Genomic DNA, 117,783 nt, shown 5'->3' with positions numbered 1-117,783 from the left:
ACAGAAAAACACAAGGAAGGAAAACGGCCCCTTTACCCAGGTAAGCAAAATTCACCAACCCTGGTTCATGGTGTCAGTCTGCAGGAGGTACTTGGCACTCTCAAACCAGCCCAAGTTGGCACTGGTGCCAGCTTGGTCCTGGGAGCATCCTGCGCAATCCGGAATTTTAGGAGCCAGAAGGCTGCTCTGAGCCACAAGCCCTGGAACAGAAACACCGGCCCTTTTCCCTGGAAACAAAACTCACCAACCCTGGTTCATGGTGTCAGTTTGCAGGAGGTACTCGGCACTCTCAAACCAGCCCAAGTTGGCACTGGTGCCGGCAGGAAGGCGGCTCTTTCGGCGGCTCCTCGGGCACGCAGGGGCGGCGCCGCCCCGGAGACCCCCGCCCGCTCCCCCTGCCCGGCGGGGCCGGCACCGGGCCCAGGGGGCCCCGGCGGCGCCCGAGCCCCGCGCCCGGAGCGGGCAGAGCGGCCGGCACCGGCCGGGCCAGCGCGGCGCCCGGGCCGCCTCTCCCGCCCGCCGGCCCGGCACAGCTCCGCTCGGCTCCGGCACGGCTCGCACCGGCACTGCCGCGGCGGCCCGGCCGCGCCAAATTCCCCGGCCAACTCACCGAGTGCCCGGGCGGTGCCAGGAGGGCTCCCGAGCGAGAACGTTCGGTGCCGGGCCACGGGCAGAAGAAGCGCCCTCAAATGCAGCGGCACAGCCCGATTGCAACCCTGCGAACGCTGCGAGAGCTGGAGGTTCCCGCAACTGATCCCCGAAACTGACGCGGCGAACCTCGCTTCAGCAAGGGCGAATAAATGTGTTGTCCCTCTCAGTTTTATCCCCAGTAACAGCAGAAAAGAAAGGGGTGTTCCTCCAATGAAAGCCTTCAGATGATGGGGAAAGGGGGATTTTGACCTCAATTCAAACCCTTGAAAAGGACGGACACCAGGGCTGCCCCCCAATTTAAACCTTAGGATGATGAAAATGGGGTGGCTACTTTCAAATCAAACTCGTAATACCACAACAATTTTTACCAATTCCCTTAAAATAGAACGCAGGGATTCCCTGTCGCCCCTGTGATACCCCTAACAGCCTGGAAAAGGCAGGTGTTCCTTCAATCAACAGCCTTAAAACCACAAGTGAAGGCAGATCCCCCCCAGTTCAAACACGGACAATAAAAGAAAAGTGGCTGCTTCCATCTCCTTAATTTCTTTTGTCTTCAAAAGGTCCATTTCTGTTGCTCGGGGCACCGGGGAGGGATTGGCAAGATGAAATTGAGAAGGGAAAGGACAAAAGTCCCCGCTCCAAATCCACACGGGCTCACCTGTTCGGCTGCTGCTTGCCGGCACAAAGCTTTGTCTCTCGGCACCTCCTTTAAGCGACGCTCCACGTATCCAAGCGCGTATCCTGGTGTTCCCCCAGACCCCGTGAGGAGCTCTCACCGTCCTTCCATGAGACAGCCCCGGGAGCCCCCCATAAACCCCAACAGCACCGTGCAAAAGGGAGCTGCGGCAAACCCTCCCCCTCAAACAGCCTCCTCCCGGCAGGAGCCGGCCCCTCCTCATCCTCACAGCTCACACCTGGGGCTGCTCCGAGCCCTCCTCATCCTCACAGCTCACACCTGGGGCTGCTCCGAGCCCTCCTCATCCTCACAGCTCACACCTGGGGCTGCTCCGAGCCCTCCTCATCCTCACAGCTCACACCTGGCGCTGGTGCCACTCTCCAACAGCGCCTCTCCGTGCCCAGCACAGAGCCCGCTTCTCACAGACACAGAGCAAACAGAAACCTGCTTCGGGTGTTGGCCTTTCTCAGTCCCTCTGCTTCCACAATTAAAACGCGTTCGTGCACCGATGGCATTGAGGGAAAGCTTTCCAGTGAAGAGAACTGTCATCCTGGTAGTACACTTTGATACATCTTCAGAAAAAGCAGAATCAGCGCCAACTCCTAAGACCCCTGCTGAGGAACCCAGCCCTCCTTGGGACACCCCGTGCAGCAGACCTAGAAAAAGGAGGGGAAAAGTGTAGCTCAGAGTGGAAAAAGAGAACATAAATACAGCCTTTAAAAAAGCCTTCACACAGCAGCAGCGGGAACCAGTCACATTTCTTCTTTCCTTGCTTTTTGTGATTACATAGATATGAAATTAAAACACATTAAACAAGGCAGAGCTAGGATCTTACAGGTCTTCATTTGCCAGTCTGGATGACAAATGGGTGAAGAAGCAAAATGAGAAAAAAACCATGACTCTTTGCCTTGTTTGGTCCCAACAATGCTAAGCTAAGGGCTTGTTCTCCAGCATCCACTGCCCAAGGAGAGTGATGTCCTTTCACAGACGCATCCATTGTTGAGACAGCAACAGAGAGTACTGCAGGATTCCTCAAATATACTGTGTGTATATTCCCTGTAGTGGTGATAACTGGGATCAGTGAAGTCTAAGCAAGTTTTTGTGAGTTCTTATTTGTATCTCTAGCCAGCTTCAGGGTTGTGCTGGGACTCTGATGCCAAAAGTTATGTTGACCCAGAAAGGAATCAGAACAGATTGAAACTCCTCTGCATCCAGCTCTCTGATGCATCCAAATTAATAGGGCTGCTGCAGCAATGTTGAGTTGTGAAGACAGGATTTTTCATTCCTGGTTTAATATCTGTGCTCAATAGTGTGAGGTTTTATGGTGTTTCTCCTGCCCTTTACTGAGCAGTGTTGTGATCCTTGCACAAGTCCTTGGGTCTGTATGCAAGGGCGACGTGAGGGATCTTGAGCAGTGAGAGGAAGGTACTTGCTGTTTCACACCTTCCTTAATTTTTTTTTTTTTTTTAATTTTTAATAGTCATAAATATGCACTGGAAAGGAATCCTTGAACTCATGCCCCTTCTATATCCAACAACCTTATTTGAGAGAGCACTTTTCCCCTTACAGGATGAGGAACAAGATACGTGCTTATGAGCAAGAATGGCTGTGTATGGCAGCAGAAAATGTGAGCTCATTGCATCTCTCCTTTCTTAAACAAGAGCCTAAAAATACTGCTGAAATCACTGACTGGAAACATAGAATACAGTTTCATGGCCACATAAAAGCTGACTGGAGCTATGCCTCTGTCCTAAACACTTTCAGATGTATATGCAAAATGAAATGAACTAAAAAATTCTTGGAAGGAAAAAGGAGGTTTTCAAGGATTAATGATTCTTCACCTTATTCTAAATAAATAAACCTATGGGTAAATAGAATACAAATGCGCTTACTGAGATGAAGCATTTAATCTGACGGGGATAGGTAGTTGCAGTGCCAAACTCCTGTTTGCGGTCTAATCTCCAGGAGATCTTGGTTGCACATCAGACCCCTTAGTCAGCTCATAGCCCCAACAAAGGTTAAAAAGGTCAGAAAGCACTGTGGCAACACTTACTAACCCTTAGTCTGAGCTATCACGACTTTTCCAAGTTAAGTCCATGACTTGAAAACCCCATTTCTAACCTATGTGAGGCAAAGCTAGTTCACACCAGGTCAGCAGTGCCGTCATCAGCTTGGGGCTTTGGTGTGCCCAGAGCTGATGTGCAGGGACTGGAGCTCTGCACCTCTTAAGGGCATTGAAAGCAGAGCAACATCCACTTCTAATGAGAGGCAGCAGGCGCCAGCACGGCTTTCTTCTCCCCACTGGGTAGGCAGAAACAGATGTGGATGCCAGGGTGATACTTCCCTCCGGGAAGGAGGAGGGGTCAGGGTTCCGGGTTTTCCCCTGAGGCACCGGAGTAGAGGTTGAGGGTCCCTTCCAGTCAAATTGGGTGTTAATAAGGTTCCAGTTCACTGGCTGCTCTTATGAGTAGAGGCTCACCCGCGGTAAAGAAAAGCTGGACTCCCGGGTGGCAGCGAATTTTCCCCGCGGTAGCAGCAACTCGACCGAACCGCTCCTGTCCCGAAAGCGAGAGAGAGAGACAGGAGCTGAGCCCAGCCCCTCAACCCCCAGCCAAACACCTCACAGTATCTCTGCCCTTCCTAGGAGAAAAGCCTCTGGCTAGGAGGCTGCAGTCAGCTGCACCCCTTCCCCCCACCTCTCTTAAGTACTAGTCGTTACTAGCTCTTAGGCAAGAGATGAGAGAATTTCCTGAGAGAAAAAGAAACAAAAAGGGGGGAAAAGAATTCCTAACCTTCAACAAAGAAAGACCCTCAGAAGAGGAGGAAGAGGTAGAGCCACAGGTAGTTATGTGATCCCTATCCCTGGATAAACAGTAAGAGATGCAAAAAGATTTCAGCTGCCAGTCACATGGTGACTGTACAACATTTGGCAATCTTGTGGAGAAGCCAATATAGTGAACGGATAGGATCTTCCTCCTACCTGCCCTGTTCTTGTGTGCTTGCATGTCAAAGTGACAGACAGGTTGCCAGGAAGCAGCATGGAAAACCCAGTGGTGAGCACAGCGCTGAAGACAGCAAAGACAGGAGACAGCTGTGGGCTGGTGTGACCGGGAGTGAGAGAATGTGTCCTGCTCCTTTCCAGCTGTGCTGCGGGAAGTTACCCAGCTCCAGCTCCTCCCTCATGAGCAGTGCTTCAGGGTACCCTGCCTATCACAGTGCTCGCTGCAGCAGCTGCTTCTCACCCACTGCCCTTCAAGGGCACTGTATGGCCTCTAGCACATTCTCACACCAGCAATCCTGTTTGAATAAAAATAGGGCAAGATTTCAGAAATTGAAAATTTTTGTATCTTCTCCATGTCTGTTGTTCTGTGATTTCCACTGTTTTAAATGCATCCAAAGATAACTTGAAAGAGATGCATAGCTTGATTATTGCCAACGTGAATAGCTATTAATTCAAATGGCTGCTTAGAAAAGAAGAATAATAGAGAGAGAAATAATCTTCTGCAATCCACATCCAATGTTTAGACCTCCTGCCTTACGCTTTGCTTGAGCTAATGGCTAAAGACTTGTATCATGGTACAGCAACAAAGAAAATCTTCTGCCTGCTTCAGAGCTATTACATAAAACGTTTGACTTTTGTTTAAGTTTCTTTACTTAAAAAGGGGATTTTTGTGTTCTTTCTGCATCTTTGTCTTTACCATCTTTTTTGTCCTACTGGACTGGCATAACAGCATGGGGGGTGTTTTGCTAAAAGTTTGAAACGTGTGTCTAAAATATGTTAGATTTTACAACAAGTGATTTCAGATTTACAACATGAAACTTTTAACTATGAACTTGCCCTGACAGCTGGCTTTAAAAGGGTGTAGATTAAAGTAAAACCTCATTTACCTTAAGGAGAATTTGAGAAAAAATCCCTAAGTATATTCTCTGATTTGTGGCAGAGAAACATACACTACAGAAAAAATACATATTTGTCAGCAAAAACTAGGCATGCGATGGAAAGCTGTGCTTGATTTATTTTGAATTTACAAGTGTGACCTTATCACAGCCAAGACAGCCCAAATGTGAAACAGGACCTTGTCTGCCTTTATGCCTCTGAGTAACATGATTCTGTGTCTAAATAAGTACACTTAAACCATTTTAGATCTACCTGGATATGTATATATATAAATTAAAATATGTTTACATTTGTACACCTGGACAGACCCAAGCTGCCACCACCACCAACTGGGGCTGCTTTAACAGTCCCAAGCGTCTCCTGCAAACTGACACCGGGAACCTGGGCTGGTGAGTTTTGTTTGCCAGGGAAAAGGTCTGGCATTGGTGTTCATGGGCCTGTGGCCCAGAGTGGCTGGCTGGCTCCTGAGGTTCTGCATGATGCAGGATGCCTCCCTGTGATGTAGCATCCAAACCCAAGGCATGCCAGCTATTGGGAAGAAAGAAACCGAATCCCAGTCCGAGCTAGAGCAGTGGGAGCACAATGAGTGCTCCTTGGCAAATCCCGATTTATTTAGAGCAGAGTGACAGTAGAAGTCAGTGAGCCGCTAACAAGAAACTCTTCCTGCCCTCGACAGCCGCTTCAGGAGAGCTGCCCAGAGACAGAGGAACTTCATCTCCCATTGTCTCTGGAGGATCTGTCTTCTCAGGCACAGAACAGTGGGGTTTTTCCAGCTGGGAACGCTGATACGTCCTGGGAGCCATGGGCTGGACGCTGCTGGCACCAGCGCTCTCCCTGGTGCGCCTCTCGCTCCAGGGAACGATGCCTTGCAACAGGTTCCGCTCCCGTTCTTGCTCCCAGCAGGCTTTCTCTGGCCACGTCCATCTTGAGCCACGAGCTGCTTCTGCTGATCCCAGAGGCGGGCTGGGCCGTGACGGCGTCCTGATGACCGCGCTTGTCCTGCTGCTGGCTGCTGTGGCTCTCTGGTGGGCCCTTGTCCACCGGCAACCATGGAGCCGGCATGCATGGACAGCGAAGAGGAGCAAGCGCCCCGGCGTCCGGCCCAGGGGCTCATGGAGGAACTGAGGAGCCCCTGTGGCTCCCAGGTGCCCCAGGCCTCGGGCCACTCCTCGCAGGTGGCCGCGTGCTCCCGCGAGCCCCCCAGGCAGGCACTGCAGCTGCGGCCCCTGCGTGGCAGTGGCCCAGGAGCTGCAGGAGCTGATGCGGCAGCTCTGGGGTCACAACGGGACATGTGCGCCGCTCTACTCGGGGATGTAGCAGGCGTTGTGGAAAGAACTGGAGGAGCTGGTGAAGCGAGGCCACCTGCCCTGCTGTGGCCCGTCCAGCTCCTCCCCAAGCCTTCATCCCTCAGAGAGGCTGCTCCCAGCAGGATTCTCCATCCCTGGGAGAGCCTCAAGGCCTGCAAGGATGGCGCAGCAGGGGAGCCATCCCTGCAGGAACCTCAGGCTGTCAGAGACCCTGCACCCTGCCAGGAGCCTCTGCTATCTCTGGCAGCCTCCATCCCTCGCAGAGGCTCAGTGAGACCTGTCAGTCTGCACAAAGTACAGAGCCCGTGGACAGGTCTCCCAGCTCCCTTGGACTCACGGACTTCAACGACGCGGCCGCACCCCTGAGCCTTGAGGTGGCCAGGGAAAGCCCAGAAGTCCAAACAGGAGCCCAGCCCGATCCAGGGGAGCCTTCTCAGGCGAAGCTGGCTGAGCAGCAAGCATCCTGGAGCCAGCAGCAGCCATCCCGCAGCTGCCAGGACGCTGTGCTGCTTGTGCCGGCTGGCAACAGCCCGAGCCTGGTGGTGGAGACGAGCCTGGAGACACCAAGGAGGTTCCTCCATCTCCAGGAAGCTGTCCCAAGAGAGCCCAAGAGGGCCACGAAGGGCTCTCTACTAGCAGGTGAGATCCCCTGAGGAGCTGTCTGAGGCTCCCCCGGGGCTCTTGAAGGGCGCGGCCAGGCCAGGCCAGGCCACCTGAGAGCAGCCTAGTCGCTGCCTCTTCCCAGTGCCTCTGACGGCACGGCTTCAGAAGGCCCTGCTTGGTTTGCAGCTGCTGCTGGGACCCCCCTGGGTGATGCCTCGGGCTGCAGCCCCGGCCATCGTCAAGAGCAGAGTCCAGCCCACGATGCCGGGACAGCGACGGTGCCGCCCCGCCCCGCTGCACCGAGGCTCCTGCGGCCGCCTGTGCGCGCTGCCCTGGCCGGATTCTGCTGCTCGCCGGCCCGTCGGCTGCGGAGCGGGAGGCGGGGGCAGCGGCCGTGGGCTCAGCGTGCAGGCCGCAGCATCGTGGGTCTGGGCACGCCAAACAGCGGCGGCGGGGCCGGGCAGGGGGCACCCCCCAAGGAACCCCTGGGCGGGAGGAAGGCCAAGCACCAGGGAGGCTGCGCGATGGGGGCACTGGGGTACCCCCAGGCAGGGCGCAGCACAGCAGCCCCTGGGCAGCATCGGCCTGCCGGAGGCACTGATTTTCTCCTCCTCACAGCCCGACGGCACCTGCGTGCCCGTGGAGATCGTGCTCATGGAGAGGGTGGGCTCTGGTTGCCACAACATCATCCAGCTCCTCGACTGGTTCGAGCTGCCTGACAGCTTCATGCTGGTGATGGAGCGTCTGGAGGCATCGCAGGATCTCCTGCAGGTTTTGCTGGAGCGGGAGTTCCTGTGTGAGGAGATGGCGCGCTGGCTTTTCGTCCAGGTGCTGGAGGCCGTGCGGCACTGCACCGCCTGCGGCGTCCTGCACTGGGACATTAAGCCGGAGAACCTCCTCGTGGACCCGGACAGCGGCGACCTGAAGCTCATCGACTTCGGTTGCGGCACCTTCCTCCAGGAGGGGGCCTACACGTGGTTTGCCGGTGAGCCCCCGGCCCGGGCCCTGCTCCCGGTTCCAGGCACTGCACAGCCCCGCTCCCTCCCGGGCTGCGGCCTTCAGCAGGCCGCCCCTTGGCACGGGGCAGAGGCCCTGCCCCGGGAGCCGGCTTCCAGCCCTGCGGACAGAGTGGGGCGGCAAAAGCCGGCTCCTGGCCTCTCGGCTCGGCAGGCCCGCGAGGGCCTGGGCCGCTCCGCTGGCCTTCTTGGCCGTGCAGAAAGGTTTTTGGCTCTGGCCAGCTGGTTGGGGGAGGCAGGGCGGCCTCGGGGGGAGCAGTTGTGGCCGCGGGTGCAGCCCCTGCCTCAGCCAGGAGGCTGGCTCTAGGCTCCGGAAAAGTCAGCACCCCGCGCCTGGACAGCGCCGCCTGGAACGCACGCCTACAGCCCGCCCGAGTGGATCTGCCTGGGCCGCTACCACGGGCATGCGGCGACCATCTGGTCCCTGGGCGTGCTGCTGTACGTCATGGTCTGCGGGGACCTCCCCTTCCAGGACAACCGTGCCATTGTGCTTGGGCAGCTCTTCTTCTGGCTGCAGGTCTCTCCAGGTCGGTATGGGGCCCCAAAGGGCGGGTTTTGGCAGACGGCGGCTCACGGCCCGGCCTGGCCCTCACGCGGCCCCGCACAACCTCGATCTGCCCCCGAGGGCCGGCTGCAAGAGGCGGCCCGTGCTGACGGGGCGGCGTGGCCCTCACGCACGGCCCAAGGAGGCGGCCGTGACTCGCCGTGCCGCTCTCCCGCATGGGGCAGGCTCGCTCGGGAGGCCGCCGCAGCCCCGAGCACACGCAGCGCGGCCTGGGCCCCGTGGGTGTCGGGGGCAGCCGGGCAGGAGCCTTCTGCCCGTGACCGGCCCTTTCTGCCTTCTCTCCCCAGAGTGCCAGCATCTGATCCGCTGGTGCTTGGCCATGCGCCCCGCAGACAGGCCGGAGCTGGAGGAGATCTTGCGCCACCCTTGGGTGCGGGGCCGGCGTTTGTGACGCCTTGCCGGAGCCTCTGCAGCACCCGCTTACAGAATCCCACGCAGGACTGAGCACCCGAGAAATAACAAAACGACAAACCCATTACGCTGTGTCAAGTCTGGCCCTGGTCAGCAGCTTCAGCTAAAGAAACCGCTTGGGAAAGGAGGAAATCAGAGTGCTCCCTTCAGCCTGTGTGCCCTGTGGAATCCAGGTCAGGAGAATTTACAGCTGCTTCTTGCCCAGACCCCAGCTGCTACCACCGCCGACTCGGGCTGCTTTGACAGTGCACGTGCCTCATGCAAACTGACATTAGAAACCTGGGCTGGTGAGTTTTGTTTCCTAGGGAAAATGCCATCCTTGGTGTTCAGGGGCCTGTGGCCCAGAGTGGCTGGCTGCCTTCTGAGACTGGAGTCTCTGTTGCTTTTGTTCAATGCATGTGTGTGTTAAAGGTAAAGGGCACAGTAAATGCCAGCTTTGTATAATTTACAGCTCTGATGTCGTGCTGCCTGGAAGCAAACAGACTCTCTATGTGTGGGAACAGTGACAGCCACATCCTGGTCTTCATCATGAGCAATTGGGTGTTCCATTTTACCTAGAACATTAACAGCTGGTATGAGCAGAAGCTTAAAATCCAGGAAAATAAGCAAAGGAATAAAGAATGGTGTGTCTTAATAGGGCTTAGTCTAATGTGAGCCTAGAAGGAAAGGAACCAGATGAAATCTGCAAGGAAATGAACCAGAGGAGCCCTGCATAATTGTCTATACAGGGCTGAGAGGGCAAAAGAAGGTTTAGGATGGGTATTCAGTAACTACAAAGCATAGGCAAAACTTCTCATACTGTAAGAGTCAATTTCAGACTTATCAGCAAGAGAGAGTGCTGGCCTCCAGAATGTTCCTGTGTTTCATTGTTAACCACAATGCTCCTGTGTGTGTCACAGCTACACATGGCAGAGGAATTAGGGAGTGAATGGTGAGACTGAGAGAGCTTCTTACTGGTGAAGGACACCTGGAAAGGAATGTGCACGAGTAAGGTGACTTGCTTGTTGAAAATAGAAAGGGGTCCAGAAGAATTCACATCATTTATAAATGATGTAAAAACTTGCCTCCTGCTCAAACACAATAGACATGGTGAGAAATCTCTGAGACACGTAAATCACCTCTACTTTCTGGCATTATGCTTGCATCATGTGAAGGAGAATGTTGAGTAGAAATATGCACAAAACACACAGGGAAGAGTGGGCTTTGTCCTTACAGTAAAACACTGAGCTTTGCTGCGAAATCCCCTTGCCTTTGTTTTCCAGTTTGTAATGCTGATCATCCATTTGGAATGATGTTATTTAACCATAAAGGTATTATGTGACAAATGCTTTAAAGTTTTTTAGAGTTTTTACCTTTTTTTGTGAAGTATCGTGTGGCTTTAGTGCTGATTTTCCTAGAATTAAAATCCCTTCCTTAAGCCATCTGGGGGACATCAGTGATCTGAAACTACCATATGGCACACCCGTATGCATTCCAGCAGGTTTTTTTTCCTTGCTCTTTTGAAAACGTTGACAATTCTGACTTTGAGAAAACTGTTTAGCTATTGTTCATGAATTTTGAGAGCTGTGATAAAAAGGTGTTTCATCTCAACGTGAGAGCACCATCTAGTGGCAAACAACATAAACTGTAGCATGAACCTGTACCAATTCCTTAGGTAATTATGTTTTCCTTCAGATTTCTAGGGGCTTTCAGAATTATGTTCAATACACTTTTAATAAATATTTCCAAACTGACAAACACTCAAGCAATTACAATACTGTTTGAAGTTTGCAATTAGCCAGTTACCTACAGCTATCCAGCCAGAGAAAAGGTCATTTCAGCTTGGTAGGTTCATCCACACCAGCTAGAAATGATTGGCTCAAGCCATACTGGCATCAGTAAGAACATCTGAAGAGATCTCTTTTTAGCTGACAGGCCATGGTGAAGCTCATGCCACAAGGCCTTCACTATGCTTCTTTTATTAAGTAGCTGGATTATTTAATTAAGCTTTATTGCTTTTGCAGCTTTACCCAGCTGTGCAGAGATGCCTTAGATATAAATTTTATGGCATTATAATCTGGTTTATAAATTCAGTCTTCCCACTGATAGTGATGCAGCAATTCTCAGTGGTTTTGAAGATTCCTCTAAATCAGGGGGATGATTTATTGAGCCTCCTGTTTCTGTCCTCTGGGATGTAAGTATCTCCTTTTCTGCCATCACAAAGTAATGTAGTAATCCTAAGGTAGGAAACGTCTTAATATGATTATTAAAATACTTCCTACACTTTGTACTTCTAGTGCTTCCTAAGTGTTTGCTAAGGAGGATAAGATCTAAGTGGTCATGGATTTCTTTTTCTTTTAGGTTTTGTGCCTGGAAGTCCTGTGACCTGCACACAGCACCTGCAGAGGATTGAAGATGTACCTCAGTATGTGGCTAAACTGGATTTTACTTCCTGTGCTAGGAACAAGCATCACCTGACAAAATGTCACAACATGCACTTGTCCCCACTCCTTGTAATTCTAGCAGAGAACAAAATTACCTTTGAATGTTGCAGGAGATTTAAGCCTTTTCTGAGAGTTGGCAGTTGAAATTTACTTGAACGATTCCAGGTTTGAAGGATAATTTCAGGTCTGAGGATACCAGAAGTTCACTGAAAGCAAGGATCTCCAGTACGAGATATTGGAAGGGACTATTTCAAGAGCATGTAGTGACAGAACAAGGGGGGGATGGCTTCAAACTGAAAGAGAGTAGGTTTAGATTAGACATTACAAATAAATTCCTTACTGGGAGCGTGGTGAGGCACTGGCACAGGCTACCCAGAGAAGTTGGTGCTGCCTCATCCCTGGAAATGTTCAAGGCCAGGCTGGATGGGGCTCTGAGCAGCCTGGTCTAGTGGGAGGTGTCCCTGGCCATGGCAGACAGGATGGAACTGGATGATCTTTAAGGTCCATTCCAACCCAGGGCACTTTGTGATTTTCTAAGGATCAAATTATATCCCTGAGGATATATGTGGCTCTCCACAGGGAAACCAACATAAAAGTTTGTCATGGTTTAACCCCAGCTGGCAGCCCAACCCCAGAGAGCTCCGTGCTCACTCCCACACCAGTGGGACTGGCGGGGGGGAAATCAGAAGGGTAAAAGCTACAAAAATCATAGGCTAAGATAAGGACAGTTTAATGGGGAAAGTAACAGCCATGCACACAAGCAAAGCAAAACAGGGAATTAATGCCCTGCTTCCCATGGACAGGCAGGAGTTCAGCCTTCTCCAGGAGATCAAGACTCTGTCATGAATAAAGGTGACTTGGGGAGGACAAACACCATCACTGCAAATGTCCCCCTTTTCCTTACTCTTACCCCCACTTTATGCACTGACCATGATTCCACATGGTCTGGAATGTCCCTTTGGTCAATGGGGTCACCTGTCCTGGCTGTGTCCCTTCCCACCTTCCCAGGCACCCCCAGCTGCCTCACAAGTGGGGTTAACAAAAAGCAGAGAATGCCTTGGCTTTGTGCAACAACAACAACAACAACAACAGCAAAAACATCTCTGTGTGATCAACCCTATATTCAGCACAAATCCAAACACAGCCCCATAGCAGCCACTGCAAAGAAAATTAACTCTACTCTGGCTGAAAGCAACACGAAGATATGCAACTAAAATTTTATTCTTATTGGGAAACAAAAAACTGTCAGGGGATTTGTTTTCTGCATGCCTTGGGTTTTAGGGGATGGTTTTTGTACTGGAACCAAGGAGGAACTAAGAAGAAAGTGGGAAAATTATTTAAGATAGATCAGTGGCTCTCAAGTCTTCTACATTGGATCAAATTATATAGCTCAAGTCCTAAGAAAGTGGAGAAAAAAACATTTTCAAAAGCTTGTTAATTGAATGCTTTTAAAGTATTAAAAGTTATATTTTCACAAAAACTATGTGACAGTTCTGAATTAGGAACAGTTTGGCACAGTCTGTTTCCAGACTGAACAGATCTTTGGAGATTGCTGATTCCTGAGGTTAAAACTTGACTGCTGCATCAGAATACTGATGTAAGTGCTATTGTGTTTGGTACTGTGTGAATCACTAGCAACTGCATCTTGCTTCTTACATCTGATTTCTCTCAAATACTTACACAATTTTTCATACAGGCCCAGTTTCTGCCGTTTTTTTTTTCTGTCCAGGAATCTGTTAGTCTTTGCTCTGCAGCTGATTAGAAGTACTCATATGCCTGATTAGTGCAGCTCAGTATTTGTGGTAGTGACCCAGCTGGGAGGAAAAATCAACAGGAAGGTGGTAACATCCTAAAGCATCCTTCCTAAATCTGGAGTTCACCTGTCAACCCTTCAGTTGAACAAGAAATTAGCCATATCACAGACCAGACTGAGCCTTTGTGCAACCACAGCTCATTGACTCCATCAGGATTCCTGCAGGGTGAACTTGGCCCAGTTTGTCTTTGTTGTCACAGTGGCTGTGGAAAGATTCTGTCACACCTGGGCTGCACCAAAAGCAGCATGGGCAGCAGGCTGAGTGAGCTGACCCCACCTGCAGGGCTGCATCCAGCTCTGGGCTCCCAGCACTGCAGGGACATGGAGCTGCTGGAGCCAGTCCAGAGAGAGGCCTCCAAGGCTGTCAGAGAGACGGAGCATCTCTCCTGTGAGGAAAGGCTGAGGCAATTGGGCTTGTTCAGTCTGGAGAAGAGAAGGCTTTGGTGGGATCTCCTTGCAACCTGCCAGTACCTGAAGGGAGCCTGCAAGAAAGATGGGGAAAGAGCATTTACAGGACACAGGGAATAGCTTCAAACTGAAAAAGGGCAGGTTTTGATTAGGAAGAAATTCCTTCCTGTGAGGGTGGTGAGGCACTGGCACAGGTTGCCCGGAGAAGCTGGTGCTGCACCATTTTTGGAAGTGCTCAGGGCCAGGTTGGATGGGGCACACTGCAACCTGTGATAGTAGAAAGTGTCACTGTCCTTGGCTGGGCTCTTAGATTAGAGACCTTTAAAAGTCCCTTCCAACCCAATCCATACTATTATTCTATAATTCTATATTCTGTATTATTTGAGCAAATTGTTCAGATTCTTTTTTTCTCAGGAATAGGGTTTTGGGCTGTTTTCTTCTCACAAACGTGAGAGATTTGTTTCTCAATGACATGAATAAGGAACCCAACATGACTAGTTTCAGCAGCAGAAGCAAACCCATTCATTGTGCACCTGCTGGTCCTCTGTGCCCAGGAGAGGGCAGCAGTAATAGAAAAAATATCTAATATATTCAAGAATTGAAGAATATCCATGTAAAGCTGTTAAGCAATTCCCCCTCAAGATTCTTAGCATTCTTCCTCATTTCCCTGGCAAGTAAACCCCTATCCTCTTGGTAGTACATGGGATTCTTGTAACTTTTATTGTGGATGTCATCAGAGGAAACAGGCATCAAAAAGAAGGTCCCTAGGCCAAACATCAGTTAAACCCAAAGTTCCAGAATTTATATCTATAAGAGTTGAGGAAGTTTCTTAGAAAGCCATGGCCTCCCTAAAATGTCATCAGCTCCTCAGGGACACAATTTACAGACCTTTTGTTAAATTTAAACTTGTGTGGTTTTGAACAATGTGAGTCCTTTGATGACGTCAATACACTCACATCAGATATCAGGATTTAATAAAAACCCTCCTTGGCCGAGGCTGAGCTTCCTGCTGTGCACCCCTACTTCTACAGCATTTAAAGAACTGTCTTTACTTGGGAATGCCTGCTTGCCTCTCAAAACAGAAAGCTGGGAGCTGGGGAATTGGATCTGTTGGCAAGATTCTCTTTCTGAGATCACTGGCACAGAGAACATTTCCCAGGAAGGACGTTTGGCTTGTGGGAGCAGTGGAACCTCACACAAGAGTCTGTTTAAAACTGTACCAATGAAAAACCCAAAACCCTGGCAATCTGGTTTCAAGAATCACCCAGGAAAACTTGGTCCATTGAATTTACACTGAAGGAAGCCACAGCCACTGAACTCTTGGAAGTGTTGTCACAGCTGTTTTGGGTCACCAAACTTAATTATTCAACATTTCAGGCACCATGTGCATACACTGAGCAAAGAGAGAAGCATTACAAAGGGCTGCTTCTCCTTGTTGCGTGTGTGATTTGGTGTGATAAATTCAAACTACACCTCCTCCCGCATAATCTTTTGTACTTTTGCTTTGTTTTTTAGTTCTCAAACAGATATCTGGAAAAATCAATTAGATGTACAGATGTAATGATAAGATGAGGCAAGAAAAGTGCATGGTAGGCAAAAAATGACCTTTGTGATACCTCCACCTCAGCAGATCTGCCCTTGATTGCAAATATTCATGACTAATGGCATCATTTTAATTATAATGGAACACTTGTTGTTGAGATGCTGCAAATACATCAGATTTTCAAAAGCTTTTGTATTCAAATATTTTGCCAGTGCTTGCTGAAACTCCTTGAGCTGCAATAGTTTTCTATGAAACTTGCCAAAGCCAACTTACAGCCAAGTAATATATGCTAAAAATCCCAAATGAGGTAAAACACATTGATGGAAAAGCTGTTTAAATGCAAAAGTGTTCTTTACATAAATACTTTCACATAATTTTTTTTCATGTCTGGATTCCTTTTCTGATGAAAACATAAAGTGAGTGGACAAAATCCTTGTGGGAAACTCATGCACGGGTGCATGATCTCTCTAGACATGTGATATTCTTAGGAATACAGAAATTTCTAAATCAGGTCCTATTCAAGATCCATCTTCTCTGTCTACCACTTATTAGCATGTTCAAATAATTCTGAGAGATGAGTGAGGCAGGAACTTCTTTGTTTATGTTGGTTATTCTTGCAGTAGTTTCCACTTTAATTATTCAGGCAACCAATGTACCTAAATAAATCTTAGTGTTGTATAATACACCAGATTACCCAAAGAGCCTTTTTCAAAGAGAGATACAACCTGCTCACTGTTCCCTGGAACAGAGGCTATTTCTATTCAATGTTTTGCTTAGTGTAAACAAAACTAAATGCTGAAGATCCTCTACCTACCTTACATAACTTGTTTCTTTCCCTAGTTACTGCATCACTTGGCTTATAATTAAGTGGCATTTGAAATGCCTAATTCAGTTTCCTTTGTACAGCTAAAACTTTATCATTTTCAATAAACCTCACTCTTTATAAACATTATATTTGCTTTATTTTCCCCCTTGCTTTTTATTTTTCATTGGAAGCTGCTATGTAACTACCTCAGCCTAGAATCCTTTAAAAAACCCAGCAGCTGCTTCACAGACATGGTGGAAACTGTGATCTAAGTTGTTTGCATGTCTTTCACGTGGTTTTTCCCTTCACTTCAAGAAGGATGAGCCCAGAAACTGCAGGTCAAACATTTTCAGTGTTCCTGTACAATCACAGCTTGGGTTGGACTAGTGCAAGATATTCACCTTGCCATAGGAATGGCTGGGCAAGGACTGGCAGGAAAGATCACTTCTGCTTGAAGTATGGGAGATTCTGATTAAGGAAAAAAGTGTTCCACAATTAACCATGTTGCCCAGAGAGCTTCCAGGATTTTTTTCTTTGCAGATTTTCAAGACTCAACTGAAAATAGCATGCTGGTTCTGAATTAATTGTCAGCCCTGCTTTGGGCAGGCATTTGTACTGCAGGACATCTGAGTATTTAAGTGTTTCTGGAAACATGAGATAGTTGAAAGCCTCCTCTTTTAAAGATGTTACAGAGACTGAGGTCTCTTCTGAACACTGATAAATTTTAAATGCCCTTTGCATTTCTTCATGGTCTATACTCAAAATAATAAAAATGTGGGATATTTCTGTGGAAATGCAAAATACTGACGTGATATCATCATCTAGTCAGTCTAATGCTATTTACAATGCAGGCACAGAAGCTGAGCTAACACCTGTGTCTCACCATCACTGGAGGACCAGGATGCGAGTAAATGCCTGTGACAAAGTATTTATCATGCTTGTGCAGTGAGATAATACAGAGAAGTGTTTTATTACATGGAGGTGCGATTGGCACCAGAAATAACAGCTGTCAGTGTGAGACTCTCCAGAAATCCAAAAAATGACAATCATTCCAATCAGTGTTCACAGTTTTGCAAAGAGCTTTTACATCATGCTTCAAAAGAGCAGAGTTATAAGCTAAGCAGAACAATATCTGTTCATATTTCTTCAGAAATATGGTATGTAGTGTGTCAGAGGGCTGATTATAAATTAGGAATAAAAATCCCAGAGACAACCCCAACAGAGATGGAAAAATTAGTGAAGGCTTATGGAAAGAAAAAAAGTGTGTCCGGAGAGCACAAAACATTGACACACATAAAGTGAAAACCTAGTAACGCCCAAGAAGCTTAACAATCCAGCCTGCAAATTTTGTGTAATTCCTCTGTCAAGATCAATACAGGGAAGACAAGATGAGGCTGCAGCCCTGGCAGAGTGGGAAATCTGTGCTCTTGCAGGTGTCAGATCCCTTGTGCCAAAGCTGGTGCATGTTACATAGCAGAGCAGCAATAGACTGGCAGCTCCATCCCTGGAATGCCACCTCTCCCACCAAACCAGGTCAGCTTTTGGTTTCCACAACTTTCCATGATGCCATGGAAAGGTATCTCTACCCACAGGAGTGATGCAGGGACCCTTGGGTGATGTTTCCTATTACTGCAGGTAGATTTCAGCTTTGAGACTTGTGCACATAGCTTTCCTGGTTTTGTTTGGTGAGAGTTACCACAAGCAAGAGACCTGTTGTGGCATTAGTGACAACACAGCTGTAGGGCACCCTTTCCAGAAGGATCCTGTTCTCTAAGTATGTCCTCAGTGTGCTGAGGTCATATTTGAGCATGTCCATAGATCCGTCCATTCCAATGCACTGTCCTCTCCTTACATTAATCAGGGTGCTGGGCCGCCCTGATTGCTCAGCCTGAGGAGGCAGGAGCTGGACACACCTTTGTGAGCATTAAGGACTCCTGGGGTGTTCTCTTTGCAAGCACTTCCAACACACAGCTCCATTGTAGAAGGCCCTAGGAGTTTTAGAGAGTTAGGATTTGATTCAAGAGCACCTTTTTCACTCAGCATATTCTAGGTCCAGTGGCTCCTTTAAGGACAGATTTCAGAGCTCCAGAATGAAATCTTCCTTTTAACTATATGATGCTTGCTAAATACCAATGGTTTCCAGAAGAAAAAACACTTCACTGGCTTCCCAGGCAACCTTAAGTTCAAGGCTAGCCTTGCAGAAGTGCATCATTCTGCTTGGATATTTGCTCCCTAACTCAACCAGGTGCATCCAGCCTAGTGCATCAAAAATATGCTTTTTTGACCCTACCCAGCTGTACTTTAGAGTCAGAGTTGTACTCTGATATTTTAGACCTGCTGTTCTTTTTACATGTTCTTTCATAAATATCTGCAACCAACGCCCAAATCCTCGGATGCTGAAAATGAGCATTTGCTCCTCTGAATTGGTGTCAACCTAACAGCTGCTCCAGCAAGTGCTGAGTGTAAACCAGAGGGATGCACTAATTTTAAAGTGGTGGGCAAAGAACCCAATGTGCAGAGTGAATGAGGATGTTTAGAGAACAGGGTTATGTAATTCATCTATTTTGGGGATCAACCATCCCCCAAGTTCTGGAAAAGGTAACTGGGTTGGGCTATTTATAGAGTCTGTTCCTGCAGTTACAGCACAGAGCAACATTCAGCTCAAGCCACCTTCTCTGTGCCCCAGGTGAATTTATACATCACAAATGCTTACAGATCTCTCAGATACAAAGAGATTCAGCGGTCCAGGATGCATTCCCACCTCAGCATCTGTTGGCACATTAGCACGCCCTATTTCCTATCAGCCTCTGACCATGCCTTGGCTTTTCAGGTCATTTGTGTTACAGACACACACAAAGATCCCTTTCAGGTTTCCTGATGTAGGAAAGAGGAGAAGGGACACTAATCTTGGGAAAACTAATGCAGCAATTGCCTGAATTATTCTGCTCTGTAATTTCACAAGGCTGCTAGGGAAGCTGGCTTAGAATCCTCCCTTCACATGAGTCTCTGTTTCTGAGATGCATTTACAGGATCACTGCAAAAGTATGAAGCCCACTGTTACTGCTACGGGATGATAATTGTGCAGAATTAATGAAAGACTATAATCTGTGCTTAGAGTCCTCAATCTTGAAGTCATACAAAATTGTACAAATTACAAGAAAAGAAGGAACAGTTTATAGAAAGATTGTATAGGCTTGGACTTCTTCTGTTTTTTTAGATATAAATATTTGTATATATAGTAATTGTTATCTTTTCTTAAATGCTGAGAACCAGCCATTTGTTTAGGTAGTGGGCAGTGAGAAAAGGGCAGAGGAGACAAGAGGAGGAAAGTTATCTGGGTAATGGTGAAAAGCCTGTTCCTAAAAGAGGTTTACCCAGAAAAGAATTAATATAAGGACTGGATTTTATAGGGTTCACCATTTTAATAATGACTAGGAACCATGGAAAATGAAGTGATTGCTTGGGCAGAATTGGTTAATTCTTACCCTCACTAGTCTATCCCATAAGCCAGGGAGATCACAGTGAAAAAAAAAAAAAAAAAGAGAAAATGAGGACAGAAATGCAGGGTTAGGTCCTCAATTATTCATCATTCTAGTTTGTCATTCATGCCCAGTGCAAGCTATGCAAATTTTGATATTTTTACCTAGTCCAAACTGCAGAGATTAAAATGACAATGTGCAGTGCATGCAAGTGGTGATCTAGGCCTGTAATAAAAAGCAGAGAAAATTAAGATGAAGAGCCTGAATGTCATATGGAAGGAGACACAACCTATGAATAGATTTCAGTGGAAGTTAAGCAAAGAAAAAACAGTTAAAGATGAAAACTTTTAAATTGAGATAGTCTGTATAGCATTCGTATAAGGTGCTATACTTCTTGGTGAACTAGATTGTCAGAATTACTATTAGATTTTCATGTTAGTACTGATATTTCAGGAGATGCTGGGGAAAAAAATTAGTTTTGAGAAAATTTCTGATCAACGCAGGAATATTTTTTAAAAATAGAATGAAAATAATATGCATGGATTTAAAATGAAAAAAATTATTTGTTCAAGATTTTGATTTTGGCAAATATTAATAGTCTAGGCAATAATTTAGTGAAAAGGCTGTATTAAACAAAGCAGGGAAAATACAGAAAATGTGTTATCCCTCTAGCAAATAATATAAATATGTGTAAAAGTACATTAAGAGATTATCATGAAGAAACTTCAGGTCAACATATATATCTATAGAGTTAATTTTTGATAAGTATTCACCTAGAAGTTTTCATTTAAAGGGGTTTATTTCTGGGACAAGGTCCTTAATATATAACATAAAGCATTTTATTTGCTGCAATTTATAGCTCAAATAATGAAAAGCTTTGCATTAAATACAACATATTTTTCATTCTTAGTATCACCATTATTAGAGGGTCTGCATCTCCTTGCATCTCCTGCATAGCACAGTATTTTCTTTCTTAACCCAGACAATGATTTATGCCAGTTCTGTATGTTTATGAGTTTTTCTGCAGCCTGTGGACTAAGATTTTTTCAGGATAGTCACTGGATTGCATCAAAGGTCTGAAATGTGAACCTTCTTTTGTGAATTGCACTCGTCATTCCCATGAGATTTCATCAGGCTCTGCTTGCTTGGGTCCTATCTGCTCATCTGCAGTGGCTGCAAAAATAGAGGAATATGAACTTGAGCTATCTTTTCAGGAGGAAGGATAGAAAAATACATGGCTACCTGCATAAAACCTGCAGTCCTTCTCTGTTTTATCCTGTATCATCCTGAGTCTTCATGGTTCTTTTACGCAGAGCTGGCACAATCATTCTTACACTAGTTTTGGTAGGTCAAACCTGACACTTGCAGGTATCTGCTGTTCTTAATATTAAGTATTCAAACCTTTTTTAGTAGATGTCCTAAATGCTTTAAAAATGTTGATTTTATAGAATGTGCATGTATGTGATTTTTTGTGCATAATTTTACTTAAGAAGAGTTTTTACAGATTTTTCACTCTCCCAATCCCAAAGTCTTGAGTGAAGTGCTTGAGACTGACCAAGGAATGGGAGTGGATTTTAGACTCATCCCTGTTTCAATATTAGATGCATTTCCCTCTGGGATTACTTGTGCTCCAAGAAGTGCTGTCCTTGTGTGGTTTGTCAGGGATGGCACAAAAGAACCCGAGCCCTCATTAGAGCTCCGAGTTCCCTGCATGGCACTGGAAGGGAACTCAGGCCTGCCCAAAGCACTCAGAGCCAGCAAGAGCCTGGAAATATTCTGGCCTATATATACATGTGTGTGAGTATGCATGTGCATAATCCAGTTTGGTATTATCCCTAAAATCCAATGATCCAACAGCAGTTTTGAGTATTGTACCAGCTTCCTGTCTACTGGAAAAGGTCATAAAGTACTGTGTTGTTCATTATAGCATTGCATTCAGCAGAGCATTGACAGCATGGTGTTTCAGTGTCATGAGGGCTAATATTTAGTGATTACTGACTGTAAAATAACTTACCAGAACTTTAAAATCCAAATCAAAACCTAGACTTACACTGGCAATTCTATAAATACTTACATATTTAGTGCACAATTCACTAATAGAACTTTAAAAATGTGTCAATATGTACTTGTTGAAACTAACTATGGCTTTTCTTATAGTTCAGGATGCACAACAGCATTTTTGTTACTGACCAGTGAAATGTGTAGAGACTCAGAGGTAGCTCTCCTTCATGGCTTCCCTTGACAGCAATATTAGCATTCCTCCAGGCTGCTCTGGGCTGCTTCACCAAGTTTCAGATTCTTCTCATGAGAGAGGGATGAGGTAAGCAGGAGCCTCCATCTGGTCTTCAAAAGAGCCATGTAATGCTCTGTGACATTCTAGGCAGCCATCCTACAGGGTGGCATGCAGAGAGCGAGCGCTCCTGCATTCCTGATCCCACTAGCAAAGTCTGCCATGCCCATGAGAGGTCATGGGAAGTTCTGGGATAAACTGAACATGACTGAGTTACACTGAGGGCAAAAGGAAGAGTCCATTCATTCCATGTGTTCCACTGAATTATTTCATTCTAGAAATAATTTGGGTCACAATTATCACGACAGTGCTCAGAACATCTCCCCAGGTAAGTGGACTAGAAGTCAGGTGACTGGGACTAAAATCTACCAGCTTCCGTTCCCTCTATGATCTTTCTCTCAGTGATGTTTGCAATTAATTAATCTTTGTCTAAATGTCCACAGCATAGAAATAAAGTATTATCAGTATATACTTTAATCAGAAAGAAAACAGGGAGATGTGGGAATACTGTGATTCTTAAGTGAAAGATTTTATGTAACTGGAGAAAAGGCATACTGGTAACAATTATGTCCAAATGCACAGTTGGGAGTAGCTGCTGAGACCAAATTGTATGAAGACTGGACACAAACTAGAAATGTGATGAGTGATTTTTGAGAAATCCTTGTGCTGTTTTTTATCCAGTTAGAAACTGTCATGGGCTTGAAACTTCATCTGGCTGCATGAACCCAAAACCCACCTGAAGATGCCCAACATTGCTTACATAAATTACTGAAATGCTGCTGTGGTATTTGAAAAGCCACAAATCTTGTCAATCAAATGAAGTTCTAACGAGTTTACTGAATGTCACTTTGGCTCTTCATTGTGTCAAGACAGAAGCATTCCGTGGACACATTTAGAAAGTTGCCTCACCAATCATCCAGTATGTCATCAATTACTTTGCTCCCCTGCTCAATGACCTACTAATATTCTTTAAGCCATAGCTGCAGTTAGAAAGCATTTTACCTGGAGCTACCCTCTGCAACAAGCACTGTGGGAAAAGTGCTGTTGGAAATAGCACTGAAGGAATCTCACTGTAGCATTGAAGCCTTAAATCTAGAGAATGGAGAATTCTGTAGGAGTATTAATACACCAGATTACATGATTAATTTTTGAAAATCTGCTTTACTCACTGAACAGTAGAATTCTAGAAAGTTTTGTGTCCTTTAATCATATTCCAGTGATGTACCTCAGGATGGTTTTAATTTCAAGATGTAGTATAATGTTTTCCCATGACAAAATGAATAGAATATGCCAAAAAAGTTTAAAAATAATTCAGGATTTTTGCAATATTGTCGTTGTTCACCTACCTGGCTGTAAAATCTGTCTAATTGCTTTCCCCTTGTTTTCAGCCCTGGAGTCTGATTACATCCAGTGGCACAAATTCAACGTCAGTGGCACAGCAGCTGCAAACAAAGCAACACAGATTTCTTCATGCCCAGTTGGTTCACGTATCTGTACAATCTATAAGGGAAGGTCAGGGAAGGGTAGGTTGCTGGCTGATCAAGAAAAAATCTTGTCAGAGGAAAAGGCTGTGGTCAGCTCTTCCCCCCCACACCGTGGCTCCAGCACCTTTGGATTTTCAGGCCTCTCCCTCATCCTCAGAAGTGCCATGCCCTGCCTGGTGTCTGTAATGCCTCCTGGCACGGAGAAGCCTTTCCTGCAATAAACTTTTGAGAATGTATTATTATATTGTCTCATGTCCATAGAGCACTCTGTGAGTTTATGTGAACACCCTACTCAAGCTTAGATCTAGCCTGAGAAAGTTTGCTGTTGTGCATGAAGAAATAGTCACACATGTGAGCTAAAATCTTCTACATATTTTTATGTTTCAGCCTCAAGAGGTGCCCATGCTCCCTTTGGAAACTCAGAATCCATTGTGTTTTCCCTCTTCTTACTCCAAGAGGAGCAAAAATTGTCTTCCATAGGCCAGGTCCTATTTGTAGGCACAAAAAATTCCTAAGAACCTCCAGATTTTTTCATCCATACTTTGCCTTTGTATTTATGTGCACAGTCTTATACCCACAAAATATCATGAAATGCCTTTCAATTGAAGAGATATTTATTTTTTCTGTCTGTTGTTTCTTTTTTTGTGGTAGTGTCTATAAATTTGGGTAGTTTTAAGCCTCTTATTGAACAGTTCAGCAGTTGTTAGCCCTGGTTTCCTGGGATCAGTTCAGTAGTGCCCAAAAGAGATCTGAATTATTAAAAGGATGCTTAAGACAGAGAAAAATTTGAATCTGAACACGAATCATCCTCTGACTGAAACATTGAAAGAGCTCAATACCATTTTCAGCTCTTCATTAAATACTGCATACACCGTGTCCAAACAAAAGTGCAAACAATTACAGTGTCTGGTAAAAAAACTACATTCACTTGGTCCATTATCTGTCATTCCCACATTTGATATGCCAGGTTTAGCAAACAGGGAATGACATAACTTATTAGCAGCTGTATTTTCAAATAACATAATTTCTGGGTATGAGGGAGAGTAATCCAAATCAAGTAAGTTATTTTTTCTGCATGTAAAGCAATGTCCATTTTGATCTGCCATGCAAAATTTCTTTAATTACCATCACAGGCTCTATTAGTCTACAAATAATGGGCACAACTGAATATTTTTATTTTTGTGTCTTCACTCTCCTGAAATAAACTGCATCTTTTTCAAAGTATCAAGTGAAGCCATCTTTGTTTGAAATTTTACGTACGACCCATCACTACCTTTGAATAAAAATGACACTAAATTTTCTACCACTTGTCCTTTACTTAAGCTTTTGCTGTCACATGCTAAACTTCCACATGAATGCCAGGCCTCTGTAAAAAAATTACCTTGAGAGTTTCATCAAAGGTTTTGCATATGTTACAGTAAAATCTAAAAAAGAATTTTCCATTACCAACTGTGTGTAGTCTTTAAAATTCTTGCCTGTTATGCCATTCCACTGTACATTTTTAGTCACATTATACCTAGGAATATCCTTCAGTAATAGTTTAGTCATATTTTAGCCTTCAGGTTAATATGCTGGTGTTTCCAGGAGATCCAAATCTCCTAATAAAACATATTCCCATGAACCCCTCTTTGCTGATTTAAGGCAAGGACATTTCCAGCTGACAATATCATGCTGGAAGCTGTCCTAGCTCTGTTTTCCTGGACTTGTTCAAGTGAATTGCTTCATTCATTCTCACTTTTACTCACTACTCTATAGACTGAGGGAACCATGAGATCTCTAGAGCTTTCTGGAGTTTCTGGTTCTTTGCCCCCTTTCCCCATGTAATTTTACAACTGTTTATGAGATACAACAGAACCATAACATAAACAAAAAGCATTCATGGTAAAAGCAGTAATATCTTCCAAATTCTGGGTTACAATGTGCAAATGCAAGGTGTTTTATGTTTGTGGATGTTTGCTTGAGTTTTTTGGGGAGAAACACACTGGAAATCAGAAGAAGAATCTAACACAGGAAAAATATCTTCCAGCAAAAATAATCTTTCTTCATGCATATGGGAAAATACCGCTAGTTTACACATTTCACTTCTTAGAAAGCAGGCAGAATTCTGTGTTTCTTTCCCAAAATCTATAAAGTCCTAATTTTTATCTCAGCTGCTTCAAATGCCTTCATTCCACTTAGCACATTTGGGATATTCAGGGCTATCCACAGATATAGGTAAAACAGAGCAGTGAGGGTCTAACACCATTTCAGCTACTTTTCAGTGGCACCAGCTCCTCATTAAAAACTTGATCCTCTTTCATTCTTGGGGCTCCTGCTCCTTACTAGTAAATATACTTTATGTCTGCCCTGGAGTGACTATTCTTATTTCCCACAAACATTAAAAGTACTATCTTTTCAGTATTTTGTAAAACGATTTAGTTGTAATCTTTCACTTGTAAATCACTTACTGTCTCACTTAAGTTTTACCTGCCTGCATTTAACAACTCAAAGTTTTCTTTGCAATTCCTTCTAACAGCTTCAGAGCTCATGTTATCTTGGGCACAATTCTGAATTTAAAAGTCAAACTTCCTCCCAGCTTCCCAGGACTGACTTTCTGTTGAGGCCTCTTTACCCTGTAAATGAAATGTCAAATCAACGAAAGCATCTGAGGGTGGATACATGAGGGTCAGGAGGGTGTGTGTGACAGTGACATCAACTGAGACAATAAAAGGGCTTCCAAGTTACTTAGAAGCTCTATTTTAAAGTTACATTTAAGGGGTCCACTCAACCAATTCACTGGTCTTTAAATATACTTGACATCAAGAGACAGTCATCTGCTGACATACCCAAGCGAGAAATCTCTTAAACATTCTATCTGGTAAGTATACTCTACTTTTTTCCAAGTTCTCTGGAAGATTTATTAGAATATTTTACCATAGATTCTTTACCCATTTTTGTGTTAGTTTCTTTTCAGACTATCTTAAAAAATGAGTGAAATTAGTAAGATCAAACTGTTCTGTTATCTGAACTAAATTTGTGAAATGAAAAAGTCAGAGAGAGACAGTGAGTGAGAAATATCTTGAAGTGAATTCAAGTCCTGAATTTATAATCCTGGGTTAGATGGACTGCCAGGACCTCATTGATACTGCCATGTAAGAGACCATGTTATAAATGCTTTTCTGACCTAGAGCAGAGCTGCAGAAACCATTGCAAAAAATGGCATTGTGGAGTTTTATATCTCTTAGGTTTCAGTTACTCTGTATCAAATTTATTAAGTGCAACAAAAAGATGCCTTTTCTGCCTGCCAATACTGAAAATCCAGACTAGAAACTCATATTGGAACTGGGTTGCTTTTGCCTGTTGTAGCATCATCAGTGGTAAATATTTTCTAACTACATTCCAAATGGTAGTTCTGATGATGATGTAAAAATCAGAGGGGAATTCATACAAGAAATCCAGAATTATCCCTGATAAAATGAAGGGCGTGATTTTGATTTTTCTTCTGTAACTCAACAGTGGCTGGGATAACTCAGTAGAGTTATGCCTCTGTGCAAAATTGTCAGGGAAAGTGTCAGCCTCTTCATTCTAAAGAGTATGCAAAAGAAATAAAGAAATAGAGAAAGTTTTATTCTATAATTTTTTCATTTGAATAGCTATACACAATTATTTCACTGGACTTGAAGGCTACATCATAATGATGATGATGATGACAATAATAATAATATTGGAAGAACGTGGTGCTTTTCACCCAATTATGCAAGAGATAGGTACCTAGATGATGATAATGATGGTGGTGATGATGATGATGCAGGGCAGCTAAAGCTGACCAAAATTCATGGAGTTGTCCAGGGACTAACAATAAGTTGCTCACAAAATTAGTATTAGAAAGAAATCCTTCATTTGCATTACTTGCTCTAACCCGTTTCACAAAAAAAAGTTTTTCAAAAACTCTTGTCTGATATCTTTCAACTTTTTTTTTCCTAATTTAAATTTGTTTGGAACAAACAGAAATAACTTGAATTACAGACTTTACGTGTATTCATTTCTACCTTTGTAGACAAAATGACTTCTATAAGAAACCTGGCCCAGGCTGCAATCATTTTATGTGCCATGTGTTTTTTTACAACCTCTGATGGAAGACCAATGGGGTAAGTACATTATCTCACACTGGATGGCTTTTGCTGCTCCTGAGAATGTGATGGTTTGTCTGCGCATGTGTGTGTGAGTTCTGTCCCTGCTTTTGAACCCCTTGGCCGAGCTGGCCAAACTCTGTCCTCTAGAAACAGCTCTAGAGATCTCAGACATGCTGTGTGTATGTATATTTTTTGAAAATAGGCAGCTGAGTAGAGGGATAAAAATCATGTAAGTCCTCTCTTATGATTCAAATTGGATAAGCTCAAAGTCTTGGGGGTCTACACAGTGAACATCTTTTGTACTATAAGAATCTAACTGTAACTCAGACACAAATCCACAGGGAATCATGCTTCCTTAGCTCTAGTGATCACAGAAAACTACCACTGATTAAATCCCATAGTTTCATTGATCACTTACCTAATATTATAAAAGCCCTAAACTCCTCTACAATAGCTGAACTAAATTGTAGGAACAATATTCTCACAAAACTGAACTACTTCCCACTTGTGATGCCTTCTCACTGATTACCAATGACGAATCACCCCCCACTCTCCCTCTATCACCAAAGGGCTATTAGGACAGCCAAAGGTGATACAGAGACTCCATCATCAGGAGGCATGAAAAGGCACTTTATTATTAGAAATCTGCAGTTCTTATAGAAACAATGGTGGACCTAAGACCTGATTGGCCTTTAGGAATCTTCTTTCACACTATTGGTGAACGATGAATAGCACACTCTAGAGAACTATATCTATAAACAATGGTTACAGAAAGAGAGATAATAATTGTTTTATTTCTTTCATCTAAGTTTCCCACAGCTTCTACACAGCTTCCCAGGATTTTCCTGGGAGAACCATGTCTCTCTCTGTTCTGAGGATATGCAATTACTACATCCCTCTCTTCTCCAGATGTCATTCTAAGCTTTGCAGCCAGGCAGCTCCGACAGTTATGTACTGTAATTCCTTACAAAAGTTCCCAAAGCTGGGCCTTTGAGCCAAGCTCTGGAACCCAAGAAGGGCTCCCGTGGGCCTCTGTCTTTGCTTTTCTTTGCTGCAGGAGAAGGTCCGTGAGCGAGATGCAGTTGATGCATAACTTGGGCGAGCACCGGCACACGGTGGAGAGGCAGGACTGGCTGCAGATGAAGCTGCAGGATGTGCACAGTGCCCTGGAGGACGCTCGCACCCAGAGGCCTCGCAGCAAGGACGACGTTGTGCTGGGCCGGAGGCTGCTCCCAGAGCACCTGCGGGCAGCAGGGCAGAAGAAATCCATGGATCTGGACAAGGCTTACATGGATGTCCTCTTCAAAACAAAGCCATAGTGAGAGCAGCCAGAGCGTGTGTCTGTCCACGTGAGCACATGTCTGTGTAGCATTGATCAAGTAGGGCATTTCATTCATATTTATTCCAGCTGCAGTAAGGATTAAAGGCTCTGTTCAAGGCTGTAGCCCCGCTGAGTGAGACATTTCACAACCAAATAATAAAATGTATTTACAGTCTACCCAGGACCACTGATGGGTACATTTTGGCTGATGTATTTTATAAATTGCCAGCATAAAAGGAAAAAGAAACCCAAATCAATAAGAAAGCTGGAAAACCATTTAAGGCCAGTTCTACAACTCTACATACTCTTACATGGGCAGTATTTGTGCGTGATCACCAGGCCTGCTTGGACTGCTAACCAGGAAGGAATAAATGCAGAGAAGCCTGTCTCCAGAAAAGGGCCTAGGGTTAAACTTTGTTTAACTTTGTACTAATGGAAATACGTAAATTAAACCCACATCTATTTTCAGAAGAAGGTCTAAACTCAGATGAACATTAATTATGTAGCAAAAGCTGCATAATAATAACTTAGGATTAAAGACTGCAAACAGAAAAGAAATAGGATAGGAAGGCAAAGCTTAAAGTACAAAGGGATAAAATTAAAACAAATTCTGAAGAACTTTTTAAAATACAGAAATGAAGGGAAGGTTTGATTACCTTCCCCTCCTCTAAAAGATGAAACCCTATAATTAACTGCAGAAATAGTGGGAGCAGATATGGTAGCACATATGTAAGTCTGGCCCTAATTATAGAACTGGGAAAGGATTCTACTCCAGACATTTACAACTGAAACAAAAATCTTGTGATAGATACTTTTTGTCCCTCATTTTCTCTATAAACTATCTGTCTTTGAATTTCTGTATGTTGTGCTAGGCCTCATGTGTAATTTATTTGTGAGACCAGTGGCTCTCATGAATAAAATTACTCAGTTTTCCAGACCTCCAGAAGGAGAACCATTAACATGCAGAAATCAACCTGGGAGAGGAACCATTAGCTGCAATACATTCAAACTCCAAGCAGGACTCAGAAAGAATTGTATGGGGAAAAATACATTATGGCAATGATTTTAAAAAGCAGCAAATACAAAATGACTTTGCACGGTCTGTGCACACGTACTCAGGAGCCCCAGCCATTTCTGATGAATAAGAAGGTTTTCCCAGCAGGAATACTGGTGGGTGCCTCCACATTTGCAACTGGCAGAGCTCAGACCCAGACGAATTGCTGCTCTCAGCCCAAGTGGATGTTCCCAGGCTGGCACTTATTTGTTTGTTTGATGTCTAGCAGCCTTGGGGAGCCTCACAAACCCCTCCTAACTCCCCACAAATATAGATGCAGCCTGCTGAGGGCTAGAGATGTATTTGTAAGCAGAGACCTGCAGCCCATCCTCTTGGCCATCCTTGCAGCAATGCAAAGGCCCTGATGCTGGGAGCAGATGGCACAAGGGTTCTGTGCCAACTGTCTGCTTGTAGGATTGAGGCCTTAAGGTGCACTTTCTATTTATTCTTTAATCAGGCATCTGTGCTAACTTCAATAAATAAAATTGCATTTTTGTACCTATGTCTCACTTATATTACTAAATAAAGTGGACCAAAAGCTCTTGGACATTATTTTAAAGCATAAGAACTGACTGGTCTGTGACTGTTTGGATAAAATTTACAATTTGGGGAAAGACTATGAAGCCATTTAATTTTATGACAGCAAAATAAGCACAAAAGTCATGATGAGAGTAATTTTTATTTTCCCTTCCATTCTTCCTGCATACAAAATCACAAGGGTGGTTAAATAAAAAGTGTTTACCTAGCACAAACCTGTTTATGTCCCCTTGCAATAATGGCACATGCATAAACTATATAATCTTCAAGTGTCAAAATCATAACCTATTTCATTTTGATCTAAAAAAACCACCTATTCTCCAAACCATGATTCCTCCTAATCTTCAGCTATCCAAGAGATGAATGATGATTGCAGAAATATTTGAACTTTCTACACACTTACAGTATGATTTTTCAGGACTAGAGACAACATAATGGCAGATTAATTAGTGCTAGGTAATGCCCATTAAAAAGAAGATATAGTATTAGCATAATTACTCACTAATTATCTAGAAAGTAGATTTGTTATGGATTTCCAGCTTAAACTTCTGATCAGTATAGCAGCAGTTAAAACAGCAAAAGGTTCAGTGTGGGGCGGAGGATGTTATCAAAAACATTTTAGTACCAAAAAATACAAAGATTCATCTTCACCTGGATGAATGTGCAATTTTGGTCATCTCTCTTTCATAGATTTAAAGGGGACCAAAAAGAGGATGGTGAAAAATTATAGGGCCACTGAAACGCTTATATAAATCTCATAATAATAAATTGTATGAACAGCAGTCAGAAAATAAAGAGGCATGATAAAGGTATATCAAATAACCAGTCCAGATGTGGCCTCGCTAGGGTCAAGGAGAGGGAAGGATCACCTTGCTTTGTAATCTGACAAAGGGCTTTTTTTGGCCTATCCTGTGCAGATGCATATTGACTGTACACACCTGTTTTTTATAGAATTCTCAGTGAAAATCAATCATGTCTCTCACTGGTGACTCATTGAAAAAAAACCACCAATATCAATATTGATCCTCAGGGGAAGCTAAACAATAGCATGTGGAAAACAAACCTCAGAAGCTCATTAAAATTTAGCTAAGCCAAAATCACAAGAAGTCAAACAGAAATAAGACAGACTGTAAGATCTGTAGGTAAAACTCCAGCTGGGTATTTGACTGATTTGGCTTTCTAAGATGCTCCCGACCTTGCCTGCTGTAAATGCTCGTGTTTGGTGTTGCCTAGCTCACCACTGGGCGTGTGGCATCTGACTCCTGGCCTTGTTTGCACATTCTGACAGCTTTTGTGCCAGCTGCTTGCCCCTCATTGTTCTGCTGCTGGCTTTCTAGAACTGGGGTGGTTTGTCTCTCTGGCCATTGTTAAAGGATAGAAAAGACAATTCATTTAACAAATTCATGGTTTGCTGTTTGTTGTGGCAAAGCTGCCATCCTTTATTTGAATATGGCACAAGTCCTTGCTCTCTTGTCCCGTCTTCCCCTCCTGTCCCCAGTGTGCATAAGGGTTTCCAAAGTACTTTCACCTGGTATGGAAGTCAAACCTGCTTGTATTTAATAACGGTGCATCAGAGAATATTTTAGAAAAAAGACAAATGTTTTCTTTAGGTCTGAATCTATCTGGGGCTCAGTGTTGAGTATTGCTCAGTATTGGGTTATTCTCCCTCCTCTGTGCCATGAGCAGTGGGAAGGGTTTAGTGCCACTTGTGACAGCTCAGTACATTGAGGGTGCCTGAACTGCGGGACAGGATAGTTCTGCTGAGGTAATAGGGAATGGCAGCCACGTCTACTAATTGTATTGCTAAACAGACTGCAGATTACACAGACTCCGTATTTCCTCTAGGGCTGTACAAACATAGAGGTGCAACTAAAATCGGGAATCAGTTTTTGGATGAAAGTTGAGATATCGGAGACGCCAACTCACCGACATGTAAACTGTATTATATGGCAGCTGGCCCGCTATCATCCCCTCAGCGCCGCTCTTCAGGGGAGATGCCGGCTCCACAGAGATGCCGGCTTTTCAGGGAGAGCGCGGCTCTACAAGGGAGATCCCGGCTCCACAGGGGGAGCCTGGCTCCTCAGGAGAGATTCCCGCTACTCAGAGGAGATCCCGGCTTTTCAGGAGAGATCCCGGCTCCTCAGAAGCGATTCTGGCTCCTGAGGGGAGATCCCAGCTCCCCGGAGGAGATCCCGGCTCTTCAGGAGAGATCCCGGCTCCCCGGAGGAATCCCGGCTCCCCGGCCCCTGAGGGGAGATTCCGGCTCCACAGAGGAGATCCCGTCTCCCCGCCCCGCAGTTCCCCACGGCCGTCGGGCGGCGCTCGCTCTCCAGCACCGCCCTGACCCTCAAGCCGGCCGCCCCCGCTCTCGGCGGAAGGTTGCGCGAGAGATGTATCTTGTTTCTACGTGACTTGTTGCGATTTCGGTTTTGTTAATTCATTTCACTCCCCGCGGAGTGAAATGAAGGCTGGAGGTTTCTCACCCCCCCTCCCCGGCGCGCCCGCGGCCCCTCAGGGCGCCCGCGGCCGCTCCCTGGCAACGGCGTCCCGCGCGCGCCCCGCCCCGCCCCGCGAGTCTCGCGAGATGCGGGCGCTGCCACCGCCTCCTCCGCGGCGCGGGGGCGGCTCTCGCGAGAGGTGGCGGCGGTGCCGGGCCTGGCGGAGCGGCGGGAGGCGGCCGCGCCGGAGCCGGTGAGTGCGGGCGGGCGGGTGCGGCTGGCGGGCCTTCGGCACCTTTCAGCACCTTTCAGCTCGGCATCCCGGGGCTCCCGCCGGCCGGACCGGCGCCGCTTCCCCTGCTGCAGAGCCTTTAGGATCGGAAGGGATCGCCCGAGATCCTCCAGTGCGAGCCCCGCGGAGCAGGTGGCACCGGAGCGCGCCCAGGTGGGTTGGGAATGTCTCCTTAGAAGGGGGCTCCGGGAGCTCCCGGCTGCTGCCGGCGGCTGCGTTGCAGTGTTCGCACCCCCTGAGCCCCGCAGACAGATCTGCCTGCGCCTGCCCCGTGCCTCGGCAGCTCTGTGTCGTGGGCAGGCTGGTCACGGCTGAAATTCCTGGTTTTCATCTTGTGTTGTTTGTTGGTAGCACCTGCAGTGGCTGTGAGGCCTGTACAGAGACAGAGGTGTTGCCTGACAGCCGTCGTGTAATTCCTGAGCAGTCATTTACCCTCTCAAACGATTTCATCATGAGTCCAGTGTCTTTGTGATTTTTTTTTCCCGCGTTACCATATTTTATTTGTAGAAAATATCATCTGTTTATATGATAAATCTGTCAGAGTACAATTACTTGTTGCAGTTGCCTTCACTTTTGTCTGTAGCTACCATGTCTGCATCTTTTTCCCTTTTTCCTCTTTATCTCTGGTCCCATCCAGTGTGTCACTTTAGAACCCTTTTCTTTCAGAATTTGGATCGAGCTCATCTTAGACCTCTCCCAGGTTTGTTCCTGTCGCTTGTCTGGCTTCTTTGTCCAAAGGAGTGGTTGAGCCTTGTGTCTTTTTGTTCTTTATTGTTGGCTGCCTCTTACACATTTGAATATATGCTTGAAATCTGGCTTCTCAGTAGCCTTTTGACTGTTGACGCTGTTCTCCTTACTTCTGTTTGCCTGTATTCTTCACGGATCACCTTCAGTGATTCACTTAAAGAGTACTTAGCTCTGTTGTTGCTTCAGCTTTGTTGATCCTTTCCCTGGAAGGTACTTTCTTTTCCTCCTAGGTTTGCCAGAGAACCCCAGTGTCCCAGAGAAGCAATTCAGATTATCAGCCTCACTATTCAAGTTCATAACCTGGTGGTGCATACTTGTTATCTTTTCTCTGACCTGAAACACGTGTCTCTGCATCATCTGGGTTGGATAACTGGAATTTCTATAGCTTGAACACAAGTACAGTCAAAAGGAACTGGATGATTTTCTTTTCCTTTTTTTTTAATCCATTGCCCTGTAGTTAGGGAAGACTGTTGCACTGTGTTTGGCAGGTCTGTCAGTGTGTCTTGGACTGAGTATCTTGTAAAACATCAGAGATTTTATTTTCTTTTCCTATTAAGACCCAGATGGCCAAAAGCCTTTGAGTATTACCCCTGGATTTGTACCATTTCTGTCTCCAAACCTCATCATGTATACTGCCTGTGCTTGTCATTGTCCTCTGTGCAGATGGTGCTGTGTGAGGCTGCTCTGGGAAGTGTTTTCAGCATGTTTGTGTTTGTGTGTTAATGCCAGGGAACCCGGGGGTTAAGAAAGACAACAAGCTAAAGCAGCTTTCACATCCCACATTAAATTCCTTCTTAAAGCCCACTTTTCCTTTTAGGCACAATTGCATTTGAAAATGGTGAACAGCTGATGTGTGGATGACATTGTGTGTTAAATTAGTAACAGATGTCATCACTGTTGGGTTTTCTGTCACTTTGTTATAAACTATGTGTTTTTGCAGCTTGTGTGCTTCAGGCTGGGGCTGCTTTGTCCTGTATTCATACACAAAATCAGAACCTCGTTCTGTGCCTGTTCCTTTCAGCACAGCTTTCCTTTGGCAACGTTGTTTATCAATGAAAGTATGTATCTCTTTAAAATATGTATAAAAGCTAATTTAGACTTCATTTCAGGTGTGAAAAACTATGTGTGTGAATTTTCTTGCTCGCTGAGATGTGTTGTCACTGCTGGGTACAGCCATGGGTACAAACCTTGCTGGTTCCTTTAGGAAATGTGGTTGCTGCTCTGGTGCTCTGCATCTCATCCCTGGTGCCAGGTGTGATGGAGCCCTGTGCCTGCCGGTGTTGGAGGGTCACCGGGGGTGGGGCCAATGGCTGTGGCAAGGAGTTAGGTTCTGCTCCTTTTGCTGCACTGAGAGCCACGATCCTGCTTTTGGAGAGAGAAGCTGCTCCATTCACCGGGCTTTTTACAGGTGGAGCTGGGCAGGTTTCCCACAGTGAGCCCCAGTATAGAGGGGGGAGTCATCTCTTGCTTGCTTTTTAGGCTTCCAGTGTGAAATAACTGTTCTATCATCGTGTTCCCTTTAGGAATTAAAAAGTTAAAGCTTGCAGGCTAGTCACTAGATATCTGTTGTTTATGCTGCTTCAGATAGGAATACCACCAGCTTCCTGTGACTGCTCAGGTTTTTTTTTTTTTTCCTTTTTTTTCCCCCACTTGCTCATTAAAAGGAACTTCAATCCTGCCCTGCTATGATAATGTTGAGCCTGTATTGCAAAGGATGTCTCTGAGCTGTGCTTTAATCAGTGTCAGTTTGATAACATTTCAGTGATGATGATTTATAAAGCTATTTTATGTGGCTGAATTGTGACTGATGTCTGCACTAGTTTGCAAGAAACTCACTTGACAGGTATGAATTTCCATGGTATGTGGTGTTTGCATTATGAGCATGTGTCCTTTGAACTGTATTTCTTAATTAGGATGTAATGTCACCGTGCTTGCATTCCCAGTAAATCTGACTTGGAAGTTCCTTTTTGTTGCTGCTGCTTTTGTGCTTTGATGACTAGAGGCAGTGAACAGCCGACTGTCACCCCTTACAGAAAGTCTAAATATTTAATCTGAGCCTTGAAGTTTCTTTGTCACAACTAATGCCAGGTTTTGTCCTTGCTGGTGACTTGTGTGTTGGAGCTTCCTGATTATCCTGGGTCACCTTTGCAGGGAGCAGGTTAGAGCAGAGGAACTTCTGAAACCTGTCCTACTTTTGGAAATGCTTCTGACCAAAACTTAGAGCTGAGTAGATGCCTGAAGTATTACATGTTAGTTATTTGAATGTTTTCCTTAGTACTGACAGCAGGAACCATCAGATCTTTGTTCTACCTGATGAACTGGTGGCCAGAAGACATCTTGGCTCTTCCTCAAAATTGCAGGGTATTGTAATCATCGTTTTTAGTAAGACTCCAAATTTTTGCAGCCTACAGGTATTCTCAGCAATTACAGAGTGACTGCCTGGCTGGAAATGCATTGATGTTGGTTTTGATTAGCTTTACTTCTTTACTGAAAGATTACCAGAGAGCATTTTCTACCCCCTCATGGCCTGCAGTGCCTTGAAAAGTGCAAGTCCTGCATCTCACAGAAGTGCATGTCTACTTCTGTCTAGCACCTAATGTCTGAATCTTGCTTGATCTCCTCAGCAACCTTTGTGCATTCTTTTTGGTCATGGCCCAGAACTGAATATGCTTTAAGTATCATTAAAAATAATCTGTCCAGCATCTGTCACAAATTGGTGTATGATACATCCTTTCATGAGCTCCTTAAGTAGTGCTGTAAACACATTAATTACTGTAATTTGTAATGTCTGTGGGTGGCTCTACCACATTGATTTTTAACTTGTCATACCCACTGGATCTTTACAATTCCCATGTATTTTAGTAGCCTGCAACTTTCATAAATTAGTGATGATTCTGGCTTCAAGTTGATGTTAGTAAATCTGAAATGTTCTAGATGTCTGTGCTGAAAGCTTTGAAAATTAAAGTCTGCTTCCTGATTTCCTATTATTCCCTGAGATGATTCTCTGGAGTATTTGCTTTCTGCAGAAGGGTATGAAATCATTCTTTACACCTGGAGAATTACTAATTAGCTAATCAGAATGTCAACCACTTTGGCCAGTACGCCAGTGTTGTGTGATCTGCTGAGGGTATTTGGATTTGATTCTTTATTTCATTTGCTCCCAGTGCCTTTTCACCTTCACCAGCATTTCAGATGTGGTTCCTTGTTTTCATGGAAGGTTTAAAATAGTATTTGGGGCCAGGTACTCTTGCAGGGATTGGTTTTGTTTTTTTTCTTGTACACAAGGTCAGAATGTTCCTCAAAACATGCTTTGTTTATTGCCTGCCTTGTGAATCCATGCAAAAAAAAAAAAAACAAAAAAACAACCAAACCCAAAAAACAAACCACAGCTGAAACATTATTTTTTGCTGCAGGAAAAAGTGGGTTTGCAGAAGTGTTTAAAAATTAATCAGGTTGACTGGTTAGTTACTTCAGAGTTTATACAGCATTTTCCAATTGAAAAAGGAAACTCTTTTCAACAGAGCAAAACAAAAGAGTTCTTTGTTTATAGTCTTTAGTCTAAAGGTTTGTTAAAACTTAAAATTGAGAAGTACATTTATTTATAATCTGCACAAAAGCACTATCAGCAGTGGTCAAGGAGAAAAAATTGGCTGTGTTACAGCAAATTGTTTTTTAGAGTAGTGTTAATTGTTGAGGTCCTTGGAGTGGAGGATGGAGGGAAGACTGTTCATAGTGTGACATGCTTGGAACTAATCAAGAAGTTTCACAAGATGTAGCTTTGGACGCTTGGGATTGTTTCCCTTCTTTCATTAGTGTGCCCTGGTTCTGAGTTGGGTGCCAGCCTGACACTTCATCGGTGACACTGCTGGCGTTCCCTGTGAGTTGGGAGAAGGGAGTGCTGTTGTTCATGGGAAGCAGTTCCATTTGTTTCTGTCCTGTGGCATCTCTTGTTTGTGAGGGCTTCAGGGCAAAGCATGGGGAGGAGCTGATCCTGCTCTGAACAGGCTTTTCCTTGAAGTGTGTGTGGACCTGCATCTTCCTGTTGCATTTTCATTGTGAGAGAGATGGGAGAAGGCAGAGAGTGTGAGACAGTTTAAGGAATCATCAAGTTGCACATCTTTTGAGTACAAAAGCTAAATTCAAATATATATGGAAAGGATCAGAACTGGGTGCTGGGTGCCTCTTTGTCCTAAGGCACCTGCTTTGGTGTGTACCTGAGAGGGTGAGGTGTCTATAAAGCTCTGAGATGGTTTTAAAGGAAAGAGAGGGTTTGTGGAAAGAAACGAAAGCTTGTAAAGGAACATGTTGTGCTCCGTGAGCTGCTGTGGTGCTTTGGCACAGCCTGGAGTGGAAGCGGGGCCCAGCAGAGGTGGGTGATGGCACACTGGGAGCTGTGGTGTCCCTGGCCATTGCTGCTCCTGGCTCTGTGTGCACAGGCTGCTGTTGCCATAGGCAGCAAGGCTCGCTGTACCTGCCTGGAGAGGCTCAATCTAATGAACACAGTTTGTTTCAGCTTGGGATACGAAGTGTCTTTATTCTTGTATGGCTTGTGTCCCTGGTGTTGCATCTCATCTGGGAACCACAGCTCCTGGGTTTAGAAACCAGCCTTCCTTCCCCTGGTCTCCTTAATAATACTTCTTCTGTTCTGACACAGGTCGTAGGTTTCTCCTTGTTTCTCCTGATAAATGTGTGCAGATCTGTGTAATATCCTCACATATTGACTGTGCTTTGCTAACCTTTCCAGGTAATACACAATGAAATGCTTATCAGGATTTTTTTTTTTTAATCGAGAAAGTTGAGTATTTCCTGTAATTTTAAATGAAATGTTTTTTCCTTTTTCTGACTCTATATGGACACCTGACTGTAGGAGTCTTCCAATCAAAGTGCATTTAATTATAGAAGCTGTAACAGGAAAAAGACCCAACCCTGTGGTGGAGACTGTATAGTTTGTATTAAACCTGTTTTCTTGGGTAAGACTGAACATGAAGGCAAAACTTGGATGCAACCAACATTTTTAAGAAGCTTGTTCTCTTCTTCCCCTGTAATAAAAACTTTTGGGTCTAAATTTAGCTGGGAGAATCTATATTTGCCAGGAGAGCCATTTCATTTTCCATGACTTAAAGGACAGTTTATTTGAGAAGTAATTTTGTTTTAAAGAGATCTCAGTTGCTTTGGGACTCACTTCCATGTAGGATGAGTTTCATTGAATGTAATACAAGTCTCTTAAAGGTGGGGTGAGGTAGAGAGACAATGTTTCTACAATATGTAGCTTAAAATTGTAAAGAAACATAATAGACTTCCCATTACTAGGAGGGTTTATCTATCTGTAATTCTGTAATTAAATTTTTTTTCCAGATGTTATGCCATCATCAGCTGCTTACTTGTAGCAGCTTTATAGTATTTGTAAGCAGGTCGTTCTGAATTATCCAACTCTATTGCCAGGAGTGTCACTTAGAGGTATGATTGAACACCAGTCTGGAGATTGGCTGTCTCTGCTGACAGTCACAGGGTGGTTTGAGCTATGAGAGAATTCTAAAGGGAGTTCAACATAACATCAGACCCCACTTAAGGAAGGGATGTTATTATATCTATTTTTATTAAGTTTTTGTGACTTCTTTGCAAAAGTCAGTGAAACTGGACCACATCAAGTGTTTCTAAGGATTGCTGTTAATTCCATTTTTAGTGAGGACTCAGATATAAATGTTAATTCTGTTATCTTCTTGGTCAGCTGTTCAAATTGTAAAACTGTTGGTCTCTGTTCTCCACTTGGGATCCTCCTTGGAATTAATTCTATACATTTGAAAGAAAATCATGATATGTTCGTCTTGTGTTTTATAACCAGTGACTTTTCTGTTTGGACACAGTGAATTTAATTGTTGCAAAATTGAATTTGCCTGCCAGCATTTATAGAACTATATTTTTTTATAACAAAATACTCTTTTTAGTGCAGGTATCAGCTAAATGTGTAAAATATTATTGTCATGCAATTTTTGCTTCAGCGTATCCTGTTTTTCTGTAATCTGCATTTAAAAAATCAAAACCTAACAACACTAAATTCTGCATGTCTGACTTTTTTTTCCTGTGTGGCATTACTTAAAGGTAAACACTGCTCTCTTAATGTAGGTTGTGAGTGCTGCATGTGTGCTTTTCAGAGCAGTAGTGTGAGGAAGCTGGCAGTGGAATGGCAGGACGGCCTCATCCTTATGACAGTAACTCCAGTGATCCAGAGAATTGGGATCGGAAATTGCATAATAGACCTCGTAAACTTTGTAAACATTCAAGGTAGGTGCTGTGTCCCATCTATTGCATCTCAAAAACTACACTCAAAGTCCATCCTAAAGGCTACTGTATCTGGTTGTGGCAAGTCCTGTCATAAACGTTGTAATTCTTCTTCAAAGAATGCTTCTTAATTATTTTAAAAGGTGTTTTCTGACCTGATTTGTCAGCTTCCCCAATCTGTGCTTAGATTTGTTTTGCCATGGGTTGCATTTTAGTCCTTTAAGATAAAAAAAAAAAAAGAAAAAAGCAAACCTAAATGCCTTGTGTGCATCTCAAAACGCCAGCTGAGTGATTAAATATATGAATTTTTTGGGGATGCTTGCTAGGAGTTACATCCCTAAAAATATGTGCAACTAGTCCATGGTGAGAACTAATAGTTGCTTGCATGCCAGTATCACTCTCTGTAGCACTTTCTTTGTTAAGCTGTGTGTCATATCTTGCTTTTGCCTGCATCCCTCATAGTAAGAATGTTTTTTTAAAATGCTTCTTGATTTGACAAAATGATTAAATTAATTAGTGTTTTTCCTGTGTACAGTGTTCAAAAATGAACTAAGCAAAGCAGTTAGTCACCTTGCAAATGTATGAGAAGAAACATATTGCTGGAAAGATATATAAGCATCCAAATAAGTGTGTATCTTTCAAGTACTTTGCCCTTTTAGAAGTGCTAAATATAACTGAAATGTGAGCTAAAATTGTTAGTTATTCAAGCTTTCCTACTGGCAAGATGATAGGGAAAGAGCTAAGGAGCTTATTCAATACCAGCAACTCATTTCACATTTTACTTGTATAAATGCAGATAAACTGGACTCAAGTGTTGTCCAAAGTATTCTCTAGGCAATTAATACTGTGGGTTATTTTCCTGCCATTAATTCTTGAATGATTGTGAGAAATTCAAGAGGGCAGGACAAAAGATTGCAGCAGTAATTAAAAGGCTCACGGAGAGACCCATGTAATTAGAGGCCTGTGCTGTGAATAATGGAGTGGTTAAGGCAGACCCAAGGAGGGTGGCTGGTGCTGCAGGTCAGGGTCGGTTTGAGGGGTGTAGCTTTATACACCTGATGTTTTTATTCAGGGTAGGTTTGTGGGGTGTAGCTTTATACACCTGATGTTTTTATTCAGGGTAGGTTTGTGGGGTGTAGCTTTATACACCTGATGTTTTTATTCAGGTGCTGGTGTCTGGGGGTGGCTGATGCAGCTCTGTTTTTAGCATCCCAGTGTGGCACAGCCTTGGCAGTGAAGAGTGTGAGTGGGATGGGCTTTGTGTGGAGTGAGGGCTGGCAGTGCCCCCGCGGTTCCCTGCTGGGCCCAGTCCAGGCAGTTCAGCTGTGAACCTCCCATGAGCGGGGATCTGGAACAGAACCTAAAACTGGTCGGGACAGATAAGCCGTGATGGGGCTGTTAGGAACTGAAAGGGGCTCGTTAGCAGCGAGGTGTGATAGGTCTGACACCTGCAAACACCCGGGTGCTGAGTGACCGAAGTCAGCAGGGAGCCAAGGACATGGCCGTGTTTGTCACCTGTCAAGGACATGGCACTGCCACCGCAGGAGAGCGGGGATCACGAGTCTCCAGCAACATCATGTGGTCAAAAGGGCTCTTGGGTGGGCAGTGGAGTTCGTGCAAGTCTGGTGTCAGCAGTTCAGAATTGCCTCTAATCAACAACTTCCCTGAAGCTACTGAGTATCTTCTGAGACAGGGATAACCCAAAGGTTAAAGAATGACTTCTTGATCAGTCACAGAAATTAGGGTGATGAGCTGTAGACAGTAGGCAAGTTTGAAATAAAGTGTGGTAGCTAGGAGCTGCAGCTGGGTAAATCCAACCCAGAGGAACAGGACACATGTCCAACCATGTGTGCTCTGGGGTGGATTATCTATGTTGGGGAAATGTTTCAATAAAAAGCTCTGCAGCTTTCTGCAGAGATTATTTGATGCAGATAGGAATTAACTCAAGGACATCCATGGCCTCTGCTTTTCAGAAAAGCTACTGCTGATCTTTTCATGCAATCTGAATTCAAGGGTCACACATCAAAAGGGAGGAAGTCTATGCCTCAAAGATAATTGCAGCTATTGGACATATTTGTGGCAAAACACAATTTGTTTCCAATGCTGAACAGCATTTTTGTGGAAACTGTATGCTAGGGATATAGTGCTCAAACTAACATCTGATCATTTAAAATTTTTTTCCCCAAATAAAGTGGTTTTGGAAGTCTTTGAGAATGAGAATCTAAATAATAGTTTGACATTGTAATGGAATAAGGTATAAATAGGGATAAATATTTTGTTACCTTATTCCTTTGTGATACTGGATGACTTCAGAGAATCTAATTATTGGAAAATGGTGTACTTTATTCAAAAGTCTGAACAACATAATTGGATTTTGTGTGGCTGAATATGGACATACTACTGTAGTTTCTGACTTAACACTTTTTCATCCAGGCAAGTGAAAGTCTGTGTGAAAAATACAGTGTGAGGGGAAAAAAAATGCATCTGGAAGCATAAGTTGTAATAATATAACTAGAACTGTTATGTTAAAAGGTTTGAGTACTCCAGTCTTGTTTGTCTTACTCAAAATATACCTTGTTATCATTGAGAAAGAGAATATTTCTGGTTTGGAAAACATAATGCTGAAATAAGAGCTTTGTAATAAATAATCTCAACAAAAGAGTAATATAGGAGATAGATTCTTAGCTTGTTACTTCTTGGTGCTTTGGAGTACTTAATCCTTCAGCCTTAGCATTCTTAAAATAGCTTAGATAATTTTCTTGACTCATAGAAAGCATAATCTAGGGCTGTGAGCAGCCCTGTGTGTAGGGCTTGTGTGGCAGCAAGGAAAGCCAAGGGTCTGTTTGTGGCCAAGGGCAAGGGGAATGGATTGAATCCTTGTACAGGTCAGCATTATATCCTGTTCTTTCTAGTTTAGTGAGTGTCCAGTTTTATAAACCTGCCACATTGTACGGTTGTTTTCTCTCCTCCTGTTTCTTACTTGTTCTGAGGTGGGCAATGGAATGGAAAACTCAGAAGGGAGAGATGTGGAAAATAAGGACTAAAAATATAATGCATATGATCCCTGGTATAAATCTGCAGAGCCTGTCAGGATGAATTTATATGGTGTTGGAGATGACTAAATAATCATACAAACAGTCTTGTTTGTCTAAGCTATTACAGATAATTCTTGCAGATGCTTTTTATTTAAGTACCTGAATAAGATGGAAGAAAATATTCAGGAACCATACATTGAACTAGTAGTGGTGAAGATTTAAATAAATGGTCTCTGAATTCATATTTTTATTATTAGATGTTGCTATTCTGTACTTTTTATTCTAATTTTCATCAGTTATTAGTTTCCCACATGTAATTTCTCGATAGTGCTGGAGTTTTTGTTGTTGGAAGACTTTAATTCTAATTCTCTTGCACTGAGTGCTTTTTCTACAGTTGCAGTGAAAAACCTTTGGCTTAGATTTGCCTCTTCAAGATTTTTCTAAGGATTTTTCTAAGTCTGGATTTTTCTAAGTCTGCTTCTGTTTTAGTCCCTTTTGACAGTCTCTTATTTGTTTATTCTGTTTAGATATTATTAGATCCAAAGTCTTGCTGGCACTACTGCATTTATGAACAAAATGTGACTCTGCTTTGATTCTGTTGCCATGACTCTTGGATCTTTGAAAATCTTCAGTTGCTTTTTAAATCTTGTAAATAGATGAGAAGTTGTTGTGCAGATGCTAAATGCTGGGATTTTTTTCCCCCAGTATTGTTTATGCCTGCTGGGAGGATGCATTCATGGGTTGTGAATGGAAGTACCACGTGCCTCAGCATTTTGTAAAGTACATGAAGCATCACCAGAAGAGTTCCTTTCTCATCTGTGGAAGGATATCAGAATGTATAATCTGTTTTCCACTGGGGGACAGGTTTTATTTCCCTTCTCTGTGATTTCTGCAGTTGAACATTTTGCAGCATGGGGCAGACCTGCACAAGGCATGGCATGAAAATAATGAGGCCTGATTTACCAGGGGCTCAGGTCATACTGTGCATCACCTGCTTTCAGTCACTGCAAACATGCCTAATTGCAGCCTGGCACTGACAGAAATCAAAATCTCCTCATCCAGGCTTTGTAGGCACCAGGATGGAAAGCCCTCAGGAGAAACTGAGGTGGGCTGGGAAGAGCTGGTCTTGGAATCCAGAAAAATGGGCTGCACTCAGTGAGAGCTTTCAAAAACACCAGTGTGTTCATCTTCTGCAAGGTACCCAATGTATAGTGAGTGATCGTGGAGTTGTGAGGGCTGGGGTTTTGATTTCCTTTTTGACATCTTTTATGTCTGCAATGACAGCTTATTGACACTTCTGTGAAGGGAAACTTAGCGACTTCCAGGGCTAAAGCACACGCTAAATCCTTCTGAACCTCTTCAGCACCCAAATTGCCTTTCCCAAATGTTGTCAGATATTATTTGTGGTGGACTTTGGCACATTTAATTGGGACACAAAGCACTTTAGAGGTGATTATGCTCAGAACTAGAATTTTTTATGGACAACACTTCATTGTTTGTATCCCTGAGAACGGAAACTGTAATGGCTATGTAGTTTGTGTTTGGTCCCAGTTCTTTTGAATTTGAACTTCTAAAGCTGTTTTTTAATTAATGGAGGCCCTTTCCAGTTCTAAAGCGGATAATATTGCTCTGAGTTCCTTAGTTTGATTTTTATTTAACATCCATGTTGAAAATGCAGCAGGAATTGGTATATAAATAAAGGTAACCAACGTTCTTTTATGAAAGTCTTGTGTTTGGGGGCTTGGTAGAAGTCATAAGGTGTGAATGTGCTCCTTCCTAAAGGTTAAGTCCTTGCTGCTTTAAGAAATCCCTTTGGCAACTGAACACTCTGCTCATGAGATCCTTTCCTGAAATGGAACTGCATTACTAAGAAGTACATTACTCATGGCTGAGAGAACCCACTGAAGACCAGAATTATGTGAATATTAAAGAATTTTGAGGGTGGAAAGTGTTGACAGAGTTTCTGCTTCGAGCTGAAGGAAGATCCCATGGCAGCCCCCAAATTAAGCACTGAGAATTCTTTCTGAGGGCTTCCTTCCATGGAGCCCCAAGTCAAGTGTGGCTTCTGGACTGGGTCTCTCTAAGATTTTCCTGGGTGTGTGTCCTGTCCTGGGGGGTGGTTTTGTGGGATTTGGGAGCCAATGCATCCATGGCATGTTTTTTCTGCCTGATGTAGGAGTACAGAAGAAAACACATCCTAATTCTGCTGTGGAGAAGAGACCCCATTTAGGGAACCAGGGTACTTTCTCTTGCTGCTGGGGGAGTGTTCTATCAGAGGCAAAAAGTGCCTGAGAGAGGTTTTTCCAGCATACTTTTCATGCAGCTTATTATAGCCATGTCTTCCTTGGCTTATATTGAAGGGAAGAAAGGGCTTACAAGGTTGATGGTTATTCTTCCCCTGGGGCATGGGGAGGGTACTTGTGTGAACCATCACAAGACCCTAAAACTAGGAGAAAATTCACTGGTTCGGGTAATTGAAATTGTATGAGAAGAAATCTTCCTTTCATGTGTAAAGAGCTGACTCTTCAGCCTGGAGTGCCGATGTTCTCCTGCCTTTCTAATCACAAGTCTCTTGTTTTTCCTACCGACTTCCTTCTTTATTACAGCAGTCATTTGCTGAACAATCCTCATTTCTTCAGCTTGCATCATGTTTTAATTTCCACCCTACGACATCTTGGTTGTTATTTATTGTAGGACTTACTTTTAAGCTATTCCTCCAGTGTATTTTGACTCCTTAAAACAGCCTGCAGACATTCTAAAAAGAATAATTTAAAGAAAACTGTCTCATAGTGCCTAGTTATCCTCCCACCAAAAAATCTTTAGAAAATTATTTGGACTTGTGAATTAATTTGCTGTGTTGCTTTTTGTGCTTGGTGGGCTCACCTTGATGACCTATTGATGTGAAAATGCACAATGATTTCTGATCGGTTAATGTATTGATTAATATAACTATATACTAATGATGTTTAAGTTATTACAAAGGAGAGTAAGGGAGGTTGTGCTGTGTCGTTCTCAAAAGGCTCTTGCAGTACCCGCTTACGAGCTCAGTGTCAGGTGAATTCAGTTTCACTATTAATGCAGGCAGACGTTACGGGAGCAGTCGGAGCGTGCCCCGAAACTCGCGGGGCTGTGCTGTGGGGCCGATCCCGGCGGAGCGGCGGTAACCTTGTCCGGGCGGCGGCGGGACCGAAATAGCTGCGGCAGCCGGCGCTGCCTGCCTGGCCCTGTCAGCGCTGGCCCAATGGCTGCGGGCCCGCGGAGCTGCGGGGTCACACGTCAGCCGCGCAGCACGCATGGCTGAGTCAGGCTCCGCCAGGAACCCGCTCCGGAGCCAGCGGGCTGGGCGAGCGGCGCTCCGGCTGCGTGGGCTTCGTGGGAGAGCTGCGGGCGCTTATCCTGAAGCGGATGTGATGGAGGGAAAAGTAAGGCTCGCTGACGGTGCCGTGGACTACTGAAGAAATGATGGAAATATCAAATATGCTGAACTTAATAAGTAATGCCAAAGGATGCTGATCTGGCTTTCAGAGCTGCCTTTTTGGAAGGAACGGAATTCCTTTGTGCTCTGATTCCGAAATTGTTCCCATGCTTCTGTGTTTCCTCCCTGATAGACCCGAGAGGAAGGTGCGTATTTGTTAACAGGAATAACGTGTGGGCATTATTCAGAAGAAAGAGGAAAAGGCAGAGTAGTGTCCTTTGTGTGCACAGGTCAATTGAAATGTCTGCTGACAAAGAGCAGGCTTGAGGGGGAGGAAGAGGGGCATAAGCGCTGCCGTTGTGTAAGTCCTGGCAGGATGAGCAGAAGGGATTTCTTGTAAAGCCACGGGGCATGGCAGCTGTAACTTAGTGCACAGATAAAGCACTATAGCCTGATTCTACAAGTGTTGATTATGGGACTCACCCTAGCAAAGGATGGATTTAAGTTTATATTTTAAGGCGAGTTAATATAAGTTTTAGAAGATAGATGGCGGGGGGTGGGAATGGTAAAAGACTCGGTTAATTTTCCACTGCTGTGTTCTTTTCATTTATTTAAGGTTTTAGGGTGGGTTTGGGAGTAATAAATGTATCGGTTAAGCACCATAATTCTGTGTAGACACAAGCTGGTTGTATAAAACAAGTATATTTATTAGCAGTATTCAGTAGGATGCACATGAAGCTTTTATGTTGGAATCCAAGCTAATTGTTTTGGCAGTAGGATTAATTCGGTCTAATGACTTCTTCTAATAATTAGTAATATATTCAAAGCAATCTGTTGTTATGTATAAAGTCAAACTGAAGCTCTCCTTCCACAGATGACTCCAAAGCATCATTAAATTGAAGAGCATTTACATTTTTAAAAACAGCTCTTCCCTTAACTACAAAAATAGGAAGCATTACCAGTATGACAAGTTGCCATTTTCATGGTATTTTTTTCCCCCTCCTTCACATCATATTAAATAGATTTGCTTAAATAAAACCTTGAGCTTATTTGGTTTTCTTCATGAGGCAACTGCTTTTAAAGAAAATGCCTCATTCTCTTACAAAGACAGAGCTTCCTTGATCCCTGTCTGAGGGGGGAAATAATTTCTATGATTGCCTTAAAGTTCTTGAATGGGTGTAGTGCACATGTTCCAATGTTCCTTTGAAACCAGGGAAAAGTGAGTATTGAATTTGTGAATATTGCCAGAAGACGTGAATATTCATGAGGTTGTTTAGTTGTTTTGGTTTGGGTTTGTTTCTTGGGGGGGAGTGGGGGGGGTGTGGTTGTTTCTTTTTTTCCCTATAGAAAAGTACTTGATAAAGCAAGGTGTTCTTCCCTTTCATAAACTTTTGGGTACTAGGTGGCCTTACATATCTGGGGCTTTTTCCAGCTTTAGTGAATGAAGGGATGAGGGTTTAAAATGGTGTTTTCTTTGTTCTTTTTCCTCTCTTACACTTTTAAGTTAAATGCAATGTGTCCTTCAGCACACAGGAGAAAATTCTGTTTATGGGTTGGGGCTGTGCCTTATGGCTTCCACAGCCCTGGAGTGCAGCTGGTGGTCATCAGCTGAGGAATCCATTGAAAGCTGTCTTTGCAAACACTTCTTTTCAGGGTGGGATGGTCCTTGTAGCTTCAGATTTCTTTCTTGGAGGCTTGAAGTTAGGTTCTGTGCAGGCTTCACTGGGTACTGTGGCTGAGATTTTGGGTGAATACAGCCTGGCAGCCATGGCTCCGTGACACTTGGAACTTGCAGTGTTCCACTGCTGTTGGAGGAGAGTCCTGGTGGTGTGTCTGCTCTGTGCTTCTGTGGACCACAGGAGCTCCTGTCTGCCTGTTCTTCAAACGGGACAGCTCTGCTTTGGTCCATCCCATGTCCACTGGTGTAGATGGGAAGGAAGCTGCAACAGCACAGCTGTGGAACTCCCTGTAAATGACAATTTGTCATGCCTCCTCACTGGGGCCAGGTTTGTCCTTAGTCCCTCACATTGCTGGTGTGCAGTGAAGGCTTTGTGTGCTCCCTGCAGAAACAACCTCCTGACCCCACTGGCTTTGTTAGAGGGGGAGAAGAGGAGGTGACCAAGTCCTTCTATCAAATAAATCAAAATTATTTGGTAGTTCTGATGTCTTCCTTTTTCTTTGAACACTTGCAACTTCTTCTAAAGCCTCTTTAGAAGAAAATAAAAGTCACAGGTCTTCTTTCATACGTACTGGCCACAAATGAGCTCCTTTTTCAGAGAAACAATGGAGCAGCTCAGGGACAGAACTTTTCTGGTCAGGTATCACAGGGTAAAGCCTGTGATATGCCTGTCTGTTTTGACATGCTAAGCTCCACCTCTGTATTTTCTCTTTGTTCAGATTTAAGCTCATGTTAGTTTTCTTGTTCATTGTAGAGCAAAGTTCTGTTTAAGGGGTAGCATTGATCTGAGCACTCATGCTGTTGAACACATGGAACTTCAAGTTTGTTGGCTGCATATCCAACAGATCAAAGAACTATTTTTTGTGACCTGTGACTCAGCAGTGATGAGATTTAAGACTGACATTTTAGATGGCTCTTACCAAGATGAATGAAGATTCACAGAATCACAGAATAATGAGGTTGGAAGAGACCTCTAAGATCATCAAGTCCAACCCATGCCCTAACACCTCAACTAGACTTTAGCACCAAGTGCCATGTCCAATCTTTTTTTAAACACAGCCAGAGATGGTGATTCTACCACCTCCCTGGGAGGAGCATTCCAGTGCTTTATTATTCTTTCGGTGAAAAATATTTCCTAATATCCAACCTGTACCTTCCCTGACGTAGCTTGAGACTGTGTCCTCTGGTTCTGTCGGTGCTGCCCGGTGGGAGAGACCAACCCCACTTGTCTACAGCTTCCCTTCAGGAAAGTGTAGAGAGCAATAAGGGCACCTCTGAGCCTCCTCTTCTCCAGGCTGAACACCCCCAGCTCCTTCAAACATTCCTCACAGGGTCTGTGTTTCCAGCCCCTCACCAGCCTTGTTGCCCTCCTCTAGATGTGCTCAAACATCTCAACATCTTTCCCAAACTGAGGGGCCAGAACTGGACGCAGCACTCAAGGTGTGCTCTCACCAGTGCTGAGTGGAGGGGAAGGATGACCTCCCTGCTCCTGCTGGCCACACCATTCCTAATGCAGACCAGGATGCCATTGGTCTTCTTGGCCACCAGGTCACACTGCTGGCTCTTGTCCAACTGGCTGTTGACCAGCACCCCCAGGTCCCTTTGTGCCTGAACACACTCCAGCCACGCTGTACCTAGCTTGTAAAGTTGTAGGGGATTTTTGTTGCCAAAATGTAGAACTTGGCACTTCACTTAGACTTATTAAACTTCATGCTGTTGGACTCTGCCCATCCATCCAACCGATCTAAGTCTCTCTGCAGAGCCCTCCTTCCTCCCAATAGATCAATGCAAGCTCCCAGATTAGTGTAGTCTGCAAATTTACTAATGAAGGACTCTGTGCCCTCATCCATGTTGTCTATAAAAATATTAAATAGAGCTGGCCCCAGCACAGACTCTGAGGGACACCCCTGGTGCCTGGCTGCCAGCTAGATGCAGCACCCTCACCACCACTCTCTTCTGAATCCAGCACAGAGTGCTCTGTCCCAGCCGTGGGCTGACAGCTTTTCCAGGAGTGTGCTGTGGGAAACAGTATCAAAGACACATCCACAGCCTTTCCTGCATCCACCAGGCTGGCTGTTTCAGAAGCAGTTGATTTACTGTTCAAGGATTGTGTCCTCCTCCAGCTGGCAGCCTCTGCCTCTCCAGTGTGGTGTGCTGAGCTGAACTGATGGCCCAGGCTCCGCAGGGATGGCTGTAGCTGGCAGCGGGAGCAGGATAGATAATGTCTGAGCACTGCCCCTCTCCTCCAGGCTTGCTGGCTGCTGGCAGCAAAGCAGAAGCAGCCCCAGTTGCCATTCGGGGAGGTAGAGATGTGCCTGCCATGGCCCTTCCTCGGGGCACGGCTCGGGAGGAAGCGTGGTGCCAGCTGAGTCAGTGTCGCTTCCTGTAGCACCTGTTCTTATCAGCTCCTGGAAGGCATTATTAACTAGGGTTTGCCCTGCTTCACTGGGAACTCTGAGTCACTGCTTGGAGGGTAATGGGGCTTTAGATGGTTTTCTGGATTAAGAATCACATTTTAATTGCCTTCTCTGTTAAAGGAGAATTTGTGTTTCCTCTGCCAAAATGTGTGATAAGCCTGCAATCCCATTACAGTGGTTCAGTTTCATTTTCTAGCGTGTTTCTCTTATTTAAAGCAAATAGAGCTCTTTAGTTCCTGTGAAACAGTGAGTCATGCATTTTGATACTATAAAATGTGACACCTGCAAAACTCTGTTTTCTCACAGCATGGTTGGAAATGTTATCAGGTCTAGGATCAAAGCTGTGCTTCAACAGAGGCCTGGTCACAGGAGGCTTTATTGGGATTTGCAGAGATGTTTTGTCACCAGATTGCTATGTAGGTGTTTGAGTACTCCACACATACACACCCGCTTTTGTGGCACCCTTGATTATACCACAGCATGCAAATGTAAAGATGCACAGATGAGATACAGAGCTTCTTTAAAAAAAAACCAAACACACCATTTTTTGGAAGTTTAGCTGTAGTAGTAATGAATATTGTCATATTTAAACTGGGGCTAGACTTTGGTCTTGAATTCAAGACTGTAATCCATGTTTTTAATAATTTGTGGGTATAATTTGTATCTATTAAAGTGGTTACATAATATATGCATATACCTGTCTCAAAGAAAAGGTGCAAAGGTTTTCCTAAATTGTTGATAATGTTTTTGGCTTTTTTTGGATGTTTGCAGATCTTACTCTTGCAAACTTTAGCACATTTCACTTTCAAAATAAAGAATTTGCCTTCCTCCTATAGAGAGGTAAAACAAGTAAGGAGACATGTTAGCTGTGCTAAAATGTCATAAATTTTAATACCTTCAGAACTGCATTGGAAGTCCTCAGGAACTTTCCTTTTAATGGAAGTGCTTGGATCATTATTCTTGGACTATAAATCTGAGCGTTTTCAGCCAGAAGCAAGGCTTGCAGTTCTTTTCCCTTATTCAATAGACCTTTGGCTGACTCCACGTCCCAAAGATGCATTTCTTACTGCAGCATATTTTAAGCTTGGCAGAAAACAGGATTGCAGTAGATTCCCTCTGCACCAAACTTGTGCTTTGTCAACAGGAGATCCTGCCCTCGTTCCAGCAGGGCAGGGAGAAGCTCGTGTGCCACAGAGAGCGGTACATATCTGACTCCTTGCCTCGTGTTAAACACTCATCTGTCACAGCCTTTTTGTTCTCAGTTAAGCTTCTCTTCTTATCAATCTCTGAAACCTCAAACTGCAACATCTCATGCTAGCAGAAAGCCTTGATTATTCTTTTTATCATTACTTCTAAGCAACCTAAAAAGAGGACGCTGCTCAGTCTGCTTGTCCAGTGAATGCTTTTGTATTGGTTGTGCTTGTCTTAGCCAGGCCATCATTTTACCTCTCTGTGTTCTCCTACAGCATCCCTGCAGTCATGATTTCAGGTCACTTGGTAGGAGTTATGGGATCTGCAGGCTGCAAGCAAGTGGGGCATTGAGTTTCCTCTGGGAAATCATGACTCTGCTTTGTCTGGCAGACCTTGTAGCTGTGCAGGTGTCTGTCTGGGTTATCCACTACCTGAGGCTTTGGGAATTTCTTCTGTTAAACCCATAAATAAGGAGTGTTGTCATGCCCACACTTGAAAGGTAAATAGCAAAGATATGCTTTAGGAAATCTGGTGGGATGCAAGGACACATGTCTGTGCTGTCCAGACATAAATTTGTCTTTTTTAAAGAGTATAAATAGAATATAAAAGAATATTTGGTAAATTCAACAATAGCTGTTGCATGTTGATTTTTAATTTTTAGATTGTTTTTGAGAGTTGTGGGATCTCAAAACTGATTAGTTTTGTTATTTGGTTTAATAATTGCAAAATGTAATTGATATCTTAAATTGAGTAATGTAACTTAATCACAGTCTAAAACATCTTGAACAATTATATTAAATTTGCTGATTTGGAACAAATATCCTGCTTTTTACTGACAGGCTGGTAGGTTGTGGCTTTGATAGTATAGTTCAAATCTGGGTTGTAATGGCTTACTATTGTTCTTTTTAAGAATAAGTGAAAATTTAAAACAGAATGTGCAGAAACAAACTCTTGTCTGGTGTGTCTTGATGTGTCCCCTCATTTAAGACTGACTACCTTTGCAAAGGGCAGGTTGCAGGAGAAGTGTAGTCAGCCTGTGGCCTGAGGAGGTTTTGCCAAAATAGGTTGCATTGGGAAAAAAAGATCCCTAACTTCTAAATTCATTCTTTGATGAGAACATTTAATTTTATAGTAAGAACCAAAATAAAATGCTCATTTTTATTTGACCTACCCATTCTGGAAGAGATTTGTGTGGATGCATCTTCACAGGCAGGCTCAGCTGATCAGGTGCTGTCTCTGTAAATCACACAGCAGCAAACAGGTAATTCCTGCTGCCCACTTAATGTTCCAAGCAATTGTAAATACAAACAGAGTACAACAAAGAAAATGGAGCTGGATAATCCTCATCTTGGAAACATCTCCATGAAGTGTGAATGCCTTGAAAATTTAGATGTGTAATGTCTCTGAAACTTTGAAATGCTGAACATGTGCCTTGTTTCTGCTTTCAGCACCTCATCCCGTGTTGCTAAAGGAATAGACTACACCAAAATGAGCCTCCATGGTGCGAGTGGCGGACACGAGAGGTCGAGGGACAGGCGCAGATCCAGTGACAGATCTCGTGACTCATCCCATGAAAGAGCAGAGTCTCAGCTCACTCCATGCATCAGGAATGTCACTTCACCAACAAGACAGTATCATTCTGGTGTGTGCAGATCTCTGCCATTGCAGGATTAAAATCCTCCAAATTTGAGTACTGTTTTGTTAGAGGAATACAATAAAAAGTGTTATTTGTTGATGGCACAACATACAGATTTCCTACATGTGCCCTGGGCTGGGAATAGAGGAAATAAGGATTTTTTTAAGTGACAAAATATGGTTTGTTTCTTTGAGCTGTAGCACCAACTGTGATGCAATGCTTCTTTACTACTCTAGTACTGAGAAAGGAACTCAACATATGTTGAGTTCCTTTCTCAGTACTAGAGTAGTAATTTTCTTTGTAAAGACTTTTGGGGCAGGTGAGGTGGATTTGATGTCTAGGTGATACACACTTTGGAATCTCATAAATGGGCAGTTATTTTTGAAGGTTTCTTTAACCAGAATAGATTTAACCAAAATAATTTGTACTTAACCTCTCAAATGGATGTGTTTTGTGCCCAGAAAGACACAAACTACGTAGGACTCCTGTAAATCTCTAATTTCATTTCCTGTTTTTTCTCCTTCCACCTCGCCTGCACTGAAGATCGCGAGAAGGATCACAGTTCATCTCGGCCCAGCAGCCCCCGGCCCCAGAAGACGTCCCCCAATGGTTCTGTTGTCAGCATGGGCACCAGCAGCAGGAACAGCAGCCAGTCCAGCTCAGATGGCAGCTGCAAGGCTAGTGGGGAAATGGTGTTTGTGTATGAAAATGGCAAAGAGGGAGCTCGGAACGTCAGGACTTCTGAGCGAGTAACACTCATTGTGGACAACACCAGATTTGTTGTAGATCCTTCCATCTTCACTGCACAACCTAACACAATGTTGGGCAGGTTTGTATCTCTTTTGGTTTTGTTTTCTTACTCAGTCCCCAGCTGTTATGGAGAGCTGGATATTTAAACTGTTTGAATAGCTGTTGGACTCATATTGCTGCAGCTGATCTTGCTAATGTTAAATATTTCCAGTTTAAAAATGTCCTTAAGTAAAAATTGAATGCAAGTTCTTTGGTTTTTGCAGAAAAGCCGAGAGATGTCTATTACCTAGAGATGACAGCTGATAAATAAATTACCATTTCATGATGTTCCCATTTCTTTCTGTCTTCCTGGACATTGCTTCTATGTTGAGCTGCCTCACTCTCCTTCATTTTTCAAGCTAGGTGCTTCATAAAACAAAGTAGCATAGTGAGTGTAGACAGTTTCTTTCAAAACAGTAAGGAGGAAAATCTTGAAGGAATTTATTTTGCTTAGTGGGCCTACCCTGACAATGTTTAAGCTCAGCTCATTTATCTTCTGAAATGTCAAATAATCAGTGTAACAGCCCTGAGCCACTCAGCAGAGAGGCTGAATACTCAAAATGATCAACGCTTGAATTCAAGTCTGCAATATGTGTGTAACGTTTTCTGTAGAAACTATAATGAGCAACATATTTAATATGTTTGCTTGGTGGGAAAAGATTGAATACTTGACTGGCTCAAATTCTGGTTGGTTTTGCCTTGTCCAAATGCAGACGGTACCTCTTAAAATGTTGCTTCAAGAAAGAAAAGAAAGGTTTGTCTGTGTCACTTTGGATTTGGCTTTTTCATTAAAATACAGCTATTTCTCAGCACACAAGGATATAATCATATTTAAAATACATGTGTATAAATCTCCTTGCCATATTACAGGTAATAAATGTGATTACACAATTTCTACTCTGTTTAAATCACTGCAATGTGGGATAAATAGTACCTTGGATCCCTGTTTTGTGAAAAGTTGGGTGAGTCACAGAGAAGGCAAGAAATGCTTCTCTGTCTAAACTGTCAAAAGAAATAAATGGAAGTAAGAATCAATAGAATTAAATAATTGATTTAAAGCACTTGTATATTTTACAATGCATGCATACATATAAATATCCAGACAGACAGACTGGAAGTGTATCAGCTGAAAAGAAGCAATGAAATAGTTTCCTTTTCCATGCCCAGCCTCAGAGTAAGTGCTGCCTAATGCAGTGGATTTTTTGTGCGTGTGTGATGCTGAGTTACTCTCCCTTTGGGATTGGTTCAAGGAACAAGCTTATTTTATCTTTTGCTAATTGAAAAGTAGGTTAATAAAGATACGGAAATAGTGCTCTAACACAGGTTATTTATAAACCCACTTTCCCTCAATGTCAGTCTGCAGGACAGTAAGCAGGAGCAGCTTGGGAGGTAAAAGTAGCTATAATAAGAATGTACTATTTGCCTTAAGCCTGAATCCTGTTAGACTGTATTTTTCTAAATACTATTTCTTGTAGAGTGGTCAGAAAAGGCATGTCAGATCACGAGGTGAAAAACATAATCCCAGCTGAACAGAATGCACAGCTTTTCCCCTGCAGTTTCTGCACAATTTCTTGCATTTTGTTTTTTCTTATTTAAACAAGAAAACCATAGTGAGGATTTCTAACCCAAATTACTTTCATTCTTGAGCAGGATGTTTGGATCAGGCAGAGAACACAACTTTACACGGCCCAATGAAAAAGGAGAGTATGAAGTTGCTGAAGGAATTGGTTCTACTGTGTTTCGTGCTATTCTGGTGAGTTTTTAGGGGCAAATACTGTTAGGACAAGCATTGTTAAGAAGTAAAACCTCTTGGTTTAACCCAACTTGCAGATCTAGATTTTGTGGATGGCATAGACACTGCTCTTTATATTGTTGAGTAGAGGGGGGAAGATGCTTGATATGAACCCCCTTTTTTCTTAAACGTGAGCATGTGACAGTCAGGGAGAGAGAAAGTACTCATGAAAGAAACTGAAAATTACTGCTGCCAGCAATCAGTTCACCTTTTCCTATGCATTTAGTTCACCAAATTCAAGTGAACTGCCCTTCTAGAGCTGAAATTAGGTGAAAGAGAATACTGGAAGCGAGCTTCATGCAGCTAACAGGACTAAAGCAAACTTCAGTGTGAGCTGGAAATGGCCCCTTATTTAATATCTGCACAAGGAAGTGGAGCTGCTGGACTGCTTTGTCAGCAGCCTTGGAATGGGAAGAGCTCAGTGAAGTACAGATAAAAGACAGCAAAATTATCAGTATTAATAGTTGTCACTTAAATAACATTTTTAACCGGAACTCACTGCTCTGAATGCAGCTCTGGAAACTGATAAATTTGAGGACAGGAAGATTCACAAAGTTTAACATTTGTTGCTGTCTTACATTTTGGGGGCTTTCTTTGTGGAGAAGGCATCAGGAATGAATTGATGCAGTTTCTGTTGGTGGATGTTGTGCATTGTGTTTTTGCTTGGTGCATCCTGCAGGATTACTACAAGACTGGAGTGATACGCTGTCCTGATGGGATATCTATTCCTGAACTGAGGGAAGCATGTGACTATCTCTGTATCTCCTTTGAGTATAGTACTATAAAATGCAGAGATCTGAGTAAGTACAGAGTTTATTAAAGTAATTTGAATTATACAAATTGACTTAAGTGTGTGTGTGTTAATTCTAAATCATGTCCTTTATTAAGATAAGGAAGATGGCTAGCACTACATTAATAAAATCCATCCCTTTTTATCTCTTATGTAATAAAGCCTTAAAACCAATGGATTTATGTTCTTTGAAAAATAATGTCTGATATTTCAGCATCTAATTCTGTGCCGTGGTCACCCTGTGGAATACTTAGCTCTATGACTGCATTTGCAGTACAGATACAGTAACATTCAGTGGTATCTTTTTTTGCAGAGGACAGGGAGGATAATTTTTCAGCTCCTTGCTTAGGAGAATGGGGCTGTCTCCCTGGTGGCAGTAGCACAGCTTTGCTGGCGGAGTGGGCTGCTCCAGGATTCCCAGCACGTGCTGTTCTCTCCAGCTGCCTCAGCCCTGAGCACAGCCCAAGCCTTGGCCTGTGCCTCTGGTTGCTGTGCTCTCCCTGTGTGTGCAGTGCAGGGCCAGCCTGTGGCATTCCTGCCGGGAATGCTGTGCAGGACCCCGGTGCCTTCCCTGGCAGGGCCACCCCCCCTGCCCTGTGCCTGAGCTCTCTGTCCTTACAGGGATTTAGCAGCTCCTGCCCTGGGGGCTTTGAGAAGCTTTGGTTTTAAGCTGCTGCTTATGAAACATGGGTTGTGTGCTCTGCTCTCCCAGCAACTGGCTTAAATGATGTTTCTTTTAGGAAAACCAAGAGCAGCCTTGCACAATTACCCAATATTTAGCAGTAGTGAAATGCACAGGATGTCTCAAAGTCTGCCCAACACTATGTTAATATCTGCAGGACAGGCTGGTAAATATTCAAACAAGGTCTGAACCTACATAAGCTCATAGACTAAGTGTCTTTACACCTGTCTGCAGTAATTCTACAAGATAAACAGGTCTACTCATTGCTGCCTTCATCTCTTTACCAAGCTCTCAAATGTGCCTATGCTTGAAATTTTCTTCTAGGTGCTCTCATGCATGAATTATCAAATGATGGTGCTCGCAAGCAATTTGAGTTTTACCTGGAAGAAATGATTCTCCCATTAATGGTAGCCAGTGCCCAAAGTGGGGAGAGGGAATGCCACATTGTTGTGCTGACAGATGATGATGTTGTTGACTGGGATGAAGAGTATCCCCCCCAAATGGGAGAGGAGTATTCACAAAGTAAGTTTATCCTCATTGTTCCCACCAAGCCATGCCATGGTAGAGGTAGCAGTGAATGTGCTGATTTAAAGTTGTTGTACAGAAATAAACCTCTTAGTTTGAGTAGTTCTGCCTAATATTTTTTCACAGAAGCATATTATGCTTGTTATGTTCAAATGTAATTAAAAAGAGAAGGTAATTTTTATTATTAAGGTATTATTAGCCAGTGAGGAGGAAGAAAATACTTCTTCAGAAAGAGCTTGGGGAGGGAAATGGGTGGGAGTCATGTTTACTGTGGGAGAGCAACTAGAGGTTTTTTTGAGGCAAAAACCAAGTGTTAGTATTTTTGGAGTATTATAGTTGTGTGGATGATGAGTTTAAGCACCTGTAAATGGACTGTACTAGCCAACCCATTCCCCAGTATCTTCAGCTGATTTTCTCAGGAGTTCTTGAATTTCTTCCCCTCCTCTCAAATAAAAATACTGGAGTAAAGCAGAACAGTGGAAAAGATAAACTTTTGTGTTTTAAGGCTAGAAGCTTTATATTTGAATACAGGGATTTTTTTCTCATTAAAATGTATTTTTAGTTATTTACAGCACAAAGTTGTATAGATTCTTCAAATACATTGAAAACAGAGACGTGGCCAAATCAGTTCTGAAGGAAAGGGGGCTCAAGAAGATCCGACTGGGCATCGAAGGTAAGGGAAGCATTGCTTGTGCTCTCCCTCTTTGGCCTTCAGGGTCTGCTGCACTTCTCTGCTATGTGGCTTTCTCTGTAGCTGGAAAAGCAAGGGGTCAGTGTTGTCTTTCCTGCTGAGCCTGGGTGACAGAATGGCCAGAGGGAGAATGGTACCCAGCTAGAAAAGCTGACTGTGGGCTCCAGACTGGTGTCCAAGCTGTGGGCTCCGTGCAGACAACTTAGGTGCTTTTTACTGCCTTCATGACTTGCATCTCATGCCCTTTTTCCTTTAGTTTCCACACAAAATCTTCTCTGTGCTTTGTCGAAGTAACAAGGCATTTGTACAGCTCTGGGTATTGTGTTCTTGGGCTGTATCCTTTCCAGGGTGTGAAATGAAAAATGTCATGTTAAGTGGCAGGCAGACATTTTCTTTCAGAAAGTACAAAACTATCCAGTGGATCAGTGAAGTGCAAAGAAATACTGATCTGAAATAAACATCATGTAAGTTAGGAGGCTGCTCTGTAATATCTGACTGAGTAATCTGATTTTTATCGTGAATGTAAGAACTGGGTTTCTGTGCATTACATTTTTCTTCTCATTGCTGACCCAGATATTTTAGAATCCAGCCTTTATAATTAGCAGGATTTCTATCATTCACTCACCAAGTTGTCATAGTTGCATTTGTAATTTGCCAAGAAAAAGCAAATGCTTTTAACTGGTGAGCCCTAAAATAACTAATTTCAGCTGAACAAGGTGGGAGCCTTTCAGCTAAACAAGAACTGGCCCTGCCTTTAGTGGTGGCTAATTGCAGATTATTTCTGCTGGCATTTCTTGGTTTGACAAGGAACAGCTGTGGCACCAAACTGTGATTCTGGTGCCCTGCAGTAATGTGTAAAATGGACATTATTGTTGGGGCACAGGGAGAGGTGACTCGAACACAGCACAACCGTCTGCACTGGCAGTGCCAGTGGCTGCTGTGCTGTGTCCCAGCAGGGCTGATGGGCTGTGCTCTGTAGGGCTGTGCTCTGTACAGTCAGGGCTGATGGGCTGTGCTCTGTAGGGCTGTGCTCTGTAGGGCTGTGCTCTGTAGGGCTGTGCTCTGTACAGTCAGGGCTGACGGGCTGTGCTCTGTAGGGCTGTGCTCTGTAGGGCTGTGCTCCGTAGGGCAGGGCTGACGGGCTGTGCTCTGTAGGGCTGTGCTCTGTAGGGCAGGGCTGATGGTGCTGTGCCCCTGCCTTTGCCAGGTTACCCCACGTACAAGGAGAAGGTGAAGAAGCGGCCGGGCGGGCGGCCCGAGGTGATCTACAACTACGTGCAGAGGCCGTTCATCCGCATGTCGTGGGAGAAGGAGGAGGGGAAGAGCCGGCACGTCGACTTCCAGTGCGTGAAGAGCAAATCCATCACCAACCTGGCGGCGGCAGCAGCAGACATCCCGCAGGACCAGCTGGTGGTGATGCACCCCACGCCGCAGGTGGACGAGCTGGACATCCTGCCCATGCACCCGGCCCCCAGCAGCAGCGAGCCGGAGGCCGAGGGCCAGAACCCCCCGCTCTGACCACGCTGCCCCACCGCAAGCATGCTCCTACAGTGACTGTACCCAGCTCATCCCACACTGCAACGCCAGTTTTCCATTGTGTTCCGGTGTTTAGGATATTGCAGCAGGGACCTGGCACGGCCCCAGGGGATGCCTGGTGGCTCTGGGAGGAGTGCAGCCCGGCGCTGGGCTCGGTGACGTTCGTGTCTGTGTTTACCAGTAGGTTTGTGACGTTGGTGACTCCGAGCTGGCCTGGCCCCGCTCCGCGGCCCCGCAGCGCTGCCGTGGCACGGGGTTGGGAAGCAGAGTGGGAATTGATAGTAGCACTTTACAAATGGTTGAGAAATGGAATTTGAAGCCATTTTTTATAAATGTATTGCACAATACTAACAAAGTGCTTCTATCAAAGGTATTAACTGTACATAGTTTTGCTCTGAATAGATTGACCCTTTTGAAGTTATTGTATATGGTTGAGCACAAAACTACTTACTCTTGGGTTTTTGGATTGAGGACGTGATTCAATGACCCATGTAACATCTTGTTCAAGTTCTTTAGTGAATTTTTTCACTTGTTTGCAGCGTGAGCCATGTTCAAAAATTGTGAACAACGGACAGGGGCTTTATCTTAAATTTTGCCTTACCTTAAGCTGTTCACAAATATTTATTTAATACATTTTTCATAAGTGTCATGAAATAGGAAAATGCAAATGGTTCATTCCTCATTTATTAATGATTGTAAACAAGTTTTTCATGCAAATAAAGTTTCCATTATTTTAATGGGCTTGAATTATCTGTGAGTTATGAATTTTGCAAGTAGTTGCTTATCATTCCTCAGGGGAAGGATGGTTAATATTAAGTGAAAAACAAGTGTTTCTTAAAGATAATCAGCCTATTTCAACGCACCTGCCTGTTGTGCTTTTCTCAGGATCAACCTGGATCTAGGAGTGAGTAACAACAGCTTCTCTGGGAATACTGTCATGACAAAGTCATGTAAGTGTAGGTAAGGCACTGGCTTTCCTCCCTTTTCCCCCGAGGCTAAAGAAATGATAAATACCAAGTGCTTCTAGCATGCACCTTCAGCAGGGTTTTATCAAATTTATTTATCAAAGTAAATGCTCCATCTTAGAACAAGGGAAACATTTATTTTAAAAATATTTAACTGTCTAATACATTACACTTTAACAATATTTATAGTAAAGGATTCTTACAAGAAAGAATAAACAGCTTTATGGTACAATTAGTATAAGAAATATCCACATGGGGACTGTTTTGCAGTGTAAAAACACACCATACATCTGAAATGGTCATTTGCATATAAAAGCTACCACTGATGCCAGTGAGTTGCACAGTGATTTAAAAAAAATTTCAAACAACAGAATCCAAAATATACAAGTATTGCAAGCTATACACAGCTAACCAAATCAACACAGAACACTGTAGCAGGTTATTCCACTTTGTCTGAAGTTACACATGGTAGGATGAGTTGCGTTCTGACACAGCTTTTATGAAGTTCCCACATAAAAGCCTCTCAGTCCCACGGGTTTCACAGACTGCAGAGCTCCACCAGTAAATGCACTTGGCTGGGGGGTGCTGGCTCGCTCACAGGGGCCAGGGCAGGTCGCTGAAGTCCACGGGGCCGCCGAGCCCCGCGTCGGCCTCCAGCAGGCTCATGATGACCGCCATGGCCGCCTCGTCGTTGCTGGGGCTGCTGGAGCCCTGCTCCGTGTCGATCATGTCCATGCCGATGTGGGAGTTCTCCCCTGCAGCGACACGGCAGGGCCAGCACCTCAGGGGGCTGCTCCCCTCCCTGCCCTGCCTCCTCGGGGGCAGAGCCAGGGCTTTGGGGCCCAGGGACACCCCTGGCAGCTGGGTCACTCCCCAGCAAGGGCCACCACCCCCCACTGGGACTCGGAGTGCCAGAGTGCACGCAGAGCGCTGCGGCAGCATCTGGCCAGCAGCTGAGCTGCTTCACACTGACTCAGGAAAAGAGGCTCCAAGCACTGCGTGAGGAAATTCCAGTATGAAGGAACTTCACAAAACAGGCTGCCAGGTGCCTCTTGGGGCACACAGAGCGCTCGGCTGTGGGCTTTGTGCCTCAGCTGATAAAAGCAAGTTACTGCTAAAAGCAACCAATGTCCATGTGTGCTCAGCCGGTACTGAGGCTGTTCATGTGTGACTTCACTTACCCAGGATTGAGGAGTTGTCGGAATACGGGTACCCAGAATTATCCTGGATTTGCCCAGACAGCAGCCCGGCTGAAGAAATGTCTGGAGTGCCACCATTCAAGATCTTGAAAGACAAAACAGAAGCTCTAAAGCAGCATGAAATGGTGCATTAAGTCTTAAATCGTCCTATACTGGAATGTTTAATATAGGGTAGATGGACTTCCCAAAATAACCCTGTGGTTTATAATAAACAATCTTCTAAGCAAGGAGAAATATGAAGGGGGTGCTGAAAACACCCAGCCCTGCACCTGCATCTTCCTTTATGCCATGCCAGCAGCCCCTACTCTGTGGACATGTTGAATACTGTAGGGCAGAAGAAGAAAGAATAGCTATTACCAGAATTGTAACTCTGTTCCAACCTGGAGTTTTATTTCAAGAACAAAGAGAGCTGGGAACAGACAGAAATATTTACAGTCTATTCCACTACAAGCAATTCTTACAAGCAAGTCATTATTTCTGAGAAAAAAAAGGTTAAGTAAGTCTGAAGCAGTGCATAAGGACCTGGGTAAGTGTTCTTGCTTTGGATAAAACTTCCGTAAGCATTTAGAGATTGCTGGAAGCAGCCAGGACCAGAGTTCAGGTGCCTCAGTGCTGGCAATGGCACCTGAGTGCTACTCAAGCACTCTCAGAGCAAGGCAGGTGCACGGTGTTGACTTAAGAACACCCTCTGAGTGCCCAGGCAAGCACGGAGCTGCGCTGGTTTGTGCTCAGGAGCCCGGGGGCGTTCCTCGGGCACAGCCAGAGCTGCAGTGCCAGCACTGCCAGCCTTCACCAGCACGGGGTGTCCGAGAGTTTCTGGAGGGTGCAGAGACGTGGGCAGAGCTGTTCCTTGCAGCCCTGCTGCAAACATCCAACAGAAAGGGCAGGTGAGTGTCACACACTGCTGGAGTCTGGGAGGTGCTGCTGGCTGCCCTTCAGGCAGGGCTGTACAGGGGCTGTGAGCACCTCAGTGCTTTGGCCCAGCCCCTTCTCCAGCCCAGCAGGCAGGAGCCGTTCCCTGAGCACAGTGCCCTGCCCTGACTGCCCCAGCCTGGGGGGAGCCTTGTTCTCACCTTCTTCCCTCCTGGCGAGGATGTGTCGGGCGGGGGGGTGCTGGTGATGTTCAGGGGACTTGAGCCACAGCTGGAAGGTGATGATCCTCTTATCCTAAAACATGCATAGAACAGGGCATGCATTTACATCAGACTCAGAGACTTGGAGTTTTAAATATTGACTTCAGTATCAGGTGCCATAAGGTGCTAAAAGCATGAGCTTCACTTTTGTAACCTCCCTTTTTTGTATTCCTCAGGCCAGTAGGAGCAGCAGTGCTGTGTAAATCCAGCCTGCTTGATCTGCAAGCTTTACCTCCTCCCTGTTTTTTTCCTGGACAGCCTTCACAGAGTCAGATGGAAAAGGTCCTGGCTGCTAAGGAAAGCCTCATTTTTGAGTATTTTACTTCAATTTCCACCAGCCAAGAGTTCCAGCTGCCACAGTAACCCAGACTCCTCAGTGAGCTCTTCTACAGAAGTCCACTGGACAGTGGATTGTTTGTGACTGCTCAAAGCCACACTGTTCACTTCCATTTTCCACAGCCTGATCAAACATTGTTAATAATGAATAATGTATTGACTGTAGCACCAACGAATCTCCAGACTAAAGGGAGGAGGGGTAGTTACAGCGAAAAGCAATGGAAATGGGATTCTTCTCCTTGGCAGAGTTCCCCTGGGAAAGCTGAACAGAAGGCAGCTTTGGAAAATAGTAACAGCTGCAGAAAAAGGACTGGAACTAACCCAGGGTCCGAACTGAACTGCAAACATGGGTGGTAACTGCACTACTACACTCACTTGGGCTAATTAAATGTTTTACAGTTACTAAAAGGGATGGTTAAGCTTCAAAGTAATGATTCAGCCATGTTTTTCTTCTTTTCCTATTCCTACAGAGAGGAATGCAGCCTTAGGGATAGGTCTGCTGCTGCCTGAAGTGAGGACAGAGGGAGTCTCCTGCCTGCAGCAGGAACAAAACTATGGGAAACAGACTGGATGTGTTTCAGCCTGGTTAAACTGCCACCACTGAACATCTGCTGGGTGAGACCCCTTTTATGGGAAAGGAAACAGTTCCCAAGAGGAAATCAGTGAGGAACAGGGATTTTCAGCCAACAGAAATGAAGTGGTACCCACTGAAAGCAGCTGCTCACACAGGTGAGAACATGAGAAGCAGCTGTGGATCCCCACAGACCCTCAGTGACCCTGTGCCTGACCCAGCCCCACATCCTGACTGCCACGGGAAGGCCCCAGCATCGTGCCCTTGCTCCAAGAGCTGCAGGGGAACTGCAGAGCTCATCATGCACATCTAACAACCCCAAAAGCATCTGAGCAAATGGACTGCACGAAAACAAACACTGCTGCTCTGGCACACAGTCAACAGCTTTGGCATTTGGAGGTTGTGCCGCTCACAGCCTCGAGTCCCTGGGAAAAGAACAGACTGGAATGGATTTGTTTCTAGGTAGCTGCTCTTTTTAACTCCTGTTTCTGGTAAACTGGCCATCATCACCACCACTGCAAAGAAATGCCAGTATCAGTCTCCTGCAGCAGGAAGCTGGAAGGCTGTGACTTCATGCTTTCCCTGAGGGGGCTGACTGCCTCAGGAAGGCTGAACAGGAATCTGTAGCTGTCTCAGTGCAGTTGGATCATTCCTTATTCAGCTTGAATAAATTGTTCTTTCAGAGGAAATTAAGGAAGTCTAACTCCTCCTAAGGAACAGGAATAAAACAACTTAACTCCACACCATTTTCTCTCACCTGTGAATCTCCATGATTTCTTCAGCAATCATCCTCCCTATTTTACCTGCCCCAGCTCTTGTTCCACCTGGAATTCCAGGCACAGTGGGATGGGTTCTTTTGGGGCCACCTGAAATGAGCAGAAATCTTAAGGTCAGAGAAAAGCTTGCAAACTTTCTCCACAGGGCAACTGTGTTTAGGCTTTGAGTGGCTGCAGGACCTTCTGAACAGGATTTATTGACAGTTCCACCAGCTGCTGAGTGCCTCCAAATGGATGAAAAGCTCTGGCTTGCACCGAGCTGTGCTGGGTCTCAGATGTCCCTCTGCAGGGACAGCAGGGACAGGACAGGCCCCAACTCTTTTAGAATCTGGCTGCTCTTCCAGAATTGAGCATCTGGGGCTACCTCCAGTCCAGAGCTGGTACAGCACGGCCTCGTCAGCCCTGCCCCACTCTGTGCCCAAACAAGCCCTTCTCCAAACATGTTTGTGCTCTGCTTTGTCTGAAGAACTTGCCAGTGCATATTCCACTCAATGTCAGATAAACCCAAGGCAGCTGATGGCTGCAAATAAAGCCCCTGCAGGTAACTGTGAAGGGGAAAGCGAGGTCTGAGCAGTTCAGAGCTGCTCCTGTAATGTGATTTCACACCTGCACAGCACTTGGGGGCTGGGAAGAACACCTCCCCTTGCACTCCCAAAGCACTCCACCTGGGAGGAGCACTTGGAAAGAGCCTGATACACTCCAAGCAGAGAAAAGCTGCCACTGAGAGGGCAAGGAAGGCCTCAGCATTGCTTATCCAGAATGGATAATGCTTCTGGAAATGAATATTTAAGAACAGCAACCCTCAGCAGGTGTGGCTCAGACCCAAACCTAAACCTCCTTTTCCTTAGGATATTAACAAATCTCAGTGCAGAAGGGCAGCAAATGCGTGCAGGCAGGGTGAGCTGCTCCCCAGGCAGCAGAGCCAGTGATTCCTGAGGCCAGGAGTTACCTTCTCCAGCCTGGAGCACGCTGTCCATGCTGTGTGGGGACGCTGCCAGCTGGGGAAAGGCCGCGTCCCCGCTCTCCAGGACCGTGGTGCTGTGGAGTGCAAGGATGAGAAAAATCAGGGAGAGAGAACCCTGCCAAGGTAGAAAACCCTCCCAGGGATTGCAGGTGATGCAGGCAGAGTTTCAGCATGGAATGCTTCAGCAGTGTCAGGGCTGGATAAACAACAGGGATCAACCCCCCCTGTTCCCCCTCCAAGTGTGCAGTGCCAGACCCCAACAGCTTCTCTCAGCCCAGAACTCCTCTGCAGGAACTGTTCTGCTGAGAAGGCACCTCAAGAGAAAGGAAAAGGCGAGGGCAAATACCTGCCAAAGCAAAGAAATGCATGCCCCTTAAGTTCCTGCAAAGACCAAATCCCAGCTTTTCCCAAAGAAAGAACATATTTCTATTTTCTGCAAGCTTTAACGACCAGAAATTAAATCACTGCAATTTTTAAATTAAACCTGGGGTTGTTTAAACTCCCTGGGGTGTTGTCTGGAGAAGACACCTACTGCCATTCAGAAGGTGTGCACATTTTTAGGTCCAATCTCACATGGGAAAAGGGCAAGGCAATGGGCATTCCCAGGCACCTGCTGAGGGAAGAGCACTTACGAAACGACTGTGTTTGTGGAGACAATGTATTCTACTTCTTTGGTCCAAGGGTTCATGAAACTGAACCAGCGACTCCGCAACGTAATAAAAGAGCCATCTTTTATTTTAAACTTGTAGCAGTTAGTCGTAATTTTTTCTCTTGTCTGCAAAACTGAAGGCAGGCAGAAAGCAAGTCATTAGTGTCAAGCAGGCACCACAACATAAACAGAGCCCTTATCAGGGAAAACCCAGTTAATTCCTCCCCACATCCCTTAAGAAAAATGCTATTCCTCCCTCATCCCCCTCACCCATCCTGATCCTCAAATTTTGCCTACAAATCCATGCAAGTCTAAGCCAATCTCAGAGTTTGGCACTTGCAGCACGATGCTCTTGACTAAAGCACTTGCAAGCAGCAATACCCAAATCTTTTCAAGTCTCTTTGGTTTCCTTAATACACAACAACCGTTCCCAATATTTTGAAAAGAATTTTTCCTGAATTTTTAAGAACCATACCTTGTCTGTGACATTCTGCAAGATGTGCTATATCATCTTGATGAAAATATTCGTAACACGAAGTACCTAGAAGTTCCTGGGGTAAGTATGCCAGGATGGCTGTTGCCCTGGGGAAGGGAGGGAGAGGAAGAAAATTAAATTAAAAAAAAAAAAAAATCTTTTCAAGTTCAAGTATTAGTCAGATTCCTAAAGCTCACACTGAGGCTGGGAAAGGCTCAACTAATGCAGAAAGGAATTTTCGGCTTAGAAGGTAAAAAAATTCCTTAAGAATACTATTTTTAATTCTCAGGTAATTAAAAAAGCACCTAACAGCCAGAGCCCTCAGGTATTACATTTGACCTACCATCACCAGAGGGGATGTCAGACTTTCTAAACAGCTTTGAAGATTTGCTGTAATTTCGGGAACTTAAGCCTGAAAAAAGCTGCCTTGTTTGTAGCAGCAGCCACGAGACAGCACGGAGCTTCTGCACAAAGTGCCACTGCACAACAGACATCACAGGCCTGCAGAACTCAGGGGTGGGACAGAACAACACCACACCAAACCTGACCTGGATTTTGTTCACTTCTTAGAAGAAAACTCTTAGAATTCTTAGAAGAATTTTGTTAGGAAAAAAAAAAATCTTTGTTTCTTAGAAGAAAATTACTGAGGGAGAAGTGACAGTTCCTTGAAGAAGCTGAAATAAGTGCCACAATTCCAAACCATTCCAATTCAAATTAAACATGAAGGGCAATAAGGAACAAACTCAGGTAGATCAACATCTCGTCTGCAATCTCAAAAGAGCCCAAATTAAACACTGTAAAATGCAGAAATTAGTACATATTAATAATTATGAAGAAGAACAGAGGGCAAAAAGCTGAAGCACAAAATCCATAGTATTTCCATGCGGGGCATTTTTGTATGTTCCCAAACACAGGAGATTTCAGCACCAGCTGAGGACACCTCAAGCCCTCCCTGACAGGGAGACCAGCACCCTCAGCCCTGGAGAAGGAAACAGGAATTCAAACTGACTTTTGTAGGGTGAGCCTCATGCCAGGCCACTTAAAACTCCAGGAGAACTCATCAAAGCCATCTCTAAGGGAACCACAAAGCAGCAAAACCAAGCCTGTCTTTAAAATGGAAGAGCTGGGAAGCCAGTCAAGCTTATTGCAGGGCATTCCCAAGAACTTTGGTAGCCAAGGCTTTTAGCAGCACTGCTGTGGTGGGATACCCCTCACAGAGGGGAACAACCAGCAGGAGCAGCTCCAGGGAATTTGTCAACCCTTTTCTTTTCACAGCAGGTGCTGTGCAAAGGAGAATCTGCACCAAGTTCCAGACATAACAGACTGGGTGCATTCAGTATCTGACCATCTTCTATTATGCAAGGAAGGAAATTGTTTGTGTCCTTCTGGAATTTCATCCTGCATTTACTTTTTCCCTCAGCTCGCTTCTCCCACTTAACAAGGCAGCTCTGAATCCTGAAGCTGTATCTGATGACATCTGCATGGATAATCAACTTAATTTTACTCTCAAATTTGGCATGCAGACCAATTAGAAGCCCTGAATAAATAAGAGGAGAGATGATTCTGTTTAAAACTCTGCTCAGTGTAGCTGCCATTCCAGCAGAGAATAGTTCAGCAGCTGCCTGGCTGAGGCAGCCCAGCTAATTGGTACCTAATCCATTGCTGTGCTTCTCCAGGGACCAGGAAATCCATGAGGACACAAAAGGTCACAGGGAGTTTAGGAAGTGTTTCTTTCCTGAGTTCCTTGGACAGATGATAAATGAACAGTGCAAGTCTATATGAACAAAACAACCTGACTTGGAAATAAATTGTCTTCATCTTCTACAGGTGCCTAAATATTCTCCAGGAAAAGCAAGAATCACTGGATGTCAGCTTCAGGCCTACAGATGAGGCTTTCTTCTAAATAAATTCCCTTTCAAAGAGTTCTTTGAAGTAGCATAGGCATCCCAAGGACTGTAAACAACAGCTGGAAAGCAATTCAATAAAAGCATATGTGTTTAAATCCAATGGGTCAACATTTTCTGAGCCTCATTATTTTAAAAATGCCTTCAAGCTACACATCAGGGGAATAAGCCTGATCTTCTGAAAATAAAACTTGTCTATAAACAAGGCAGAATGGCAATTTTGGAGCAACAGAAAGCTATGAATGCTCCCAGAGTGAGCACCAGCTCTGAGCACTCAGGAGTTGGTACTTTCATAAGCTTTCTATCAAATAAAAAAAAACCAACAACACCCAGCCTAACCAAAACCCACAAACCCAACCACTCCAAAACAGATAAGTAGCATAAAAACCCATATTCTCTGCACTTCAGTTCCTCCCGTGGCTATCCTCTACTTCCTCTCAAAGGGCAGGGCACTAAAGATCAGCTGAGTCTCCCCTGAACCCAATTCCAGCAGGGAGGTTCTGCCAGAGTCTGGAGTTTGGCCTTTTCTGTGCCTCAAGCAGCTGAGCCAAAGGCACAGGGGAACGGGAACAGCCTCACCTGGGCAGTCTCAATCCCTCCTGACCAGGAAGGGAACCAAGCAACCCCTCTCCAACCAACCCAGCATAACCTCTCCACTAACATCCTTCAACCTCCTCCTTTTCCCTCCACCACCCAGTAATTTCCAAGGAAGACTCAGGTCAAATGCACCTGCTACTGAAGAAAATTCAAGCCCTTTCTTTAGGAAAAGGAAAGAATTAGCCTTTTAGATAATAAATTGATGCTTGAAAGCAGACACCACACGGGCACAAGCCCTCAAACCGTTTCCAGGAGATAACCCTCGTGAAAAGCTTTCCTTCTCACGAACACAAAGGGTCCCAGAGAGAAGCATTAATCCAGCAGAACGTGTCCCAGTAAAGAGTTATGTAAGGGTTCATGCTGGCAAAGCCTAACCCAGCCTCTGCAGCCTCTCAGCCGCCTGGTGCTCGCAAGAGGTTTCAAGTAACAGAGGGAGCAATTAGGGTCCAGTTTCAAAACATTTTCCTCTGAAGATTACACACGTACATAACCCCCCTAATGAACTGGCAGAAAAGATCCTGGCATTATTCTGCCACATTTTTGGAAGTTTGGGGGATTCTTTAAAAAATTCAATCAGTCACGCTGAATGGATGCGTACTAAGAGCTTTGAGCTCCACCTCAAAAGCCAAGCCAGCAGAAAAAGCTCAGAAGGGCAGCAATTCCTTTTCCCAGTGGCGTTCCCACAGGGCTGCAAGGGGAGCGAGTGGGGCTCTCACCTCTGATCCACGAAGACGAACTTGCCGTCGATGGCGTGCCGGGACACGTACTCGGTGGCCTTGACGCGGATGTCGCCGTTGGCCGGCTGCGGCACCACGTGCGGGTGCAGCCGCCCGATGGCCACCAGGCAGCTCAGGTTACAGCCCTCGTTATCGGGCTCGTTGTCTTCGTCCAGCCCCATCTTCGTCGGAGGCCAGCTTTTTAAGTAGCCTGTGCTATGAATAGTGCAAAAACTTTTGCGGTCTGCTGTGAAAAGAAAAGAAAACAAGAAAACCCAAGAAAGCTGTTAGGTCGTGGGTACAGCTTTGGAGAATTTCAAATCAGTCCTGCTAATAATGCACCTTCTCTCTCATGAAGGAAATTTGGGATACTCTTCACTAAGGAGGGGCTGGGGATGTTCAGCCTGGAGCAAAGGAGGCTCAGGGGTGACTTTATCCCTCTCTAGAACTGCGTGACAGGAGGGTGCAGCCAGGTGGGGATCAGCCTCTCCTCCCAGGCAGGCAGTGACAGGATGAGAGGACACGGCCTCCAGCTGCACCAGGGGAGGTTCAGGCTGGACATCAGCAGGAATTGCTTCACAGAAAGGATTGACCAGCACTGGGAGGGGCTGCCCAGGGAGGTGAGGGAGTCCCCAGCCCTGGAGGTGCTCAAGAAGTGACAGAGAGCTCGGAGCCACAGTCTGGCTGACAGGGGGATGTTTGGTCAAAGGCTGGGACTCAGTGATCTCGGAAACCTTTTCCAACCTTAATGACTCTGTGATTCCAAGGGATTTTTCAGCACTCTTGCTGTAATGCAGCTAATCTGAGATAATCCAATAAACAATTTATCTTGGCAAAACCACTATTTATGCTGAAACATCACATAGTTCAGACCAAGGTTGCTTTTGGTAATTTTGAGCAGAAGTTGCATCACATTTTATTATTTCAGCAAAAAGAAGCAAATAACTCAAAGGAGCATATGAAGAAATTAGTAGATTAATAAACAAGATGCCTCTTTCATCTTAACCTGAGGCTCCTACAAAAGCCATTTTTGGCAGAACATACTCTGGGGTACGTGGGGCACACAGGGGTAATGAAGATTTGCAATGGCCAGTAAATGTCAGTATCCAAAAGAATTCCCATTCCTCAGCACTGAGCAGGCCTGGAAACTCCAAGGAAGATGACCTTCCATAGGCAGGTGGAGTAAAAGGCTTATGCCAACGACTCAAACTGGCTTCCTCAGCAGAGAGCACAAAATCAGCATCCAAGGCTGAGGCTGAGCCTGAACCTCACAGGGAGTTGGGGCACCTGCCACAGCCAAAGAATGCACCAAAATTGCCTCTGTTCTCTTACTGTTTGTCTTTTAACTAACACCAAATGTATCATCCACAGTACTCAAAGAATAAACTTTCACATTTGGGCTAAATATATATTCCAACATGCCTAGAATAACAGCCTGCAGAGGAGAAAGTAGTACCAACACTGCTAATGCTGCAAGCAAATATTCCAGGTGTAGAAACACCACATTTCCAGTGTTCAGAATGTACCAAACCTACGGATGAACTTAGAATTACACTCATTTTTTGAGGTGGATATCCATCCCCACATGACTGGGCAGAGAACAAGGAGCAGCTCCCCTTTACTGGAGACATTGGCCAGGTGGTCAGGAGTGAACGTGATCTGACCAACGTCTGAAGATGATGCAATGACCCCCCAGAGCTGTCGGCACAAACTGCCTGAAAAAGTTTAAACAAAGCAGAGCGGAGAATTTGGCTTTAAATGCTAATACAGGTGTGTAAGAGATACTGGAGGGGGGCGAGCAGGAGCTTGAAGAAGTAACAGACCAAGACATAGCTCAGAATCTTAATAACAAACATCAACTTTAAATGTAAAAAATTCAACCACTGTGAACGAGCAGCATTAAAAAAACCCCTGACAGCCTTGGCAACAAAAGCATGATGGTTACCTTTCTTCTTTGAGCAGGTTGAAGGGAAATCCTTGTCTTCTACCTTGACAGAGGGCCTGTTGCACTTCATCCTGCAGAAGAAGGAGCGCCGTGCCCCGGAGCAGAGCCGCGAGGGCCCGGGCGTGATGTCGGTCTTGACCGGGAGTCCGGCTGCGAGGGAGGGAGGCAGGGTCAGCTGCAGGGGAACCCCCAAACCCCACCCCACAGGGCTCCAACATCACTGCACCTTGACCCCCTGCTTCTGAGGTTTTGATGTGTGTGACTGTGCAGGACCCAGATGACCATACTGATAGCTCGGGTTTTCGTTGTTTCTTTTTTCTTTTTTTTCGATTTTGTGCTGCTTTGGTGTGTGGGGCTGGGTTTCATATCAGGGGATGGATAGCAAGGTGTGGGGCTGGGGTTCATATCAGGGGATGGATAGCAAGGTGTGGGGCTGGGGTTCATATCAGGGGATAGCAAGCTCTCTTTGCAGAGTAGGTAGATACAGCAATTCCTTCTCTAGCCGGGGACCCAAGGACAGCCAGTCTGGATCTCAGGCACAAGAGCATAAACAGCATGGACTGAAGAGAGAAAAAACAAGAAGGATGGGACTTCATGGGCTGGAGCTGTGGTTGGACAATTAGCTCCAATATGCTGACGGACGAAAACTTGTAAAAATGTGAGCTCTTGTGACCAAGGCCTCTTTTGCTTCCATCTTAGAGCCGTCTGAGTACTGCCAGGGTGTGGCTCTGGTACTGCCAGGGTGTGGCCTTTGAAGGCTCTTCAATAAATATCCACTTTATTCCCAATAACTCCGTCTAGGCTCTGCTGCTTAAGGCATCAACACCTTCTGACTCTGCTTTCTGCTATTAGAGCACCGAGGCTGGAGAACACGGGGCTCTGAGTGCAAAGATCAGCAAGAGATTGGACAAATCCACACAAGTCCTGTAATAAACACTGCAATTTCTCTGGACTGGTTAAAAATAGAGAGATTACTCTTCCATTAAACCAGAGCAGAATTCCATGCACAGTCACTGAGGAGGCTCCTGACCCTTCAGACTGGCACTTTTCTATCACAACACCCTCCCAGAAAAAACGTGTGCATATGGAGCAGAAGGGTCCAAATGACACTCCAGGGAGAGATGGAGGAGAAAAGGTAGCAGGGACCCACGCAGGAACTGCAAATCCCCAAGACCTCCAGTTATGTCTCAGAAGTCTCTTGCCTTGCAGAAAGAATTGCACATGGACGTGCCCTGACAATAAATCCTGACCTTTATCATATTCTCACAGGGGATTCTTTTCTGTGGGAAAACCAACCCAAGCACATCAGTCTGAGCCAGCAGCAGGGTGTTGGTACCACCAGGGCTCGGGGAAGACATAGATTGCTTCCATGACAATCCATGCATCAAGAGCACAGCAGTCAGCAAGGCCAGTGCTCCAAGGGCTGCTGGAGGATTTAAATCACACAGCAACTTTTCCACAGCCTGCCATCCACTCCAACCATGTCTGCATGGGGATATGTAAAATCAAGCTGCTGTCAACACGAACAAAAACTTCTCAGGCCTTGTGGGCTTTTAACACAAGGAGGAATTCCAGCAATTCCAGTATTTTAGTGGAAAGTGTGCCTCCCTTACAATTCCACTGGAGTGAGGTGATCTCCAGGAGGTCAGGCTGCCCTGCACCACATGGCCTCCAAGCTGCTGCACCGTGGTGTGAGTACAAGCTGTGCTGAGTTACTCATGCCAAGACAAAAATAAATACGTGCATACATCCTCATACTCTTCACCAGTATGAGCTCTTGAAATTCTCCCAATCCGTCTATCATAGCAGATGGGAAGACTGTAATTCATAGTATTTATTTTTGCCCTAACTTTGTCAGAGGCATACAAAAAAAACCTAAAAAACCAACAAAAAACCAGGAGGCAGCACTGGATATTCATGCTTGACAACCGATGAAACCAGGAGCCAGAAAAAAACTTCAGCTGATTCTGCTGAAGCTTCCAGGCTCCCTGCCCTCAAATGATCTCTCTCAAATTCAGTTTCTGAAGTTGAGCTGGTGGCTTCTGTGAGCTGAGATCCAGGAGATTTTTGCTCCTGACAAGCATGAGACTTAATGGCCTGGAAATCTGCAGTTGTAAGATGCCACCTTCCACTTAAGCAGTGCAGACTCCTGTTATGAGAGGGAATTAAACACCCACTCACCCCAAGAGCAGCAGAGATTCAGAACTACTTTAAAATACCAGAATGGAACAGAGCTAAGAGACATGGCAGGAAATGATTCCAAAGTTAAAAACCTTCTGAGAGAAAGGCTGGGTCATTGATGGCAGTAAGCTATAAATAAGCAGATAAATAAAATGAATCCTCTATCTTGGCTGACAGCTAAGGCCCACCAAGATAATACTGAGTGTATTCTGACCATTTACAATCATGGATTAGAAGAAATGCTTCATGTGTTCTAATGGAAAAAGTTAAAGCTTTGATGCCTGGAAGAGAGAGGACCCCTCACAGGTGAGGCCAGTTCCAGTAATGCCTCTGTGCCACAGTGCATGCCAAACCCCACAGCTTCCAGGAACCCGTTTCACACTTCTTTTTTCTTTTTTTTGTTTCTTGCTGAATTTAAGCTATAACTTCCTTGGCATGAGACAGTCCAGGCAGCATCCCCCCACATCCCCACCTGTGACAGGAGGCAGAGCCCCAGCAGCAGGGACTCTAGATGACATTTTTCCCCAGGCTGGGAACACTCACTTTTTGCATCTATGAGCCTTTCTCGTGGCGCGGTGTCAGAAGAAGAGAGCTGCTCCTTCACTTTGGCAATGTCTTTAGGATGGAGATAATCAAATAAACTTTGACCAATCAAATCATTCTGTAGAGATTGAACACTCAGTCAAAAAGTAAAATAATGGCTCGGTGTGCTTTCTTCATTTTAGCATCCAGTATGAACAATCCTTTTACACACAGGTGTTACCAAGGAATACCAAACATCCAGATCCAGCCTCACTGCAGGGGGTTTGGACTGGATGACCTTTAAAGGGTCCCTTCCAAACAAACTATTTTATGATTCTATGATTTGATGGAAGGTTTTCTCTGAGTATTGAAGTTATGACTACATTACACAGTAATTCCTGTCATCATTTTCAGTAAGAGTTTTGCAGAACTGGCATGCTCAATTCCCCCCACCAAATGTTCTGGTTTCTACTCAGTCTTACTTCTTCTACCACACATTGAATGAAAAAAAAAATCCTAATTGCAAATGTTCTCTTTCATTATTTACATATGAATTTAGTATATACCTAACCAAATGCTGGCTGAGGAAAACTTTAGAAGCTAATACAGGTTTAAATTTGACAAGGAGTACAGATGACAGAAAGAATGAAGATTATTTACACAATATATGGTCCAACTTACGCCTTATGTTGAGCACATATTAAAAACCTGGCTTTGATATAACTGCTTTCCAGTTTCCATCAGTAAGCATGCAAGCAAAACCAGAACAGGTAGAAAGAAAACTAAGCTGGAAAATCCATGTGATGCTACTGAAAAAAACCCAGACTGATGTTTCAATATTTGCTTGCACTCCCAATTAGGTAATGCTTTTGCAAGCCTGAGGTTAAATCCTTGAGCAGAATGCCTCAATCAGTGAATTAAATTTAGTTCCTTTTCACCTCTTGCTTTGAGTGGAAACCAGAAGCAATCTTCTCTAATGACATGGCAGAGAAAAGCTCTCTCTCTTTGCAACACCTCTCAGCTTTCAAGACAGGCTCTTCTCATACCTCCCCCCCAGATAAAGGCATAACCATCAAAAAGCTCTCAAATATTTTAAGACCTAATGTACTTAAAATGGAAAAGAATACCTGACTGTAGTTGAGGATCTTGAAGACAGATTCTGAAACAAACAATATCTTTCCTCTGTCACAGCCCACAACAAAAAGGAATCCATCTGCTGCCTAATTGGGGGGGGGAAAGTCAAATCCCAAGTTATCCATCCACATTGCATCGTTATAACCTTTAAAAGCACTTTGTACACAGGAGAATTTCTACACTAGGAGAGCTGCCTTAACATTTAGAGGTAACTGAGTCAACAGGAAAAAATGTGACTTCCAATAAAGGGGTTTTTTGCATCTGCAAACATTTTTGGCACGATTCTGGGCATTGTGCCCAGAATGTAAAATAACTTTTATGAGAAGAAAGAATCCATGTCTTGTCCAATAATATTATGATTATGTTTAATAATGCCTTCAAATTAAAATGTTATTTTAACTGTACTTAAAAAAGCTCCTCTTTTAGAAACCAACCATAACCTGTATATTTATTTCTGTGCCTGGAGGCAAGTAATTCCTATTTGCAAAGTACTGCCTTTAGTCACACACAAGCATGCAGGAATAGGCCCCAATTGTGTATCTTCAGAGTCACAATGCTGCAGAAATTAAATTCTGCATATGCAGCATCTGGACACTGCAGTGCTTCAACAATTGCACAGCCACCAGAAGAGCTCAGCTACTGACTGATGAGAGAAGAGAGACTATAAACACTATAAAAACACTATAAAAGCAGTGTAACAGCAGGCAGCCAAACACACAAGTCGTGTTACATCAGTGACCTCAATAAAAAGGTGTTCACTGTATCACTGTACACTGAAAATCATGGCAAGGTAACCCAGGGCAGCAAGCCTGCAAGAAAACCATTCATGTGGTTTTGGTTTGTACATGTAATAACTGAAGATTCCAATGGTTCCCATCTAAATCCCCCTCTGCAACCTTTCTGCTTGAATTAAGAAATGCTAGTCATCCTTAAACTCCCTGACTCTGTGAGGCAGGCTCTAGATTTCAAAATTATCCTCCATAATCAAAACATTTTAAAGCTGATACACAAGGCAGAAAAATGCTGGTGGTGGGTTTTGGGAGAGCTATAGTCACAGATATTAATAACTCTTAATTAAAAGTTGGAACATACCCTGAGAATAAGGTGTTTTAATTCATCATCTGATAGAAAAGCAGGCTTGTAGTTTGCTTCTGTGTATGGGTTTGTAGCACCTAAAGAAAACAAACAAACAAACAATTCCCACATCACCAACATTACACACTTAAATGAGCAATCTTCCTTTGGCTCTTTCTTAGGCTGCTGTTCATTGCAGGAGTTCTTTAAAATTAACTTTTTTTGGTTTTACTATCAACATGAGCTCTGTTGGTATTAACTTAGAAAAGGATGAAGCTTTTTTTGCTAAGACACAAGTGCTGCATTAGGTAGAAATGCAAATTAAATGCCTCTGAGATATTGAAGTATTCCTTGACATATTTTGAACCCAAGGGCTGTCCTTGATTTATGGCCTAGTCTCAGAATTAGAAATTATAAAAATAAAATAATAAAGAATAAAAACATTAAAACTGTTTCTTCACCTTATAACTCAGTAAAACATGGCAAGCTTATGTAAACAAATCATCACTTAGGAATTTACAAATCAATTCTCTCACTCCAAGCCAAAGATAAAACCCAGCATTACAATGACATCATCTTACAATGCCCAAAGCCCAAAACTGGCAACAAATGAGGCAGCTATTTATTAAGGAGTAATTCTTCTCATTCTGTTCTCTTCATAAAGGCAGAGGAGAGTCAAATTAGTAACCACTGAAGTGTTATAAAGTATTAAGCTCATCAAATGACAGTGGCAGGAAAGTTAAGCCTTCCAAAACTGCGAGGCTAAATATGACTGAAGGCACCAGCTCTCCTAGAAATGAGAACAATCACCAGGATCTTTTTTACCATTAGCTGCGTCCCTTTTTTCTTCTCAGTAATGCATTTCTTGAAGGCTTAAAGCTTTTAACATCAGCACCAGTTGTACCCAAGCACTGATTCAGGCATATGAAGCCTTAGGAACACACAGTGATTTCTCACAACCTCAACTTTTCCAAACCTGTGTTTCCCTTCAAGTGCTTGCAACAAAAACTGGTCAAAAAGACCAACATTAGGTTTTCAAAGTAATCTCTATTTTTTCCTACAGAGGTAAAGGTACCTCTTTATATGGGGATATCATACCTGAAACCTCTCTATCCAACAGCGTGGTACATTGCCTGCTTAGAGCAGGGCTCAGTACTGCACCAGGACCAACTGTGCCCTTAAGCCCCTGGCTCCCTCTCCCCACCTGCCCCAGCTGCCTTGGTGCTGTGGAGTCTGGCAGCAGTGCTCAACTGATGGAAAATTATTCTTTTCTCATCCCCAGGTTCCCCCAGTCACGTCAGGGTATGTACTGGACCATGAACTAGTAAGCTGTGAATGAACACTGAGCATCAGATGCTAAGAGAAGGGAGGAATCCTCCCAAAATGAATTAATATTGTATTTGTGGGGACCCTCATGGCAGGCAGGAATGATGAATCTGACTCCGTGTGCTCAGAAAGCTCGTTTATTATTTTATGATACTATATTATATTAAAAAATACCACACCAATCTATACTAAGGAATACAGAAAGGATACTGGCAGAAGGCTAAAAAGATAATAATGAAAACTCGTGACTCTTTCCAGAGCCCCGACATAGCTTGGCCCTGGTTGGCCAAAGAGTGAAAACAACTCACATGAAACCAATGGAACAATCACCTGTGGGTAAACAATCTCCAACCACATTCCAAAGGAGCAAAACACAGGAGAAACAAATGAGATAATTATTGTTTTCCTTTTTCCCTGAGACTTCTCAGCTTCCCAGGAGAAAAATCCTGGGCAAAGGGATTTTTCAGAGAATGTTAACAAATTAACTTACTCCTTTGGGGCAAAAAAGGGAAAGCGTGGCTTTGGGGAAATGCCACTTGGAATGGCCCTGCAGCCCCAGGCAACTCACCACGAAGTGTTTTCATGTGCTGGACAGCCATCCTGAGCACGGTGAGCTTGTCCAGCTTGCGGGACATGGCGTTGCAGGTGGGCACCAGCGAGGCCAGCTCGTCGATGAAGCTGTTCATCTTATCCCTGCGCCGCTTCTCGATCTGGCTGTGAGCCTCCCTGCACACACACACACAGCAGGGCACTCCTGGGGCAACGCCCTAAGCAGCCTGCTCGGGGGAGGGAGCTGCCCTGCTGTCCTCATGGAAAGGACAGCAGACACTCTTCAGACGTTTGGTGTGAATTATTTGGGTAAAGAAGGGTTACAAGCAACAGGAGAGGTTGCAGCACGAGCTCGTGGTTGTCAGAAAACACACCCGTTGTTGGTCAGGTTTGTATTTTCTCATGTTAAGATTCATTGCTAACACTTACACAACCCACTATGGAGTCTGAAAGAAGAACGATGAAGGATGCAACATTACCAGAAACATATCTGGCTTCAATTCCAACAGCAATGAGGTGACTAAAACCAAGTTACTCACCAAATTAGTTGTTTCACTCTATGGAAACTTAATGAAAAATGTGAACAGTGCAAAGATATGGAAAAATAAGGGAAGGTCAAAGCTAGAAAAAGATATTTGCAGAAGAAACATGCACAAATAATTCATACATGGCAAAAAGAAAGAGATGATTCTTTTAAATGTATTTGTTTAGAGTATTACCTTGCATTTTTTATCCTGCCTTGTTGGTCTGCATACTCCAATCTGTTGAGAAAGGACACCACAGAGTTACAGTGTTGAAAGCACTCAACCCAACTCTTTTACTGCATCTCACTTCCTACTGATCCTCACTAACATCAGTTTTTTAGAATTTGAATGTTTATTTAACCTTTCTACAGCAAAGATCAGTATCTGTAACACTGCACCTCAGGCTTGGGGGTGTTTTAGCTTGTCTGCTCCACGTTGTTTAAACTAAGATTGTTTAGATTATTGCTTTGTCCCAGCAAAGCAATAATTTGGGACCACAGTGAGACTGAGAACAGGCATCCACAGTCAGGATCCTGTGTCAGAACTGTGGAACTGAGATTTCAGTGACTGTATCAACAGTACCTTCCATGTTGGTCATCTTTATCTGTATCCATACCTTCCCTGCAGAAACAGAACAAAGCAACACATCACAAATTCAGCAGCACTGGCAGAACTGTTATCCAACCACCATAAAGTCAGAATCAAGTATTCCTGCCACCTCTAAATCACAAATACAAAAACAGGAGTATAAAAACATCAACCTGGAAGGGCTAAGGAAGCTGAGTGGTTTTTGTAACTTTAAAACATTTTCTTAAATTAGTTGTGTCTCCTTCAGAACTCACTAAATGGCACAGTTTGATGTGTTTGACAGTAAAACATGCTGCAGTTCAAAGATATCATCTGTTACAAAAATGTTTTTCAGTTAACTACAGGAGGGGGGGAAACCCAACCTTGTGCAGATGCCTTTATGTTCTAAAGCTCAGTTTGCCTTATAGTGGGTGATTTTGGGGTAGAAAATGGTAATAACCTAAATTAACACACCAATGGAGATGGCCAAATGCAAGGAGAGAATAAAAGTCTGTGTGAAACTAACCAGGCACACTGGAAATTAGTACAATTTCAGTGTAGATACATGGTTTGCTTTTGTTTCAACACGAAGAAAAGAAGTAAGGAGAGAGGCATGAAGAGCAGAAATAATCCCCCTCATTACACTCAATATTGTAGCCACATGTGCACAACTAAGCAGGAGAGGAGAGTAAAAGTTCTCATAGCTGCACTTGGTAGAAAAAGCTAAATGCTCATGACTGCACATCTTTTTTTAGACAAAATAATTAGGAAGAGAATGTTTTGATTTACATAAATCTGTACAACTCTGCTCACATGGACATTGCTAGGCCTGCTGATTCTGGTTTAAATTTCTACCTGTGAATTTCAGGTCCATGGAAGCAAAAGGCAGGGAAAAACACTGGGCATCTTTTTCAAATGAAACCAATTACTAAAATATTTATACTTACTCAAAAGGAAAGCCATCGAGTCTGAAAAGAAAGAAAAATAAAGTACACCATATATAGGAAATAAGAACAATGTCTTACATTTTCTGCTGCAATTTTCAAGCTAATTCAGATTCTATTTGAAATGGAAAGCACAATGAAAACAGGACAATAGCAGTGAATGTTTTCTAAAGAAACAAGCTTGTTCAAATTAATCTACTTTCTGAAAAAATAATTCTGCTTCTTAAGAAAAGAGAGCATAGTTCATTACACTTAATGTGAAAAACTAATAAAATAACTAACCTAAATTATGTTATGCAAATCATTGAGATATTGTTTCATCTTCAGAAAGGAAAGAGCTGTGCTTTATGCATGTTGTCCTTGTGGTTAGATAAATGGGATTTCAGAGGACTCTAAGGCCAGAAATAAAACATAAAAATAACAATAAAGTATCCCAAGTTTCTCAGTTTTTGATTCTTGCCCAGCGGGATAGATGCACATTCTGCTTTAGTCTAAAGCCCCAGGGTGAACTTTATGCAGACTTCATGATATCACAAGGAAATTAAACAGAATTTCTACATGCAAACTAACTGCTGGCTTCACTTCAAGACTGTGAAGTGACCTGAAATACCACTGAGCTCTACCATGATAAGAGGCTATGCTTTATAAAAGCCTTGTGAAAAAGTCTTCTCACCTCAGCCAGTAACATCCTAGTTATTCCTGTTCAACACTGGGCACGAGCCCTCTCAAAAATAAACACGGTATCCTTTCATGGATTATTCACTGCACTCTTAGATCAATTATTTTTGTGGTTAGTTTTAAAATAATATTAATAATAATGCTAAATGGTTTCTTCATCTCCCAGTCTGCACAGCTGAGCTATTGCCTTAGCCACTGACTGCTGGTGCTCACAACTGAACAGCCCTTGTGACACCCCCTGCAGCTCTGGGATGTCGGTGTGTAAAAACCCCCAGAAAGCCAAATCTAGAAGAGGCACCAGGTAAGTTATTAATGCAACAGGGTAGTTTATTTCCTCATCATGTCACATTTTAATTGAAAGCTTGAATCCCAAGCAAAATTCACTGTTCATAGTTCTGTGCATGAAGCCTTGGACAACTGCATTGGACCAGCCCTTGCTGCAGTGACAGCAATAAGCTGGGCAGGGACTTTCCTGGAGCAGTTGCAGCAGAAAGAACTAAAAAGCTGTTGTGGAGAGCTGAAATTGCAGCTGATGACTCCTTTGCTGGTACTCCAGAGGTGATCAAAGAACCACCCTAAAACACTGGTCCTGCCTCCCTTATTCCCTGGCTTCACTGGTACAGGAAGTATCAAACTGGATAACTTATGTAATAAAATCATTCACAAGTTGAACATTTAACATTTCTGAACGTTTGCCATACATAGACATATAAGGAGGGCTCAAGGTAGTCTCCCTTAAGTTCTGCTTTCCAAGAGGAATATTTAGTAGCCACCATTTACTTTGCAGCACAAAATGAACTATGGTATGATTATGTGATAAGCAGTGGTATGTAGTGTATGGCTACAAAATAAGTAAACTTATTTTACTAAGGATTCAAGGAAACAGTTTTCACACATTTTAAAAAATGCACACAAAACCTAAAGGGCAGAATTATACCTTACAAGAACAAGCTGTCTTTTGGAAGAGAGGACTTGAGTAATGCCTCTGACCCAGAGGAGTAAAAACAGAGAAATCCTTTCTAGAGAAGAGGAAGATGGTAGGACTGAGGCTGTTCACTCAGTTTTGTAGTAGTCAGTTCAACCAGAGGGACACATGTGCTTTTCAGGGAGACTAAAGGCAGTTCAGAGAGGCATTTAAATATTTTGTGCCTAAGTTCTCCTAAAAAGAATCTAATTCTTAATTGTGATGCTCAGCATGGATTAAAAATTCTGCTCCTCCTCGTAAAAGGAGCTGCCAGCAGTCCAAAGGCCCTCAGCAATAAAATCTGTGCTAAGTTACAAAGAAATGGACTCTGGCTGGATGAATGAATAATGGATGTGGCCACTCACAAGTTCCCCTGCAGCCACACTTTGTACAGTTACAATGCAGAGGAGGCTTGCACAGGCACTTGCACTAAGAGGTTGCTCTTGCTGTTCCCAGGGCAGGAAACATTACAGGTCTGGGAGTTTGGCAAACTCTGCTGTGCCCTACACTGTCATACAGCAGAGGTGGTGGATTTCCTTCCACACTTGAGAGCCACCACAAGACTAAACCAGTTGATTAAAAGAAAGACAGCTCTAATACCTCAAACCAGAGACTATGCAGATTCATATTCAAATGAGAGACCAGAATAGCTTCATCAGGTAAAGGTTGGCAGCACACTGATAGGAAGTGACTAAATAGGCAAAAAATAGGTGAAGAAAAGGAACTACTCCTAGTTTTGCTTTCACTTTTCAATAAATTCATTATCTTCACCTTCTGTTAGTCAGACATTGTACTTCCTCTGTAAATGGTCAATGTATAATCAACCTTCACACAGCACATTTCATCAGTGCTAATTCCATTCTCCCATCAGCCACAAGTTTTTCTCCTCAGCCTTACCCCATTTGATAGCTGCACTCAATTCTAGCTGCACTGAGATGACAGCTTTATTATTATTATTAAAAAATGAACTTGCCTCTTAGTGCATAGTAGCTCTCTTCTCTATTATAAAACCTTTAAAGCAGGTTGTAAAGAAGAGGTTATTTAAAAACTGCTATAAATATTTCTATAGTCTTCCCCACTGTATTGTTGTGTTACCACCTCCTTTTAGCAGTGCTAAATCAAGAGAAATCCAACTTACTGATAATCAGTTGAGCTTCCCTTTCTTTTCCTATTACAGTCCATTCCTGAAGTGCTAAGGGAACTGGAGATCAAGTCAGCAGGGTCTGGTGACATAAAGTCACTAATTGTAGAAGATATGTCCATCCTTTGGTCTGCCATTGGACTGTCTAACATTAGGGAAGAGATAAAAAACAACCCCCCAGCCAAAAAACACTGCATTAATACAAGCAGACACTTACATATTCTTAGCCAAAAAAGTTATCTCAAACTTAGCATTCTTAAAAACCTGCAACAATCAGTTTCTATTTTTCCCTCTTGCTGTAAAAATAAGAGGTAATTTCTCCTTTTCCAGTTACTGCTGTAGGGAGTATTGCACACAAACCATGACCATTCTCAAAACACATTTGGTAACACAATTGTTTTTAAAGATTTGTCAGAATGATCTTGGCTTACTCTTCTGTTACTTGGCCAGCCAATTGCTTCTTCCTAACAGGAATATTTCTGACAGGGAACACTTGCTTTAATGTGTCTCTGCATTTGAAGATCATATAAGAGCTCACAAACTTTTAAAGTTCAATTTCCCCTGAATTTAGAACATTTCCACAGAAATAAACACCCCTGCACAGCAGACTCCACAAATAAAAAATAATATAACCCCATGGTGGTCAAAGAAGTCTAGTTAAAGGTACAAATTAATCTAATTGGCTTTTTAATCCTCTAGACTACAAGTAATTCAAATCTTCACTGTTTAATCCTCTAGACTGCAAACAATTACACTGTTGGAAGAAACGCTGTGAAAAGTTCCCTGCTAAACAGAATCAGCTGTGAAAGAGAAGAGGTTTTACCTGAAGGCCTGTCTTGGAAGCCTAAATCCACTTGGGCAAAGATGATGATGCTCAGCCCAAAGCAGCTGATAACCTTAGAACTCTTCCATGCCTCATGTTCTGTTGGTCAAATACTTTCAAAAACCTGAATGGGAGGAAAAATCAGCAAGCTTAAAAAACACCTTAAAAACAATTAGTTTAGACAGAGTTTACAAAAGCAATAGATGTTTCCAACTAGGAGATCAAATACTCATTTCCTTACAAAGTGTAGAAGCTTTATCCATCCATCCAAAGGCTTAGCTGTTGGGATGTGCCTCTCCAATGGACCAAGCTTTGGGCAGGAGCAGTCTCTGGCACCACCTCCTTTTGGGCCCTTTTTACCATGCTCTGGTCTTTGCACAAACCCCCTCTGCTCACAGTGATCACAGGATGACAATCATCAGCACATCTGCTGCCAGAATGAGTTAAATTGCTGTCCCAGAGCAAAGGACAGACTCACCCTTACTCACTGCCTTACTCTAAGGGTGGTCCTAACTTTGGCCTTGGCTTACTGTGTTGTCTTCCACTGTAACAGCACTCAGCATCTTCAAAGGACAGGGGTTAAACATGGTTTTATTCTGCAGGCTTCAAGTTTTATACAAATTGCACATCCCCTACTGCAACTCAAGCCCCCAGATGTGCTTCCCAACTATACTACAGACACGTGGATGCCCTTCCCTTCCACACTGCTGTCACAAAACAAGTTTGTCAGCAAAATTTACTGTGGAAGATTTAGAAACTGTTTGACATTTTCCTCCTGCAAGGAAACTTGCAAAGTCCATTGGACACACAGTTTTCTGACTGATGCACCTGTGAACATCCTGACTGCCCTTCCAACCTGTGACAGCAGTAGAACTGCCCAAGGACACAGAGCAAGCAGCTCCCATGGCACCCTCAGAAGTTTACAAGCCAAACATCCTGTCAACACGATCACACTGTAGCCAATTCTGCTGAAGCACCTATGTAGACATGGTATGAGTTACTAGCAAAAAAAGAAATCTAAAGTTGCTTGTTATCATTTTCTTCAGCTCTGCCAGAACAGCAAATTCAGAATTTCACAAGCTTAAATTATCTAAATTTCTGGTCCTGGCACTGTCAGGTCAGGCAAGTCATTGTCTTGGCAGCAGCAGCTCCTGAGGGAGGATCACTGCTGTTCCAGCAGCACAGCATCCAGACTGCTGCTGAGGGTCACTGTCCATCTCACCCAACAGCTCCTCTCCTCCTTTCCCAAAGAACCCAACCCCTCTTCCATTTCTGAGAATGTGTGGACATACTGCTAGAGGCACATTAAGAGGCCAGCTGGCACCACAACTGACCAAAGCTAAATCAGTACAAATTTGAGTCAAATTATGAAATGCCATTGAATCCATAACCACATTTGTTTCATTCACACCCACAGCTATTTCTCCCTATTTTCCCAGCTGTCTCTTGGTCTCTCTTAGCCCCAGCAGCCCAACAGCTACAGACTCAATGGTGTTACTGTGGTGGATGAGGCTGCTGCCTCTCGATTTACCAGCAAAACCAGTCACTGGCTATTTATCTGTGCCAGGTTCAGACCCAAGCCCATTCTCTTCAGTCTCAGTTGATGTGCAGAAATTAGTTACAGCTAAACTTAGTGTGTTTCTGAGCACCTCTCTATGTGAGGGTGCAGGCTGAACTCACATTTTACTTCATGGACCACCTATGATGACCTCAGACAAAAGGCTGGGATGAGCTGGAATGAACAAAGAAAAAAGGGGGTGGAGGAAAAAGCGTTTGAAAGTTTACCCCAGCCCTCTCTCTTTAAGAATGCCTGCAACAGTCAGCATTTTATCTTCAGAACCAGAACACTGAACAATTCACCATGCACTAATGCAAAAACCAAATTGTTGTTCATCTCAGACAAAAATTTCATATCAGTTTTATAGAAAAGAAATTTAAATCAAGTGTCCATTCAGCTATTTTATACCTGTCTATATTTGAGAGTTTCAAAGCAGCTATTTTAAGTGTCTTGAACATTTGAGCAGAAAAAAATACATAAAAAGCAGAATTCTCAATTTAATTTTCAGTCAGCCCTTTCTTGACCATGTCCCAAATGCTCACCCAGTCCTAACAATCACAGTCCTACATTTTTGCATTACAGGAGTTAAGAACTATGCATGTCTCTTGAAATGAGTTTTAAAGTTAAGAAGATGTCAACTCAATGATCAGAGCAAAAATCAGCATGCCCCACTAAATAGTGAACAGTTCAGAGAAATGTTTTTTCACAAGGCTTTCTTAAAATCCTAGGGAATTGAATATTTTCTGTCTTTTCAGCCTCCATCTGCTGGATTTTCAATGCCTAAAAAAAATTCTCTCTGAGGAGGACCACAAAAGTTACTCCTATATTTAAGCAAAGTTCACATCTTCCATTTATGAGGCCAGACTTGTTGCCAAAGTACTCTAAGGACCTGCTTGAAAAAAATGCCATGGAGTCTACTTCCTGATTGAATTCTCCTACAGAGGAGAATCAAATGGTATTTTGTCACTGCATCCATGACAGTCTGTCTCTGCAGTCATTTGGGACTCCTTCCTTGGGATTCCCCTTCCTTGCATTTCCTCTTCCTCTGATCCCCTGAAACAAGGCTAATGAGACAGCAAAAATAAATCTTACTGTTCGTCCCTTAAAAAGAAGTGAGATGACACGTGACCAGCTTAATCACGCAGCCAAGCTGATCACGAGTACACAAACACCTCTGAGCAAATCAAGGTCACTGCTAAAGTAGGTCAGCTCCATCAGCCATCCCCCACCCAGAGCCAGGACCTCTCTCCACAGCCCTGGTTCCCCCCAGGCAAGAGGCAGCCGTGCCCAGGGCATGCAGGGATTCATTCTGAAAGAGAAGCAGTTCATAACTTCATCAGTCACGAGTGCCTCCATCTCACAGCGCAGCTTCGCAGTGACGGAGGAAAACCGTGGTGTGGTTTCCTGAAGAAGTCATTGAGAAGATTCTCACTGTCCCTGTGGGGAATGACTGAACCAAAGCAGCCCCAGAAAGGAAACCATCCACTTCCCTTCACAGCACTAGTCCACTGCTGGAGTTCAGGGTCACGGCACAAGCTGGCACCAAACAGAAAAAGAGCTTCTTCATCAAAGTGCTGCAAGCACACTTGCACTCAGTGCTGGGGAGGTTGCAGCTCAGCAGCATGAGGACTCCAGGTGTCCCCAGGATGATCTCAGGATGCAGATTATGGGCATCAGTGCTGCAGAGCCTTTATTATGGAATACTCCATAGGAATCACAGGAAGATCTTTGAAGCAAAGCTGAGTAGTTCTCTTTGCCCTCAGTATTTAAGGAATACCAAAGTGAGAATATTTCCTACCTTCCCAATATATTGACAATGTTTGGTTTTAATGGCTCCCTAACACCATTTGCAAGTACCCTGCACTTCCAGAAGAAAAAAAGCCCTGTGGCTTCCTCTCACATGCAGATGCATGCCACCCCTCTCTCTGGTGCAAAGAAGGGATTTCACCCTGGTGTGTTTGCTGAGGTCACCCTTTTACCACTGAGTCCTCAGCATGCCCATCTGTTGGAATCCTGGATGCTGAGAATTTTAAACCTTCTGAGCTGAAAGGCACAGACCCACCAGAGAGCACTGCATTTGACCTGAGGCCATGGAGAAGGCTTCCAAAATTGATTGATACTACTGGGATTGTGGGTGTGTAGTTGGTTAGAAGTGTGTGATATCACAGCATGGAAAACTTAAGAGCTTGGGATTTTAGAATATAGAAATAAATATGATGTTTGAGGGTGGAGGCAAGTTGTTGTTCTTCTTCCTTCTTCTTCATGGGTTTGGGTGATGTTTTGTAATTAGGCAGAAAAGTCTGCATTGCAGGCTTCGAGGGATCAGTTATTGGGTTAAAAGGGAAAATAATCTAGGTGTCAGTTCTTAATTGGACAGTTTAATCTTAAAAGACCTTGGAAGAAGAGATAGTTGGCCATTTTGTGCCTTGCTGCAGAACTCATGGTTGTGAGACTGTTTTACTGATAAGAAATAATAAACACCTGAGTCTGAACATGAACTATCATCCCAAGTGCCTTCAGTCCAGACCCAGAGAAACTGATACCCACCAGCCCCTGGCAGCCTGTGATTCACATCTGAGTTGTGGAACTCCTCCTGACATCAGCAGCTCATGTTTGGAGCCTGACCACACACCCAGAGCTGCTCCAGCCTCCTGCAGCCCCTCACCACAGGGCAGGGGGATGCAGAGGCACAGCCCTCAGCTGCCCAAGAGACCCCCTCTTCCAACAGCTGCTCCCCATCTTTCCTAAGCAAAAAGCAGCAGGCTGGAGGGAAGCAGCCCATGAATTTTAACCAGCCACAAAGCTACAAGTCAAGTAATTCTGACATGGAGGGGAAAAAGTCCCCAATAAACAGAAAAACTCCAGGTGAGTTTCTCAGTAGATCAATCTGTCCAGGTACACTCCCACACCAAAAGCATCTGCTCATCAGCAGAGTCTCTGAGAAAAGGCAGAACAGGTCACATCATGGCATCACCTCACAGCCTTCCAGACCCTCTCAGTGCTGATGGACACACAACAATGCATTTTCTCTTGTTCACAGAACACTGAGACTCCCAGACCAAGAGGGCTCTTGGTTCTTATCTCTCCTTGTTTATGAGGGAAAGTACCTCAACCTTTACTTCCAGCTACTCTAACAAAGGACTTCTCATTGCCTCAAAGCCAAGGATAAGTGCTAACTAAAATAACTTCCCCTTGCACAGGGGAGCTCAAAACCAGACCCAGAACACAGAAGTGTCTCAGCAGCACTCAGTAAATGGGAAGGATCACTTCCCCCAGCCTGCTGGCAGCACAACTCCTGACACAATCCAGGAGAGGCTCTCGGCCTTCTTTGCTGCAAGGGCACCCTTGGAGCCTCATGAACCATCAATGTCTTTCCTGCCAAGCTCTTTTCCAGCTATTCAGTCCCTAATCTGTACTGAGACATGGGGTTTCTCCTCTCCAGGTGCAGGACCTGGCATTTCTCTTTGCTAACTTCCTAAGGTTCTTTCTACGGTTTTTGGTGAGCCTTTTCTTGTGGAAACCCAGGGCAGCACAGGGAATATTTCTCTGTCTGCTCTGGGGTACCCTGACCCCCAGGGCAGCTCTGACTCTGACCCTCATCCATGGGGAAAGTTTCCCAGACTTCAAGATAGACTGGAACCCACAAAAGTGTGAAATAGATCATAGAGAGCAGTGTGGGTGTGTCACTGGGTGAGAAATTGAGGGTTTGGGGTTTTTAGTGTGCTGTGGATGGCAGCAAGATGGAGAGCACAGGGTGTGGTCCTGGGCTTCTTCTTCATGCTGCTTCTTCCTCCTTCTCCATGGGTTTGGGTGGCATTCTGTAATTGGGCAGAAAAGTCCCCATGGCAGCTCTGTGGGATCAGTTATTGGGTTAAAAGGGAAAATAATCCAGGTGTCAGCTCTTAATTGGATAGTTCAGTCTTAAAAGCCCTTGGAACCAGAGATTGTGGCCATTCTGTGCCTTCTAATGAAAAGCTGCTGAACTCCCAGCAGTGAGACTGTTTCACTGATAGGAAATAATAAACACTGAGTATGAACATGAATTACTGTCTGGAGTGCCTTCAGTCCAGAGCCAGAGAAACCACAACTGGTACCCCAGCAACTGGGACCCCGGCATCTTCTCTGGTCTGTAGAGATCCCCCTGCCTGGTAGCACACTCATGTGGGGTCTCAGACACCCCTCCCAGATTTGCAGTTGTCTGCAGCTTTAAGTGTAAAGTTTCAGACAGCATGGAAGGAAAGGAAAACAGGCTGGTTCTGGAAAGAGAACCCAATAGAATTAAACAACCTCCAGAAATCCTAGCTCACGCTCTTTCCTCAGTGAAGCAGACAAATATGTGTTCCAAGGTGGTGTAGTCACGTGGGAATGCCTTGTGGATAGAAGTATGATCACCTTCAAAGCAGAAAAGAAAAAATGGATCAAATCCAAAGCCAACCCATGTCACCTCCAGGAATCGAAACTGTTTAGACCAGCTGTGCTATGCATGAAGTACTTCCCTCATTAAAGGGGACTGGGACATACCTGTAGTGATAGAGCTCAAGGTCTAGCTTATAATTCTACAGAACAGCCACTGGAGACATCATCAGAACCAGCATCCTGATTATCCAGCTGACCTCAGCCACTGGAGATTCCATGTCCCCTCACCTCTCAGGAGTGTCTGCCTCTCTTCTCCACCTACCCACTGAATCCCAGCTGCAAGAGGGTTTCAACAAAGCCTGCCAGTTTGCAACCATTCCTGAAAGCTTGATCTAGTGTAAGCTTCTCCTCAGCCAAGATTAGACTCTGAGCTCTTATTCTTTGAAGTGAGCTTCTGCTGCCCTGTTTGCATATTTCATTCTGGGCAGCCATCAAAAGGAAACATCACAAGGGAACTAATCAAGCCCTTGTGAAAAGGTGGTGATGCACACTCTTGGAAATCAGTACTAACACGCTGCTGCTACCAGAGGAATTTGGCTGCTTCAACAATCAATCTGCCAGTACATGCACTCCTCAGGTTCCAAGAAACTGCTTCCACAGGGAAAGCAGACAGGGACCTGCCTTTCTTGGAAGGCCAGGCTTGGAGGGATTTCTGAAACCTCTACACGTGAAACAAACTGTAGCCTCTCTGGAGGCTACTGGAAGCAACAAGTACTGGTCCTCACATCAGCAGATGCTGGGTAGAGCTCCCAGGGCTGCAGGAATTCCTGACCTCAGCCCCAGCACACAGAATGGGACTGAGCCAGCACTGCAGGTGTCTCCACGGAGATCAGGAACCAGGGAATTCTGCCCCAGAGCCCTGCACACCCTGTGTGTTCCTGGGTGCCTGGTGACATTTTACAGACACACTGAGATCACCACGGATATTCTAGGAGCACATGTTCATATTTCACCTCAAATGTCAACAGGGATACACTAAGGAGGGTTTTACCAGAAAAGTGTAGCTGCCACACAACACCTGTAAGCTAACAGCTGATCTCCTACAGAGTGGAAAAAGTTTCCCTGAGAATTACACCCAGGTCTATCTGTCAATGAAAGATCCACTCTCAATCAGCACACACCTCTGGATGCCTTAGAATTTCAACAGGTCCTGCTGTTCTAAAGCATCCAGGCTGATTTCACTGGAAAGGGATACAGCCATTATTCAATAAAACAGAATAAAAATCAGTCATCCTAAGAAATCCAGCTGCTAGTAGGAAAAGGACTGAGCCTAATATCAGAAGTGTTTTAGTTATTTAAACCCAAGACACCCAAACCAACATACTTTAAAACAATGCTTCAAAAATGTTGTTCAGCACAGCACCCCAGAATTTCTGTAATATAAGTTATGGAACAAAGTTACATTAAAAATAGGGTCCACTAAGGTTAAATGTTGGTAAAGTTCACAAAATCTATTTTAGGATGTGATATTTAATATTTATTTATTCCAATCCTTCAGAAGATTTTGTGTATGTGTGAGAAGAAACAAGGTATTGTATTTTCAAGACTGGGGAGAATGAGAAGATTTAAAATTAAAAGACAACAGAAACTTTAAGTCCTTTGGGCCAGTTATTTCAATCTCCTCACTGACATCAAAATCAATTGTTCTTTTAGTAATGACAGAGTTAAACGAAACAGACCCAGGCGCAACAAAATAAATCTACCCCCTCAATTACTGCAATCTTAACTTAGCTGAAGTCCTGAGTTTCCAAGCCAGGTCCAGCCTCTAATGTGTGAGGGACCTGCTGTTTGCAGTCCTTGCTCACCAACCCTAAGCCAGCCAAGGGATTTGGAGAGGGTGGGAGGCAGAGCAGGGTGTGTGAAAGACAGGAAGACCCATCCTACCACGTGGGTAAATCAATTATCCAACATTAATGGGCTTCAAGGAAAAACCTCACCAAGTTGATTTCTTTAATAGCTTATGTACTTCCAGCAAGCTTTGATCAGAAACACACACCCAAACCCACAAACAACAAAAACCTTCTCAGCTGAGGAGGCAGAGGTCCTGTGAAGTCTCCCAGGTTGTGCACATTACTTCTGATCTGTCAACAACAGAAGATTCACTGTAGAGTCGACTTCAAAGCCAAACTTTTTAGAAGATTAGCAATTTCTCTGTAAGAGGACTGTACACAACCTGGACTGACATTTCTGGAGCAGGAGCAGCACACAAGATAACAAGGAGGTAAGCTACTTAACTCACTCCCCACGTGATACCAACAGGGGGAATTTACAGGCAGTGCCTCCCCACGGCTGGGAATGGCTCCTTTTTGCACTTGCAGTCCAAAAGATGCAGCTTTTTGTTTCAAGATTTCTCCAACTCCTAAATATGAGCACCAGTATTATTATAACTGTGATATGATCTGGGCAACTTTAATTTCCTTACTGCAGCTCAGTGAAGCTCGTGGATCCTCACAACCCAGGGAATATTCTTCCTGTAGTTCATAATCTCAGAAGTTGTCTTTCAGTGGCAGGAAGGCAAAATCCTCTGGGAAGTTGAAAGAAATGTGTCTTTAAAATGAATCAGCAGCCTAGCAAAAACACTTCCTCCTTTGGGTCAAAAGTAGGATTTTTACCCTGTGACCAGTGACTTGGCACACCATGGAAACCCTTCCAGAGCTTCTTCCTCAAGCTCAGAACTACTGCTTGTACTTTAACAGGACCTCCTGACTTTAACATTTCAAGGGAGCACAAGCTTTAACTCAAGTCATCTTCTCACTGGCACAGCACTATCTTAGTACTCCATTAGTTACTCCAGCTTCCAGCCACCAAGTCCTTCTGGGCACTTGTCAGGTCCTCATTTCCTTCCCTCCTCTTACTGCAGCACTGTAGGCACCCAAACCAGACAACACATTCCAGACATGGCATGAATAATACTACCCAAGTAATATTTTCTCACTTGACTTTTAAAGTTGATGCATTAAGGGAAGTTAGCCATTTTTCAGCTGAATAGATTAAACCACTACTCACTTCTTTCAGCCTCTGAAGTGCATCTCTTAAGGTGAAAATCCTGGTTTTCTTTTGAGTTGAACCACCTGGTCCAAATACTTTTAAAGATATTGCACTGTTTTCCAGTCCTATTATTACTACAACAAACCCAAACACATTTGGCATGTGCCAGACCTTTCATTCAGAGATCTACTGCCAAACTGCAGCTAAATGCTTTGGATCTTCAGGGAACAAAGCATAGGAGCAAGAGGGCAAAAATATCACCAGAAGGAGCAAAGACAAGTGGTTCTATTTATAGCTGATACTTTCGTTCCCAGTTTTTGCACATTCCCTCTGGTCCTGCTGGATTTCATCTCTGGCTGGAAGAAGCCACCCCTGCTCTCAGCACTCTGCCAGGCTGACAAAGCAAAGCCAACAGGCTGCCACTTTCCTTCCATCCTAAAGCAAGCCCTGGGAAAAGGAAGGAGTTCTCACCCTGCCTGGAACCAAGCTGGGGTATTCCTCACTCTGGCTGCCTCTCCACCATTTCCTCCAGCTCACATATCCTCCACAAGCTCATTTTTCCCCACTGGTTTCTTACAAGCTCTTTTTTACTTCACACAAAACCAGCTGTCAAACACAAATGTATCACATCCATGTGAACATCCACATTCCTTCCTTCAGACTATCTTAGAGGCTCAACTTAATTTTTGTTCTCCTGCACTACCAGTGCTTTTTTGGATAAGAGGCATCACAGCTTTTCATTAAGTGTGCAAGTCAGAATCTGGTTAAAAAAAAAAAAATCCAGAGAACGTACAATGGTGGCATAACTACTGTATACATTAAAGTTTGTGTGGAAACAGAAATTTGCAACTTTAAAATTATTGACAAATTTCCAGTTTTAAGAAAATTTCTCCCCACACATGCACCTGCAATTAGAGTCCCTGTGTTGGTGGAGCAACAATAAACAGTGACATAAATCAGCTCAGCAGCTTCCTTTCCTGAAGTCACACTATTTGCCAGTTAAATCCAAATCAAACAGTGAAACCCTGACACTGCAGCAACTTAGCACTTCCTAAACTGTTCTATGGAAAACACCTAAAGAAACACCATTTAAAAAAGATACTCGTGTCATTTTCAAGTCTGGGTTAATGCTCCAGGGTGGGAAATAGATTTGTAGGTAAACTGGCAAAAAATGTATTGTAATTAGGAAATGGATGGCTTCTCATTGTAATGGTGTGAATTATAACATGTGCCTTGTCTCACCCTTCTCAAGAGACTGAAAATGGAATAAAAGTTCTTAAAACACCTCTCAGTTTTCCCATCTCCGGGTTAGAAAAGAACATAATCTGACACTCCAGAGGTAACACCCTCACCCATACCTGAAGTCCAGGTATTTGAAGGAGGGATTTGCTGCTAGGGCTGAGAAAAGCAGCCTTTCCAAGCCATGACAGCTCCCACTGGGCATTATCCCACACTCTGCCCTTTGCAGAGAGCCACACAACGCAGCTCAAGTGCAGCCACAGAGAGCACTGAGAAGTAGGGCAAGCTCCCAAGGCCCCCCGGGCCAGCACTAATATTGACACAGCACATTAGGAGCAGAATTGCTGTTGCTGACAACTCCCTGTCCAGCCAGAGCAGTGCTCAGGACTGCTATGGAACAAGGCATGGGATGGCAGGGCAGGGAAACCACAATGCCAACCCGAAGAAATCCTTCAGCAGGACATTAAAGGCAAAGTTAGATGTCTCATTGCACCACACACTGAACAATTAAGGGAAAGCTCTTGGCTTCTAGTGCAGCACTAGCTACTTTTCCTGCTTCCTTCACTCTTCCTTGGATAAAATGGAATGTCTGTGCAATTGACACATGTTTAAGGTGAGCCCCAAACAGCGTGAACCTCACTAAAGCCAGCATTTGGGCGGTTTTGGTTTAGAGGGTTTGTAATTACAGCATCCAAAGTAAGACTACATGGAGCAAATCAAGTGATAGTTTAGGGGAAAGGCATCAGAATATGGCTTGGAAAAAGGTTTTTGTCTAGCTGAGGATAAGCATGAGGTACTGCTGTAAACCTGACAGCTAAGTTTCACAGAACAGCTGATAGAACACCTTAGTGCCAAAGGGATGGCTTTACTTCCTTTTTCAGTCTCTTGTCACTCTTCCCCCAGAGTTCCCTTCCAGTACTCCAGCAGAGACTTGTATGAAATGCTCAGAGCCTGCATGGCCAGTGTGTTGAATTCATCAGGCTGAACAATAACTTGAGAGGAAGCACAGTCTTCTGGGGGCTCAGAAATCTCCAGTGCCTTGCTGAAAGGTCAGATGGTACCCAGAGGCAGCTCCAAGCAAGGGGAGGAGACGTGCCAGAGAAGGGGAAGGGAAGAAACGTCCCATCCAGCTACAGTAAGCAGTTAAAATATCCTTGTTACAGCCTTTCTGCACTTTCAAGATATTTTCAGCACTCCCACAGGATTTGTTTTCAACACACAAATCCCTCCTTGGTTTGAGCAAGACAAGGTGTGCTGAAACCTTTCCACTGATCCACATCTGCACTGTGACATTTTCTCTGCTCTTTTGTGAATGGCAAGTTATTAATATACAGAGAGAGTAGAGGAGTATTTCCATCCACTCTGCAGTCACTGCTGCAGTGGGAGTGTAAGCTTTATTTCCTTGAGAAAGGCCTACAGCAATAGGACAGCCCTTCAGAGAAATGGCTGATACAACATATTCCTTTTTTGTGTCTCTGTACATTCACACTGATGTTGAGAACCACCACATTTCCAAACCTGTGACATTCAGCAGCCAGAGATCCAGCTGGATACAAGCCTCAGACTTGCATTTTCCAGACAGGCTTTTAAATCCGTGATTTCTAATTTAAATCAACAGTCAAGTTTGAATGCATCCTTTTACATTACAACTGAAACTGAAGAAGTTTTAAAATTGCTGCTGTATTTGGAACAAAGACTCAAGTTCCCAAATCATGACAGCCTTTAGAAAGGCAGAGGAATGATCAGGGTTCAGCAGTTCACTTCATGGGATCCTTATTGCTATGCAGACATCTCAACCATTACAAAAATTAAAAATAACAGAGATGCAAGTTGGGAAGAACAGTGTGCAATAGACACAGACATACAAAAACCCCAAGAGATAAAAAAATCCTGCCAAGACCAAACAAGGCAACCAAGGAAGAAAACCTGTTCAGAAAAAACCCAACACAACAAATCACAGCCAACCCCAAAAATGAAGCCTTCATAAAACTGAAGGCTGCATGCTTGATTTTTTTTTTAAAAATAATTTCTCATCCTTGAGTCAAAGATCCATCCACACAACAACCTCCTTCCCCACTTAATCAAGAAGGGATGCAACACAGAGCAAAGGCACATCTGACTAACAGTTGCCACCAGAAGTTTCTCCAACCCATTGTTTTAATTCCAAATGAGAACATTTGGAATGACCTACGCAGTCTGATCCCAATGGACCTAGGGAGGATCACCAGACAGTTCACATTCCTTCTCAAAAAAGCTTAAGTAGGTTTAGATGATTTTATTTCTGCAAGTAGCAGACTTGTGCCAAATATTAATAATGCAGTCCCTTAGTTACTGCTTACAAATGCTCGTAATTATTTACAGCTCCTGAACACAGGATGGCTTGGATATCATCCAACAAAGCCCCAGCAATTAAATTTATTAGAAAATGGAAAACTTTCTTCTTTCACTCAGTAGAGCAATAGAGGCAATGAGTTCTGCTTAAGGAACAATGAAATAAACTGGTCCTCTTCAGCTTAGAAAACTGGCAGGACCAAGATCTACAAACTCAAACAAAGCCTGGCTGAAAGGCTCAAGACAACACAGCCCTTCACATGAGGTGCAAAGGCTGTGGAAACTCTCTGCCAGGCAACAGGATGCCCAGGAGCGCCTGTGGTCTGAGAGGGAGGACCAGCTCATGGAAAGGGATTCTGCTGAGGGGTACCACCACTGTGAAATCCCTGAGCTGAAAATAACTGCGGGCCCTAATCCCACTCTCTCACCAGGAACAACTCACAGCCCTGCTGGAGACACAGCCCTACAGCAACCAGGTCTTCTTCATGGCACACAGTGGTCCCTCTTGCCTTCAGTGTTATCAGTAAAAGAACATCATCTCCATTTCTAAGTTTTCAGAGAAACTTCTATTTACAAGTACGATATACATGGCATACTGACAGGGAAAGTGTGAAATATACAACATCCTCGAAAAACCCTTCCAGGTCAACTGTGATTTAAGTTACCCCACCTGCAATTATCATCCTGCCAGCACTCAGCAGCAGGTGGAATATTTGAACTGAATCAGTAGACATTACGAGTTTAGCAAAGCAGTTTGTAAAAGTTTAGCTTATCAGGAAAATCCCCAGTCTAATACAGGAAGCCAGGTTTATATGCTCAGTGTCTGCTTTCCTAAATGAAATCTCAAATCCAGTTTTAACAGCTGAAGTTCTCTGCAGCAGCCAAAAACAACAGCACTGAGCAAGGAACCCCATAAAAGTCAGCAGGCACAAACCACCCAAACCAAACACCAGAATGGAAGGCCTGAGCCTCACCTTGCCAAGCACTTCAGTGCAGACACACTGCCCCACTCACCTCAAACCTCTCCCATCATTAAGTAAAACTCTTCATCTCTTTTTATAAGAGGCCAAAGAGCCACTAAAGCAGGCAAACTGTTCCTGACCATAGGATCATTAAGGTTGAAAAAGACCTCCAAGATCATCAAGCCCAACCTTTGACCTTTGATTACACACGGGGAAAAACCCAAGCAGACAAAAAAAGCTTAGAACAGAAAAGAATCACATATTTCAAAGGATCATGGACTAAACAATAGATACAAAGAGTTCTGGCTTTTTGTAAGAGTCCTACTTTTCTGAAATGCTCACTTCAATCTCATGCACTATTGTGCCCTGACTTTAATAGAGAAATACATGCACTTTTTGTATGTATGTTTTCTTCAGTCACTCATCTGTGGTGCTCAACTGAAATGCTTTTTTATCTGTTCAAGTCCCTTCAGCTCTCTTCAAAGGTTCTGTCTTCTCTTCCACATGCATTGAATTTATTTGTTGTCCCTAAAGGTACAAGCTTAAATTTATATTCTCTAAATTCTGAAGTAACTGACCAAACACAAAATATTTACCCTGAGCAACTTAACTGACAAATGTAATGGCAATTTCATTACCTGCATGTTAAATCACTCCATCTTTGTTTTCCTAAATATGAATATCAGCTCCTCAGGTTTCTGTCCCACTTCTGTCTCCCTCCAGTATCAGTGCTCAAAATTTCACCTTATAGCAAATCACTGGTATTAATATTCTGTCACTGGTATTGATATTCTTATTCCAAAATAAAAAAGTGTTATATTTTGATCTGCTTAATTATTAAGATTACAGACCAAAAGTGGTGTTTGCTTTGCATTCTAGTTTTGCTGAACAAAACTCACGGGTATGACATTTTACATATGCTTTAGAGAATAAGAACACGAGAACCCCCTGCAGTATTTTTAACCTTTTGACTTGTTTTGCTGCAAGAGTCTCTGTAGCCCCCTTCTCCCTGCTCCAGATCTCTCTGGCCCTCCCTGTCTGCTCAGCCTGGTAAAAGCTGTATGTCCTTGCACTTCCTTCAACTCAGAGTACAGATAAGCAGGCAAGTTTTATCTCGACACTGATACCAGATTCATTCATATCTGTTCCCTTGTACAATCCTGTGTTCTGCTCTCCTCTGCTGCAAAAGGAGGCAACCTCATCTACTATTTTATAGGACACACTGATAGGCTGTAATTCAGGTCAAAGTTTATTTTACAAAGATATCCTGGAAGAACTGATGTGTTGTAAGAATCCCTTACCCACCTCCCACCTTTCCTGTTCTGAAGCTCAGTTCTTCTTGCTCCTAACTTCCAATTTTTCTAGCCTGAATTTCACCAAGTCACCTATCTGCTATTAAACCTCATTTCATTTTCTCCTACCAGATAACGTTATCAGCTCACTGACTGAGGGGTTAATGCAGTGAATTGCTTTTCCCTCCTTTAAGAGAGTTTAGTTGTGTTCCTTTCATCTGACACTCTAAATTTATGTTTGCAAAACAGTTCATTCCTTGAACTCCTTTCAGTTTTCTATTCACACTTTATCAAGGCTGAGAAAGTATTAAAGCCATGACATAATTAACATCCTCATAGATCAACCTACCTTTGAGTCCAGCTTGATATCCTTGTTTACCAAGGCACGGATTCTTTTGTGCACCTCTCTAATGTTGCCCTGGGAACTGCCAGTCAATAAAGTCCTTCCACCCTCAGTCACTTCCTTTTGGAAGTGTGACATACAGAACAGGACTCAGCTGCTAGTTAGAAAGGGCACATGTATTTCTCAAGCAAGCCAAGTGGAAATTGCCAGAATCAATGCTACTGACTAATCCTTACTCAGCTCACACACAGTAACCATGAATCAGTCCGATAGTTTATTTAATACAGGGCTAGGTGGGTTTTTACAGTGCAGCACACTCCTCTTTGGGAGATTCAGAAGACAGAATTCACACTATTTCATTAGTTGAGAAGTTGAAAATCTAACCTTTAACCCTTTCTGACTGCTAGAGCTTTTAACCTCCTGGCTTCAGCATTCAGCTGGGTACTCCCATTCAGTGCTGGCGCTTACCTAACCCCACACTGAACTGCTCAGAGATACAAAATAGATGAAACCTAATCTTGTAAAGAAGTAATTTTTTAAAAAGCTACAAGTCTGAGTAATGACAGTTTGATGATTCAGAAGTCAAACAGATACCAGCACTGTACAATGGAAGGGAGAGACAATGAGCTCACCAGCGAGTGTCCATTTAACTTCCCTTGCAAACACACACCTCAGTGTGGGAGCACACAGGTCAACTCTCAAAGGCAGATTGCAGCTCAAGTAGCCCTACAAAGCCTCCAGGGTAATAGAAGCATTCAAGAAACACCCTGAAATGTATTTATTTTGTTTGTGAGCTGCTGCTTTGGATAGATTTGCTCCTTTTGTAGAAGGCTGTTTATTCAACACCCAAGAAAAATCCATCTCCCACCAACAGCAATGCAGTCAAGAAAGAACCTGGATGAATGTTACTCCAGTTAGGATCAAGAAACATTGCTCTGGGTTGGGGTGGCACATGGAACAGTCAAATCTAACTGCATTGAGCAGTGGGAATGTGAAAATGATGAAGATAAAAGCAGAGCACAACACAAGGAGCCACCCCAGGAACAAAGTGACCAGCCCTTTGAAGGGTGGAACACAAGGAAAAGCTCGCATGTGGAAATGATTGGGATGAGTCCACTTCTGGAAGGATGTGTGGAAAATACAGAACTACAGTGTGAGGGATGATTGAAGAGGAACTCACCCGCTGCTGCCAAACAAAGACTCGGCCAAATTCCGTCACAGGGAGGAGTTACAGGGGATGTGCTCGGGTGCATTTGGAGGTGAAAATCTAACCCTTCACTGCAACATGCAATGAGGTTCGCTAGGAAGGGCAATCAACATTAGCTGTACTCATCCCTCATGTTTCTCCTTTAAGCTAGTCCATCAAGGGTCTTCCAGGTGCTGAAAGGGCAGGGAAGTTTCTTTTTCTGCTTCCTGAAAGTCTCTGAAATCCACTTGCCAGCCACTCCTCCAGGCAAACCTGAGAACCTGCCCCAGTGCTATTCTGTGACCTGGTTGCCAACACAGCATCACTCCAAAACATCGTCACCGCCACGAAACACACACGCACCAAAGAGCAAACAAAGAGCTCACAGAACTGAGACAAAAGGACAGGGAGCCACACACGGGCAATTCCAAGGGTGAATTCCTGAGTGCCTGTGTCTGTAAATAAAGTCAGAGGCCAGCTAAGATTCCAGTTACCAGGCTTTCCAAAGTCACCAAACAAAATCCAACAGAAAAATGGAAAAATAGGTTCCATTGACAAATAACAGAAGGCAGTACTTTTCCAGGTTTGTCAGGGGACACCATCATTCCAGTGGGTTTGGGGCTACAGGAAAATAGCAAGCCACAGAAATATCCTGAAAGTAGAGGACGAGTTGGACCAGCGACCAAATGTTTGCTTTAAAAAATAAGAAGTATGCATCCAAAATGTGTGCCAAAGAAAGTAGATTACACAAGTGTTACAGCACACCATGAATGAATCCATGGAGGCTTAAGCACTTGCCTGAGCAAATCCTGCTCTAAAAGGCATGCTCGTTTTGTCTAAAAAGCAGCAAGACCTCTGCCACACTAATTTAAGCACTTAAAGGAACTTTAGGAATCTTAAAATATTGAATAATGATCATCAATATGCTACAACACTACCTGGGTCTCTAATGAGATACCAATAGGGCACTTTTTGCTCACTTTTCTGTTACATAGAAGACTTTTTTTTTTGTTCTGCTTCTTTCCAAGGTGTAAAATGATTTGGTCTTTATTAGTGTTCATATGCTCTAGGGAATAAATAACTAAAATCCCTTCAAGTAGAAGGCATGAATTATCCTGTTATCTGCAGAGTTAAACTTTGTCTTACGTTCCATTTATGTTCCAAATAAAGTTCAAAATTTTTAGTAAATCCCTTTAATAAGGGCACATTACAGTCTGAGAGAGCGTTTCATGCCACTGAACACAAGAACAATTCTCCTGAACAGCTATTTGATAAGAACATCAAGAACAAACTATGGTGCCAATATTTCTCTGAATGGAAGCCTGGGTAGGTTTTAGAAAGCTTTGCTTCTTGAAAACAGAATATTTAAACCAACTGGCAGCAAGATGAGATCTATGCCAAGTTTGAGAATCATTCTTAAACAGCAATTTTTACATTTTTTTTTCACAGACATGTCCCCTCCTCAAAGGCAGCAGAGGTGTGCACAATTAATGAAGTTCAAACCATGTATTGTCTTGAAAAAAAATCTTCTTCCCCTCAGTCTCTTTCCTATATTCCACTTCCTCCAGACTTCCTGGCAAGTTTAACAGGAGACATTGCGGGGTCTCTGCCAATTTTACATAAATTATCAGTTTGACAACAACTTGGACACGTAAGTGTTCGGCTCTGGCAAAGTCAGGTGACGGTGGTGAATGAGCTCCTGAGAGATTTGTGTATCTGAAACGCTTCTATATTTGTCCATCTGGAAACCCAGAGGCACATGGGCCAGCGAGGGGAAAGGGAAAAGAGTCAGAGGTCTACCTCAGTTACTCTTCCTTGTTATAAAAGAGAAATTTTTCAAGATGGCACAATAAATACTGAAAAGCTCCACTGTACACTCCAGAGATGAAAGCAAGAAGTTGTTTTTTTTTCTGGCTTCTGGGTTTCAGTGCCAAAAGCAGATTTTTTTCATCAAGTTTTTATGTAGATTTATGAAAGAAGTGACCCAACACAGCTTAATCCAAAAATACTCTTGTCACAAAGTCTCTTCTTCCACATGAAGGTTGCAGTGTAACACATTTAAAACAGCACTCTTCACACTTCCTGCCTCTCCCACCTCTCCTTCAGGAATACTCACTTTGTGAGCTTTTTCCTAACCCACAAAAGCAGAAATGTTTATGAAGCCACAAGTTGTATGGCATCAGCAATCCCAAATCACTCTTCTGGGGCAAATACTCAGCTTTGAGACCCAGCAGATTCCCAGGCCCCAACATCAATGCCACCACAGAGCAGAGGGACAGGATACACGGATGGAAATTCTCAGCCAGCAAGGGCTTAGAGCACTGATGGAGGCGACCCTGTCCATGGCAACCCAGTTCCAGTGCTCATCAAAACTGCTATCCAAACCCATCCAGCTGCCCACAGATGATGCAAAGGACTCATGTGTCATCATAAACCAAACTGCTGGGCACCAAACCCAGCATTTTCTCCTGCCGAGGTACCAGAGCAGAGCCCTGATGATCCTGCCCTGAACAGTGGCCTGTTCTCCCATGTTCCTTGAAAACCTGCAAAAATCCATCAGTCAGAGCAGAATTCTTGGGAGGAACACACACAGAAAGGACAGTCAGAAAAGCTGCACAACGGCATCAGCTGTATCAGATTGTAAAAATCTGCTCTAAAATGGTGAGTTGATAATCCCCACCAGGAATGGGGATGTAGAAACAGTTTCTCCAATAGCTGACTGCAGAAATCTTCTCCTCTGCTGGGCTTTTTTCTCTCCTCATCATCCCATTCTTGATAATGACAAAAGCATTTGAGTAAGACAAATAAAGAGCCACTCCAGCTAAGAAAATAAAGTAGGCATTTGCTATGGAAGAGTCTCATGGTCAAGTCAGATAAATGAGGACAGGAATTACCTCATTCAACAAATAATGCCAAGTACAGTAATTGAGATCTCATTATTGCCAGCTGGGATACCTTAAACAGACTGAACTAGATTTTAAAATGCTGTAATAGGGAAATACCCATCTTTCTTCAGACTGTCTGTTGACCAGACAAGCTGACCAAGCTGCACAAGTCTCAGAGGGAGAAAAATGTATTTACATAAAAGTCCTAAAATTTCTAACAGAAGTGAAACAGAAAATCCCAACACGAACCCAAACTAGCATGAACTCTTTGTCTTTCTGCTTAAAATAGGAATATCCAATTGCTGGCCTTGTATTTCTAAAGCACAAATAACTTCTAGTACTTCTAGAATTTGGACCCAAACTGCATAAAAATCGTTTGACAACATTTTGAACAGATTGTCCTTTAATTACAGCACATTTCCAGCAATTCTAATGTTTTATGTGACAAGCCCCTCTAAGAAGTCACTGAACCTGACTTGACAGTTTTCTAAACTAAATTACAATATTCAGAGGCTGGTTTGGTTGTTGCAGTGAAAATATACTTTAAAATAAGAAAAACAAAGAAGAAACTCTATAAAACCAGGAAGAAAACAACACTATTTGTAATAGAAACTTCCAAGCCATAGATTAAAAACACAGTAAAATGTTACTCTAGGGCAGCAAATTTACCTAATATTGTGGGACTTTATCAGATTGATAAGGAAAAAAAGCTATTCCAGGTATCAGAGCTTTCTGGTCACAAATATACGTAAATTTCATAAGATCACAAATACATGTAAATTTCTGGATTTATGAATTTGGGCCATGTCCTGACTGTAACACAAAAATATTCTGAAGTACGTTGAGGGCACAGTGTTGATACTGACTTTTTTCCATTAACTCACTGAATTAATTTCATCAATAAAAAAACCAATTTGCAAATGCCAAGATTACATGAAATGCCTTGGCAGCAACACACATTGGGAAGGGAATCACAGGAATAAATGGGCCTCCTGTTTCTTAGTCAACAATTCTACAACTTCAAACTGGAAACTGCAAACCTGGTCAAGACCAGATTAAAAAAAATAAACCTCAAAAAAAAAAAATCTGATTTTTTTTTTTTTGCAATCTATTCTAAACCACAGATTCTATCACTGAAAAATGACCAGGCCATTCAAGTCTATGGGCAAAATAAATATTATTTTCCAAGGTTATATGAAAACTAATAATCCAGGAGCCAAAGTGCAGCACAAAGCCCAAAACTCAAGGAGATTTAAAATACAATTATCAGAGGTCCTTGAATGAAAGATAAAAATATCAGTGGCACTCAAACCAAAGCCAAATTGCTGCCACTCTCAAAGACTATAATGCATATGCACAACATAAGGGATGAAAGTTTTGATATTTTAATAGATAATTTTGCTTCAAATTGGAACTAAACTCCTAAATTTTGTAATGCTCCAAGAAAAATCCACAGACGACAAAGAAATCCATTCACAACAAGTTAAGGAAAAGAAAACCCAACCAAATCAGTTCAAGGAAACTATAAAATAACAGCTCTGAAGACCGAAAAAACATTCTTACAAAAGAAAAAAAAGGGAAAAAAGTTAAAGTTTATTAGCTTTTTTTTCCCCCCTTGTTTTTTCTAGGAAGTAACTTTTCCTTCTCACTTCACTTGATAAATATTTTGCAGTACAGCATTATTTAAAAATTTCTACCAGTCTTTTTGATTTTGTCCATTTTGGCCAGGCAAATGATAAAAGGTAAAGGCACTTTAAGGAAGTTTCCAAGCTAAAAAGAACTTGAGATAAAGAATAATAGTGATTTCTGAGTTCTCTGGTAGTCTTATTTCATTTACCCTTGAATTACTGCATCAATCCCAAATGGATAATAAAAATTTTAGAGTTTTCTGAGTAGTCCTGTATCAAGAATACATCCAGTCTTTAAAGTACATGGATTCCATTCACTTATTTTCCAGCTGACACTCAAAGGAATTAAGGAAAAAGCTGCAATTGAATGAGCACCTAAGAATTGCTATAAAGTACCTCCCTAGGAAAGTGATTTCAGAGACATGGTGCCAAAAGATGCTGCCCAGGAATCACCAAACATCCTTCCCAGTGCTGCAGCAACTGCCCATGGGAAGATGGATTTCCATCCCAGCCACACAGGGAACGACTGGTCAGGATTCAGCAATGTGTCTGCTGCACTAAACTGCCTTGTACCTGTGGAAAACAGAGCCCACCAACATCTGCAAGGAAAACCCAGCCTAAACCACCCCAGAAACTACAACCATCTGCCTCAGCTGCCTGCCTCATGAATGGGTGCCTTGAAAGTCAGCAGAAAACGTCGGCACCTGGGGCCCCAAGAGACTGGTGTGTGAGTTCTCCCCTCCAAAGTGCTGCCAAGGAGATCTCCTGCTCTCTGAGGAGCCTACTGGCACCATTCCTGCACAGGGCCAACCTAGTAAACTCCAGCTCAGCTCCAGCACAGGGCCACGAGCTGCTCTGACATCAGCAGCTGACCCAGAAGTGCATCTGACACAGCAGACATTGAATAACAGCTTCTCAAATGGCAGCAGACTGAAAAGGTTACAAATTCTCAATGTGCTGCCTAAGAAATATCTTTTTGCAACTGCAAAGGAGAAAGTGTGACCTGAACAGAGAGGGAAGAAAGACAAATCCTTGCAGGCATGGGTCCTCAAACAAGCCTGTACTTTACTCAAGAAGAACCCACTATCAGGCAGCTCTTGAATCAAAATAAACTATAAACCAGGAACCATCAGCTAAAATAAATTAGAAATAATACCAAACACAACAGAAACTATCAATCATTTGTGGGGCAAAGACTGAAATGTCAGACTATTTTTTTAGGTAATTAATATTCCAGATTAACAAAGCCTGAAGATGCTGTTTTGATCTGCGTTCTTCTGCAGAACGGATTAAAAAAGAAATTACATTTCTCAACATCTGGTGAAAGATCAGGTTTCCAAGGAGATGAAGTCTGGGCCTTGGATAAGTAGCCTTACTGCATATTTCCAACAAATTGAGGTAAAAAAGGCAGGTGCCATATGCAGTTAATGGCAGTGAGTTACCTTGATACCCACTCCATTCAATGTGCAGCTGAATTCAAAAGACATCACAGGTTATCTGACAATGTTCAGAGTCATTAAATACAAATAAAACCAATTGGATAATCACAACTGAGATTTCTTTCTCACACAAAAAAATTCCTCAAAACTTAAACAGGCTTCCTAAATAACCCAAAACACAAACTCTTAGGGAGAAAAGCCTTCTGATTTTTTAAGTGCATAATTTTTATGCTTCAATGTCTTGAGTTTCAGCTATGAAACACCTGAGCACCTGAGTCTGGATTTGATGTGACCGGAACACATTTCCTACTGCAGTGCAAGACCACGATACCCATATAGATACACACACCCCACAGGCAGAGCACTCCTTTGCTTTGCTTCACCCATCACCAATCTACTGCCCAAAATCTACCTACAGTGACTCTTAGAGACACTGAAAGCTTTTTCACCAGCTCTGAAAATGCCATCAATCACCTTATTTGCATTTTCAAGCACCTCCAAAACACAGATTGTAATTTCTGTGGGCTCATCGAGCAGAATGTTCAATAACCAAATTTCAAAAGTTGGTAACTGAGTTCTAGTCAGCGACTGCATTTATCAAAATCAATTATTTCAGGCTGAAGCTCTCAAAATATGATGACAGCCAAAAATTAAAGTTTCAAAACATGTTTACTGTACTGAAGTAAATAGAGAAAGCTTAAATATTGCATTCTGTAAACTTAGTGAGAACCAAAAAGCTACACAAGATTAAAAATACGTAGTTATTTTGGGCTCCTCTTTGCAGCCATTTGCACATGATATGCCTTTATACAGCTTTTATTGAAGACAACTAACTTCAGAGAACTTCCTAACACTTGGGGATACAAGCAGCTGCCTTTTACTACTCTTCTGCCTTTTTTTAGAAACAGAACTATGACCAAAACTAAGGGTAAAGGTTAAGAATGAAAAGCATGCAGGTTACAGAACTGAAAGTCACTACAAGATGCAGCAAATTTACTTTGTTTCACTTAACAATAATGTATTCCTTCAGGTTTTCCTGTAGCTCCAGTCGAAGTATAACAACACGGGCAATGGGGCCCATGCTGAAAACAGCTTAAAATGTTACATTTGAGCATGGAAACAGCACTTCTGTACTCACGTAAACTAAATAACCTGCACGGCTCCTAGGACTTCCAGCATCCTGGGTATCAATTCCCTTGGAAAACCTGTCTTCCTCACCTGCAGCTCTCACAGGTCTCAGCTTTGCCATCAGTCCTGCACAGCTTCAAAGGACTGTGTGCTGTGCTAAGCTCCACCAAATAAACCCAATAAATGCTTTCTGTTCTCACTCCTGGTTGCCCAAAAGAATCCATGAGAGCAGGTATTTGAAGGAGAAAAATGAATCTCCCTTAAAGCCCCCCTACAAACATCACCCTCCTAATACATCCCTAGCAGGGGTCCCCAGGACAGCAGGTCTCTGAGGATCACATGGTGACAGGGACAGCAGCCCCTAACTGCAGCTCTGGCTTTGTGGAATCCCAGCTCCAGCCACCTCAGCTTCCTGACACCAAACCGAGCAGCTTTCCTCATGTTCTCCGTGGTGCTTCTCGCTTGTCTGCTCTCCCAAGGAACTCCTTTTACAGAGCTGGATCCTTCACAGCTCAACACACCACAGCTGGCACCCAAAGAGACAATGGAAATGCACGGTGTGAAGAGAATATGGGATAGCACAGCATAAAACCCCAATGAAATGCTGTGGCTCTAGATTATTTTACACGCTCAGTTTCTACAAGCAGGGGTAAAAACCCAGGAATGGTCATGAGAAACACAAACCCACAGAAGTCAGGAGGAGTAAAGCCTTTCTCCTTAATAAGCAGCTGTGGTTTAGAGTAACCAGAGAGAAGTCTGTAGTTCCTGATGCTTCAAAGAGCTATTTACATTTGCATATTCCTGGAGGATACAAAACATACATTATGGAGAGGGCAGAGTTTAACCTCAGCCTTCTGCAAGACCGTTTACAGAGACAGTTAGCTGGAATTAATACTTTATTGGAACCAACACTCTTTTCTCCCTTACAGACTTAGCTGCAGCTTGTCTATTATCAGTCACTCACATTTAAAAAGCCCTTTTGATAAAAGAAAATATAAACAGGCAGGACAGGTACTTTTAATACGAGTATGTTAAAAAAGAAACGTAGTATTTTGAATGTTGAAGTTCCAGAATTAAAAAAAAAAAAAATCTACTTAAAGACAGAATTTTGAAAAGAGATCAGATCACGCTCTGCAGCTGACCCTTTCTACCTTACACACTAAGGAAATACTTTAAAATTCCAGTAGGCATATTTGCTTCCAAGGCAAGAAAACACACCCACTTCTTCCTTCACCGTTGTTTTTCAAGCACGAAAATCTTCCCAAAACTGTTATAATCGAGGCACTGGAGTAACAGAAACCTCAGCAATTAAAAATGCAAAGTGATTCCCTTGCCTCCCCAAGCGCAAAAATCCTGATGTCGGGAAGCCGCCTCGGTGTTCCCGCTGCGTTCCGCTCCCTGCCGGAGGAAAACCTTCCTTCCCCTTGCGCCGGGCAGGGCGCGCACAGGTGTCCGCCAGGGCAGCGGGACTGCGGCTGGGGCCGAGGGGATGCCCAGGGAAACGGCCCCGGCAGGTGCCCGGGATGCTCCGTGCGGCCGCGGGGCTGGCACCTGCCCGCGGGCGGGACCGGGCACGGCGCGCACGAACGGGGAATTCCCGAGTACCGCCATCCTTCCGCCGTTCGCACGGGGCCTCCCCGATCCCGGAGCGGCCGGCGGAGACCCCGGGGCGCCGCTCGGGCAGGCCCGGGGAAGGGGCACCGTCCCCGCCGTGAGGGCCGCCCGAGCCTCGCCGTCTCTGGGGGCGACTCGCACCGGGGAGGGGGGCACAGCCCGGCACGCCCCCCGAGCCCCGCGACCGCGCCTGCCCCAGCGGGACCCCGGCCCGGCTCTGCCCGCGGGTGCGGGCCCGGGCCCTCCTGCCAGCCCCGTCCCCCCGGTGCTGCCACACCGCCGGGCCAGCCCGCCCCGCGGCCGCTCCGTTACGGGGCCCCCGCCGCGGTCCCGGCTCCCGGAGACACAGCCCGGCCCCGCCGCCGAGGGTCCCACCGCCGCCATCTCCCCGGCCGGGTCTCCCTGCAGCGCCCCCCGGCCCCTCCCGGGACTCCCGCGGCCCCCGGGGGCGGCGGATCCGCCGGGGCCGCGCTCCCCCCGGCCACCCACCCCCCGCCCCTCGGCGCCCCCCGCCCGCCGCCCCTGGCGCTCACCGCGGCTCCGCGCGCCCCTCGCCGCGCCGCGCCCGGCCGAAGGGAGGGCGGGCGGGGGTCGCGGCCCCCCGGCAGCGCCGCACGCCCGGCGCAGGCAGCCCCCGTCCCTGACCTACTTTCCGCCTGGCTTGCCACCCGACGGCGCACCACTAACCTACTTTCCAGCCAATGGCACCCTCCCCCGGCCCCGCACCGGACGCGCCCGCCCGCCAACGGCAGAGCGGCTCCGCTCCCGCCTCGCCCAATGGGCGGCCGCCGAGCGGGCAACGCCCGCCCCCCCGAGCGCCGGCAAATCCCCGGGCGGCCCCGCGGCACCCGCCAATCGAAAACGCGGTTCCGGGCCCTGGTCCCGCCCCCCGGCCGGGGGCGGGGCTGACAGGCGGCGGGGGGGCGCCGCCGGGACCCGGATGTGGCGGTGGCGGCAGGGTCGGCGAGGGCTCGGGGTGGGTACGCCCGGGGCGGCGGGGAGGGCTCGGCCTCGCCCGCGCTGCTTGTACTGCCGCGGTACCGCCCGCTCCCCGCCCCTCCGCTGGGGCTCGCCCGAGCCGCTGCGTCACCGCCGCGTGACGTCACCCATGGCCGTGACGTCACGCTCCGAGGTGTGAAGGTCATGGCGGCGCTGCCCCGGCGTGGCCGCCGCGCCCGCGCCTCGTCTCCCTCCTCCCCTCGGCGGCGGGGCCCGGCCTCAGCCCTGCACACCGCCCCGGTGTCTCGGGAGCGGTGCCGTGCCCGGACCTCCCGCCCACCGTTAGGGTCAGCTTCGTGCCCTCGGCACTCGGGCCCTTCGCCCTCGAGCCGCCCTGCCGAGGGTGCCATGGTGCCCTTCAGCGCGCCGCCGCCTCGGCCGCAGCCCCCGCAGTCCCCGGTGCTGCGGAGCCCCGCAGGGGTGTGCGGGGGTCGCAGCTCCTGCCGGGGCGGCCCTGTTGGCCCCACAGCGCCCCTCCGAGCCCTCGGCCTCCAGCCGGGCTGGGCTCGGGGTGCGGTGCTGGCGCGGCGTCCCTGTCATTGATGGGGCCCAGCGCCGGCGCTGCTCACGGCATCGGTGCTGTTGGGGTGTGCAAAAGGCCAGCGGTGAGTGTGGTGAAGCCATCCACCACACCACGGTCTAGTCTAAATTTAGACAATCCACACAACAGCGTATAGGGGAAATGTGTTGCAAGAACGTAATCATAGTGGAGATGCTTTCAAATGCAAATATTTGCTAAACGTGATTGCGTGATCGCTGGATCAGATTATCATTGCCACATCCTAATTGTCTTAACATTTCCTGTCCTGTGATGCCACGTCCCAGAGGTTTGGTTTACGTTTCCCAGGGTAACATCCCCGGGGCAGTGTGGATTGCAGCAGCGTTGCGGCACGCCGTGGTTGCGGTTATCCCGATCCATCGGCACAGGACGTGGGCTCAGCCCGGGACAGCATCCACGGCTCCTTTCCGCCTCATTGAGTGGGGACTAAATACAGGCAACAAGTGGCCCCTGCTGGATACAAACTCTCTGTTCGCACCCGGGTACTCCTACTCGGGAGAAACGCTCCGGCAGAACGAGATAAATGGAACACCGTGCATGAGCAAGATGGATATGTGTACCATGAAAAGAGAGGAGAAGATGCATCCTTTTCTTTCCAGCAAAATGGTGCTGCTTTGATTTGTTTCAGCGCACAGAAGTTATGGAGGTGGAGAAGTCTCCTTGACTACTTCTTTCAACTCAGCCTTTGTAGTTTTGCTCATTGTTTCCACCCATCTGTAGAAATAATGTTCCTTATGGAGTCAATCACATAGTGTCTGTTTTAGTGAGCCCGGTGCCTGTTGTAGGGAGGGATGCCAAGAGTAATGATCTTTTGCTATTTCTGTAGGAGAGCAGCTTAGCAGGCCATATGTCAGACTTCCCAGGGAGAGATTGTTTTGAGTTGTTTTCACACCGTCGTTTCTATTCATGAGGTATTAAAGAAAATAACAGCATCTGGTTAACCAAATTCCTAATTTCACCATATAATGATGTATATCAGTCCCGTTTTCTGTGACTTCCCTTGAAATAGATCGTCAGGTCAGTGCAGGCAATTTCTACCTGCAGGTGAATCAGGCACCTTATACCTTGAAATTCTAAAGGTGAGGAGTTAAGAAACAACAGTTTTAAATTTGACGAGACCCAGTTCAGCTCCTGACACCAAAAAAGTTTGCACCACCCTTCTACCACACTTTTGTTTCAAGAGACAAAAGGAAAACAGGAGAGGTGAGGCTTGACCAAAGGTAGAACATTTTCCCCTTGCAAGGAGCACTTGAAGTAGAGCACCCCAAAAATCTACTGCTGGGAGCTGCTGGGCAGACCAGCTCAGCTGTGTGCTCAGCTCAGGGCACTGTGCACTGGTACAAGAGCTGAAGCATTTCCTCATCCACACAGCTCTCACCTGATTAATTTTCAGATTTTATGCCTTTTCTTTCTAAGAATGCAGTAAATCAGATCTCAGGCAGAACATTAAGTGCCTCCTTAGCTGTGTTAATATGTTAATGGTCACACCGTGTTTAAACACCAACATTTACACTCGTGTATGGCTTACAATGGCAATTTAAAAGCAGGAAAAGGGTGTGCTATGTGGCAATTGTACTGCAAGTTGTGGTTTATTAATAGAATATTGGAAAATGCAGCTCATGTTCCAGCTGATTACTGTGCTCACATTTGAATGCTGCAGTAAAAACTTTCCAGGTCTAGGATTTTGGCTCTGTGTCAAGAAGAGTGGCAGACACAAACTCCATTAAATGCAGCCTACCTAAGGTATGATAAGGCCATATCAGTGGTTGTTTAGAATCTGCAAGTTTTTAAATCTAGATAACTGTTTCCCTGCAGGAAAAGAAATCTGGGTTCTCAACTGGTAACCCAAAAACTGATAGGTTGGGGTTTTTTTTTTTTTTCTTTCTTTTTGGTTTGGTTTTTGTTTGTTTGTTCTGTTTTTTGTTTGTATTTTTTTTTTTTTGGGCAGGGGTTGCCTTCAAGCCGTCTTGATATATCTCTGGAGCATCCACAGATGTTCAGAAGTAACCATCCAAATTAGTTCTTTGATGTTTTAGTTTTGTTTTCTCTCAAACATGATTCATGACCCCAGTTCATGGCACAGAGGACACAGATCTCTGAGTCTTGGGATGGTGAATTTTTGTGAAATGAAGATACAGTTATATGTGTTTGTTTTTTTACTGTCTTCCAAAATATGTGCAAGATAGGATATCTATTTTAGCACCTAGCTGTGGATCCAACTGCTTCAGAGCATTTTAACCAGCTGCTCTTTGTTTACAGGTTTCCAGCCATGGAAACACTGACTAATTACTGGAAATACTGATTAATACTGATTAATTAACCTGTCTTACCCTTTTATCCAACCTCTTCCTCCATTTCTCTCTAGACATACAAGCTATGATCTGGTATCTTCTTTGAGAAGTCAAAGCTCACAGAAAATTATCAAGGCTTAATTTCAATCTCTGGATCTCTTGTTCTGTCTGCACATTAAAAACTCCAGAGATTATTGGGGTTATCTCTCACCCTGGTACACAGAGCTGGTGCCTTGCTTCAACCCAGTTGTGAGGGCAGAAGAAACTGCAGACTTTGGCTTGGCTTGTTTGCAGACTGATGCAAGAAATCACACGGTGGTGACCTGTTGACAGGTCTGTCACAGCTCCTGTGGCTGGCTCAGACCTCTTCAAAATAAAGGTTTTATCAAAATAAGCTATTGCAGACTCATTCTTTTCCCAGTTCATCCAATTCTTGAGCTATTACAAAACCTAAGCCAGGGGAATATTAGGTTTTCCTGCTTTTGTTTGTATAAACACTTGCTGCTTTAAAGGGTGTATCTCCTACCACAACGTTTCCACATTTGAGCATTAATTTCATAAATATAAAGCAATAAATATTGACTTTTTCATGTGCCTGCTTCCTTCTGAGCTTTTCTAAACCCATTCCTCTTCCTCCTGGTCTTCATCATAATTTAAAGGGCTAAAAGCTTGTTTCAGGCAAAAAGAGAAGACTCTTATCCAATCCATCGATTCCAGCCCTGTGGTCTCCCAGAACACCAATTAATATTCAGAGACTCCATGGGAATTCCCAGGAGTTGGCAATCCACTGCCTGGCAGCATAGCAGGAACACGAAAAAGAATCTGAGGAGGAAAATGAGGCTAAAGCCAGGGAATTAAGAAATTCTAAGTACTTCTTTGCAATATGTTTTCAATCTTTACAGAAGGTTCAGGACAAAGAATTTCTATCTTTATGTGGATCCGACCTTAATGAAGGTTAAAGCACTTCAGAGATTTTACTTCATTAAAAATATATGGAATTGAGTTTGTATTTCAAAGTCTGGAAGTCTGAACTCGAAGAAGACAGGGTAAACTGTAAACATGTTAAGAAAATTCTAGTGGAAATAAAATATTAAGTTGAAAATTCTTAAAGGCTACAGCCTTTTCAAATAACAGCTTTTTGTTATGTTTTGTTTTGTTTTTCCTGGGATTTTGTTAAAATGTTCCCTAAGAGTTTTTTTTATCATTTTTGTTGGTAAGAAATGAGTATTCATTCTTGGAGTAATTTTGAGTCAACACCATATTTATTGCTTACATTTTTTTTAATGCATTTTAATGTACACACCTAGAGTTGGCTGGTGTGAGATTCTTCCTTCCCTTCACAAAAAATAAATAATTCCAGAAGCTATTTTGTTAGAAGAGAATTGGGCCAAAGACACACTTGAAAATTGCTGACAGTGTTTCTTCAGGATTTACTGAGGACACTAAGAATCAGGGTAGAGTTTTGCTGCCTTTTCTTTGTAGGGGTCTTAAAATTTTCTAAGTTCCATTAAACACCAAATCTTTTGCTTTTGATACTGAAATGAACAGAGAATGGATTTCAACCAGCTTCAATTTGCTTGTTCTAAAGGGTAAATAAGGAGAAACAGTCGAACAGAAAAATACAGCTGGGATTATAAATGCCATTTAAATAGTATTTTTTAAACTAAACAGTCCCACACTGTGTTAATTAAATAAGTATAGCATCCTCCCTTTTGCAGATTGGGAAAGCAGGCCTGGAGATTAATGAGTTGGTCAGGATTACACCCACACATTAAACCACAATTAGAACTGGAGCAACTCATGGCAGCCCTCTGAAGAGTTTGGGGAGTCACTCAGCACCTCCACCTGCTTTTCCACAAATTGTGAGGCTTAGGGCGTATTTTGAAAAGAAGCTTTGCAAAGTGTCAAAGTTAGGGGCTTGATTCTCTTCTCAGTTAGTGCTGATAACTCTAATAGGAGTTTAGCAATCCGTGAGAATAGCAAACCTATTCTCATATTTGTGCTCAATCACTCTTATTTCATCTTAGTGTCTTCTGTGAGGATGGATTTCCAGATCCACAGGCTGTAAGAGGACAGCGGGACAGTGACCGAATTTTTTTGGTGTTTCATCTTGCAAATGTTCTAGACCTTATTCTGGAGTTTTTACTTCATTCTTACACAGTCAAAATTCAGCTTGGTTTCATGCTTGCAGTGAGGCCTGCCAGCTCCCAGGGCTGAACCCACGAGACAGGCTGTTCTTCCCCTCAGCATGACACCTTTCTGTCCAGGGCTCTCAGATGAAGATACTTGAGTGGCTGTAGCCAGGAAAAAGGGAAACAGCAAGGAATCTTTCGTGTTTGATGCTAAGCTACGACTTCTCTGCTGTCTATTAATTAAGCAATCTATTAATGGTGCTTTGGTGCATACTAACGTTAGACAAAAACCAGTTTTGTTGCTAGAGAAAAAGCTGCTATTTAAAAACCAGAGCAAAAGCAAACTAATTCTGAGACTTATGAGTATATCAGCCAGTAGGTGTGCCTGGAGTGTTGTAAATGGGAAAGGTGGGAGGACTCTGTCTTGTTATTAGTACATGCAGAAAGACAGGAAGTACTTAGGGAAGGTTTCCCTCTTGTTCTGAGTTCCAGGAAAGTTATTCAGCCAAACACATGAATCACAAAGCAGACTGGAAGGGAGTTTCTGTGTGGCATGAAAATAACAATCCGGGAGCCTGAGAAGTGAAGCAGTTTGATGCTTTTGTTCCGCTGCAGATTTTTCGTGGAAAATAGCAACCCCACGAATAGCTGACAATGAAATGTCTTAGTGCATGAAATGTGAAGTTTATATAAGAGAGAGTGTCTTACTCATCAGCTGCTCTATTTTAAGCCCTGCTCAGCATGAGGGCTTTCATTTTGTGATCTATTTGGACGGCAGCTGGTACATTAGAGTTTTACATTAGCTGACATCTTTACAATCTAAAGGATACCTAACATAATCCTGTCAAACCTATTCTTATATTTGTGCTCAATCACTCTTATTTCATCTTAGTGTCTTCTCTTTCCCCAAGGGCATTTTCTGTCCATTTCATGTTAAAAAATGGTCAGTGTATCAACAGCATTAAAGGGACGTTTTGTGGTGATGGGATCAAAAATATATACATATATATACAGCGTATGTCATAAAATGGATGTGCCATTTTGATGACTGCAAAAGGCAATGAAAAGGAATCCATAGTAACATATGTTGGGGATAAATTCCAGCAACTAGCAAAGATAACAAAAAAGATGGCATGTATTAATAATTATATACAAAGATGAGCTACATGCGTGATTTAGATTCACTTGGAAATATTTACATCGTGGAAGGATGAAATGAATGCCAAGTTGCAACCTAATTCCAAAATCCAACAATTATCAAGTAGTTTGCCTCTTGCCACAAAGTCCTAGGACTTCATCTATCTGTACATGCAAAAAGGAAAGTCTTTTCTACCTTTGTGGATTTTAATCCCATCAGCTCTAAACAAATGACAAAATAGTCCCGAGTGACACTGAAGTTACCCGTTCCTGGAGATGCTTGGGAATAAGACTGATGAGGAGAAAGGACACAGTAAGGCACTGCTGAGGGGTGGCAGGCACTGGACCCTCATCCAGTGGGGTTCCCTTGTGCTGTTTTTCCCTGAATCCCAGACCTTCTACACCCTCCCTTGGCCCCAGCAGCCCCTGGACCCTGCTGCCGTCACCTCACCTGCCTGCTCAGGAGCTGTGCTCTGGAGGGTGTCAGCTGGAAACCAAAGCTGGGAGGTGTCAGGATGTCCCACTGATGATTTCAGGTGCTGGAAGGGTGATTTGACTCTCCTCAGCAGCAAAACTTGCCTAGGAAAGGTGGGGAGCCGCTTTCCTTCACACACTTTGTTTCCCACATGAAACATCCATCGTGCTCTGTGGGTTTAGCCAGCTAAAGATT

The 117,783-nt window shown here is 44.2% G+C and overlaps 4 protein-coding genes across 17 annotated transcripts; 3 read left to right on the top strand and 1 right to left on the bottom strand.

Annotated features, from left to right (window-relative positions):
* The first annotated feature begins 6,289 nt into the window (after nt 1-6,289).
* On the top strand, nt 6,290-9,107 carry LOC103823626 (uncharacterized). Its single transcript, XM_050974659.1, has 6 exons — nt 6,290-6,572; nt 6,758-7,171; nt 7,362-7,561; nt 7,754-8,120; nt 8,493-8,678; nt 9,004-9,107. Exons 1-6 carry the CDS (start codon nt 6,290-6,292, stop codon nt 9,105-9,107), a joined length of 1,554 nt encoding a protein of 517 aa, XP_050830616.1.
* Nucleotides 9,108-27,413: 18,306 nt separating this feature from the next.
* On the top strand, nt 27,414-28,803 carry PTH (parathyroid hormone). Its single transcript, XM_009099549.1, has 2 exons — nt 27,414-27,499; nt 28,542-28,803. The coding sequence occupies exons 1-2, from the start codon at nt 27,414-27,416 to the stop codon at nt 28,801-28,803; spliced, it is 348 nt and encodes a 115-aa protein (XP_009097797.1).
* A 4,216-nt stretch (nt 28,804-33,019) lies between these two features.
* Nucleotides 33,020-61,066, top strand: BTBD10 (BTB domain containing 10). 6 transcript variants are annotated; one of them, XM_050974741.1, is made up of 9 exons: nt 33,020-33,087; nt 39,997-40,155; nt 53,337-53,530; nt 54,068-54,353; nt 55,964-56,066; nt 56,785-56,905; nt 57,902-58,099; nt 58,665-58,775; nt 60,001-61,066. In XM_050974741.1, the coding sequence occupies exons 2-9, from the start codon at nt 40,055-40,057 to the stop codon at nt 60,309-60,311; spliced, it is 1,425 nt and encodes a 474-aa protein (XP_050830698.1). In that variant the 5' UTR covers nt 33,020-33,087; nt 39,997-40,054; the 3' UTR covers nt 60,312-61,066. The 6 variants fall into 6 exon arrangements, with proteins under 6 accessions (XP_050830698.1, XP_050830701.1, XP_050830697.1 ...); XM_050974740.1 differs by lacking the exon at nt 33,020-33,087 and adding an exon at nt 33,094-33,279; XM_050974744.1 differs by lacking the exon at nt 39,997-40,155 and having other exon boundaries at nt 33,023-33,087.
* A 298-nt stretch (nt 61,067-61,364) lies between these two features.
* Nucleotides 61,365-110,780, bottom strand: BMAL1 (basic helix-loop-helix ARNT like 1). 9 transcript variants are annotated; one of them, XM_030240114.2, is made up of 19 exons: nt 110,683-110,780; nt 84,987-85,110; nt 84,161-84,308; nt 81,384-81,404; nt 80,452-80,490; nt 80,065-80,106; nt 79,365-79,522; nt 77,489-77,568; nt 76,390-76,482; nt 75,284-75,401; nt 72,560-72,709; nt 70,615-70,861; nt 67,398-67,504; nt 66,906-67,056; nt 66,259-66,347; nt 65,291-65,399; nt 63,567-63,660; nt 62,476-62,578; nt 61,365-62,049 (listed from the first exon to the last, which is right to left on the bottom strand). In XM_030240114.2, exons 3-19 carry the CDS (start codon nt 84,298-84,300, stop codon nt 61,889-61,891), a joined length of 1,902 nt encoding a protein of 633 aa, XP_030095974.1. In that variant the 5' UTR covers nt 84,301-84,308; nt 84,987-85,110; nt 110,683-110,780; the 3' UTR covers nt 61,365-61,888. The 9 variants fall into 9 exon arrangements, with proteins under 9 accessions (XP_030095974.1, XP_030095972.1, XP_030095977.1 ...); XM_030240112.2 differs by having other exon boundaries at nt 110,645-110,711; XM_030240117.2 differs by having other exon boundaries at nt 70,615-70,858; nt 110,645-110,711.
* Between the last annotated feature and the right edge of the window lie 7,003 nt (nt 110,781-117,783).

Source organism: Serinus canaria, chromosome 5, assembly GCF_022539315.1.
Source record: "Serinus canaria isolate serCan28SL12 chromosome 5, serCan2020, whole genome shotgun sequence".
Classification (NCBI taxonomy): domain Eukaryota; kingdom Metazoa; phylum Chordata; class Aves; order Passeriformes; family Fringillidae; genus Serinus; species Serinus canaria.
Note: the sequence above shows the minus strand (reverse complement) of the source record. Positions and strands in the feature narration are given on the sequence as shown.

What these genes read in the sequence shown, in the direction of transcription:
- LOC103823626 (XM_050974659.1), top strand. Translation starts at nt 6,290, where the DNA reads ATGGACAGCGAAGAGGAGCAAGCGCCCCGGCGTCCGGCCCAGGGGCTC. An exon ending in GGCCTACACGTGGTTTGCCG is followed by an intron (nt 8,121 to 8,492) that starts GTGAGCCCCCGG and finishes GCGCCTGGACAG; the next exon opens with CGCCGCCTGGAACGCACGCC. An exon ending in CTGGCTGCAGGTCTCTCCAG is followed by an intron (nt 8,679 to 9,003) that starts GTCGGTATGGGG and finishes TTCTCTCCCCAG; the next exon opens with AGTGCCAGCATCTGATCCGC.
- PTH (XM_009099549.1), top strand. Translation starts at nt 27,414, where the DNA reads ATGACTTCTATAAGAAACCTGGCCCAGGCTGCAATCATTTTATGTGCC. An exon ending in TCTGATGGAAGACCAATGGG is followed by an intron (nt 27,500 to 28,541) that starts GTAAGTACATTA and finishes TCTTTGCTGCAG; the next exon opens with GAGAAGGTCCGTGAGCGAGA.
- BTBD10 (XM_009099550.4), top strand. Translation starts at nt 46,684, where the DNA reads ATGCCAAAGGATGCTGATCTGGCTTTCAGAGCTGCCTTTTTGGAAGGA. An exon ending in CTGATAGACCCGAGAGGAAG is followed by an intron (nt 46,809 to 53,336) that starts GTGCGTATTTGT and finishes TTCTGCTTTCAG; the next exon opens with CACCTCATCCCGTGTTGCTA. An exon ending in TATAAAATGCAGAGATCTGA is followed by an intron (nt 56,906 to 57,901) that starts GTAAGTACAGAG and finishes ATTTTCTTCTAG; the next exon opens with GTGCTCTCATGCATGAATTA.
- BMAL1 (XM_030240114.2), bottom strand. Translation starts at nt 84,300, where the DNA reads ATGGCAGACCAAAGGATGGACATATCTTCTACAATTAGTGACTTTATG. An exon ending in GAAATCATGGAGATTCACAG is followed by an intron (nt 63,661 to 65,290) that starts GTGAGAGAAAAT and finishes TGCATGTTTTAG; the next exon opens with GATAAGAGGATCATCACCTT. An exon ending in CCTCGCCAGGAGGGAAGAAG is followed by an intron (nt 62,579 to 63,566) that starts GTGAGAACAAGG and finishes TTGTCTTTCAAG; the next exon opens with ATCTTGAATGGTGGCACTCC.